General features: G+C 44.4%; 2 protein-coding genes across 8 annotated transcripts in view; both read left to right on the plus strand.

Moving 5' to 3' along the window:
* SLC24A3 (solute carrier family 24 member 3) overlaps positions 1–25324 on the plus strand; it is a 105015-nt gene extending 79691 nt beyond the window's left edge. The window contains exons 7-17 of one of the 2 annotated variants that reach the window (XM_027896837.1): positions 8382–8456; positions 11993–12018; positions 13607–13660; positions 15174–15319; positions 16064–16224; positions 16790–17066; positions 17787–17953; positions 18746–18860; positions 19136–19248; positions 22965–23030; positions 23993–25324. In XM_027896837.1, coding sequence (XP_027752638.1) covers positions 8382–8456; positions 11993–12018; positions 13607–13660; positions 15174–15319; positions 16064–16224; positions 16790–17066; positions 17787–17953; positions 18746–18860; positions 19136–19248; positions 22965–23030; positions 23993–24142 — 1350 coding nt within the window. In that variant the 3' untranslated portion in view covers positions 24143–25324. The remainder of the gene's footprint in view (positions 1–8381; positions 8457–11992; positions 12019–13606; positions 13661–15173; positions 15320–16063; positions 16225–16789; positions 17067–17786; positions 17954–18745; positions 18861–19135; positions 19249–22964; positions 23031–23992) is intronic. The other variant, XM_027896838.1, reaches the window with a different exon arrangement.
* Positions 25325–40527: 15203 nt separating this feature from the next.
* Positions 40528–97317, plus strand: RIN2 (Ras and Rab interactor 2). Of its 6 annotated transcripts, none has more exons than XM_027896826.1 (12): positions 40528–40781; positions 58992–59084; positions 65669–65763; positions 72607–72799; positions 73163–73274; positions 75065–75137; positions 76722–76813; positions 79780–80904; positions 88247–88552; positions 90235–90366; positions 92447–92610; positions 95355–97317. In XM_027896826.1, exons 1-12 carry the CDS (start codon positions 40737–40739, stop codon positions 95670–95672), a joined length of 2748 nt encoding a protein of 915 aa, XP_027752627.1. In that variant the 5' UTR covers positions 40528–40736; the 3' UTR covers positions 95673–97317. The 6 variants fall into 6 exon arrangements, with proteins under 6 accessions (XP_027752627.1, XP_027752630.1, XP_027752628.1 ...); XM_027896829.1 differs by lacking the exon at positions 40528–40781 and adding an exon at positions 41118–41209 and having other exon boundaries at positions 95355–95748; XM_027896827.1 differs by lacking the exon at positions 40528–40781 and adding an exon at positions 41432–41483 and having other exon boundaries at positions 95355–95748.
* The last annotated feature ends 7012 nt before the right edge of the window (positions 97318–104329 follow it).

The following is a 104329-nucleotide window of genomic DNA, read 5'->3' on the forward strand; positions in this document are numbered from 1 at the left end:
TAGGGAAGAAAATCAGAAGAGTTGAAAATGGATTCATATCAGCATCAAAACAGTCTAATTCCTAATTGCCATGAAACACTGTCACCATTTGAGGTTGAGTTTTCTCTCTCAAAATTCACACACAGATCAATAGTGTGGATGTACCATTGGTAGGACTTTTTCTTAAGTCATTTGTAGCGTGAAAGCAAGGGAAATCACAAAATCTGGGGTTTATTTCTGGCAAGGACTGGCCAGTCTGAAGAGACTGGGACATATTTGACCTGTGCACACTGGCCTGTCTGCAGCCATCCTTGAATTCTGCTGCAGATCCTGCAGTCCAGCAGACATCTGCAGAATGAAGGTCTCGGGGTCCTGCCGGGAATCTGAGCTAAAGAGACATGCTGGTCCCAGTAACTCATGGATGATTACAAGCACCAGTTGAGCAGGGAAATATTTTTGGCTTTGTCCTGAGGTTTGGAGGGTGTCCACTGTTTCCATTCTGAGAATGTCACAGAGACAGATTGCTGCCACGGTGATGAAAATATCCAGAGCTGCTTAAAAAAGCAAATATTCTTGGAGAAATAATGAGAATAAATTGAGCTGGTGTGCAATGTACAAACTGAGAGCCGGAGTGACAGCTGAACTCTGCAGAGAACGGTGAATAGAGGTAAAATTAGGGGGCTGGTAATTGGAAGGAAGCTTTCCTCACAGTGAGTCCGTTAGATCACTGCTGCTTTAACTGTCTGACAGAGCCGTGTATTTTAAGGCCTGGATTTTGTTTTGGTCTGACCTGAGTTCATCTGGTGTTTTGCTGAAGTTGGGAGTGGTGGGGTATTGGTCAGAGCCCCGAGCAAGCCTGAATGCTGCATCACGGGACACTGGAGTCTTTGCCCAAGATTATGGTCCGGTGACTGAGCTGGATACTCCTCTTGTCCTGGGGTATTGGGCTGTGACAGTGGGGTAGAGAGGGAGGAGTGTCTCTGGCTGCTCCCCACCTTGGTCCAGGATGTCCTGCTGCGATGTCAGTCGAGCACAGGGGCCTCTGGCTGCCTACCAGCTTTCCTGGAGTGCTTTCTGTGCAGGAATCTGTCCAAACTGTCTGCTGTGGCAGTGGTTCAGTGTGCCGAGAGGGGATGTGGGATTGGGACTCCTGCTGTGCTGTGGGATGGCACATCACGTGTTCTCCTGGCAGAGGGGCAGCCAGCCTGGCTGGCCCTTCCCCTGTACCATGGGACTGTCCCAGAGGGAGGAGGAGGCAGCTCCTCCAGCATGGAGAGCTCTCCCATTGCTGCAGTTTCTTGGGCCTCTGCAGCTCTCTGACCCCAGCTCCTCAGGCATCCAGAGGTGTTTAGACCTTGCTCTCAGCAATGTTTCTGTTCCTTCCAGGGACTGTAAAGTGGGAATGAGTGTGATTGACTCACAAGTTCATGTTGAAGTCTAGTGGGTGATCAGTGGAGGAGCAGTAAGAGAGAAAAGTGTACCCTGGGGTCTCTGCTGCATTGGATTTGCAGGTAATGATTATTAGCTGGTGATGGACTGATTGGCTCATTGCAGGAAGGATGTAACAGTGCCTAAAACAAGGCAGGTTTTGTGAAAATTACTGTGCAGGTCCTGATGGCCAGGCCGTTCCACTCTTCCTACACACTGCTAGAAGATGGCAGTAATTATCTTAAGTAATTCCTTCCTTCCTTATCTTCATTACAAATGCTACAGGACTGATGCACTTAGGAGCGAGAGAGAGCGAGCAAGTGTGTGCTGAATATTAAACAGGCATTTGCTGTTTCCCACCTTCTGTTTGGTCATGCCCTTTCCAATAGCACAAAGCCTGCAGCCTCTGGATCACAGGCATCCATCCCTTTCCACCCGCCCTCCACTGTGTTTCGTGGTGGCTGAGCACTGCCAGATGCTGCGGCTGCCCAGGATGGGGAGCGCTCCCTCTGGAGTGGGCAAAACACTGCCATCCCTCCCGGCAGGGTGACAGGGGACTGTGACCACCACACGGGGGACTCTTACAGAGCAAGAGAGGGAGATTTGGTTGAGGTGCAGTGACCTCAGAGAAGGTGTGAGAGGCACTGGAACAGTATCCTCAAAAGGCCACCAGTGTAGAAGGATGTGGCTAGAAGTCTTGTGGCAATCTTGAGCCAGAGTTGGAGGCTGCAGCCAGGAACGTGCGATTGAGATACCAGGAACAACATCCCACAGGTGAGGGCTGGGAGTTCCAGTGTTTGGGGAGCAACAGGCAGCCTCTGAGATTCTGCTGGACCTGCTTGGTGGATTCTGTGTCTGAATTACAGATGTGTCAAAGTGCCACCGGGAACCCAACACCCTCTGAACCGCACCATGTCCTGTACGTGGCATTTCTAGCCCACGGCTCTTAGCTCAGGCACAACCCCGTGCTTTGCTGGTGAAATGAGGCCTTCAAGTGCTGTAGGGCAGGCTTAAGGAGTGGTTTGCAGCAGCAAACAAACCAAGGGGGTGCTGGTAGTTGATTACATTAGGGCAAAAAAGGCTAAACAGAGAGAAAACCTGTCAGAATGGAGTTGCGTGTGAACAAAGTGGCTATGAGTGAGAAATGAATGCAGTACAACATCTCAAGCACTGTGTGTCTGGGGGTCCCCCTTTCCAAAGGATTTGAGCCCCTTGCAGTCCCACATAGATTTATTATCCAGTACTGCTACTGGAAAAAGAAAGAAAAATCTTATCTCCTGTCTGAGGAAGGAAGAGTGCTTAATGAACTCACCTGAACTTGGGCCATAGGACAGGGGAAGGACAAAAGCTGCACTGCTCCAGTCCCAAATGAACACCTCTGTCCTTTAGTGTGAAAGACGTGGATATGTCTCCCAGGAAGGGTGCTGAGGCTCTGCAGTGGCTTCTTGCTTACAGTCACAGATGTACCTAGCCCATCCTAAGGCTTCACCATTTATCCTCTGTAATACTGACCCGTCTCTCCTCCTGCTCTTCCAAATTATTTCTCTCACTGAGAGAACTGAGGTGTGCGTGTCCAGGGAGGTGCCAGAGCTCTGTCTGAGGGACACCATCTCTGTGGTGACCAGCAGCCTGGCTGGCTGCTAGTAAGTCTTTGTGGCAGTGGAAGGGCTTCAAGGAACTGCCCCAGAGGTTTGTGTTTCAAAAAAAAAGTTCTGTGATTTTCAAGTGCCACCATTTGTAGGAATTGCAAGAATCTTTTTTTCCCGTCTCTTTTACTTATGTGTCTCCTGAATTGCTGTGACCTCAGATTTGAATGAACCTTAGGCTGGATTTAACTGAATAAAAGACAGTGAAACCTGTTAAATTTTACCTGAGCACAGTGAAGTAGATTTTCTTCTTATTTCTTTCTAGCACTGACACAGATGACAAAGTGCTTGTACCTTTGATTTTGCAAATTAGGTACAGCTTTATCTTTAACAGCAATGTCTGGCAAACTAGGGTCCATCCTTGTAGGCAGGTTTTGCTCTGTCTACTCCAGTAACTTCCCTCTCTCACAGATAGCTGGTGGAGAAAGCGTCTTGGTTGTCTCATGGAGGATATTTTAATTTTCTGCTTGGCTTGGCTGAGCAGCTGTGACTTCAGGATGATTGGTTGGATTTGGATAAGGTCATTAAGAGCCAATAATGATGTTTATTGCTAAGACATCTGCCACTTAAATTCATGCAGAGCAAGTAAAACTAAACCTCAACTAACATCACGGTTATTACCAACGCAGTTAATGCCAACAATAACATTATCAATAGGTGAAGATTTCACAGTGGACTGTAGGTAAGAACCTCTTGAAACTCTGGCCCCTCTGGAGAGATGGTAGGCAGTGTGAGCCCAGCAGGCTCTCTTTAAGCAAATCCTGGTTGGGTTGTTCCTGGGGTTGTGTTTGGACAGAAGAGGGAGCAGGATCCACACAGTACCACTGCGGCATCCAGGAGCTGTGCATGTGTTTGTTGCCTCTGGTTGGGAGAGCAGCACAATGTGTGTGTTTGTCCTGAAACTTCTCCTATCCTGGTTCTCTTCAGCTGTGGCTCAGGTACTTCAGCTGATGGGTTCTGCTGTGACCTGTCTCTCTGTAGATGTGGCACTTGGGGACATGGGTTAGTGGTGACCTTGGCAGTGCTGGGGTGATGGTTGGACTTGATGATCTCAGAGGGCTTTTGCTACCTAAACAATCCTGTGATTCTTCAGTGGGTTGCAGCAGTGCTTGGGTTTGGTTGCTATGAGATAAAACCAGGGCTTTGCTGGACTGAACTCTGCAAACCACAAGGAAGTATAGTGCTGCTGGTTTTTATGTTCCTGTCCTCATCAGGGATGAGAGCTGGTACATGAGGTAGAGCCCATTTTATTTTTGTATAATTCCAAAAGCACAAGACATGTATTAACTCCAAACTACGGCCAGTCCGATTCCCTGAAAATCTCTCCCTGACCTCCACCTGAGTTCCCTGCTTGCTGTACCAGTGGCCAGCAGTTAGTCATTTATCTTGCTCTGGCGTGGGATCCTGTTGTGTTATCATGGGGTTGATTTGAAGCTGTGTCAAGGAGTGGCTGAGCAATAGTGTCAGGAGCACAGCCCCTTCTGGAGGGGCCCCCAGCAGGCTGTAAGAGCTGCCCCTCATCTCAAGGATAGCTCCTGCAAACTAGGGCAGCATGCGAGGAGGTTCCCACTGCGCGTCTCGCTGCAGCTGATGGAAGGGGCTGACACAGCCCCTGGCAGCTGCTTGTTGTGGCTCAGGGGCTTGCAAGGGGTCGCAGTGAGCAGGAGTTTTGTCAGTCAGCACAGACAAGCATTCCAAAGCCTCTGCTAGGGTGGGGAAGAGCTTCCTGAATCCCTTCTGTGCAGTCCACATCAAAGAGGAGCATGAAGCGCGACCTGGATTTTCTGCTTCTGGATGCCTTTGGACAAGTGGTGGATTCACTGCTGGCACATCTGTGTTGACCGCCATAGACTCTTAAAGCTAATTGCTGAAGGGATTGCCTTTAATCTTTTGACACCCTCGTCCAAGCATTCCTGCCTCTCCACATTAACCAATTAAGTTATTAGCTCCTAATACCTAGAAATCTAGAGCTTCTGTGCCAAAGGGTAACAGAGAAACAAGATTAGGGAGATTGCTTCCAAAGCCTAGCATTTCCCAGCAATGTTTGTAGCTGATCAGAGCCTGAGAATATAAAGCAAAGAATGGGCCGTGAGAGGAGGAAAACCCCTGAAACAATTCAGAGTGAAAAGATCCCTGAAGAGGATGGAGGTGATTAGGTAATGTTCAACATGCTTCTCCTCTAAGTTGAACAGAGAGAATACTCAGGAGTGCATACCCCTCTGGACTCTGCAGCAGGAGCACAATATCCTGGTTCTGGGAGCAGCAGCCCTGTTGTGTGACATGTGCTTTGTCTGGGGCCCATGGCCGCTGTGGGCAGAGCAGGCTGGAAAGCAGCCAGCTGGATGGCCTCTGTGAGGGGTATCTCCTGGATGGGAGAAGAGCTGCCATGCTGCCAAAGTGAGAGAAATAATTTAGAAGAGCAGGAGGAGAGACGGGTCAGTATTACAGAGGATAAATGGTGGAGCCCTAGGATGGGCTAGAAGTATAGGATAGGCCATGGTGTATATTGCTACTGAGTGTATTGCACTTCAGTGCTAAGGGCAGCAGGTGCCAGTGTCTGATTTTGGGGGATTTTCTCTCTGGTGGCTGAACTCCATGTATGTGCTAGATGGAGGAGATCGTGTGTGCTGTGTGGGGTCGCAGTTTCAGGAGTTGCAAACAGCAGAAGTCAAGCTAGAACTGATAAAATATTGATTTTTCTGCTCTCCAGCCATTTAAAAAGGGAAATAAGCATTCTGAGTAGTAAATGTTGCACGTAAGAGGCTGCGGGGTGAAAGTTTACCAATGAGAAACCTCGTTTCTGATACGGGTCATTTTAATCCCACGAGTGATGCTGTAGTGTGCAGGGGAGCAGGAACTGTCAGTCTCATGGACTCGTTGGGGGGATGCTCTCATTTAAGCCTGGACTTCAGAGCTCTTCTTTTCAGCTTAGGGTGCTGGATTCAGTTCCCACTGAGTGGTCAGCTGATGGGCCACCCCTTGTCTGGGGTTGGACTTCCAGGTACTTCCTTCAAACAGAGGAGACATCACCTGACTGACAATCAGTGGTTTTACAGCTGCCTCCTTATGCTCAGCTCCCACAGGACCAGCTCGATGCTGGGCTACAGTATTACAGTATTGCTGATTTAGAACTGAAATTTTATCCTGTTTTTACCCCAGCTGGTTGCTTCCCTGATTTCTTTTCTGCCGTGCTAATCTGTAATTTAAATGGTTTCCAGTGTGTTAAAATTTTTGTGGAGTCTTTGGTGGCTGCAAGAGTGTACAGCACAACTTGGACCTTCAGGGCCTTGCCAGTTCTACCTTGAGACACGATTTGTACCACGATTCTGAGAGCTGCCATTGCCCTCAGTGCTAATGAGCTCCTTTTCCCCTCGGTGCAGGGTTACCTTATGTGCATGGCTTCCCTATTCCACACGGATCAAATAATTTGAAAACTTCAGCTAAGCGGCTCGGGCCCTGAGGACGTCTTAGATTTAATTGCCCCACAGTTAGTCATCGGGGAGGCCTACTTGGGTGTTTGTGAACTGTAGCAGCCTGTACAGGTGCCAGGCGTGAGCATGTTCCCTTCAATCTGACCTGAAATCAGCACATGAGTCCTTATGATTCCCACAGTATCTTGGCCTATCAGCTTTGTGCATCAGGTCCCTGCTAGAGAACTGTATTTCACCATCTGGATCTTAATGCGCTCATTCGGGTGTCTGAGGAAAATTCCTCGGAAAAATATTGCAGGCTGCCTTCAAGATTATTGTAGAATACCAAAGAATAGGAGAGATACTACCTTGCTGTGACGGGTGTGCTGTGCTGCAGAGTGACAGTTCCTGCTGCACAGTTCCTGTGTTTTGGAATGTGACTTGTGTATGCAGAGCTGAAGTTCCCAGCTCTAAAATCCCCACCAGCATCCACGCTGAGCAAAGTGCAGAGGACCTTAAGCAGCATCCTGAAAACTGAGCGGAATAATGTCAAAGTATTTTATAAACTCTCCCACAAAAATTGCTCAGTCAGAATGAAGGGGCACACTGCCTATAAATGTGAGATTTAATTAAGGATCTCTGAATAGAATTATGAACCCATCTCCACGTTTCTACATTTGGAAATTTTCATCAGAAGGCGTCTCCATTCATCTATCTCTGTGTCCCTTGAAATGTATTGTCAGCTGGTATAAATCTCATCTGACTAAAGGGCTTTAAAGGCCTGCTTTTTTATTTCAGGTTGGAGTTCCTAACATGTCAATGGTTGCATAAAGAGACTTTACACTGGGCAGAATTTACATCCACTTAAAAGAGCCATAGTATTAAGAGGCTGCAGAGATTTTTGAAATATAATGGTCAGTATCTTTTCACAGCATTTGTTTTGCTAGCACTTGTGGAAAATTCCAATATTGTAAGAGTTAATACAAAGAGAAATTTGGGAAACTGGTTTTGCTAACGCTCTGAAATAGAACCTTTTTTCAGCTGTCGTAGAAATGAAAATGAAGTTACTGTTCATTTGAATTCATGCACAAGCATGACTGGAGGATATGGTCAGAAAATTCATTTATATGTTCAGATCCGAATCAGTGTAAATGAAGCATCTCCCATCTGCCTCCTTCAGCTTTACACCTGTGAAGGATGTGACCCACAGCGTTTGAAATGCACTCCAGAAATGGGAAATACAGATTTGAGGAGAAGCTTCTACATGAGGGGACTTCCTAGATTCAAAAGATAGACTCATACTGAAGATGTTACCACCACTTAACTGTTTTAATCTGCCCTTTTGTATACTATTTTTGAAGTTAAAGACTAACTTACTGACTGGTATTTTTTCTTTTAAGTTCTGAATTGTGAGCTTGTTCAGCCTGCAGTGACAATTCCTCCTCATTTCTGTGGCTTTCGAAGGCATCAAGTGATACGAACTGCATAGCAATGCCATTTTATTCTCCATTGCATAGAAATTACTCGTTTTTGTTTGTTACACTTCGCTGGAGTGTTAACGTGTTTGTCCTACAACCTGTGGAGGTGCACCCAGAGCTGTAGTGATACCAGTCCATGTGTTTGTGCTGGTAAAGCTGAGCCCCTTCCCGCTGCCCTGGCAGACTCCTTGGAGGCTGACTGCCCTGGGAACACACAGCCTTGACCTGGGGGATAGCTGAGTCTGTAGGAGTTTCAGATTTGGCCATGCCCGTGTCCCTCACAGCTGTTCCAGCAGCCCCAGAAGGCGTTGCCTGTCCTGGGTCTCCTCCTGGAGTACCAGCTCACCCCGAGGGTCAGTTGGACTGTGGCACACGCTGCTGTTGTGGCAGTCGTGCTGGCGAGAGCCTGGCTGACGTCCTCTCTTTGCCTGTTTTCCCAGGTTGTTGCACTGTCGTCGTGGAGCCTCCTGAGAGATTCAATCTACTACACCCTGTCTGTTGTTGCACTCATTGTGGTAAGTTTTTGGAGGTTATTCTTCTGTGGGAGCCCATGTCTACTGCCACCTGTAAAGGGAACCTGCTATGGAATCATAGGCTTGTAGCTAAAATCCTAGCTCCAGCAGTCACGTGGATCTGTGCCTGTGGAAAACTGCTTGTAGTGTCCATGGTGTTGTAGGAACGCTTGGCCCAAGGGTAGGACATGGAGTATCCAGAGCCATAGTTGGTGTGGGCTGCAGCAGCCCAGTGCAGACGCAGGCTGCAGAGCTAAAACCGTGTGCTGAGCCCCAGTGCAGCGGATGGTTCAGTGATCTCCGGCAACAACCTTTGTGGTTCCCTAAAAAATGTGTACTTATCTGTAAGGAGGCAGCATTTGTGCCCAGAGGAAAGAGATCCCGAACAACTACAAAATGTTAATTTTTCCACACATAACTGGGGCAGGTCTGTTCAGTGCATGCTGGCAGCAAGTCCTTTAACAAAGGCCACAACAACCCATTTGTAGTTCTGTTCCCCAGGCTGCAAGGTCAGCCTTTTTTGCACCTGGTGAAAAGTAACTTTCCTACATAATTACCAGCAGTGAGCTGCAAAGCAAAAAACGTTTATTTTGTTTTTGCTTTGAGAGTCTGACAGTGACCTCATACCAAAAAGCGTTGCTAAACAACAAACACGGCCACACATACTAATTGTAGTGAATTCCTCTGCACAAGCTTAAAGACATCCAGCAGGCATTCTCTTAGTTTACTCCACAGGAAGCACAGATGTGGGCAGCTGCCTGGAATTTACCCTCCTGGTGCTTGGATTGGGCATTTCATTTATTTTGGCGTTACTCCGTAGCAATCATTGCAAATGACTTTAACACCCGTTAGGGAAAAACAGAGAAAGATGGGAGGAAGGGAAAACATTTTAAGTGGTTAAAGGTTTAACTTCTCTCCAGGTGATTTACCAACCCTTTTTTATGCAATATTGCTCCCTAGTTGATGGTACGTGAGGATTTCTCCTTTCAGAGTCAAACGCTGCTTCAGTTTAAGAAGTTTCTCCTCCCCTTTGCTCACCAGGGAACTCCTGGCTTCTCAGTGGCTCTCGTCTTTCCTGTCCTTTTAAGGCAGAATCAAATTGAGGTGGCAGGACATTTTTACTCAAATTCTGACTCTTCAGTCCCCCTTGGCTCATCTGGGAGATGAGCCACAGGCTCCATAACCTGCCTGTGATTTCTTCTTCCTGAGATTTGTGTGCTCCTTTCAAAAAACACTTCAGAGCTTTGTATGCAGGAATAATTTGTCGTATCAGGGCATTGGGACTTCTCTGCAGCTGGAACAGAATCGTCAATTTTGAAGAATGATACTGCGTGTAGAAGGTTGCTCTTGTGGTGTTGTAAGCAGCAGCCTGTGGTGCTGTGTTATGAGTTGCACTCCACTAGTGTCTTCACTAATCATAAATAGACCTGAGGGGTAATAAATATATTCCTGCCAGTGCTGAGATACAGCAACTTAAAAAAGCTTGATACTGTGCTGGTTAAATCAGTGTAACTTTGTCTGCTTCCATTTGCACTAGGAAAGGAAGTGCAATGCTGTTTTAAGAAAGAGCAGTATAGAATCACCTTAGCCATTAGCTAAGAGTGAGTGAACTCTACACCACAGAGGTTAGAACTGGATAAACCACACTTAACTGTACTTATTTCACCTTGATTCAGCCCTGTTTTTTTTTTACCTTATAATAATATTGCAGTGCTACCTTGTCTTCTTGTAGAGCTTGGCCAAACTTACTCTTTATTTTGCTTGAATGGAAAAAGATGTCTGTGTATCTTAACTTGAAGGGACATGGTCAGAGTCATTAGTGGCAAAAGTGGGATTGGTGCTGTTTTTAGTCACAAAGGTCAATGCACATGCTTATGTCCCATCACACCAACACATTGTGACCTAAAACAGGCCTTGTCAGATTAGATCACGGTGACTGGGAGCTGTAATTTACAACGTTTTGTGGTCATGTTTTCTTTTAGTTACTACCAGTGTAAGTTGCCTGGTGCCGGCTGTCACACAGGAGTTGCTATTTATGGCTGTATGGCCGAGGGGGAGCGTTCGCTCTGCTCTCAGGGGCTCATTCCCTTTCCCTCCCGTTACCCTGGGGCACTGCCGTGAGTGTGCATCCCTGGTGCAGACACGGCACTTACCTGCAGGCGTTCTGGGGGGTCCCTGCACAGGGGCGGGTTCCGGCACAGGGGCGGGGCCGCCCCGGGGTCCCTTCTCAGCTGTCCCGGCGAGAACCGTCGGTGCGGGGAGGGCAGGCCTGGCGGACCGCGGCAGCCACCTGCCGGTGCGGGGCTGCAGGGCTCACCCTGCCGGTGCGGGGCTCACCCTGCCACTGCGGGGCTCACCCTGCCGGTGCGGGGCTGCGGGGCTCACCCTGCCACTGCGGGGCTCACCCTGCCACTGCGGGGCTCACCCTGCCGCTGCGGGGCTGCGGGGCTCACCCTGCCGGTGTGGGCCTGCGGGGCTCACCCTGCCACTGCGGGGCTCACCCTGCCGGTGCGGGGCTGTGGCGCTCACCCTGCCGGGGCACACCCTGCTGGGGTGTGCCCTATGCCACAGCGCTGCACCTGCCCTGGCAGCCCTCACCACCACCACAGGGCCAGTCCTTCCCTCAGCCCTCACCACCACCACAGATTCAGTCCTTCTCTCAGCCCTCACCACCACCACAGGGCTGGTCCTTCCCTCAGCCCTCACCACCACCACAGATTCAGTCCTCCTCTCAGCCCTCACCACCACCACAGAGCTGGTCCTTCCATCAGCCCTCACCATGGTGCTGGTCCTTCCCTCAGCCCTCACCACGGAGCCGGTCCTTCCCTCAGCCCTCACCACGGAGCCGGTCCTTCCCTCAGTCATCACTGTGGTGCTGGTCCTTCCCTCAGCCCTCACCACAGAGCTGGTCCTTCCCTCAGCCCTCACCACAGAGCTGGTCCTTCCCTCAACCCTCACCACGGTGCTGGTCCATCCCTCTTGGAATGGACACATTTCTTGCCTGAGGGGGCTGAGCAGCACTGTTGGGAAAGCCACTGAGCCCAACCTGTCATCGGGTGTGCCGGAGGGACTTCCATAGTCACCTGGAGTGCTGGTCACCCTGAGCTGCTGGAAACCCTGGGCCCAGTGTTGAGCCAGCAGAACACGGCGGCAGCAGCGGCAGAGGTGGCTGTGGATCCGCTGGCTGGTCCTCGCCTGTCGCCCAGGAGCAGTCCCGGTGGGACCAGCCAAGTGGGTCAGAGGGGTGCAGCCCCTTCTTGGCTCACAGCTGTTTTCCCTGTAAGTGCTGCAATAGCCCTGGTTAACACCAGGATCTATGGCATTTGGGAAGGAGTACCTGCCTGCCTTGACTAGGTGAGAGAAACTAAGGGTTGAGAAGTTCAAAGGCTGAGTAGGAGGGCAGTGCCAAACTACACCTTAACTTAATGCCATTGCCCCAAGCCCTGGGTTGCTGTACTCTGTCTCCTGCCTCAGGTGATGAGCTGTTTTCAGCTATGGGTTTGTGTATAACATGCTATTTTTAAACCTTTTCTCCACAGTTTATTTATGACGAAAGAGTTTCCTGGTAAGTGAATCCCTTTTCATCTTTTCTGGTTATCCACTAAAGCTGCCACAATTCGGGTTCCTTGGGAGAGGAGGGGGAATCTAGAAAGTTCTGCAGGGCAGCAGTTTCCTGCTGTGTGAGAAAAATCAGCATAAGATGGGCTAGAAAACTAATTTTTTGAGGTAGAAGGGCCAGGAGAATATTGTTCAGACTGTTCCTGATACAGCAGCACCAGTCAGTGCCCTCTGCCCACCCTGCAGCAGCCCATGGGTGGCAATGTGCTCAGTAGAGATGTGGTGTGCCAGAAGGGGCCACCCAGGCAGTCCTAAATAATTGTATTCCAATAACAGTGGAGTGAATGACCAATTTTAAAAAAATTAATAAAAAACTTAATATCCTCGTTAATGTGAATTAGTGCAGTAGGTGTGGTAGGCTAGGAGGGCTTCAGACACTTTTAGAAGTGGGCTTCCAGCTGCTTTGATCTCGAGATATTGTTTCCAGTCCCTCTCGGGGCTGGAGGTGCAGTGCAGGTGGCTGTGGTGTCACTCCCAGCCACTGTAATTTGGATTATAAGCACTAGGGAGCGTCAGGCCGCTTGGCTCCGTGTTTTCCCTCACTCACTCTCGGCGGGGGTTTGTGTTGCATTTCAGAGGCAGGTTCCAAGCACCCCGTCTTGCAATAGCTTGGTTTTCTTTGTTGGTTTTTCTTGTGGTTGGTTTGTTTGTATGTGTTTTTTTTACTAAAATTGACTTGAGGCCCTATTGTGTTTAACTGTGCTCTTCAACAAAAACACATCAATGGGGAAGCCGAGTGTTGAATCGCCAGAAGCAGGCCATGAGATATTGATAAAACTGTGCAATGTCTCAAAATCCTGGAGGAGAAAGTGGTCTGTGATTTTTAGTATATAGAGTCTAATAATGGCTGATTTCTACCAGGACTAGCAGTTTGCCATAGGGAACTATGCAGAAGACAGTGTTTTGGCCAGTGAAAAAGATTACCTAGAAAAAAGCTCTAAAAGTCATATTTTGTTTTCACACAAATTCTGCTATTTCATTAGTTTGACACAGAAACAACAGAGGAAAACACCTGTCGGTATCTAATCCGCAGTTTAAACTGCTGCCTGCTGCGTTCTCAGTGCTCATGCAGCAGCAGCAGTGGTGAAGGAGCAGCGGCCCCTTGTTCAGGCTGTGTGGTCAGCGTGCTTGTGCTTGCACACAGAGCCCCACACCCTGCCTTACCCATGCAGGCCGAGCAGGACTGCTCTCCTCCCTCGGCCACAGCCCCCATGGTTATTGTCCCTACAGGAGTGTCAGTGGTCCGTGGGTGTGCGATTTGTTTATTGAACTCCTGAGTTTTGTCACTTGTTCTTAGCTGACAAGCCAATTTAGCCAAGTAAAAGCAGAGCAGAAGTCAACAAAACAAGGGAGGCATCATGCATGGATGTGTGAGCCATTTCTTTGTGCATCCCTTTTTATAGAGGAGTGTTCAGACAGCCCAAGAGGGTCAGGCCTCTCTGCAGGCGTGTGGTGGGACAGTGGGGGAATGGCTGAACTTGGGCAGCTGACTGCTGTGCCCTGCTCTGATATGTTTGTGTTGCTCTTGTTTTTAGGTGGGAGTCCTTAGTCTTAGTGCTGATGTATGTCATCTACATCTTTATAATGAAGTAAGTCAAATGTGCCCTCGGCTTTTTTAAATTCTAAGGCTCCCCGCTCCCTTTGCATCACCCAGCCCTCACGACAGAGAAAAGAGGAAACAGCCTCCAGTTCTGCCAGAGGTTGGCTGTCAGGGAAAATTTCTCCACAAAAAGGGTTATTCAGGAATAGGCTGCCCACGCAAGTGTAGAATCACCATCCCTGAAGGGGTTTAAAAGACATGTAGAAGTGGTACTAAGGGACATGACTTAGTGGTGGGCTTGGCAGTGTTGGATTAATGTTGGACTTGATGATCGTGGGGGTCTTTTTCAACCTAAACTGTCCTATGAATCTGCTTTACGGATCTTGCCCTGTGTGAACGGACCAAGGCTAATGCCCAAGTCTGTGACAGAGCAGAGACCTGGATCCATCTTCAAGTCCCACCAAAGCAGGCCTCTTCTGACTTCACTTTAGCGTCCCTACTCAGAAATAAACAGGTATGAGATTGCAGTCTGCTTTTTATGGGTGTGAAGCTCTGCAGCAGTTCTTACTTGCCTGGAGACCCATGATAAAACTACAGCACAGTCAGCAGTAATTTTCTGAGCATATGACCTGTGTAACTTCTTTCATACAAGTTCCTGCTAGTAGAACTAGTCTGTTCTGCTGTTTGGTTGCCCTCCTCCTGTCTTGTTTTCAAAAGCTGGGGGAAAGGAAACCCAGATTTAAACTGGAACATTGAACAAAACCTACCAGCTGCCAAGCACACCAGTGGTCTTGTCTCAGCAAGTAAGAGTAGAGATTTGTTTTGAAATTATGAGGAGAGTAAATACTCTACTGGGCTGACAGGAACACGAGTCAGAATTCATCTCACTTCTAATAATTAGAAACTTTCACATGGTGGGTAGCTTCACCCTTGCAACAATTAGTGGACCAGCAAGACAGTTGTACTGTCTGATTATTGTTTTTTTCCCTGAAAACAATGCTGTAGTATGAAGAGATGTTTCAGACCTGTTTGCATCTAACTGGAAAGGTCGTTGCCCCGGTTCGGTACCTTGGCCAAGTGTTTACAGGGGTTCTACCCTTGCCTTTGAGTACCATGATGAGACCCTTGGCTCATGTTTGTGTCAGCTCCTGGGTACTCCTAGAAACAAGGATTATTCCTCTCCCTGCCAAAGTAGAGATGAACTGAGCATATGGCCTTGTGTTTCTGTGGGGGGTCATCTCAGGTAAAACAACACATGCTCAGGTGTGATTATGTGATAAAAAATAAGCTTGGATGATGACAAGCAATGATTACTCATGATACAGAATAATAATCACACCTAATGCATAAGCATACATGTCATTCAGGATTCATGGCTTCTATGTTTCATAGCCTTCTGGGTACAGAGAGATTGCATGGTGTACAATTTACTATGCTCTGGCATACTCCTTAAAGCCAGAGGAGTTTTCTTCCCTCCCTTAGTTGGACTGCACAGAATACAAGTCTAGGAAAGGAAAACTCATGAAGTAAAAGTACATCCTGAGTTTGTTTCTTTCGTGCAGGTACAACTCAACCATACATCACTGCTTTGAGAGAAAGACAAAAAACTCTGCAAATATGGTGAATGGTTTAGCAAATAACACGGAAATGGACGACAACAGCAACTGCGATGCCACAGTGGTGTTACTAAAGAAAGGTAACTGTTCCAGTAAGTCACTCTCTCACTTGCATCATTCTGAGTGCCCATTGATATCATCTCCCGTTAAATTTAACTCCATTCCAAAGGGGCATCAACTGAGCAGAGAAAGAGGCCCTGCTTAGACCAGAGTACACTTTTCCCCTAGTGAGGGCAGGGTGGGGACTCTGTGTGGGTCTGGGTAGTGTGCTCTTACTACACATCCTGTCTTGAATGTGCACAGCTTTGCCATGCAAGTGATCTTTAAGAGTATTTCACTTTAGCTGAAATATGCTCCTGTCTAACTTCAGTATGATCACGTATAAAAATAATTGTGTTTCTTCAACTTAAAAAAAAATCCCCTGTCCCATAGCTCAGCAGCAATATCTGCATTTGCAGGCATGTGCTAAACTGTATTTGAAGTGGGGGTTTTTGGTCTTTGAAACATTCAACAAGCATGTGCAGTGACTGCTTGGGATTTATATGCACCTGTCCTCAGGAATAACACCTCCCCTTGCCCTGAGGCACCAATTTAGCCTAAGAAGCAGCTCTGCCATGTTGAAATCGGTCCCTTTGCTCCCATACCTTGGGCCACCCTGGCACATGCACTTGCTGCTGGGTTTGGTGGCAATTCCCAGCCATGAGCTGCAAGCCCAGGATGCAGCTTTTGTTTGCACTGGTACCTCGCAGGAGGTTTATGATTCTGAAAGCCATATAGACCAGAGGGAGGAGACTGCTGGAAGAAGACCTCAATTTCTTTATTTTCCCTGGATGCAGGAAATTTCCACCGTAAAGCCTCAGTGATCATGGTTGATGAGCTGCTATCTGCCTACCCACACCAGCTTTCCTTTTCCGAGGCTGGGCTCCGAATCATGATAACCAGCCATTTCCCTCCCAAAACACGTCTCTCCATGGCCAGCCGCATGTTAATCAATGAGGTGTGTCTTTTGTCTCCCTCACCAGCCCTTCTCTTTCTGATTTTGCTTTTTCCTGTAGCAGTGTTTGGGTTGAAAGGGAATTCTTGTGTTTCTTCTGGATCCCTGATAGCGCTCTCCCATATTTTATCCTTCTGACATTGACTTTATTAAGTCATCCCTTATATCTGTCCCAGTGGAAATTTTAGCAGAACAAGTTTCAGGTTGTTATTTGGTTGTGTTACCTCTAACTGTTGCTCACAGGGGTGCCCCCTGCATTGATCTGCACTTGCACTTGTTTAATGATATGGTACTCCCCCGAATCTGCATTTAGTCTGTCCCTAGTCTTGGAGTGCTCCTGGAGTCAATTCCACAGCCACTAGTTCTTCTCTTATAAAAGTTGCATATATGAGATTTGTCTAGTGGTCTGCAGACAAGCATCTGATTGAAATTCACCCCTTTTGCTTTTAAAGCCTAATTTTTAAAGAATTCTACTTGTCTCTACTTCTCTGTTTCTCCCTTTCTCTTAAAAAAAAATCAAATTTAAAAAACTTTATCTTTCAGCAAGACTTTGTGCCTGTATTTACAGAGGCAAAGGCTGATCAACAGCAGGACTTACACGAATGGTGAGTCCGAAGTGGCAATTAAAATCCCTGTCAAGCACGTGGTTGAGAATGGAACAGGCCCCAGCAACTCGGCGGAGCGGGGCATGAACGGCACCCGGCGGGACGAGGACGTGGCCGAGGCCGGGAATGAGACCGAGACTGAGAATGAGGATAACGAGAACAATGAGAACGACGAGGAGGAGGAAGAAGATGATGACGATGATGACCATGAAGGGCCATACACACCTTTTGACCTTCCCAGTAAGAAGCTCCTGGGCTTACGTTGTGTTTGTTTGGGTATTGCCAGAAAGCATTGCAGATGGAGGCACACGTGTCTCTGAGAGCTCCCATCAGCCTGCCCTTTGCAGTGAGGGTCCTGGTCACAGGGAACAGATTTGAGGAACTGGGAAGCAGCAGGAACCTCTCAGTGTGCAGGCTCCTGGGGCTGGGCACACCTTTACTGCAGCTCTTGTGTTGGCCCTGTGCTGCTGTTGCAGTCAGAGGGGAGAGGGAGCAGTGTTTCCTGCCCCCAAAACATGGCTCACCCTCTGGAGAGATGGATCTCTGCTGACTGTGGAGGAAGCTGAGGATGGTGGGGCTGCTGTCAAGGCTGCTGCCTGAGTGCAGGTCAGATGTGTCTGTGGCTAGGACCTATCTTTGCTGGGAAGAGAGGTGGGCTCTTCCCTCAGTGGGACGGTGTTGAGCCAGCCCCTTTCCTTCCTCCCAGGGAGGGAGCACATGTGCTCTGACCCACTGCTTAAACTCTCAGGCAGTCACTTCACGCTCCTGTGCCTCTCTCTGCCCTCCATCTGCCATCACACCATGATCTTCTGAACGAGGGATGGTTTGTCATTGTCTGTTTGCTTAGCAGTTAGGCTGAGGGGTCCCTGGCATCTTCCTTGGGCACATTAACAAAATAAAACATCCTGGAATATAGCAGACTAGAATTGTGATTGTTTCCTTTGTGTTGTTGTTTTACAGGTGGAAAGATAGAAATATTGAAGTGGGTCTTCACATGGCCTTTGAGTTTTGTCCTGTACTTCACAGTGCCCAACTGTAACAAACCCCACTTGGAAAAATGGTTCATGGTTACCTTTGCTTCTTCTACCCTCTGGATTGCAGCTTTTTCTTACATGATGGTGTGGATGGTACGTATCAACTAAACCAGAAACCACTGTCTGGGAGAAGAAACAGTAATGGGGTTTGTCAGCCTAGAGGGACGTACAGGAAGTTCTACACCCCTGAGTTTTCAGATGAGAAACTTTATGTCTGCTTCTATTTCTGCTGAACCTGTCCCCATTCAGAGAAGAAAACACAGACTCACTGTGCTGCTTCTGACTTATGGTTCACATTGCTTGGAGTCTGCTGCAGGGAATTGAAAAGAGTGATGAAATCTGGAAATTAGGAAATGGGTGTCATTAGACAAAGGCACCCCAAATTTAAAAATATTAATCACTTTGAAGAATGCTAATTTATCATAGGCTGCATAGCAAAGGGAAGAAGAAATTAAAGGTATCTTCTCTCTGCTAATAGGAATTGTTTGCAGTCACTGCATATAGCATTTTCATAGTATAATGAGCCACAGGGCAGTTTTAGTGTCTGCTTAGCTAGCATTTGTAAATAATAATGTCTGCAAACTTCAGCCAGGATCAGCAGATGGTTACACAGGTTAGTGGGCCACCATGTAGTCTCTTTTCCAGGTTAGTCAGGAAAATCGTGGGTGAAATGTATGAAGCAACTAACCAAAGAGGGTACATAGCAGGTGAGTGCTGTCCTCTGCCTTTGACACACCTAAAAACCTTGTCACTGCTTCTCTTTAAAGGAAGTGTCAGTTTGTACTGAGAGATACACTCTTGTCTCACAGCATATTGCAGATTTGGGCCAAGCCGGTCTTGGATGCCAGTCCTTGTAAACAGCTTGACAGTTTTTCTTCTCCTTAGGTGACAATCATTGGGTACACACTGGGAATTCCAGATGTGATCATGGGCATCACGTTCTTGGCAGCTGGAACCAGTGTGCCAGACTGCATGGCAAGCCTTATCGTAGCAAGGCAAGGTAGGTTCATCACAGGGATGTCATACTGCTGTGCAAGTGTTTCCTTATGTTCTCTTTCTGTTTGGGTAGCACAGATGGCTCCTGCGTGTGAAAATATACAGAGCCCTTTTCCTGAACCTGAAATTTAAAACAAGAACAAAGAAGGATATAAATTGTGTTGCTATTTTAAAGCAGCTAGCAGGTTCTTAATGGCAGTATGGAACAAGTTTAAAAGGTTAAAAGTTGCAAGACTGTTCTGAGACGTGTCTGATTGTCTGTGGTTTCCACTCCTGCAGGTATGGGGGACATGGCTGTCTCCAACTCCATCGGAAGCAATGTTTTCGATATTTTAATTGGCCTGGGCCTTCCATGGGCTTTGCAGACCCTGGCAGTGAACTATGGATCATACGTAAGTCCTACATTTGTTCACATTGTTCTCATTTCATTTAGTTTTAGTAAACCGTGATGTGCTGGCATCACTGCAGCAGCAGTATGCAACTTGGGAGGTATTAATGGATTTGTTTATTGTCAGATTCCAAAAAACCTATGGATGGGCATAGCAGGTGCATGCTGAAGCCACTATCTAGTCCCTCCAGCTTCCTGGAGTAGTTTGCATGTAGTGAGGGTATTTGGTCCCTGGGAGATCAGGATGACTGTGCTGTAGTGTAGAACAAAAGTGTCCTTCCCAAATCTCCAGGCATCACAGGAATTCTCTCCAGTTGTAACCCCTGCATCTCCCGTATGATACCTTTGTTGTCCATGTGCAGCATTCCAGGTGGGTACCCTCTGCAAAGTGAATTTTGTGATACAGAACAAACCCAGGATGCTGCTCCCCTAGGAGTCTTAAAAGAGATTTAAGAAGGAAATTCCATTTAGATATGCAGGAATGCAGCACATGTTTGAAGTTCCAGTTGGTTGAGACCTCTGTCTCACGGCAAGACCTGGGGAATGCAGGATTTAGACTGAATTTCTGCTGCCAGACAGAGGCACTGCAGGAAAAGGATCCCCAGACATACAGAGTACCTGCAGGTTTTTCAGCTGAGGGACTGGAAAGATAGCAGAATCCTTCTAAAACTCCTTACTGGGGTAATTTCTGTCGTATTGGGACCCTGAGGCAAAACGAGTCTGGGTTCTGGCAGTAACTCCTTGTTTCCTCTTCAGCAACTGCCAGAACAGAACTGAAGACTTTTATTTCCATCGCTTTTCCTCTGCTGTTTAGCCTCAACCTGGGTTACCTATTTCCTGCTGCAGCAGCTTGGGCGTGGCTGGAGCTGGTGGCAGCATCTTTGCATTTGCTGCACAGGCAGCACAGAGATCAGTCTGACAGAGGAGACTGGGAATGCACAAACCTCACGTGTGTGATCAGTCAGAACAGCATTCTTCTGGCTCACTTTAGCCCCTAGATATAAGCCAGACCTCAAAGGAGAGTTTGGGAATGTTGATTTTTCCTCCTTGCTGTATATGAGGGAGTGCTTTATCTGCAGACAGTTTTCTCCTGGGGGAGAGGCATTTCCTATTCTTAAAGGAACAGAGAACTGGGTTTTTCCTTCTGTAAGGAAGAAGACTCCAGCTGAGGCTCTTTTTCTGGCCTTTGCCAAAACCTGAAATTATCTCCTTTCGTACTGCAACTTTTGAATGTTCTGCTGGCCTTGTTTTCCCTGAACTTCCGCATTGTCACATATCCTGAGAAAAGGTATTCCATTGCCTCTTGCAGGAAATGCCACCCTTCTCATGAGAGGGCCTCTTGACTGATTCCTGCTCTGATTTGACAGATCAAGGACACATTTTTCTTAAGCTTTTATTCCAGATTTCAGAATCTTCTGAGCTTCTGTGCTCACATTTAAGTCTATCATGAAATGGAGTAGGCTGCAGTGATGATCACAGAAGTGGAATAGTTCATCACTTCAGTGTGTGTTTTCAAAGCTGTAGTCTGATGGGACCTTTGTGAGACAGCAGCATGTAGTCCAAAGTGAAATGCAGGAAAAGAAGGGGCTTGTCAGGAAGCTCATTTGGCTAAACTGGATACATATGACAGCTGGAATTTGTGGATGAAAAAGTGCAACTGTTTGGGTAAAAAAACTTTGCTAGTGAGCTCAAAGTACTTGAAAAGCTGTGAAGAATTCCACAGATTTTTCAGGAGGTGATGTATGCATGACATCTCCCTTTTGTGGCACACAACAGGCAGAAAAGGGACAGAAGAGGACAAAGACAGCATGTGAGAAGGGCTATAAAACAATGAGAAGGGAATAAAAAACCCCAGAAAGACAGTTGGAACAGTCAGACATTGATGTAAGACTGTTCCCAAGGCCCTGGGATGGCTGGGAGATGGATTCCATAGGTGGGCGCTGGGTGTAATTCCATAATTCCAGCTGCACTGAATTTGCAGTATACGTGCTGTGGAATTCCCCTGTGCACACAAATGGATTTGGCTGGCACAGAGCAATGAAGGTGCTGGTGCAGACCTGCTCCAGCATCACTCCTCTGGCACATGGAGTCTGAGCTCAGCAGACTTTGGCTCGTGTGGAGAATGGAGGGATCCTTTAAGCAAATGGAGAAGTAAAATGAGAGAACAAAGGCATATGTGAACAGTGGGGATTCAGCCTAGTCTGCATTTAGCTCTTTCGAAACCACTTATCAGTACTGTACAAAAACAACTCATGATTCTGTAGGATCACTTTCTGAAGCAGACAGATGCCTGTGACGTTAGAAAATGTGGAAAGGCTGCCAGGAAAGTTCTTGCTATTTAGGTTAATTAATAGCTCTTTGCTTTGCCCAGCAGTGGGAGCTGGGCTAGATCCCAGGCCAGGAATGTTGCTTGTTTGGCCCAAGTTGAGAACTGTTAAGCTGGAGTCAAACTCAAGTGTTTTGATGCAGTAACCCTGCAGAGGGGGAGTTGGTGGTTGCTTTGCCTGCATAGGAACAGCATAAGTTGTGTTGCTGTTACATTTGCAAAGCTGCCGTAAATAATTAGCATACGCTTTCTCCTTTTGAATAATCTTTAATAGGAACTTTTATTCCCCTGAATGACCTGCAAGGAAGAGCCCTGCAGGTAGTCCAAAGAAAGCAGCCCCAAACATTTCTCTTTGAAAGCACAGTCCTCAGCAAATTAGACACAGAGGCCCTTGGAATGGTCTGCTGGTTTTATGGAGGCTGAAGATGTAACAGAGAAGCAGTGTCTGCACTTCAGGTTGAATTCAGACATTTTCCATGCTAAAATAATTCCATCTTCTTCATTTGCTTCCTTTTCCTGTAGATCCTTTTCCAATTGATACATTTCATACTATGAGTTTTTACAGATACTGGCACTAGTCAAACAAAATTCCTGACCAAAATCCAGACAGGAATTTATTGCAAAATAGTATCTGTCTTTCCTAGCCAGCTGCTGTTCATTTGGGGTAGCAGGGAAGATGGCTTTAATTTGTGTTTTAGCTACAGAGTTAGTTTAGGATTTTTTAAACCGGTCTGTCTTTGGAGTTTTCAGTGGCTGTGGGATCATGACATTTTTCACCTTCAGTTAATGCAGACAGTCCCAAAATTGACCTTCATGCCCTGAAGCAATCCAAATCCTTCATTTCTCTGGACAGTCAGTCTAGTGCTAATATTGCATTCTACATGTAATGGTCATAGGAATAGAATGGTCCTGCTGTAAATCCATGCCCTTACAGCATATATCCTAAAGAAATCCTGGTATATCTCTGTGAATAAACGATCATCATGGCTGTAGCCTTTTTTATTATGTCAAAAATCAGTAAAGAAGGAAAATGTGCCATTTGTGTAAGCCACTATTTTAAAACATGTGAAGGGAGCAGGAAATCTCAGGCAGCAGCAGAGCTCTGCAAATGGGGGGGGATGTTTGTGAGTGCAAGTGATGGCAAAGCCCATGTAGGAGTAGAACACCTTCAAATGTTGTCAGGTCCTAAGGATGCTCCTCTAATAACGCTTCTTCTTCTTTTGCAAAGCAGGGAGTAAGCAAAATAATCTGTCATGTAATGGTTTGACTCAGCATTTACAACTTGCAAGCGAGTGTTTAACAAGTCAGCAGTTCAAGATTATGAAAATGTCAGCAGAGAGAAATATTGTTGCTTGAAATTGTGAGATGGTTTTAAAAACTTCATTTTTTTACAGATTCGGTTAAACAGCAGAGGACTTATCTATTCTGTTGGTCTCCTGCTGGCATCTGTTTTTGTCACAGTATGTATATAGTCTTTTGTTCTTCATTTCCAAAAGAGAGCTTTTTATAGACATTTTCTTCACCTGTTCCTTCCTCAACTCCAGCTGAAATGGTGTTTGCAAAGTCTGTGGTTATGGGATGGGAGCAGTCACTGCTGCTGTAAACTTCCTAAGACCTTGATCTGACACTCTGCAGCAGTCACAGGATGACACTCCTGTACTTGTATGTCATGGGTGGAGCCTGGGAGATCCATTAATCGTTAGTTATTTTTATGCTAGAGCTGAAGCAGATCCCTTGATGCATGATGAGGTCTATTCTCCTGTGGGACAGGTAGACAAAATGCTGTACAGGGTGCTTGGTCCTCTGTAGGATCCTTCTGCAATATAATGCAGTCCAGGAAAAATAGTGCCTGGACATGACAATGTTTCTATTGAAAGCAGGGCTTCATATTCCCTGACCTTTCCCAGAAATGATAGAGAGAAGAGGAATGATGTGACATCTTCCAAATCTTGAGACCAGGTGCTATAGAGGGGAGTCCTGTGTGTTACGTACTAGAACAATTCCCACATACACGAGACTTTAATCTTCGGTCAGAGCAAACTGTGCAAAGTCAAGCACAGTCTTAGAGTGTGTGACTCTAGACTGAGATGCAGAGGAGCACATGAAACATTTTGAGTGATGAAAAGGGAATCTGGCCTTTAAATTTCTAATTGAATTAAATGGGATTGTTCTGGCCGAAATGAAATTCATTGGAGAAACTTGAGCTGAAGTCATGTTAAGTCAGGGTGGTTTCCCTGACTGCCGTTCTGATTTACTGCAGCTGTGGTCAGCTCACTTGCTGCAGAACTTGGTTTGTGATTGCTCCCAGCCGATCATCATCAGTAAGGGGACAGCCCTCTCCTTGCTCCTGTAGTTGAAGCGTGGATTTACCACTTTATTCAAAATGTTCCTGCTGTGGTGCCTTACTCTGTGTTTGTTGTAGGTTTTTGGTGTCCACATGAACAAATGGAAACTGGATAAGAAGCTAGGGTGTGTGTGCCTTTCCCTTTACGGCATCTTCCTGTGTTTCTCCATCATGACAGAGTTCAATGTTTTCACTTTTGTGAACTTGCCAATGTGCAGAGATCACTAATGCAGGTGGCAGACTGTCAGGAGGAGCTTCCTTCTTACCTGTGCAATACGAGCCACGGCTGGCATCTCCTGAATGCGGTGCACCTCCGAGTCGTGACACACGTCCTGCTCACTGTTCTTAGGACCCGTGGCCCCATCTAGGTTTGCCCTCTGCCTGGCCCCCACAACCTGGAACAATCCTGCATCGATGTGAAGAGGTTTTTTGTCAACATTCATGTCATTTCCTAGCTCAATTTTTGAACAGTGTGACTGGGATTCGATGAACTGGCTGCTAACTGGCATTAAGCCAGGCAAAACTGGTCTGCTACAATTCCTTCTTTTTTTTTAAGTTATTTGATGGAAGACTAATTAATTTATGACTTAAGACTATTGCTACAATGCAGAAGAGGGTACGTCGTACAGGGGCTGACTCATGAAGAATCATGGGAATTTTTTTGGTTGTGGGGGTTTTTTGTTTGTTTGTTTTTAGTTTTGGTTTTGCTGTTTTTTGTTTGTTTGTTTTGATGGGGGGAGTTGTTCTTGTTGTTCTTCTCTTTACTTGCCAGAGATCAACCTTGCATCTTCTCCTGAGCGCTGGGTCTCCTGTAACAATCCAAAGGTCACAGGGCAATGTAAAATGGAAATGCAATTCAAGATACTCAGCATAAAAATGGATAAAAGAAGTTTGTCAAGGCAACAGCTGATGGCTTTTTGCTATAATGAATCTTGTACAAGTGTGATGAGGAATGCAAGCTAAATGTGGATACAAAGGGTAAACACTGCTACCATGTTACTACGAACCTTGGAGTTCTATTCCTAGAGTGTTTATGACATTTCCAAGCAATAGTTTGATTGCCAGCCCAGGAGGGGCTACCAAGGTGTCCTGGTTTTTAATGGTCTGCACGTGGCCATGGAAGGTCAGAACTTTCTCTGCTTCATCAGATTTCTTGTTTTGGGGGGATTCAATTGTTTCTGTCTTATTCGTTCTGAGAAGGACAAAAGTATGTATCGAAACTTTTCTAAATGAGTTACAGACACTGGTTTCTTTAAGAGGAAAGAGGCATATTTTGCACAGACATAGTTACTGAAGTCATAATTTGCCGTTCTTTAAAGAATACACTGGACCTGGCCAGATACTTGTCATCTTAAGCAGTTGAACTTATAACAGATCATGTGGATTCATCAGCCCTCCTTTGGGAGGAAGACACACGTGGAATATCTTCAATGCAGACTTACTCACAGATCTTAAGTTATTGTGAAAGTTTAGCTATTCATTGTTCCAGTATCCCAACTAGATTTTGTATAATTCTGTATTAATATGCAGGCAGATTCTACCCCCTGAGAAGCACCATCACAGCTTTGTTTATATGTATTGATACTGTGGATTCTTGCCACTACAACTCTTGTATTTGCTTTAAGCACTGATCACTTCTGATCCGTTTTGTATGTTTTTTCCTCTTTCTTGTATATGTTCTACTATGACATGTATTAAGAGACTACCAGCTAGGTGAATGTTTTTGTCTATGGTACAAACAGTGGCAAATATTAATGGTAAAGGTACAGCAAACCCTACATAAAAGAAAGAAAGGAAAAAGAAAACAAAACACCAAACTTTAAACTATATCAGCAAAAAAAGAACTCCAACTTATAAGAAAAAAGAAGAGAGTCGTGTTCCATTCACAGACAAAAAGCCATTTTTCATTTCAATTGCACTTTTCGAATTTTCTGTTGGCAAAATGTTGTAAATGAAAATATTTACACCCTTGATTTCCATACAGCTCAGTACCTGATTTTTGTTCTTTCCTTGTTACGCTAAACATTCGGAGGCACTGGCAGCTCCTTGCACCGTGATTGTCAGCGGAGTCCTGTGGAAAGAGCCCTGTCCTGTTGGCCTCGGAGAACAACGTGTGCGGGGGGATCCTTGGCAAGAAGAAGGAGGGGTCCAGGGACAGGTGGTAGAGAGAGTCAGTGATGTGTCTGCACTGTCCTTTTTCGTTCTGGAAAACAGTTGTGTTGCTACTTGTTGAGCTCTGCAGGTGTTGTTTGAGCAGCCTTCTTGTACCTGTGCCCGCGGGACGTCCTCTTGCATTAGGAAGCCCACTGTACCTTCCTTTGTTGGGTTTTTGTTTCTTTTGTTGTTGTTGATGTTGTTGGTCATGAGATGAATAATAATAATAACCACTAAAATGCCTAAAATACTTCTTTAAATCAAACAGTGTTGGCAACTATGTGGCCTGTGTCACTAAAAGCCACCCCACAAACACAACTTACTCTTGTAGTGAGATGCAGTTGCTCCTAAGCAGAGTGTGTCCTTGCTGACAGAAGGGACAGATTAGCGGAAGGAAAAAAAAAGGAGAGAAGTTTCATATCAGGGCCTATTATTACTTCTATTTTGAATATTTATACTGCTGCTCCAATGGAGCCAGTTGGATCTATTTCTACGAAATAGCCGTTACCTAACCCATGGCACAAAAACTGCATGAGTATTTTTTAGGAACTTTTCCTATTGGTGTGCATTAAATACTGTAGTAATCGTAGCTTTGCATTGTGTATGAAACCTGAAATACCTTGCTTTGATCTTTGTGTGTTGTGCTAGAATGTTCTGCAAGTCGGTTGTTCTAAGCAGAAGCAAAAGGTACCTTGAACTGCTGTTAGCTGTGCCACGGATGAACTGACAGGCACTTCTGAGGTGTGCTTACGGCGTGCAGCCAGATCAGCAAGTGCAGGCCTGTTTTGGAACATGACAGGCCGACTGAATGTGCACCTTCTTGTTGTGGTTGCTGAAGGAGCCCGCGCCTCTCACTTCTGTTAGTGTAGCCAAAGCCTGTGGGAAAGTCCCCAAAGCAAAAAACCAGCAGTTTTTGCATTCTTCCTGAGGTCTCCAGGACTCGCACGGACAGTTCCGTTTGGATGCAGTGCATATCCATAGCTTTACCGAGTCTGGCAGGGACCTGAGTTGGGAGGGGTGAGACTCTGGAAGTCCCTGGCTGTGCTGGAGGACATCCAGCACCTGGCTTCAGCCTCCTAGTGGGAAGCTCTGCTGTGCTGCCCAAGCCGTGGGCTGTCACTGGCATGTGGGGCCCCAGGAACCAGCCAGGCTGGCAGAGCCTTTGGGGACTGGGGCAGTGGGTGCTGGGCCAGGGGGTGCTGTCTGGGGGAAGGAGGGAGTTTGGGGGGCTGGGGTTGAGGGGCTGGAGGGAGCCACTAGTGAAGCTGGGCTGGTTTGGGCAGGAGTTTTTAGTGTCACTGTGATTGATTTGCAGTTTTATTCTTCTGAAAGTGAGGGTCACCTTCATGTCCAAGGCTGCTCTGGTGGTTTGACCAGTCCCCTGCTTTTGTTACCATTCCTAGCGGCTTCAGTGGATTCTAAATGAGTATTTCAAAGGGAGACTAAAGCGCCTTTTCCTCAGTGGAGAGGCTTCACTGCAGCTCTGGCTTTGACTTGCTGTAAGTATGTGATCCTTGGCTGGCTTCTGCTTGACATGGATGGCCTTTGTCTGACAGCAGCTCAAAGGCACAGTGGTAGGATAGGGTATGATATGAGGTGGTCTTAAGACATGCTGGGAAAACTGCTTTTGTCCCTACCAAAGGTGAATTTTATAGTTGACTTTTTTTTTTCTTTAAATTTATTTTTATTTTTTGTGTATTGCACTTTTTGGTAGTTTCTGCAGTAGGAGGACCAATCTGAAATGTGTGCACAGGAGGAGATTTTCACTGGCATAATTTGTTGGTTTTGCTGTGATGTCACTTGCCTGTTTAATTTTCAGCTTTCTGTCTTCAGCTGTGTCTCTGAAATCGATTGATTAGCTTTGGCTTTATGATGATAGTGCTTGTGGAGAACGAGATGTGAGACTGGCTTTTGCTCCTGACAAAACAAGTCAGGTAGAACAGCAGTCTCGTTTTAGAAAAAACAATGTTCAAGGTAGGTGGAGTAACCTGTCAGAACAGGAATTTTTACATGTTTTTTTCCAAATAACCACGTTAATACTTGTGAGTAAAACCTATATTGAATATTGTTGAATAACTTATAGTAAACTGTAGGTTTCTGCTGACTGACAAATGTTTCTTATATTAAGATTTTTTGGAAGCCCTAATCCTTTCAATTATAGTTCACAGAGATGCAATAGGGTGAGGTTTATCTGTTTCCAAGTGACACCACCAGAGCTTTAAACTTGTTTAAATATATACTTTAAAAATCAATCTCAATGGACCATGCTTACCTGGATTTAATTCTGCCCTGTACTCGTGACGTTTCAGTTGATCGGCGGTCACTGCAAGTTAGTCTAAAATAGACTTGAATCCAGGTAAGGAAGTCCCTTTCAGGTTGGTACAACTGTAACTGAATCAGTTTAAAGCCAGATTTTAAGGAAAGTGGTGAAAGTTTGAATTCTTGAAAGATTTCAGCCACTTAATTTCAGATTTAAGGAGCTGCAGAGTCTGGGCATGCCGAATGGATGTACCAAGCAGAATGCAAGGCTTACTTTCAGGAAAAGAGTTTTCAGTATTCAGGGACTTGAGTGAAACGTGACCTTTGTTGAATCAGGGGCAGAACCCCAGTGACTGTTGTAGGTCAGTGATGTGTTTGCAGCAGTGAGTCCTGGAAAGGATGGGGACACTGCATTTTTTAAAAGATGAGTGAACATATTATTTTCTTACCTGAATAGATGAGTGGCTATTAATACCACAAGCACCTTTAAGGGAATTTACATGAATATTCTGTTAGCACTTAGTGGCCTCAGATCTGAAGCGTACTTCTGAAATGCATCTACTTCTACCCAAACTGCTTGGACTTGTTTGGCTCAGTCTCCTCAACCAAGCTCGGGTGTGGACAAATCCATGCCTTTTGGAAAAGTTTACTTTATTCACGGGGAAAGCAATGGGGTAAGAAATGACAGTCTGTTCTGTTGTGCACTGGGAATATAAACTGGCTGTGAAATGAATTATTTGCTGGCCTGAAACAGCCTGAGATCTAGGCCGAGTTATCCAAGTTTGGGCAGAAGCATCTAATTTCAGCAAAGCTTCTAAAAAAGCACAGTTTGTTTTAAACAACAGATTTTTAAATGTATTTATATAGCTAAAATTACTTGATTGTGGTATATTTTAGGTAGGTTTTTGTTTTACTTTTTGTAATAGCCTTGCAGAACAAATTTTAAACCTTCCATGCCGGAACAACCTGACCAAAATCTTGTCAATACAATCTTTGTCTACCAGGTAGGATTTGAATGGTGCTAAAAGTCAAGATGATAATTTTACAGCAGCAGTTCAGCATAACATTTTCATTGCCAGTTGAGGGAACACAAAACATTGTATGCCTGAACCTGTGGGCATTGTTGTAGTTGATTACAGATCTGTATAAATGTTGGGATGTGCCACGACATCTTTTTCAAGAGCAGCCATAGATTTTATCTTGCTCCTTGTGTTGCACGGATTCAGAATTTTGCTTCCAGTTTCTCATAACCCAAATCCCTCTGGCTTTGAAGGCTGACTCACGTCCTGCTTAACACGGAGGGAATGTGCTGGGCTGGCAGGAACAGTCTGGAGGTTTGGATCCAGTAAGTTGATGGGAGCAAATGCGAGCAGATCTTTGCTTGGCACACTGATCTGAGCCTCCCCGGGACCCCAGCAATGCGAGGGGATTGCCTGCCTGGGTCGTGTCCCCAGCCACTGAAACAGGGCACATACCTGGGGAGGCTGCTTTGGGATGTCTTTTCAGAGGCTCTTTCAAGGGAAATTTGCACCTTTTGCAAAGACATGCATTATACAAGAAACATAATTGATCTAACGAAGGGATTCTAGATGTGACCTGAGCCTTTTACCCTTGGTGAAGCCAGACTGTGCTGCAGGAGTTTTACTGAGCGATTCAGTCATAAGTTCCTGTAATTCACTGGCAGATTTTTAGCGTTATTTTTTAAAATGTATGAACATAGATTTATATTCAAGCAACATACATACATATATATATATACACATATATATACTTAGTAAAGTGTATGTGTCCAGTGTTGTTAAATTGAAGCCCTGTGGTAACCAGCCGTCTCTGCATAGGAGTAAAGTCTTATCATGGCAACTGCTAAGACGCTGTAAGTGTGAGTATGTAAGATAGACTTACACATGCCTACTTATAAACTCAAGAGATTGTTGCAAGCTTTTCTTTGTTTCCACATTGCATTAGCCAAATATTGTGAGCGGCACGTGGCAGTCATATCTCTAATACAGCAGGTCAAAAGCTTAAACAGCTTAGCTGTGTCCATTCAGTATTATTTCTAATTGTAATTATTTTTATTCATTCAAAGTTCTGGGTCCGTTTGCCAAATATAAAGACAGCTTTGAAAAAGCGAAAAGACCATGTATGAGACACTGAGGAGGTCAGGGAGTTCTATTCTGAAGTATTTATGCATTTTATTTATTTATTTTATCATACACAAAGAGCTGAGCCCCTGGTTCAGGAAAACATTTCTTCATGGTGGCAGAAGATTAAGGAACCTAATTTCAGGCTCTTCCTAAAGATAACGCCGGATTTCTCTGGATCAGAGACCAAGCAGACTAAGCCATTAAAAGCATCATTCCATCCTTTTGAGTGTCCATAAAAAGTGGTAAGACCTTCTCAAATGCTTCTTGTAACTTACATTAGTTGACAAGCTGAGAAGTCCTGAGAGATGCAAAGATGTTTCCGCAGTGCTCACCTCTTGATCTCTGAGAGTAGAAATATATAAATAACAAATACTCCCTGCATTCCTTATGGTTTTACTATCACTGTCACTAGGTACCATTTGCAATAATCAAAATTCACATTCCTTATGATACCCACAAGTAGATTTTATATTTTTATTTTTTAGGATTTTTTTCTTTTCTTAGTTATCATCTGCTTTCAGTATGCAAGTAATTTTCCTTTGCCTGGTTTTCCACGGCTCTTTTTAACAGCATGTGATTGGCTATGGTTAAATGTGAAGATCTCCCTAAAACAGATGCCATGTGCCAGCAAAGGCTTGGGTGAAGCTGACATTTATTGTCCCAGCTTTTTGACAAGGTTACCATTTACAGCAGGCAAGGACCTTCGGCCTCGAGATCGTGCAGATCAAACAGTCCTGGCACTTGCAGGCACACTTGCCCTTTTGCACTGCGTTGGTTTGGTTTCAGGTGGGTTGGTAGGTCTGCGGTGCAGAACAACAGCTACATCGTTGCTGTCAGTGTGGATTACAGTAGGGCTTGTTAGTGGGAAACACAAGAGCAACGCTGGAGGCCTTTTAAAATGTATTGGAAGAGACTGGGAGCCTATGTTTTGCCAGCTTCTAAAGACTTAGAGAATGTTCAGGTTAGGAAGGAAATAAAAGGAAGATAAAGGCTGATTGCAAACAGCTCAGTCTCAGTCTTTCATGAAGGTTTATGTAATGTTCAAGCTGTGCATAAAGCAGGCTCCCATATTCTGTCAGGCACAGAGCTCAGCCGAGGTGTTCAGCCCTGGTGCTCAGGAACAGCCTTCTTCTCAGCGATTCTCTCTGCTGAGTGAGGACCTCTGAGCATAACATACATTTGTGTATCACAGGACTGTCTCGTGAGATTGCTTAGGTGAAGTGAGCAAGCGCAGAGCTAGAACCACAACAAAGAAGCCAAAGCAAGATGTTTGTGGAATAACTTTGTTCTGAAGGCTTTTTTTGTTTAAATGGTTCCAGAAGCAAAGGACACAAAGTATGATTCTGTAATTATTCAGCACCCATGGAGAGCAAGCACAAATGACAGTAGTATGGCATCACAAAAAACTGGCTGTTGTGTAATTAGGATACTGGCAAGTTTTGCAGGGGTTGCATTTACATGAAGATTTGCCTGGACAGTACTTGATCCTTACAACTCTTTGTCTTTCATCAGGAAAGGTGACTTTGTCCCTTTGTTAGGGAGAGGGGGAGAGAGATGCCAAACCCATGTTTTCAACTCTTATCCTAGCTGCACACAGTAGAGTAGCAGTGTGCATACCTGAGAGGTGAGTTGGTGTGCATTGAAGATTTAGGGACAAATTTTGCTTTGTGTCCCCTTGAAGAACTGTGATTGACTTCACTCTCTGCCCTTGTAAAGCTGAGAATCCTCACTAGGTCCTTAATGCAGCAGTATGTGAGAGAGAGGACGAAAGGAATGATAGGTTACCTTCATCCTTGCATTGATTGATCGGTTTTGAAACTGAAAGCAAAGTAGGAAGATGTTTGTATGGTTTTGGGGGATTTGGGTTTCGTTTGATGTTTTGCTGTGTGTCAAAGTCCTGTGCAATCTGAAATCTCTGGATGAGGTCTGGCAGTGGTTTGGATGTTCCTCTCGCTGGTGCATCCATCAGAGCTTCAGCCAGTGGGACATAGGTGAGGACAGGTCCATGGTTCCCCTGGCCCCAGACATGGGTGTGTGTCGAGCAGCCCTGCAGGGGAGAGGTCACTTCTGCCGGGGGCCCCAACACAAGCCTGGTAATGGGAATTGAGGCACGGGTACATCATAGCAAAAAAGTGAGCAGACAGACCTGTTAGTCCTCAAGTATGTTGCACAAGTTGCATGGTCCCCCACCTTCTGGTGTGCCACCCCCTCCTCCCTGGCTCATCCAGCAGCTTTTTTGGGCCAGACTTTCATTAGGTCAGCGCTCCCCATAGCTCCCATTTATGTGCTAGAAGAGATGTCTGTGTTCTCAGAGGTGTTAGGCCGCTGCTTGCTGCAAAGGGCAGTGCGTGCTGTTGGCTGCAGGCTCTCCTGAGAAGCTTCTCCTGGTTTCTTGTTTCTTGTGAGGCTTTGGCCCAGTGGTGCCCCTGTGTTGGGCTGGGTTTGCAGATATGTCCCTGTAGGAGCGCGAGTCGGTTGCTGTGGGGACAGGCGGTTTCTTTGCACAGAGGGGTCACTTTTAGGCACTTCAGCCTTTTCCAGAGCCAAGCCCTGGCTGTTGTGTGTAGGTGGTGCTGTCCCTGTGCTGCTGAGCCCAGTCAGAGCCAGCCCAGCTCTGCACCCTGCAGTCAGCCTGGCATCACTGTGGCACGTGGGGAGAGCCCAGTGCCAGCCCTGTGTGTTTGAGGGGGGTTAAATCACCTCATGGCCCGGCAGTCAGCTATTCAGGATCTGATAATTTGATGGAGCTATAATGGAAAAGTTGGTTTGACACTGTTATTGAAGTCTTAGGCCGTTGAATGCAATACCTACTGTGGCTTGTTCTTAAAGAGACTGCTGGGACCGTGCCAGTCTCTGAATCATGGCGGTGATGAGTTCCCTGCTTTGTGACGCTGTTATGGCATCCAAGCTGCAGGAAACACAGCAATAAAAGTGAGTGATAGGAGCACCTTTTGTTTGATTGGGGATCAAACGACACTGTCTGGGTTCCTTCTCTGTGGGAAATTCTAACCACAAGGAAGAAAATGTAGGTTGAACTGAGTGCGAATGCACATATAATGTATGTTCATTTACAGCCAGCCAGAAAACAAAATAAGCAGTGGTTTCCAGTAATATGGTTCTACTCCAAATAGCTTTTTATTAAGTCAACTTGAAAGTGTTAAAACGGTGGAGCCATAGACAAAATATTTGTTACCTTTTGAAATGAGTTATAATGGTTTTGTCATATTTGTACAGGTATTATAAGGTCAGTCTTTCTGTATGTTTTATAACTTATTGTAGAATAGTCTTCTATGCATAGCTGTTCCACTTGCCTGTGTAAGTTACAAATCTAACAGAAATGAAAGCATGCATTTTTCTCTGTTTGCTGGTAACCTATGAAATTAGAAACTTGTATTTCTGTGTTTTTAATGTGTTACACTATAAACAAAATTCACAGCACTATTGTCTATGGAATATCAAAAAGTTTTATTAGAATGAATTACTTTAAATGTTTTGTCAATTGATTTAATAATGTGTCAGACATCTACACTAAGACAATATAATGTTTATCAATAAAAATATTCTCTCTTTGTACTAACTTGACACTTCAGGGTGTGCTTGGACGTAGGTAGAGCACACCTGTGGGTCTCAATCCCAATGACCTATTCATTTTTTGCATAATTCTGAGAATACTTTGTACCCCTTATTTGACCTCATCTTTGGATTAGGGAGTGAAGGAAGAAGAAAAGAGAGTTTTTGTACTTTGTATTTCCTGTGCCACTGAGTGTGTGTTTGCTGTGGAGGTGTGTGCACCACAGCAGTTCCTGAAGGAGTTGGCCGGCTCGTGGGATGTGTTCATGTTGGAGTCCATGCAGAAACAAACACTGTGGGAATTTTATTTGCTGTTGTAGGAGTCAAATTCTGCTCTGTTACAACAATACAAATCTGAAATTACTGCACTGACGTTACTGTCCTCCAGCATAGGGAAGTGGGAGTTGATTGTCACTCTCCCAGCTGGAGGATTCTGTGCCTGCGACCGCTCAGCCACTGACAGCCATGGTGATGAGAGCCAGTCCTCTCTCTGAAGCTGTTCCTGGAGTAATATTTTGAGTAATGCTTGGAATAACAAAGAGGGAGAAGTGCTATTATAACAGTTCTGATGTGGCCAGTTTCCATTCGAGTGCTGCAGAGCACTTGTGGACAGGGATGGTTAGAAACCCGTGCTTTGAGAGAGGGAAACAGTTGTGCTGCTTTTTACTCTGCAACAGCTGAGAAGAAGCTGCAGTTGCCTCCCTAACTCAGCCTCCCTTGGTGGCTTCTTTCTACCTCACCCCATGAGATGGTTGGGACACTTCAGCTGACCTCCTCTTCCCATTATATTTTCCCTGACAGAAGATTTTGAGATCCTTGAATGAAAAGGCACGTAATTGGGTCTGGCTACCTCACCTAAACCACTTTTGCTTATGTCTTTGTAACAGGTGCTGACAAAATAATGTTTGTTCTGAAGTACCCACCATGGCCACAAGGAGCAGTGGTGTATCTTAGACGGGGTGTTTACTTACACATCCACAGCTATTTCCAGGTGCAGAGGAGTCATGCAGGGCAGACAAAGCACACATGCTGATCCTGCACCTCTGTCCAGGAGGGCAGAGATGAGGTGCAGCCTTTGATGTTAATGTAGATGATGTCTTTCATCAGTGCAAGCCCAGCAGTTGTCTTGAAAATATTTTCCATTGGTGTGATTGTTTGCTTTCCAACTCTGCTGGCAACCCAGAACATATGTTGGAATCCATACGGATGCTGCATCTTTGTAGATAGTCCCCCATGACTCGTTTTCTGGTTCAAAGATAATCTTGCTTCTTGTCACAATTTGGAACAGTTCCAGTTGGTTGTTGGAATCTGAAGACACTCTCACTCCTTACCCCCTGCCACAGTGATATGCCAAATATGCATCCCTTCTGAATCTGCCTTGCGATTACTTCACTTCAGAAAAATTTTGTGTAAGTTGCACCCTGGAAAGTTAGAGATTGGTTTTCAGAGATCAGGGAGTAATTGAATTTCTAACCACTTTCAATAAAGTTAGGAAAATCCGAGTGTGAAGGCAAGCCATCATTGCTTTCACTGGTGGAAGTATATATTCATGTATTCAAGTATATCTTCATGTATTCGTTTTTGCTTTTTTAGAAGCTGTTCTATATTGTCTTTGCAGTTGCTCTTCAGCCATCAGAAACTCTGTCTAAGAAAAGATGTGGATTCTTAGTGCAGAACAAAAAAAATAAAGCATCAGAGCACAAGTACAAAGTGGTGAAAAGAAAACTAACTGTTCTCTCCCACCTGGCCATCTTTATCCATCATAAAGATACAAAACTAGAGCACAAATCCTATTTATTTCCCTTTGGAGGTCACTTCTGGCTTGCCTTACAGAGGCCAGACTTGTGTCTTTGCTTCCCCAAAAGCTATTTGCTTTGAAATAAGAGACCTTTTTTCTGTAAGTTGCAGATAATAATCTCCCTCCTGGCTCTGCCCAATTGATTTTGACCTGTTTATTCCAACAGAAAGAGTGTGTGATTGCAGGGCAGGACATGGGGCTGCTTGGTGTCCCGAAGCAGTGGGGTTATGCATCGCAGGAAGACTGAGGCATTTCTGTACAGCTCTGTCACAGCCCTCAGGATTTGGTTGCAGGCACCTCCCAACTCCAGGTGAGACTTCCCACCTGAGGTTTCTCCCATCCTTGCGTGGACATGTTAGGACATGGAATCCTGGACATGTCAGCTGCTCCCTGGAAAACAAATGATGAATAGTTAAAGCTGTTAGTGCCAAAATAAAATTATCTGGCTGCCTAAAATGGGGCAGCCTTTAAGCTGCTGCTCGGCTGCATAGCTCGTGAAACTGCTGCTCCCAGTCCTTGGCACTGGGAGGTGGATGCACACAGGTACTCCCAGCACACTGTGCTTTCCCAAAAGCTGAAGCAGAGGCAGCATGGGGCTGTGCCTTGGAAGGCAGAACGGAGACCCAGGAGCGGGGAGGAACTGCAGGTACGTAGATTTTGTGCATTTTTCTCCCCGTTGCAATGAGGATTGGCCCTCTTGGCACAGTTGAGTGTCCGCCTACTTGCTGTCCAGCAGCTCTGAGCAGCCTGCAGCATTCAGAGAGGAGGGGGAGGCTGATCTTCAGCCTCTGACTGTCGGTGGCTCTGTGACTGGCATGAGGCTTTACAGTGCCAACCGAATCGCTAGAGAGGAGTAGCACAGAATAAACAAAAATAATTGAATACCACAGCCTGGAGACAGCAGGTGCAGTGAAAGCACTTCAAACTGCTCACACAAGAAGATCCTACAAGTGAGCCTTTAAAGAATAATGGGAAAAAAAATTAGTGGCATAATTAACTTATCGGCTGCAGTAGAAATGTCTTAAAACAAGTAACATTTTAAAAAGAGAGCTCTGCTTTGTGTGTGAACTTGAATCAACACTTGTCCTGCCTAAAATTCTTTTGTGCTGACTGCAGGGAGAGCTTGGATTTTAGAAATGTATTTTCTAATGTTGCAGAGCAATGCCATCTAGGGCATAGAGCCTTACAGTTACCAACAGGAATGCTGTCCATTGTTTGTGAGAAAGCTTCCTGGACTGAATATTAAAAATTGGTTCATCACATCTGCATTAGTCCTGTTGGGATGTGCTCATTTTCAATATCTGCTTCTAGTTTTCTGAATTATGCTCTTGTCTGTTTTTAATGGATAGTTTTGTCTTAACTGGAACATAATGAATTTCTGTGTATACCTTAGCTCCTGCTTAAATCCTCTTGGTGGCTTTCATCTGTGCAGCATAGCAGGGATTATCAATTGTCTCTCTAATCTTCAGCTACTCGAAGAATCCACCATGGCTGTGATTAGAACCATGACAAATTTAGGCAGTAGATTAAAATAATAAACCTAACAGGCCAGATCTTGTCATCCTTATTCCGAAGCTACTTAGTGTGTTACTGAGGTTCTCCTGTTCAAACCAAGCTGCCTGTAGAACACTGGTCTGCATTAACTGAAAACATCTCAAGAACCTGGCCCAGCTGCAGCTCTGTCCTCACTCCTGGCTGACACAGCTCTCTTCAGGCTGAGGTGCCAAATACAAGGTAAGAACCTGCTGGCTTTGGTGGACGTCTGTGGCAGTAACAACTTACGAACCCGGACTCACATGGAATACGTTTTACCCACTATCTTGTCTTCCTGCTTCATACCATTTGACCTCATTATGCTTGGCCTTCCTAAGGAATGGTAGCAATATTTAGTGGCACTTTAGACTTTGCTCCCCCCTGGAGAACAGCAAGTGCTTTAACTCTCAAATCAATCCCAGGACATTTCTTTAAACTCTCAAGGCTGCACAGCAGCTTCTGGACCAGCCAGCTTCTTTCCTCTTCTATGAGAGTTACACTTGGAGCTGGTAATCCTCAAGTTACTGGCCTTGTGTGATTTTGTTGTTTTTACAACCAGCTCCAAACTGAAGGCAAAATACTTGATTGTAACTTGAAAACACACTGGGAAATGTTAATACTTTCACTAAGCAAGACAAGAGCTTTTAACAAAGCTACAGGCATTCTTTCCCCTCCCCTTGACTAATGACATTCTTGTTGCTATCTGAGCAAAGAGGGGGCCTGATTCTTCTCCAGGTTTATAATGGTCTGGTGTGGCTGCCAAGAGGTTAGAACAGTATTGCCTATGAGCACAAAAATGCACGCACACTCTGGCATAGTGAGGCACTGCAAGTCTGGGGAAGCAAGGGTTAGATGCTAACAGTATTAATTAAGAAGCAGAAAGTACATGAGTAACTAAATTTTTACAGTGTCTGCTTAAACAATGTACTGTTTAAATGTGATGCTGAAGTGACAAATAATTGGTTCATTGGAGTTCTCCCTAGTGATCTGTTGTCCCATAAATTTGTATGGTGTGGTGTACGTCCCTTTTCATTGTAACTGGAGATTGGAAGCACAGGTTACTTTATTTAGCAAACAGTTTTACAGCCAGGCTACAAACACTGTCTTTTTATTTCTTTGGTAGTGTGAAGATGAAAGGATGACTCACAATCTTTACTTTCCTGCAAGTTAAGACAGTTGTGCAAGAAGGACTGGGAATGCCAGCCTGTGTTTTTTTGAAAGTGATGGGAACATGCTCTCATGTGCCACGACCCCATCCACCACAGTGAAGGCAGGGGCTGGTTTATTTGGTACCTGGTACTTCCAAGTGCTTTAAAACTGATGTCCAGACGTGGATCAACTCAAGCTTCTATGGTTCAGTGCTGGCTCTGAGACGGCATCCGTGATGCTGAATGCAGGTGTGCTGAGGAGAGAGTTACCCAAACACAGCCACTATCCCCATTCTCTCCTACTCACACAGTGCCACATAAAAAAAGATATGTGTTCAGTGTTTGGATGAGAACATGGCTCTGATCCTTCCCAAGTTCCGGAGGATTACTCACAGCTAGTGTCTGGCAGTCATTGCCTCCCTGGACAGAGGTCTGTCACTACTCTCATGTTACTTTGGCTCAGGCTGTAGAGAATGGAATAGCTTTTGGCAGATGCACAGCTGGAATAAGCTCTCATTGGCATCTGGAGGCTTGTTATTATGTCTCCCCTTCTTGCTCCCTGATCTAGTGAGGCTGCTGCTGAGGAGGCGGATCAGATGCCATGGCCCTCACATCTTACACGGTGCTCAGAGAGGGCAGGGCATGTGTAGTGCCTTTGCATTACTTGGCCTGCACTCTGCAAGGCTTTCTGAGAAACTCGGGGTTCTGGTCCACACAATTTCTGGGAGCTGAGATGTTGAAGTGCTCACACATCCCTGTATGGAGATATATTTTATTTAGTAATTGCTTTCAAAAAAATACTTGAAATTAAAAGAGAAGGCAAAAAGTAAATGCTGCTGAGCTGGAAACGCAGCGTTTCCACTTACTCATTTCCTGGCTGTCAGGAAGACTAGATGCTGTCAGATCTCTCAGCAGAGCCCCACCATAGAGTACTGATGTGAGGGAGTGTTGAAGCTGCTGGCCAGATCTACTTTCATGGGACAAAGCTGAGAGAGGGAAGAGGTGGAGCAAGGCAAGTATGACCTGCCTCACTGTACACGGCAGGTCATACCTGAGCACAGAACAACTCAGGATCCCAATACCAGCCTTGCTATGAAAAAGTAGTCTTGCAGAAAAACTAGTTGGTTCAGCTCTGTGGAGTTTTGTTCACTTGCTGGTTAGTGGGTTGGTTTGGTGGTTTTTTCGTTCCATGTGTGTAATTATGTCTCCTCTGCTCACTGTATGAAAAGGTAATTAGAAAAACTAACCTAAATATCTTTGTTTTGCTCTTAAGCAGTTTTTGCTGTGCCTTCCTTCATGCAGTTTGATTCCCATCTCCCTCCTTCCTTGCTATAAAACACAGCTGAGTGCAAATCAGAACAAGAAATGCAGCCTGATGGCGGAAGTGTAATATGCATAATGCTGCCAAGGGTAAGAATTTGAATGTACTGAGTAATTGCTGTCACATGGTATAAGCTGAAACACACATCATGTTTTCAGGTGAGAAAAGATTGCTCTAAAATCACCAGAGGCTGGGGGGTGGATGCACCTCCATGGCTGGGAGATGGCACAGGTCTACCTGTGGTGCAGCAGCAGCGCGTTCAGCTTGCAGGAGAGAGAGCCCCGCAACTCATCTGTCTTTCCTGTAAAAAAGTGCTCTAGTTTCTCACTCCCACAGAGCTCACATCAGTGTGACAGTTTGACAGGACTGGCTATATCCTAACCTGCCTCTTGTTTACTGCCTTGTTTGCTCTTGTTTTGCTCTATGACTGGCAGGCTCCTCAGTCAACTGCTCTTAAATGCTTTTGTGGGGCAGCAGTGTCTCCCCCCGTCTCTGTAAGGGTGGCCAAGAACTCTGATAGCTCTGCCAAGTCAGGCACTGCAAAGCTGGACTTCAGTACCAGCTAGGCTACCTGAATAAACATCAGCAGTTTCCAGAGGACTGAAAAGTCAGTCACAATATAGTTTGTGATAAATGCGCTTTAATGTCACAATTTTGTGTGGTATTTCTGCAGGTGGACCAAGTTTCAGAGACCTGGAGACACCTTGCAGACACTGCTGTCACAACTGGCATGCAGGATTGCTTCAGATGCCTCTAGCTCATGCCAGAAAAGTTTCCCACCTTTCTGTCAAAAGGCAGCTATAGATTGCATGAAAGCTGCAGCAACAGATCTGTTGGGCCTCAAGATTAATGGCAACTGTCATGGAGGCTGTGGATTAATATAAGTATCACCCATATGGAAATAAGACAGTATTCCTTCATCCTGCGCCCTCAGCCCTTGGTAAGTATCCACCTTTCATTTTAATGGTCTGGATTCTGGAATTGCTTTTAAAGCAGATTTTTCTACTGCTGCGTGTCTTTGAACATGTTCCTAACCAGGCTTGGCACAGCAGCTGCCTCCTTGTTGTGGTCGGTGGCATTTTTAATGGGCACTCTATTTACAGAGAAGGCAGCTGCCAGAATGCAAGGGAAATGTTGTTCTCATTGTTTTGTTACTTAAGTAACTTGCACTGAAATAATTCTAATGAACTTGTGAAACACTGAAGTGCAGGGATCCTGGAATGAGCTGTGGAAAATGCGGATTTTAACGGCATCGATGCTGTGATTTCCCTTACCCAGCTCCTGGCCCAAGTTGGTGAACTGAGCCCGTGGGACGGATCGTGGTGACGGGGAGCGGTCTGTGGGAAGGACACCCCGGCCCCCGAGCAGGTAACGCTGTGAGGGGCCCGCGGTGGCGGTGCCGTCCCGCCGGCCGGGGCTGGGCCTGCTCCCGGCCAGGGTGGCCCGGCTTTGTCCCCGCTGTGCCCCGGCCCGGGCGGGTCGCGGCCCCGGGCCCGCCCCTGGCGGCGGAGGGCGGTGCGGGAGCGGCGCAGGCGCAGCGCGGGGCCCGGGGCAGCCGGGCGGGGAGGGAGCGGAGCGGAGCGGCGGCGTCTCCCGGGCGGCCGGGCCGGCTCCGGACAGCGCTGCCGCCGCCGGCCGGGAGGTGAGCTGGGCTGGGCTGTGGGGTGGGGGTCGCGGCCGGCCGGGAGCCCGCAGGGACCGAAAGCGCCCTGGGAGCGGCCGGGCCGGGCCCCGATGAGCCCGCCGGGCAGCGTCGTCCTCCGCCCCGGCCACAACCGCTGCTCCCGGCCCCTTCCCCGGGGACCCTCCTCGTGTGCGTCCCGCCACCTCCCCGTCCCCTCCGGTGTCACGATCTCGGGAGGGCAGCGCGGCCCCGGCCCCAGGCACTGCCGCGGGCTGGAGTCCAGCCCGGCTCCCCAAGGAGCCCTCGGTCCGAGCACCCGCTCCCCTTGCTGGCTGGAACGGGGGTTCCGGGGGCCCAGAAGAGGGGTGTGCAGTGTATATCTTGCTGTGATTTCTTCTGAAATACTTTCTTGCAGGTGTTATGTTAAAAGTTTCTTTTGCGTCATACAGATGTGATTTGGTAGATGTCGAAGAGCAGAAGGTGTACTTTTGTTAGCTTTGATTCGTCTTCTCGTCCTTCCACGCTACTCATCTCCGATTTGTTTTATTTACTTCTTTCCTAAAGTATAGCTCTTAAGCTCTTTTAAATAAGCTGTGTTCATGAGGAGCGAGCAAAACATGATTTCCACCAGGTATTTTTGCGAGGGCGAAAGCCCCGGGGGCGAACAGGACTATGCTTGCCTGAGCCCGTTCTCCATCAGGGGATAGCTTGGGGTAACCGCTGAGGTGCTTGTCAGGCAACTGGAGTTAATGGTACCTGCGGAGGTGCGTGTGGGCTGAAAGGCTGATGGGGTAGTGCTGGAACTGGCAAGGACTCAAGCCATGGCTCTACCAGTCTGCGTCAGCTCTGTCTTCAATTCATCTGTGTCTGCACTGACTCTGTAATTCTATGTTCTGTTGTGATGAAAGTATGCCAGTACAGCCATGGAACTGAGCTCTTGACTTTCCTCAGGCCAGATCTATGTTAAGTTTCATTAGTTTTAGCTTTCTTTAACTGTACAAATATTAATTGGTTACTGGGGATCTGAATATTTAATTAGATGAGCAAGAAGAAATGGGATGAGACCATACTGGCCAGGGGTCTGCTGGCACAGCTGGATAAGGTGTGTCGGGGGATCTTGTGTGTGACTGTGGTGGATCCCTCTTGTCACCCTATTGCGCTCCCAGCCAACTGGATGTCTCACTTCACCTCTGAGGCCCCACGGGCTCTTTTACTAAAGTCTCGGGGGCATTTTTGAGTTGTTTGTAAGGTTAGTCCAAGCAGTAGTTACTGAGACACTGAGTGAGGAGTAGGGGGACTGAATTTTTCAGAAGTGACTTACTGCTTTCAAACAAACAGGAAAAAAAGGAGAGAACAGTGTTGTTACTATAGCAGTTAAAGTGCTGCTGTTCTGTATTGATGTGACTGTCACGGCGTGGGGATAAGTAAGGTAATTCATCCCCCGTCAGCAGGACGGGATTGCTGGAGTACTGCATGAAGTAGACGTGGTCTCAGCTCTTTTTTTAACATCTTATCAAACCATGGCTTATTAGCCCTGTAGTCACTAAGGGGCTCTGTATGAGGAGGAGAAAGGGGCTCAACAGCAAAATTATGGTCTTATCTTCCAGATATAGGGACTTCAAACACTGAGTGGAGCAACCTAAGGAAAACTGGTTCTCTGGTCAAATGTATTGCCGGCTCTGTGGTTGTGCAGGACTTGCCTGTGGCTCTAATAAATACTTGGCATACCACACAGAGCTCGAGAATAAGAGGTTTATGTACTTCTGATCTGCAATTGGAGATTTATCAGGACGTGTCTCAAAAAAACCCTCTAAAATTCCTTAGTGAAGTGTTGTGTGGGGAGAATGCTAAGTAGAATCAAGAGTTGCCAGTTACCATTTGTTTTGTTTAGGTCATTTATCATCCAGTTAGTAGTGCCTATCACAAGAGGGGATGGAAGTATAACTAAATATTTGGAACCCGGTGTTAAATTGAGTCATTGTGTAACAAAGCACAGAGGTGATGTAGTGTGAGTCAGATGGATCCGAGGCTGTACTTTCCAATATGTGTCTCAGTCCAGAACATTGGAAATAGAGCATTCCTCACACATAAAATGCTGCAGCAAGACACTTGAAGCAATGCAGTTATCCCATGTCTTATGGGGCACATTACTGGCAGTTAGAAAGGATGTCGCATCCGCTTCTTGGCGTTTATGGTGCTTGTGATCAAGAGCAGGACATTACTGGTGCCCGATATTCTGCCACCTGCAGTTACCCAGTCCTGTGGCGCACTGGTTCAGCTCACCATACTTGTTAGGAGTCTTGAACATTTGCAACTGGAGCAGGACAAAAAGCGCTGGCAGGGGCATGGAACTGCTGTGAGCCATGACAGGGTTTGTTTGGGGAAGGGCAGCTGCTGCTGCTTCCTGTTCTTGGCTGTAGGGTCTGAAATGTGTAAGTGGTCTGATCCTGCTTTTGGGTTGGGCCCTGTGTGATACTTACCTGGCGGGGGAGACATGCTGTGCTATAACCCAACCTGTGTTAATTTGGCTTAGCGAACCTCTTTGTAGATGGACTAAGGAAAACACAGTCCTTCCTCTGCCTCCCAGTTCCACAACACTGCCGCAGAAGTCAAAGGTGCTGAAGGGCTTGCCAGGCATCACAGTAGGTCTTGGTACGTGGCCGTCTCCACACTGGACTTCCTGCCCCAAAAAGCATCTGCTCTCCCAGCTGATGATGTGATGGGCAGGATGGAGGCAGAGGTGCAGTGGGGAAGCACAGGTCCTTTCCTCTCCTGGGTGTGGTGCTGCTGGGCGCAGGCACGGCAGCCCCTGTGAGAAGGGTGTGCAAGGTGTGTGTGGCCGCTCTGTGCCTGAGGAGGCAGGGCAAGAATCCCACCATGGAAGTGTTTGTAGCTGTCTGCACTCAGCTGACGGTTGCCTAAAGTTTTCAGGCAAAACAAAAAGCCTAATAATGTGGTGTAGCGTTCCCAGGTTCTTTCTTTGTGAGGATCATTCTTCAGAAGGAGGAGGGCAGGCCTAGTTCTCCTGCACTGACAGTAAGTTTTATGTTTTATTACCTTCAGGGGAGTTGCTGCTAAATTTATATTTTTTGAATGCTGAATCAAGCCCAAGAGCTTGGTTTTATTCTTGTAAGTTTTGGTTGCTTTTGTAGTTTTTATGAGTCTGTGTATGTGGAGCCCAAGGTTAACTCTTTTAAATAAAACTGAAAATTTTACAGGATGTCTAAAGCCATATTTATGCCTTGAGATCGGCAGAGAGAAACTACACTTAAAGGAAATGACACTGTGGAGCTGCAGTCACATTATGTTAGTAATGTCATTCTAGTTTTTTGGAAATGTTGATCTAAACAATTAGTTCAGGTGAAAATTACTGAGCATTAATGCTGTACTGTTCCTTTTGGAGCTAGTAGGGATTTTACCATCAGCATAATTATGGTAGAGAAATATGAAGATCTCAGCATGGTAGAGTGAAAGTAGCAAAGAGAAGTTATTGGAGTCCCACCAGTCCTCTTGCAAGAATAAGTATTTTGTGGTGTGTAATTGTCATGTTATTTGGGATTAGTGAGCTCATTTGTGTTGGTGTTGTGTGAGCAGACAGGCGGTGATGCTGTGTCACAGAGGATTCTGGTCTGTGAAGATTGTGGATATAAGAGTCGGATGAGGCAAGGGAAGTGCATTTTTCCTCCCAGTGGAGGAACAGGGCTTCCAACACAGCCTTGTAAATGAATGTTCTTGGAAGATGTCTTATCCGTGACTTGTCTCTGAAGGGAAGAAGTCCTGCTTTGCACAGAAATAGGTGTTGTCTTCCTGAGCTCTGAAAAGTCTGAAAAGCATTGGATCATTTTGTATGGTATTGAAAAACTAAGAGACAGGTCTTTAGCTGCAAATTGCTGTTGCTCCATTACAACCAGCAGAGCACTGAAAATTGGCTCGGGTGAGAGATGTTAAGTCATCTCTCCCAATCTAATGTATACATCTTAGAGGCAAAAATAATTCTATTCTTAGAGACTTTTCTCAAAAAAAAAAAAAAATCCACAAAAGAAAAAAGCCTAAAACTATTCTTCCTCCTCATTCCACCAGCTCCAGAATGTGAATGTCATCTGGCCACATGCCCAGGACTAAACACAGGGCTCTAAACAAGGTCTCACAAGTGGCTTGTAAGGGAAAAGAAGCCCCATAACAACCCAGAGACTTTTTGGACTTCTAAATGGTTCTCTTTTTTTTTTTTTTTTTTTTTTTTTTTTTTTTTTTTTTTTTTTTTTTTTTTTTTTTTTTTTTTTTTTTTTTTTTTTTTTTTTTTTTTTTTTTTTTTTAAATCCGAAACGATGTCTTTGGTTTCTACTTTATATTTGCTGAATACAAATCTGTGCTTTCCAGGAATTTAACTCCAGGTCTTCTCAATGCTGACTTTGTTGAAACATAGTTCCAGCATGAAAATAACCCAAAGCCTTACTGGTTATGCTTTCACACATGATGTGTATTGCATTTGCTGACATTCCCTTCCTTAACTTACCTGTGGATCTGTAGCCTTGTCTTCATCTAATCCTTTGGTTAATATTTTCTCTTAATTGGATGAAGGTTTTTGAGCATATGCCAAAACATATTTAAATGCATTTGAGAGTGAGTGTGTGGAGGGTGAGAGGAACATTTACTTGACTGTGTTCTCATGTAGCTTCCTGGTTCAGATGAAGGCTTGGAGCTGTGGAGGACGTGGGGACGGCAGAAGGCAGGTCTGAGGGAGTGATCTGAGCGCTTGGAGAAAGGTTGTTCACCTGAACAGGTACCACCTTTTATCTTCCTGTCCTGCAGGTGCCTGGTCAGGTGCTTGAGGCGAAAAACAAATGCTGTGGCACGGAGTAGTTTCTCCTGTGTGGAGCAGTGAACAGAATTCCCAGCTGTGGTGTTGCAGCCTAACCTGTGTGCCTGAGCCAGTGTGGCTGCCTTTTACCCCAGCTTCCGCTGACTCTGGAAGTAAGCCTTGTGACGTTTTTAATTTGGGAATTAAAGAAGGCCCATACTGATGTCTGGGCATGTCTGCTGCCAGTTTTGGATCTGATTGTGTGGGAAACTGGTCACCACTTTTTGCAAAGAAGCTAAGTTTTTAAACTGAATTTATCTTTTTTTTTTTTTTTTTTTTTTTTTTTTTTTTTTTTTTTTTTTTTTTTTTTTTTTTTTTTTTTTTTTTTTTTTTTTTTTTTTTTTTTTTTTTTTTTAATATTCAACCACAAACCAAAACCATAACCATCGCAAAAATAAACATGCATCCTTGTGCCAGCTGGGGCCTTGGCATACTTTTTGCTGCATAATTTGCTGAGACTGTCATTTCTTAGGAAAGCAGTTAGATATTGGCAACTATGAAATGTCAGCCCTCAGTAAATGTTGTAATAAGCTGTTGTAGCTACAGCCAGGGGTTTAAAAAAGAATAATTTACTCACAGTGTCCTTGGTAGTTAATGCAAGATGGAAAATCATACTTTGGACACCCTGAGCAGCTTGGGGGAAGGAATCCGAGGTTCTTGTGGTCTGTTTACTAAGGGCCACAACTGTCTGGTTTGCATGTCTGGGAACCTGCAGGATGCTCTAGGTTATTTAAGTTGCAGTCTGCACCTGTGCCACAGCTTTGTACTTGGGTTTTACTAGCATTTGTCTAGAGACAGCTATGAAAATGATGGTTGTTTTGGAAGTTGAGAAGAATTCAGTTTTGGGAGGTGTGAGTAAAAAATCTGAAGATTTTACTGCTGTAGCTTGAACTTGTTTGACTTGAATAGTGGTTGTAGTAAAAGTCATATGCCAAAGTGTTTCTCCAAACATGTGTTAGACTTGGGAATTGCTGCTTTGTAAACTGCTTTTAAGTAATTGGAAATAATTGGAATTTTAGAAAATTATCTTTGAAGAGTAAGGTAGAAAGGCTCAGTTCTAACTTGTGTTGATGGTCTTTATGTAGTATATCTTTATTTGCAAACTGTATTGCTTGGAATTTTCAGCTTGTTTGATCAGAGGAAAAAATGAAGATTCGCCATCAAACAAGCAACTAGTTTTCCTTTGGATAGTTCAGATTTTCTATCTAGTGGTTCCATAAAAATTCTTGATTAACATTTGTTGCACTGATAGATGCACAACTTCTCTCTTTTGGCAGGAATTCCCTGCAGAGATATTCGTAGCATCTGTTTTGCAGTATGTCCTCTCAAACGTTATTGCAAATTTTTTCCTAAAAGATAAGGTCTGTCAAGGTAAATGTTTGGTTTGTTTTAGTGCAGGCTCACTTTTTGATGTCTATATGAAAAATATTTCATCCCTTGGTATTTCATGAGTGACTGGGCATTATGTTAGCAATCACTTCAGGGGGCATTGTTTGTGTTTGCTTTCTCCAGCAGGCACTGGGATAGGACTTGGCAAGTTGGCGGAGATACAGGACAGCATTCCTGTCCACATGAAGTTATGGTCCACAAACTGTGAAAGATGTTTGTTTTCTCCTTGATTTGCCTTTTGGAGCTATGGTTTTAGAACAAAGGCAGACTAGGACTTAAAAAATTAATTTTAGGGCTGGATTGAGTTCCCCTGGCTCAGTCAAAGGAGGTCAAGTTAGTGAAGAGATTTGTGACTCTCCAGAGACATGGCTTTGTGTTTGTGCAGGGGATACATCATAGCTGAGGTACAGAAGACAGTAATGAACTTGTTGGTGTTTATTTTAAGAGTGGCTGATAGACTTGAAAGGGGTTTTTTCCATGTTGTTGTTGAGTTTATACAAAGAAACTGTATAAAAATAAATGGTATCAGATGCAGAAGCAATAAAATAGTGCCATGTTAAATCTTGAAACTGTGGAATATAACCTCAAGAAATATTTTCACCTATTGGCAACTTTTTATTATCTGCAGAAGGAGAACGATGGAATTTATTTGCTGTTAAACAATTTATTTTTGATTTGTAAAAGGACTAAGTAAATGTGTATCCCAGTATGCTTAGTCTGTACACAGTAATTGCTAATGTTTTTTTAGTCATGGCAGTCACAGGAATCTCTTGGTACCAGTGTGTCAGCAGGAATTAAACCTAGAAAATACCTTGTCATCTGACTGCTGCCTTACTTTCTGGATTTGATCACGTTTGATTCGGATCAGAAAGAAAAAAGTGACAACAGGCCCTTTGTCTAACGTTTGTGCATATCGTAACTGCCCAATACAGTAAACCTGTGGAGCCACCAGTGTGTTTGGGAATGGTCTGCTGTTGTCAGTACTTTGACCCAGTTTCACTATTGCAGCAAATGAGGCTTACTGTCTTCTAAAACTGTTATTTCAAAACACACTGCCCCAGGAGAGAGAAAACAAACTGTTTACACAATCAGAGTAACAGTGGAGAACTAAACACCCACACTTCCTTCTTCAGGAGTTCCCCTACTAGGAGTTTCTGTGAGCTCATTAATCCAGTGAGTAAGCAGAAACTTTTTAGTTGTGATCAAATGGGTCTTGATGTGACTGCTGAGGAAGCAAAGTTTGGCTATGATCATGTTATCCCCTGTTCAACTGGGGGATCAAAAATAAGTTAGAGAAGAAGTGCTAAAGGAGGACCTTCTTTCTTCCTTGCCTGGGAGAGGCTTTAAACCTTTCTCCTTACTGTAAGAGCCAGTAAATGGCTGTGGCGTCAATACTCCCTCTTTATCTATGGGATGATATGTCCTGGTCTTTTGAGGGACTCGAGGAGAAAAGCAGATAATGGAGTTTTTGGGGTGATGATCTTGGTCCGCCTTCTTAAATATCAGTGTGATGGAAGAAGGGGGAGGAATGAGAAGGCTGCTCAAACCTGCATAAAATGCCAGATCTTGAAGGTGTTGTGGAATGTGCATGGTGTCCACCTTATAGTAGAAGATATCCCTGCTCAGGACAGGAGGGTTGGAACAGGATGATCTTTAAGGCCCCTTCCAACCTAAACCTTTCTATGAATGTAAAATACTTCTGTCTGTCCGGGATCATTATGCAGATGGCTAAGGAGAAAGGAGTAGAAAAGGAGATGATCTTCAGTAGGAAGCAGAAAATAGTGAAAACCAGAAAATGTCAGAAGGATTGGGTTGGTGGATGGAAACCTTACAGGTATAGGCAAGAAAAGCGGCAAAGTCATGAGGTTTCATCCCCAGGGGCCCACTGCAAGATTAAAGGTGGGCTGGGGTGTAGGAGACTTTGGGGCTGGTCAGGATAAGCAGAGTAAGAGGAGAGAACTGGTGATGGAGTCTGACAGAGAAAGGGAGGAGGGTTGGGATAGCAGCAGTAACCTTTTCATTGTTGATGAATTTGCAAGTCAGCAGTGACAGGAGATGATGGAGTTATCAGAGGGAAAGGTTTCTGGGAGAGGTCAGAGGGAACAATTGTCCTCTGGAGGAGAGTCAAGAAGAGCACCACAAGGACAGGAAGGGTGACCTGTCTTTACATGACTTTGAAATTACACAGGTTGAGACCCAAACCAGGAAGCTTGGTTGAGGCTGACATTGCCAGTCCCATGGCAATGTACAAAAAACAGGAAGAGGAGTGGAATTAGCTTGAGACTGATATTTCAACAGCCTTCAGCTTTGAATTTCCTGGGTTTCATTGGTTTGTGTCATAACCTTCTTGTTTTCACTATCTAATACTTTTTTTCACATAAAGAAATAGAATGGGAGAAGAAACAATAAACACTTTATCAGAATCGTATGTCACGATTGGCTTTTGTTTGGTGAACATGTATTTAGAAACTAAATTGCAGATTCCAAATATTTGAGTATTTGGAACTCCCTTGCCCCTCAAAAAGAAAGAATCTCCAAGATGAATAATGCCCCCTGCCCCAGTCCCCCAAATAAGCGGTAGTTTGTTTGAAAAAAAAGATAATTAATATTTCAGAGTATAGTTGGTAAAAGTTGTTGGTGGATTTTATAAAACAATCACTTTTTATAACTCTTTATAGACCCGATCATTATGAGAAATGTACAGGTGTCTGAAATGATTTGGAAGATTTAAACTTTCCTCCTGATTTTTCCAGGTAGGTCAGGTAGGGGCAATACCTTGTGTTTTGCTATCCGCAGACTTTGTCCTGAAGAACTGTTAGATTGCTCTCTTCATACCTCCCCAGATCCTCAAATAGGCAAGAAATAAAGACTGCAAATGAAGTTCATTTTCTCTACAGGATTTGACTTGTGGGTTTGGGGTTGTTTTAATGCCCTAGTACCATGAAATAAGTCTAGGCATTCCACCTGCTGTGGTGTGTCCATGGCAGAGCCTTAGGGGCGGGGAGGACGCTGTGCTGGGGGGTTTGTCCCGCTTGCTGTGCTGGACACTCACGTGGCAGTCAGCGGGCTCACAGACATGGCTCAGGCTACTTTGTGCAGTCTGTGCACTCCAGGTGTGGTCAGGAACACCTGGCACATTCTGAGCGTGGTGGTGGCTTTTCCTCACCGTAATACAGGTCAGCAGTGCTGTGCTGGAGCAGTGCAGGAGGCGTGACGCCTCCAGTGGGGCTAACCCAGGTCACAAGGCTGTCCCTCCAGCCAGGACAATGATGCAGGCTTTCTACATCGAGTAGCTCATCTGTTCAATCCGAGCTAGGGTAGTCAAGGAAAACTCTCCGGTATAGGCCAAAGTGTTTTGCTGTCTAGTATATTTACATGGGACACCTTTGTGTGACACGTTTTCCAGTGGTAGGTCAATAACAGTTGTGGTTTGTTTAGTACTCGGACGTTTGTGTTACAGGAGATGGAGAGATGCTTTTTCCAGGTGCCTGAAATTGAAGCTTCAAAACCTTGAAGCTTTTGAAGTTTCTCCAGACCTTGAAGTTATATTGTTATTCAAGCAATTACTTTTTCCTGCTTCTTCCAGGGAACTGCAGCTCAATGTTAAACATTTTTAGGAGGTTTCTAAACGTATTTCTGAATGTTTTTATTTTTATTATGTACTGGTTTTGGCAGGAATAGTAAGTGGAAATTACAGAAATACTGCAAGAGATGCTAGCTTTTGTGAGATATCCAGGCCAGGGAATTTGGGAAGAATAGGAACTTTCTGAAAGGTTATCCAAACCAGAGCCAATCTTATAAATGTATTTCTCTGACATGTCCAGAAGCAAAACAAGACATGAATGTATCAACAAACAATCATTCTCTTGTAAGAGATTTGGTAGTATCCTCCATGACTAAATGTTGTGCCAAAGGAAATGACTTGGGGTTTTATTCCTTTGCAGTAATGTGGAAAGTATGCCATGAGAGTAAGCAGGAAGAGGTTGTTTAATGGAAGAGAGGAGGAAGCAGCTTCGGAAGGGGTACAGAGAGGCAGCACTAGCAGCAAACATAATTCTCTTGGTAGTGGCTGTGTTCAGCAGTGCTCGAGATTGGATTTTCTGAGGCATTCAGTGTTTGCCTATATGCTCCTGTTGGAAAGAGTGGTGCCATGTCCGTTTGTGTTGGTGGGAGCAGAGTCAGGCCAACTCCTGTGCCCTTTTCAGATGGGATTTTCAGTTGCTTTCATTTCTGAATGTATGACTTCAGCATAGATAAAAGAAGTGGATAGACAACTGTGAGTGAGACAGAGGATCTGTCCAAGATCTAATGGGACTTAAAACATCTCCTGAGAGTGCTGTGCTGAAACAAGTTCAAAGTAATAATTTCTCTTTATCCTTTAGTCTCTTGAAAGGCTGCCAGGGAGTAGGATCCGGAATCAAGGGGGAAAAATAAGCCTGCAGGCAGAAAATTGGTTGAGGCAGGAGTGATGACTCGCTGAAACCAGTTGTAGAAAGATCAGTGGATAAGTTTGGCAGTGATGTTCCTACTTTAGATTAAGTCAGATAATAATACCATGACTGATGCATTGACTGGATCAGAGCCCCTGAAGATGGCGTCTGTTCAGGTGATAGTTTCTGAAGCAGTGGCTGATACTTTGTGACTTAATGAATAGTGAAGTGAAGTGAAGGAGTCCTTGGAAAGCTGGCTGTGATTTTAACAGTATTATGTTAACCAGGATGAGCAGCATTGATACTTCAGGATGTAAATACCTGTGTCAGAAATGATCAGCCAAGGAAACTGAAAGCAGCTGTGACTTGTAGTAAATAAGCAAATTGTCAGTGTTGGGAGCTGGAAAGTAGCCAGTTTGATAGCTAGGAGAACATCACTCTGTAAGTCAAAGCTGTGAATGGGGAGGGTAGTTTGACAGCTGGTTTAGGAAGGAGGACTGTTAGGAAAAGAGCAGCCATACTGCAGGCAGGTGAGGGTCCATCCAGCCCGTTACCTGGTTATGAGGAGGATATGGGGCTACAACCCTGCAAACTCTTCACTGCACCTTCAGGTGGTATGTCTTGCTCCTCAAACTCATTTGCTTAGTTTTAAGGCATCACTTCTGCCTCTGGATTCACAGTGCTCGCACAAGCCAAGGCTGGGTTGGGCCCTGGCTAAGTTCTGCCTGTCCCCAGGAAGGTGAGCTTCAGTGCCAGGAGCCCCAGAAACTCAGGGATCAATCCGTGATCCGGGAGATCAAGGGACTTCTGCAGACTTTGGGGTCGCACCGCCCACTCTGGCCTCTCCTGTGCAGGGAAGCACAGATCTACTCTTGTTCTACCCAGACCAAGAAACGAGGCTTAAGAGTGATGGTGCCTGATGCGAGAAATGTAGCAACTGAAAAACCTTAGGAGCGTAAATGGGTATGGCGGCAATTGGGACTTACCTGGGCCTTATTTCCCTGGTCAGAATATTTGCTCATCATTTGTTTCTGCTGATTGCCTTTAACTGCAACTTGAAAGTTCTTTTCTTTATGGGAAGAGTAATGATTTCCTTGGAGGAATTAGCGAGAGGTGTGTAACTGGTGGTGAATTAAGTGGTGTTGCATTTCAGGTTTTGCAGAATGCATTGAGGGGCACATTGAGGGGAGTGGTAAGCACAGTTCACCTGTCACCTCCTCATTGCCTCTGAGAAGCTCGTGGGTATTGCGTATTTGTGCTTCCTTTGTAGTTTTTCAGGAGGGTATTTGTTCCTGAAAACAACTGCAAACAGTCGTTCTGCCCTTCTGCCTACACGTGAAGAGTGTCTATCTTGGTCTTTTTTTTTTTGTTTTACCTCACAGACAGAAATACTGTTAGTCACTGACCTCATGTTGGTGGCTTTCTTCAGGGGAGTAGCTCACACGAACACATTATGTTCCGGTAGCTGAGATAAAAGTATAATGAGCACTTGAGGGAAAAGGAGGTTAGGGAATTTTTGTTATTTCCAAGCTTTTTTAAACTCTTTAATTAAAATGACAAAATACAGAAATGCACTGCTGTGTAAAGAGTGACTTGACATTTTTTCTGTATGCATTATTTCTTTTCTAAAAGTAATGAGCCCTTGCATTATTTCAATAATAATAAAGGACTGTGAACCCTTTCTGCAGCCAGAAGAATGATGGAAGTTAGAACCTCTTTTTGCATAATCCCCTCGCCTTTTGCTTGTGGATACAGCTGTGCTAACACAATGCAACATTTGAGTTGAGAGGTCTGCCAAATCCTGGCACCAGTGATAGTTTGCAGACTGAAGGTCTCATTTGATAGATTTTTCAAAGTGATACTGTGCTCAGTTGTATCTGTGTCCCTGGAAGGAGGCTTGCAGTCATCTTCTCAGAGGAAATACTTTCAAAAGGAAAAGTTTAATTTTGCCAAGATTCAGATAAGGTCCGAGTAATTGGACAAACCAGAGCTTTGTAGGTTGTGTAGCTGTAGCGAACACAGCTCGCTCCCTGGGACTGTGCAAATGTGCTGGGAGAACAAGAACATGAAATGCAGGAGGATGCTTACGTTTGCTGAAAATCTGAAGTTCTGTATATGTCTCTTGGCATATTGTCAAGTGTAAAATTGCATTTTAGAAGGGTGGGGGTTTTTTTACGTTTTTAAAATAAGTAAAATGTATTTATTCTTCCTCTTTCTGGTTTGCACTTTAATCCAACAGAAAATGGGTTCACTGAATTAATTTTAGTTGTTTTAATACTATATATTTATAAATTGCCATAATAACTTGATTGCAACAAGATGCAAATTCACCGTAGGTTTTACAAGTACATCTGTAGGAGGTTCTACCGGGCCTCCATGCTTTTCTGTTGAGGGACAGAAGGGATTGTTTTCCAACTGTACCCCACTATATGCTAAGGGGATGGCCAAAGGACTACACTGATGGGTAGCAGTCAGCATTAGTCTACTGACATCAGCTGACCTTTGCCAGTTTATACTTATCTGGACTGATATTTTCTCCTGCTCTTCCTTGGCTGCAGAACAGTAAACCCATTTCTTAATTTGCCTGAAGTACTTTCTGTGACAGTCTATGCTCAATGGTTGCATGGCCTTTGCAGGTTGAGAATGAAAGAGAGTTTCTTCAGTGGGACAACTTACACTTAAAATACAGAAAAAAAAAAGTGGGTTCTGCTAATTCTGTTCTGTAGGTCAGCCAACAAAAGGAAGGTTGGAGATCTCTTCCTTCAGTGGTGGCACACAGGGAGTCTCTTCCCTCTGTCCTTACTGTTAGACTCTCTTCCTCAGTCAGATCTTGTTAGGTTGGCCAAAAGGTTAAAAATCATAGTTAGGAAGTAAGGAACAGAAAGGCAGTGCAGTTGGATAGCCCTGACTCCTTCGGAAACCGAGCAGAGGTGGAGTAGGGGGGATTGTGGGCAGGGACTTGTAAGTTCCCGAGGTGGCTGTGGCCTTTGCTTCAGGGGAGGCATACAGACTCTCATCTTTGCCAGGACTTTTGGCTTAAGAAAATGGGATGTTTTGCTGAGTAAGAGCAAGATTGGAATGAGAGGATTAAAGGGAAGGAACCCGAATAGTCCAGTAAGATGGTCATTGGCCCTACTACAGTTAAGTTTAAGGAACATACAAAATGCCAAACAAAATTGCTGGAGGGGGAGTTAAGTAGGAGCTGTTTTGACAAGAAGTCAAAAGTCTCAGTTACATCCAAGCATGTGGACGGTGCTCTGGCATTCCTGTGTGAATGAAAACCCAGAGAAGGGAGTGGAAGAAAGCAGATGAAAAGCACACCTTTTTGAAGCATGCAGCTTGCATGGGCATCAGCATCCATGCAGTAGCATTGGGTTTCAGGGAAATTTGCCAGGCAGGCAGATCATTTGTTTTCCCTGCTCTGTCTTGCCCTTCCCACACATGAACTTTGTCCTGGCTGTGAAGAGCTACGGGAAGACAGCACTGTGTGCGGGAGAGCCTGGCACTGTGGGGAGGGGGCCAGCCAAGGCTGGGGCAGCAGGGACTCGTCTGGCACCTGCTGCCCCCTGAGCTGTGCAGACTGTGAAGCAGGTAAAGTACTGGCCACTGGAACACGGAGAAGGAGCAGCTTCCAGATGGCCAGGCAGAAGGTCACATGAATTATTCAGTGAGCTGGCTCCTGCAGCCTGGTGACATTTTCAGATGGCTTTCTGGGCAGGCACACAGGCAGTGTCTAAGTGAATCTGTCAAGACTCTGCCTCAGTGCCTAGATTACAGAGGGGGGAGAAAATGCTCCTCTCCAGTATGTAGAGAAGATGACATACTTTGCTAACTTTCTGTAAACCTGGCATTCTGACAGCCTCAAACTGTCCAAACTCAACGACGACAACTCCAGAGCAGTGGATTTTGAGCCTGTTTTGGATCTGAATAAGCATCAGATGTGGACAGCTCTGTAGAGAAATGAAATCTCCTGACAGTAGGTTTGTTTTTCTGCAGGTGTTCCTGCACCATGTGGAGGTACTTCTGAGCCCTGAGGTAGGAGCCCACCCCCTGTTTTTTCAGTGTTGTACCCTGGCTATCCCTTTTACCAGTGAGCCTTAATGTCTGTTTGTGTATTGGGTGGCCTTAAAGAAGTATCTGCACACAAAGAAAACCCCTCACAACAAATACAAAAAACCCCAGCAGTGTTCCCATTGCGCTAATTTTAGTCAGAAATACTAAAACGCGCTCAGTCGTGGAAGATTATTTAGGTTACCCTAAATCAGTTTGAAATCACACTGTAACCACAGAGGGGAGTGGGGATTTGATTCACTGGCTGCGTGGAGCTGAGAAGAGCAATGACTCGAGCTCGGAGTTATGGTCCTACAGGTCACAGTACTGTTGCATAAATAGTAACAATAGTAACAGTTATGAAACAGTTCAGAGCTCCAGAACCTCTTATAAGTAAAATACGAAGTGGTCATGTTTGAGGCTTTCTTCTGACTGGAGTCATACCACTCTTTGAAGGGGAAACTGTATTTGTGTGTTTGGATTTGTCAGTATGTTTGAGTGAGGAATGTAAAAATCTTGGCATGGTAATCTTATTTTGGTAGTAGGATTGTGTGCAGACATCCTTGTGGTTAAATTGAAAAAAAAATACAAGACATGAGATTTCCTGTGAAGGGGTCGTTGTTTGCAAATGGAGTGAATAACAACTGCAGTCACAACTGCATGGTCTTGCTTATAACCCCCTAATGTAAGTGCTTTGAAGTCTCTAGGTTTTTTCCCTATGGAATTTATTTTTGGTGATGTTGTTTAGGGATTAGGATCAACTTGGAAAATTTAGGTTTTATTGTAATTCCTTTTTGGGTTTCTCGAGTCTCCCTCTAACTTAAGTCTTTCAGGTGCAAATTTCCCTTTCCAGAATTCATTGACAAAAGCTGATCTTTTTTTTTTTAATTTAAAATAAAACTTGTTATATGCAGTCTTTGCATTGTTTAGAATAACCAGTATCAAATACCAAAAGTCTTCTAAATGTTTGGTGTCCCCAGAGTGGAGCAATTCTTCTGTCCCCCTGTGCATGCAGCAAATGAGGACACAGAGATTAAGTGATTTAATAGCACCTGCAAACCCCTTCACTTCACTGAACATCAGTCTCTTATGGGATTGGTACAGTGAAGTTATTTAGATGCCCTTCTCGGTAAAAAAACACAGACCACAATATTTTAGATTCACATCAGGAGTGTATCCTTTAAATACACTGCTTTACAAAGAAAGTTGGATTTTTTTTTTTTATTATTTTCTTTATTTTGGTTTTTTGCCTGCACTGTCTTTTGTCCTTTCTTGGTTTGGCTTTCATAACAATGCAGAATTCAAGATTTTTCTTTCAGCCTTTAAAGTCTGCAAACTCTGCCTGGAAAACAGGCAGGTTCCTGAGCTTCCCAGCATGGCTGCCTTTTGACCAGAATCTGAGTGGAAAAATGTAACCTTTTCTGGTGCTCTCGTGGTATGACCTCTGGAAACAGGGCGAACTATTTAAAGCTTCCTGCTATTCGTTAAAACCAAAAGAAAATGTTTCTTTTCTCCTGCTTCTGGCTGTCAACCTTTTCCAGTTCTTTTGCTTGCCAGGGTTTTTTCATTTAACCCTTTTTTATTGAAGCTCCTCCTTCCACCTTGGTCTTACTCACCCGTGCCAGTTCTTTCTCAGAAGGCTTCAGAGGGAAGCAGAAGTGTATGTGCATGGTGAGGGGTATGTGTCAGATTTGGGTTTGGACCTGTCAGCACCGTCCGTGCCAGCTGCTTAGTTCTGCTCAATCTCCCTCTGCAGCCATTCCACTAAACTTGTCGCTGCTGCTCACAACCATTTTTATTTTAATTTCTGCTTTTATCAGATTAAAAGCTGTACCTCTATCTTTCTCTGTGATGTTTTGTGCTTGCATTATTCAACATTTAGGTAACTGAAACTTCCAGCATGACTGCCTGCTGTGTGGTTGGTAAATGTGTGGGCAAGGAGGAGAGTTAGGCTGTTTAAACACAATTATAAGCTCACCTTTAAAAATCCTAGAAGGACTTTTTAGCCAAGGAACTAATTCCTTTTTAGTTCAGAAGTTTATTCACAAAGTACTGGCGTGAACTGGTTGTGACTCTAGAGGAACTGTCCTACTCTGCTTTCAGCTGGAGATCACCCCAATGATATTCCTCCTTCTGTGGGTATGTTCTAGTAATGGGTCAGTTTATTCTCCTGGGTGTTAAACCGTTCATGAAGTTTACCTGAGAGTGGAAAATGCAATTTCTTCCTAACTGCATCTTCATTTCCTCACTTGGATGTGAGTCAGTAACATTTTGGGAACTTGAAGCAGCACTTCTGGGGGGTGTCTGGCCTTTTTTTTTTTCCCTTAATCAGTTTTTACTTTAATGCTAATGTGTTTTCTCCCTTGTGAGTGATTTTAAATTGCTTTTGCCCACCCGGTAAATCCCATCAATACTGTAATATTTGAGAGCAGCTTATAGTGACATCTAACGTTTTGTTCTATTTGTACTGCAGGCTGAGGTCAAGCAAACAAAGCAAGCAATCATTATGTTTTAGCATTCTTTTTTAATGAGCACATTAAAATCTCCTCACAGCTACAGGATCAGCTGTGAAGAGAAGGGAGAAACATGGAACTCTAAGTAGCACTGTTTTTTTGAAGCGATTTATGGAAAAATAATAGACTGAAGGGATACGTAAGGACTCTGGTAGGAAATAAATGGCATTGTTGTTGACAGAAAGGGTTTTGGCAGAAGGCTTGTTGTGACTGTTTCTGTGGCTTAGAAATGCAGAGGAATTTCCTACAGACTGGACTAACCATTAAAAAATGTCTCTGCTTTTAGGAGTTCAAAGCATACAGTGGAGTCTTCTCAGGGAAGATGTCGTCTTTGACAATGAAAACCTGTTGTCTGGACAAAAGAGGAAGTTTCTTTAAGGTAAATGGGATATTTATACAGAACATAAAGTACATGGGTTAGTGTGAAATGAGTGCTGCAGAATGTTCAGTGTTCTCTGTGATACGTAGCAAGCCTTTTGTGTAAAATAGGGACTAATTCTTGAGCATCTCTTTTTACAGGTGGTGTTTGTGGCTACCTTACCCCCCAGTTATTTTATGTGTATATTGTTTTCTTGTACACTGAATAGAATATTTGGTGTAAAATAGCTTGTGGCTTTCTTTGCCACTAATGCTGAGAACATAAGCTTTATTGTGCACAGGCATAAAGTTGTTAAGAGCTTTCATAAGGTGAATTTGTGCCATTTAAAGTTGTGGTACAGGTTTATGATTTCTGTTATTGGATTGAAAATTGGTTTCATTTCCTTACCTATTTTGGGAAAATTTGGCATCCCAAAAAGCTGCGGTGCAGTAGGAGTTATCAGTGCAATTTTCAAAACACAACTGGATCCCATTAACTATTGTATTTATGTGTAGTGGAGGAGGTCTGGAGGCAGTGCTGAATTTAATTGTAGAGAATGCTGCAAGTAAGATTTTTTTTTCAGTAAAAGGGATTAATTGATCAGCAGTACAGTTGTCAAAGCCTTCATGTGCATGGTGTGAGTACAGCTGTGAACACCATATGCTTCTAGAAAGCAGGACAGGGAAAATAGTGTCCAGGCAGTGAAAGATGCTGACCTGTCAAACTGTGGTGTCCTGCCACTGACCAGGAAAAGTGTGTATTTTTGTGGTAAGTGCCAGAGTCGCAGTGTCTGTTGCTGGGCAAGGCTTTGCTTTAAGGAGCAGTCAAAATTTGTGGGTGTTTCTGAGCACCAAATTAACTTACCATGATCTCATTCCTTCCAATATTCATTGCTTGCTGCAGCTTCTGCCAGTGAAAGTGCAACACTTGCTGCCATCTTTGCATGTCTCTGCTTCCATTCCTTCTCTTCCTCTGGGACAGAAATACCCTTCTTTTGCTGCCTGAATCTGGCCCTAATGCTTGGGGGGGATGTGTGTCTTGTAGGTGATAAACACGCTCACAATAGGCTACAGGCAAAGGGGAGCCAAGCAAGTGGTGGCTGGTGCCTTTAGCCCATGGAGAGTGACAGTGTGTGCTAGGACCAGTTTTGGTGTCAGCAGCTTCACACCAGTTCTATGGTAACGGCACACAAGCGCCACTGAAGGGTTTGTTTCAGGTGCTACATGCTGTCTTTAGCTTAAGCCAGTCTTTGGGAAGTGAACAAGCAGCGCTGCAGTGACAGTGTGTTTCCCTCTTTGGCTTGCCCAGGGCTTCGTGTGCTCAGCTATTAAAAGGGTATTCCAGGGACAGGAACCACTTCTCAAGTTTTGCAACACACTTCAGAGACGTCTCATAACTCAGGACCATAAACATCAACCTTGTTAATGGCAGTCCACGGCCATTTAGGGAGAAAAGCTGTATTTTTCAAATCATAGCAAGAAACTGTCTCAGTTCTGAGGAATATTTCTAGGTTGTCACTTACATGTATGCTGAAGCAGTCCTAATGTCAGATGGGACTGTAAGCAAATGTCCATGTCCTGCAGTCCTTTGCTATCTCCTTGTGTAATTCTTGTGTGGAAAATACATGCTGGAACAGCTGTTTTGCTCATGATGATGCGGTTGTAGTTCTCAGAATGATTAGGAATGTAGTCTGCCTGAGCAGTTTCTAGACATGGGACTCTTAAGGCTGTAAGAAGCATTGTCAATTAAGAAACTAAGGTTGCCCTAAATTTTTCTAAGGACAGGCTGGCTAGGGAAAAGATGCCTCAAAGCTACTTTTTCAGACCTCTCCCCATCCCTGGGAAGTTGCACTGTTAGGCTGCGGTTCTGAACCCACAGGGTTGAATTGGGAACTGCAGGCAGTCAGTGTACCCAGCCTGTATGCACTGCACCCGGTGTCTTGTGTGTGTGTACAGTGAAATTACCTTTGTTTTTTCCCTCCCCCACATAAATAAAATTGTGATAACAGTTATATTTGCTACACCTAAAAGGGTGAGCAAGCAAAACACTTGTTTGCAGTTGCCTAAGAAACCTTTACTGTGCTGGCATGCAGATTCTCAGGGCACTTAAATCACCATAAAAAAGTATCTTACCGTTCTCAGCAACGTTTTCCAGAAAAATCACAGACAAATACCAGTGGGAAATTCCAACATTATGTTTTTTTTCTGGTTCTTAAGTACTTCTCATTGCTGTAGCTTCTTGCCATCTTTTAGTCTTTTCACGGACATTCTTTTGATTTTTGGTACACAAGGAGAACAGTATTGTCCCCATTTCACAAAGAGCAGAGGTCTGTAGTTTTACAGGCTGAATTTTGTGGACTCTTTGTGCCTCGCAGTTGATGAAGCTTAGATCCGGCAAGTAGTAACAATGAAGCAAAAATAGAGTTAGCCTTGCGGAACTCTGGGACTGCATGGCATGCCAGTGGTTACAGAGGGAGTGTGCAGTAAAGCAAGGACTGAATATACATGTCTCTGGGAAATGCCCTCTTTACTGAAACATCCTCCTTCTCATCAAGATGTTCCAGTCGTTACTGAATTGGTATCAGAGGTTTTATGCCAATAAAGCTTTTCTGTTCCAAAACCAAGCATAGCGTAAAACTTTGTTGCTTACTGATGAATAAGACAGTGAACTATGTCAATGGCCCTGAAAATTCACAGCTCACTGTGCAAAACAACCAGAATTTGCAGCCATGTATCAAAATACTTGATTGTATTCAGACATTTGCACAAGTCCAGGAGCTGCTTTCGCAGTTGGGCTCATCTCTGGCATTTCGCCACCTCGTCACACAGGGTGCTCTGTGAGGGTTGCTACGTTCTGCTTATCAAAACAGGAAGGAAAAGATGTGATGCCAAAGAGGATGCAGGTCTATAGAAAGAATGAAAAATGAGATGCTGGCAGGAAGAGGGGGTGGTAAGCAATGAGGCTCGTTTGTCCGGTCTGATACTGATCCTGCTATCTTCAGCCTGGGTTCCCTTGCCAGATTAGAAGCACTGATCTTACCTTTTCCTCTTCAGCTGTTGTAAATCTCAGGGCTTGGTAACATTCTGCAGTGGTCTGCTTGGCTGGCTCCTCCTTCGCTGCCAGAGATGCCAGTTTCATTAATTCCCTGTACAATCTTATTGGAATTTCAGCACAAAAAACAGGAATTCAGTTGTCATGCAGGTTTTTTTCTAAAAATGTCCTGAGACAGACATCAAATCAAAGCCACCCGTCTTCCTCTTGGGAACAGGAAGCTCTTCATCAGTTGAGTGAGTAAGAAGACCTATAGTTAGTTAGGCTGTGCTTCTGGGAGAGGCCCTGGCTGTATCTGGTCCTGGGATTTGCCTTCCCTGACACACAGCAGTGATGTGTGAGTCGGCAGAGCAGCTTCACAAAGGTGACTGTAGCCCCTTGGGAGTGTGTTGCTTCTGGTGAACACACTTGCTCTTGGCTTTGCTGCTTATATGACGTGCTGAAAGATGCGAACCAAATATGGAATATGGGTTGCGGTGGCAGAGTACTGGGATGCTGGAGTGCCATGGTTGTGGCCTGTGTAGGAGTGTGACCGCTGCCAGCTTCCAAAAGCTGAGCTCAGTCTCACTGAACAAAGAATCAGTTGGCAATATGCAGAGCGTGGTACATTATGAAAGGAAACGTTGTGGTGTCAGATGTTTGCATTTCATTATTTCCTTCATGGATATTAGGCATGGAAACAGTCCATGGTATTTGGCAATCTGATGTTTAGGATTGTTTGGTTAGGGAATATCGTACTGGGCTGCTGGGTGAGTTCATGCTGTCTTGAGTCATAATTATTATTTGGGTTTACAGTGATTACGCTGTAGTTTCTTTCTAACCTACAGAACAGTGCTCTATCAGAAATAAATTCCAAAGGAAAATCACGAGACTCAAAAATGGCTATTTAATCATGTTATGTAAGATCTCATTTTAATTTTGGGGTTTTTTTAATTGTTAAATAATTAACCACCTGAGAGCATGTCGTACTTCCAAACGCATTTCTTTTCAAGTAAACCTCCTCTTTCTGTAGCATTGCAGGGTAGTATCTATTTCATAGTCCTAAATAGGCTGCAACAGATTTCTTCTGATTACTTTTTAAGTCTTTGGGTTCATGTATGCTGTTTTACATTAGCAGTGGCCTCTGACAAATTTGTCCATCCACTTCAGTAGTATTTTCCTTTGGAAACTGCCTCTTACTATCTTGATTTCAAGTTTGTTGAAAAAAATGGGTGAGTTTTCCAATTATTTCCAGCCAAATAGGTATCACACTCTTTGCAAATAAAGAAATGTGTTTGAAGAATTCCAATTGCACTTAAAAAGGCAGAGCACTTTGCTGCTGTTTGTTTTCTCAGGGTTGAAGCTAATAATAGTACATACCCAGGATTCTTTCTGCATTTTGCAGAAACATGTTATTAACAGCTCATCTTGTATGATGCTAATCACCTGTGCATCACAGGTGCTGCAAAGTCACCAGAAGTTTCATTGATCCTAAATACTTTGGAGATGATGTCATAAAATCATGAGTACACCCTGTGTTATTTGATGGAAAATGATCTGTCAGGTGCTGTTGTAACAGTATGTGTCACTTAACATGTGTCACTTAACTGCAAGAATACCCAAATGATTCAACTCTGTAAAACATTTTTCCTTTTTTTTTTTTTTTTTTAATTAAGAGTAACTTTTTTTACCATAAAGAAAATTTAAAGAAAATTAGTTGCAGTTTGCAGAAAATATTGGTGGTTTATTTTAGGAAAAAATGGGGGGTTTAATCTTAAAGATAAATGTTTTCTTTCAGGTGAGGTACTGGGTGGTAGGTGATAAGTCACTGTTTGGTTGCAGAGCATGTTCTGTTCGGTTTGATGCCACACTACCAGGTTTCCTTGTCCAGGATGTACTGACTTCTCATAGACTAAGGAAAGACTGCCTTGTCGTGGAGGATATGTAGTATATACTAGAAATTTGACATGTAGAATAGAATGTGAGCATAGGACTCCTTGAAATGTGCCATTTTATTGAAGTTCTCTTCAGATAAAGTGAAATTGCTAAACATGGAAATATTCCCCTCGGGAATGATAATTTCTCTTCAAGGCACCCCTGGAGGTGCAGTGACCTCTTTCGAGTGAGACTCGTGGGACAGCAGTGCCATGTGTATTTTGCACCATGTAAAGCCAGGGTGGGGCTGGATTCATCCCTTCTGCAAAGGGAGGGATGGATTTACTCGTGCTTAGCCGCGCTCGGTGGAGCGCAGGTTCTTGGGGGTGCTCTGGCCCTGGCGGGATGGCGTGGGTTCTTCCCTTTCCCATGCTCAGGAAGGCATTGCTCACATCTGGCTGCAGTGACTCAGGGGTGTTTAAGACTCAGCAGGTGGAAGGTTTTTGCAATGCCAGTGGTACAGTATGTCTGGGAGCTCTGACAGAAATGGTGTGGATAATGGTAATTCACTCTCAGTTGAGGTTGGCCAGTTGTAAGCAGAGACTAAAACTTCTTTTAAATTGATTGGAATAATGGTGCACAGCAAAGGAGAGAGTGAATTCCTGAGGTAGAGAAAAACTTCAAGTAAAAAAATATAGGAAAATGATGCCCACAATTCTTTGAAACAGCTGCCTACCCTGAGCGGGACTTGAGGTCACGTCTTGTGAGCAACTGTGAAGACTGTTGTAACTTGGACTGGAAAGCTGTTTTTGCTTCATGTACCGGTGTTTTGTTTGCTCTGCAGTTCAGGGGTGGTGGTAGAGATCACTGCATCTCTGCAGACCTTTTTATCAGGTTCACTCCAGGCAGGAGAACGGGGAACACTGCCAGGGTTTATGTACTGTCGTGGTGCAGCATGATGAGCAAACTTGATGCATTGGCTGCAAAAAGCTTTCAAGACAGCATGGCTTGCAAACTTTGTAGTTGGTTTCCGCTCAACAAAATGTTTCCCAGAACTCTGGCTAGCAAATTCTTCATTTCTCAGGATACAGCCTGCGTGCTAACCTTGCCCGCATTAAAATGAGTTTTTGCCCTAATGCCCAGAATTAGGATGGTGTTCCACCTGAACTGAACTGTTACAAGGCAGTTCCTTTTAACTGAATTATTCTGTTCAAGTGGAATCTAAAACCTAATGTGAAAAGCAGCTACTCATTCCTTTCTTGCTTCATTGCTTTTCATCCTCCACAGTACCGTAATGCTGGCTTAGTGCTCCTTCTGCAATCGAACTCTCGCAGACGGAACTGTTCTAAATATATTTTTCCATTTTTTTTGAGAAAGTAAATGCTACAAATAGTTGAATAATTTAGTTCTTGTAAGCTGTTGTATAATATGTAGAGGCTGCAAATTGAATACATTTAAATAAAAAGGCTAGCCAACCTGGAAGGTGTTGTACTGGCACAAACCAGGAATGATTCTTCCTCTGAGAACCATTTTAAGTGGCTCCAACCCTTACTTTTTCCTTTGCAAGAGGAAGTCCAAATAGGATGCAATTTTGCAAAAAAAACACCCAGTTTGTAATCTCTGGTGACTAAACTTGCCCGGGCTTCTTTTCCACGCCTCTTCCACTCACTTGACGTCATACTATTTTTGTCCCTTTCTAGCTCATTGACACCATTGCCTCAGAAATCGGAGAACTGAAACAGGAGATGGTACGGACAGATCTCACAGTGGAAGATGAATCTCCTGATTTGCGAAGGTGATTAAAATGTTTATTTTCATAGTTCCTGGAGGTCTACTGTGACAGGAATGTTTTCGTTGCGCTGTCTTCTTGGGTGGCTTATGTCCTTCCCCTTTTCTTCCCAGCAGCATAGGGGGTGTGGATAATCTTGCTCTTGATCCAAGGAATTTGCCTTTGTGCAGTAGTGCCCAGAGATCCAGTTTTCTGTGCATGTGCCTTAATATCTTCTGATAGCAACTGAGCTTCGCTTGTTCTTCCTTGTTAAAAACCTTGGATACTGATGCATGTCTAAAGGAGGAAACTTTATTCCCATTGTCTGTGGCAGAGCTTTGCTTTCACACTGTAAAGACAAAATGTGCATAGCCTCAAGTGGCTCTGTGAAGATTCAATGTGCCATAATATATGATTTATTTGTGTTCCTGGGTTAGTAAGTAAAATATTGACTGTTATGAGCTAATACGTTATGTGAGATATGCATTTAATTTATATATGAGTAACTTGCACATAAAAAAAATAAAGTAGGTGGGGCATTTCCTTAAGGTGATTTGAGATACATATTACAGGGCAGATAAAATTTCTGGCTTTTTAAAATTGATCATACCACGTAGATGTGGACTGTGAAAATTTGTGATGGTAAACTCATACCTGTAAGCGGGCAGTGGGACCTCAGCATTTTGGATTTGCTGTGGCTGATGTGCTTGACTGGTAACATCTGTTAAATTGTCATCTGGAGGATAATCAATATTTTAATAATTGTTTTAACAAAAGTACAAAAATGTATCCTTATCTGGAATATTTGTTGCAAGAGGAAAGCAACCAATGTAGGTGTTGTGTTTCATCTGACTGCATGGTCAGGGCCAGCTCTGGAGCTGGTGGGCTTTGTTCTTCTAGCAGTGAGTTGTGAAGTGGGTAATTGTTTGTAATTTAGAATTCCATCCAAGCGTTTTAGCTTTTTTTCTTTCTATTAGTTCTCTTGAAATATGCTAGAACTTACTACAAAGTATATGTAAATTATTGAAATAAATCATTGTTGCCCAAGTGGTAAAGAACAGGTGAACTAATTACAGTCCTTGGCTATGGCCATGGTTGCACATTATTCAAGTTTTAAAGCTTTTGAGAGTACAGTTCTCTTACAGTGTCAGAAAGGATACTTTCTTCATTTTGGTGGGCTCAGCTAGTTAATATGAACGATCGTCAGCTAATTTTCAGTTATGAAAAGGCTTATTGTATCTTTGAGAACACCATATGCATAAAAGGCTAAGATCTACTGGTAGAATCTTGATGAAAGGACTTAGCTGGAAACAGTCAATTAAACTTCTGTATTTCATAGATCATGGGGGTTTTTTACTGATTTTTAAATGGATTTTTAAGCTGAATTTGTTAATCTTGAGTGCAAAATGATAAAAATATGTAAGTAAAGCTAACATAAAAAAATGAATAATGCAATTTCCAGGACTACCTAATTGAAGTAAATTTCTTATTGACATAATAGCCACCAAAAAACCCCCAAACATTCTTTTCTGTCACTTTGAGATAATAAATGTAAAAATGAAATCTAAATTAGTTAGCAAATGTCAAATTTTCAATGACTATGTAATTCTGCACTGTGTGCTTCTGTGTAAGGAAGAATCTGTATCAAAGTTTCATAATTTAGTTGTGCCTAGTTGTGTTTATATAGAGCTACAGAGCAAGATTACAGTAATTTCCACCAAGATTTTCCAGAGCTCTTGTTTAAACTAGACACTTGACAAGGCTGTGTTTAGTCATAACTTTATTTCTTTGTAGTTAAGGTAAAACTTGGTAATTAATGTAGTTTGCTCTTGTTATTGTGTGTTCTGCTATTCAGAAGCTGGTCTCTTGATACGACCTTTGGATTCTCATCTAGAGAAATGTGAGCTAAATATTTTCAGACTCGTTTTCTCACCTTACCAGGTATATTATCCACAGACACTCAAGGCACTTTTAGAAAGGCAGCAGTTGTGCGAGTTCTTGACTGGGTTCAAAAAAATAACGGCACAAAATTGTGTGCCTGCAACTTTAGTGTTGTGGTGTGGGTTTTTTTGTGGTTATGTGGCAACTTTCAGATTTATACTCCTCCCCACAGTTCTGTTTTGGGCTTATCTCCCCTTTTAACATATATGGCCCAAGTAATAATGAGAATGATGCAAGGGTCCACAACTTTGGCTTGTAAGCATGTAAAAGCCAGACAACAAAAAAGATTGGCAGAACTGTGTTTCGAGGGGGATGCTCACACTGTGTTTCAGTATTCCACGTGTTCGATGCCAGGACTTTTTCCCTGTGCAAACATTTATCTCCATAATGCACATGAACAGAGTTGTCAAAAAAGGGCACTCACGGGACTGGTTTCTGTCCCATGCAGTGCTGGTGACCTTTAAAAGAGTAACAAGAGAGCTTCTGCATGCAGTGGCAGCCTGGGAGCACGTGTGGTATGACAGGTGGCACCTGGATGACCTTTTAGGAGGCTCTGGGTCTCCCTCAAGGGCCCTGGCCCACAGGACCCCTGCGTGTCTGTTCTTTTGAGTGTCCGTGAGGGGACAGCCCTTGCTGCCATCTCTCCGTAGGGAAGGCTGTAAAGCTCCAGGCTCCCCGGGGCATTTGATGCCTCTGAAGTGGTTCAGGGATGCTTTGGTGGTGGTGGCAGCTGCAGCAGCTTATTCCCCTCCTGCTCTGTTCCTGTGGCAGAAAGAAGGGCAGAGCTTTTCTCTTTCCCTCATGTCTTGTACTGCACGGCCCTCATGCCTGTGTCTACACTAGAGTCATCTCCTGTGCCTTGCACAGTGAGTTGCTTGTGTTACTGTAGACAGGTAGGCAAGTCTCCAATAACCTTTTTCCCATCAGCTTTTAGCTGTGATGGGATGCAGGAGGAAATGACAGGCTGGCTGCTGAAGAGGGGAGGTAATGTTCAGCATAGGCTTTAGCCCTGTTTCCCCCCACCCCAGTCGATGGTCAGTATGACTGTGTAGGCCTGACTGGTGTGATTAAGACCTGTTAGACTGCAGAATTTACAGAAACCCAGGCCCTTTAGCAGTGGGTAGTCAAACTGGGTTGACTCTGAGGTGGTTAATTTTGGTGGGACTGGAGCAAGACTCACATCATGAGTGAAAATCATCCTGGTTACAGGCTTCAACCTGTTCCTTCTCTTTTTTACTGTGAGCTAAGTCTAATCAGGATGCAGCACAACACTGTTTATCTTGGCACTTACCTCTGTTTACTTCCCACATGCTTGTGGGTTTTCTCAAGTCTAAGGAAACTTGCGTGAATCCTATGTTTTCTTCAATTCATTGTGAGTTGTGTTGAAACTCCTTTCCCACTGAAGAGGAACCAGTGTAGCACCCCTGCATCAAAGCAGACCATCGGTGATTTGTGTTTTGATTTTGAGTTTAGTGTGACCTAGTCAGATTGTCTTTTATCGGGAGTCTCTCTAAAAAAACACCAAACAAATAACACAAACCAACCAACCAACCTTCCTCCAACCCAAAAATAAACCAGGAGAGAAATTTAGTTTTTGCATAATATACAGCATATTTTGCTGGCATTTAGGTTACAGCAACTTCTTATTCTGTGCACTTGAATTAATCAGTGGATCACGAGGAATTCAAATGGTTATTGTTTCAATGCAGTTGTTTCCAAAGTAATTACACACGCATCCCACTCTCACAGTCTAAGACGAGACAGATTACAAAAACTCTCATGTGTCAGGGTTTGACTGTATGTCTAATGCCCAGATCATTAATTAAAAAGAGTTTAAGAATAAAAGCCAAACTGGGAACATGATGCTCGGGAGTGCTAGACCAGTGTAACAGTCTGTCAAAACAGACCAGTGGGCTTTTGACTGCGCTTGCTCCTGGACCTGGGGAAGCGGCTGCTTGTAGGTTGTATGTGGTTTGTCACATGTGGTTTTTCTGTGTTCATGCTCTTTCTAGAGTTCACCAGGTCTGATCTTTCTCTCTTCCTCCTTCTTTTTTATTTGGGAATAGGAAGTAATTTTTGTTAAGTGTTGCTTGTTCCTGTTTACCACCCTGCAGTAACTTAGTAGTGATGATCTAGCTGAGTTGCATCAGGGTTGTTTGAACCATTAGTGTTTAGGAGTGGCAGAAATTCTTATTTCTTGAGGGGGCAGAAGCAGCTGCAACAAGGAAGGTGCCTGTGTATCTAAGTCAGACAATTACCTCCTTGGGTCTTGGCATGTGGAAGGGATTGTGCATGTAACTACCTGGGGGTTCCAAAAACCTGACAGCTCCCTATTCAGATTAATCTTCTGATTTATAATGGTTTAGGGGGGGTGTGAGAACACTGAACCAGTCATACCAAGTAGGAACATTGTGCCCCTACGTATTTGTGAAAACACTTGCCAGCTTTAGGTGGTTTTGTGATAGCAAGCAGTGCTAGGCATTGTAGGTTATACCAGTTTGTATCGTCTTTTGCATGTGCTGTAGCTTTCTTCAATAGGCAAAAAACTTTACCCTCTTGGACATATTCCCCCTGCAGCATGTGTCATTTTCACCTCCTGACCAAGGAATGGAAATCATTTATATCCAGTGAAGCTTGCAGCCAGTGTTGGTGCGTAACTTGCACTTCGCCACAGCTCCCCTTAGTTTGTGAAGTGGCTTACTGCCACTGAGGGTGAGTGGAAAGTTTCTGAGCAATATTTACTGGAGACACAGCTCATGAAAACACTGTTGTGGTTCATGATTTGACTTTTGTGGAGATTCATTCGTTAGGACACTAGGTTCTTATTGAAAGGGCAGCCCAGGATTCCTGCTGGGACAGTTTCAGAGCCCTGTCATGGCTGATGTAAGCAGTACTTCCCTTCTGCACATAAGGTGTTTCTGTGTATTTTGTGCCCCTTGAAGGCGTATTGGCAGTTCCTAAAAGCTTCTGACTCTTGTGGGCTGGGGAAGATCGTTGCATTTTAGACTCCTTGTAAATCTGGACAGCATCACACCATAAAAAAGCAAACAGAAAGAGGACAAAAGAAAGGGAGGCAGAGGCTGGTGGTGGTAATTGATCCAGGTAATGAAAAGCCAAATGATTGTGCCCATTCTCATCTGATAATACAGTGAAAGTTCTCTGCCACATTTACTTTCCTTTCTAGCCCTATTCAGAGATGCTGCAAGTTGTTGACCAAAGCTAGAAGAAAACAGTTTAGTGGTTTGGGTTTTTCTCTTGTTTAGTTGGTAGGGTTTAATTTGGTTTGTTTTCTTTGGTATGGTTTTTGGTGTTGTTGTTTTTTTTTTGGGGGGGGAGGAGTGGGCTTTTTGTTCGTTTCTTTTTAAGTATTCAGTGTTCCTGTGCTTTTTAACTCTGTACCCACTTTTGCTGGGTACAGCAGCTGGCATAATGCACATGGTAAATGCTGTCAGTGATGCTAAGGCCCGTTGAAAGCACAAGCTTCAGAAGAGATGCAAACAGTCTGCAGAGGGGAAATGGAGCTGCATTGCCCTCTGCTGTGCAGGGCCTCTTCTGCTCTCAGAAAATGTCTGTGGGGACCACCCAGTTACTCTGTCTGACATCTCAGGGAGTCACATTCGGGCTTGCAGGCTTTTTGTCCATTTCTAAATATTGTCATCAGGAAGCTGTTACCAGAGTAACTGTTCTGTAGTGATTTCTAGCACTGGGAGAATCACGGGCTAGATGTACTTCTAGCTTAAAAATGAGGAATTTGAACCAGCAACACACATGCAGTTTTAAATGGTGTACTGTGTCACATGGATGATGATGAAGCTTTGCATGATAAAAGGAGTTCTCAAAGTTTTCTGTTTATTTGGATTTTTAATAACAAGTGTCTATAGCCTTGAAGAAATGTACTTTATTACTGAATGTAGCAGTAACTTTAGATGCCCTGCTGCAAACAAATTTTAACCTTTAGCTTAGCCTTTATTTCTTATGGGATCAATCCAGTGCCAAAGGAATTAGGAGCATAAATAAACTTCCTTATTTGCTTCTGGGAAGTATATTTATAAAATGTGAGGTAGAGACCTTTCATGGCAAAATGGCAGAATGTAAATAAATACAAATGTTAGCACCAAGACCATAAAAAGTAACTACCTCCTACAATGATTTCTTAATGAAGCTGTGCCTTAGAGAGGGTTATTTGGGGGATTTAACATTTTTCTTGTCTCTTTCTTGTCTTGCTATCTCTTTCTTACCTCCTCCCACTGTCTTTCTTTTCTCCTGACTGTGGTCTCTGACCACTCTTTAGCAGAGGGGACCAAAGTTGGATATGCAGCTGCAAAGGCAACAGAGCTGCTGGAGCAGAGACAATAGTCTGGGGATATGATGAAGTGATACTGTTTTGTGGGCTTCTGTTGTGAAAATAATCCCTCCAAACGAATGGACTAAGTTCTTGTGTCTGGTGCAGCAGTCACCAACAGGCAGTGAGTTCCTGCACTGTCAGAGGATTGAACAGATTTTTCTGTCAGGCATGGTAGAGGAAGTTTTCTGTAGGTTGCAGTATTTGCAATCGATGTGGGAATAAAAGTATCTGAACTGCATAAATGCCCTAAAGAGAAGTTTTTCCAAACGTTAGCATAGCAAAAAAGGTGACTGCAATGTTCAGTCAATCACACGTGTGCATACAGCTGTATCTGAAGTGATTGCTGAATTTCTGCAACCTCACAGAAGAATGCTAAGGCTTATCTTAAAGTTGGCTTTTAATTGAGAACCTATAAAGAGAATTTTTGTGTATCTAAATATAAGAACTCTGAGTAGGAGAAATATCGGTCTAGAGTGCTAGGAGTGCCATTAGCTTTGCAATAATTCTGTTTGCTGAACTGAATGATTGTTCATAGAAGGTTAGCATATCTAACTTGTTTTTTTTTTTTTTTTAATTTTCCACAGTCTAACAAAGGACATGGATAATGTCTCTCCTGACAAAAAAGATGTAAAAAGCTGCCCCCGGGACTCTGGATATGACAGCCTATCCAACAAGCTGAGCATATTGGACAAACTCCTCCATACTCACCCTGTGTGGCTGCAGCTCGGTCTGAATGATGCTGAAGCCATGGAAATTCTTCAGGCCCAGCCTCCTGGGGTAAGAGGTTACACTTCAATTTCTTTGAGTGGAGGGGGGGGGGGAAAGGTTAATCCAAACCTTAAACAAAACCCCAAAAAACAAACCTTGGGATTCGTTGTGTGTCCAACTGGAGAGCTCAGAGAAGAACATAGTGGACTTGGTGTCGTGCCTCTGTTATACAAGCAGGAGGTGCTTTTTCTAAGTGTGCTGCTGCCATGTTACACTATGGACCTGGTACAGCATCGACCAACTGAAATTCTGTTATGTTTTATATAGATCAGATATCATGAGATTGTTCTGCTTCCTTTTGTCTGTGATCTGTCTCTATAACAGCATCTGTGATGAAGCTGAAACCATGTCCTTCTGCCTTCTCCACAACAGATATTTCTGGTTAGAAAATCTGCAAGACTGCAGAAGAAAGTCATCTCTTTGCGTCTGCCCAGTGACTGCGGGTCCTGCCTGAAAGAATTTGCCATAAAAGAAAGTACATACAGTAAGTTTTGAGTTACATACTTTTCAGCTGTTTGTTAAATACTTTTCCCTGTATGATGCAGGATCACTTGCAGTGGTGAAACACACAACAGAAGACACCCAAAGTCATGCAAATAATGTCATTGGCTGCCTACAGTGCTGTCTGAGGTGGCTCTCTGAGTGGGTGGAGCATGAGGGAAGATTATGACATAGAGACACTTAGGTCTGTGCTGGAACTGGAATGTTTCCATTGTATACCTTGCTGAATCCAGGATTCACTGATTTTTATGGGTAGTTAATCCTCTGTAGAAACTTACATATCTTCTGTAGAAACACAGTCTATAATTCTGTCTGCTGTCAGTGAAATGTACTTGCGTTTCCTTGTACTCAGGGGACTGTTCTTGGATGCAGCTTTGTCTGTCATGAGCTCTCTATATGTACAAATGTGGATGTGGGGTGGGTTTTTTTGTTTTGTTTTGTGTTTTGTTGTTTGCTTGCTTTGTTTTTAATGTAATGTTTCCAAAGGGTTCAAATCCATCTAGCTGTTTCTGTTGCAAGATCAGTGTTTCTCTTTTTTGAATCCATATATATATATGCCTTTTTTGTGGAAATGAGTAAATGTTATCACTCCATATGGTTTTGAACCAACAATGCCCTCATATCTTTAGAGGGAGGGTGTGAAAAATATGTTTGAGATTTAGGAATGAAAAAAGGAAGCTGCAGCTGGTGAGCGTATGTGGTGCAGAAACTGCAAGTGGAACAAGTGTTTCATTTTAACAAGAAAGTGAAAACTGGAGAAAACTGGCAACAATTTCATTTAAACTTCCCTGAAACAGAGGGTCTGTAGTTCCATTTCTATTAGTAAACTGACAAAATTTTATTTGAGTTTTTCCTTTTTCATCTCTCCCTTCCCTTCTCCCAGCAATAAAAAGTCAGTTCTATGTATCTGGTTTTGGTTCCAGCTAAAAGCGAGATGAGCAAAGAGAAGAGAAAGTTTTCAACATTAGTTGATCCAAGTGTGGTCTAAGGCTGTGTTTATAGGCTTGTGATACTAATGAATTCCCTCTCTCCCATCCAGAAAACGAAAAAATAATATATTGTCATTTATGAATAAAATTCTTCCACAAGGGGGAGGTATCTACTGAAAGTTTTACTCACCAGTCACAGCTGAGTTTTAGCTGTAGTGTGGGATGTGAACACATGCCTTCTCTGGTCCCACTCCCAGGTCCCCTGTGTGCTTACTGTCTGCATTGTTAGCATCTCTCTTAAAGAAATTCATTTTTCTGGACACTTAAATGACCAGGTTGACCTGTACTTTGGTGTAAAAGTTGGAGAAAAGGTTGGCACCTGGCCTAAATTTTCCTCTGGTTCCCGAGCAGACTTTATAGGCAGTAGCACTAGAACCTTGGTGTGGAGGAGCTGGCTTTACAGGCTGGAGTACTGACCAAATTCTGTGTTTGCTACTCACTGAGAGGTCTTGCTGAGGTATCCAAAGTGGCTGCGTGGCTTCTGGCTTTCCCAGCCAAGCCTGGGAATCACACTTTATCTGTTTCACAGGAATTAGAGCATATGCTTGGAATACAAAAGCAAACTGTCCACAAAGATTATCAGTATATTCTTGAAAATGCCTTCAGCAGAAACATGTGCTCTTCCACAGAGTTGTTTTTTTCTTACTGTTTTTTTAAACAGTAACTAGTTTAATGGGGAAAACTTACTAACTTTATGCAAAAATATGAAATATGTTTCATTTAACTTTTCTAAGAAACAGTGAATTCATGTGTGATTCTTTCTCTCTTGTAACGTTCTTCGCAGCATTTTCCTTGGAGGGGTCTGGTATAAGTTTTGCTGATTTGTTCAGACTCATTGCTTTCTACTGTATTAGCAGGTAAGATGGTGTTATGTTCTCAGTTATGTCTGCTAGACTTTCTTGAAAAAGAGAGAGTCTCAAGGACTTGGTTCAGCTTGACATTTATGTTGCCAATTACAAATATCCCTGGGTAGTCTTAGAAGGTGATGGAAGAAATATGAGGTGAGACTTGGAAGCAAGTGTCTCTGTCTTACTTTGTACTGATTATTGGGATGCTTCTGTCGTGTTACCCACCCAGCTGTCAGGTGGTGCCAAGTTGAACTTTATCTGGTACCTTGTAATACTTTCATAAGTGCTCTGTAACTCGTTTAATAGCAACCATAAACTAGCTTGCAATGACATTTTCTTGGAATTGCTATTTAAAAGATTTTTTGGAGCATAATGGAAAAATGCCAGATCACACTGTAGAGTATGACAACTGAGACATGTGAATTTGAATTGGGAACAACCAAAATGGCCTCATCAGCTTTCCAGTTTATGATTGCCAAACGTGTTTTCCAGGTAGTATGAAGAGAAAAAATAGCCAGTGTTTGTGAGGAGTCGGGGCTTACCTATCTTTGAATTGAGACCACAGTGATGATCTAGGCTCTAGATTTTCTGTGGTACAGTGTTGAGTGTGTTTTCAAATATGCTTGATTTGAGTTTGAGTGGTGTTCTGAGATCCTGTTTTTCCAACAAGTTAATGTACAACATGGAGAATATTTATGGGATAAAGACTTGCTGTCTGTGCTACAGCAGACGGTTGGCTTGTTCACAGCCTTAAAACCAAAATTTATGCTGAAACTAGTTGTATGTAGGAATCCTGTGCTCCATTTGTTCTCATTTTTTCTTAATTCGGTAGGTACTTCTGCTACAGGTTTGCAGTTTAGCCTGCACCACTTGAGGGTGTATTGGTACCAATTGGGTAGGCAAGAGGTGTAGTATTGGTTGATTGTAGTGACTGTACAATGGTTAAGTGGTTTTGTCCCTTAAAATCTCTATCTAAAGGCCTTTTAGACTGGTTTTGGCTTATGTTGTTCTTCATGGATCTCCCATTGACAACATCCACTGAACATCTAGTATGCAGTGAAGTGAAACCACATATGAGAATAAATTACAAAAACTTTCTTAAATGAAATACGTTTTCAGCCTAGAACAGAATAGCACCAAAGCATCCTAGCTTAGAAATTTTTAGAGTAGCTGCACAACTACTCATTTAAAGTTTTATTCTGAAAACTGCAATTCACCTTAAAGGGCAGTTAACTGCATATTCAGAAGATAAGCTTTGTTGAAATGTTAAGGGCTTTTGCATCTCACTGATATGCTTGTAAAAGACCAGGTGTAAAAGCTTCTGTTGGAAAGGCAGAAAATACTGGATGGCTCTGTGGAAACCCTGGCAAGAGCCCTGGGTACTTGACTGTCATTTGCACTTCACAGCACTCTCCAGGGCCTTGGTAATGTTTTAATTGTGTTGTGTGTTTAAAGCTTTTGACGCCTGCCACAGCTTGAGAAGAAAATAATCAGAGATTACAGAGATTATCCCCTGCCACTGTTGAAAACAAATGCAATTGAAACTGTGGGCGATGTTGTGAAAACCATAATTGTTTTTCTCTTTGACAACAGGGATGTCCTACCATTCACACTGAAGTTGCCTCATGCAGTTGCTGCAGCAAAGACAGAAGCTGAACTTGAAGACATTGCTCAGCTTGGACTGAGTAAGTAGTTCTTTACATAGATGTCATTCCCTGTAGCACTCCTGTAAGCTTGAAAACATAATCTGTATCAGTAAGTAGTTCATATTGGTTAGTGATGTTACAGATTTCATGTAGAAAAGAACCTTCTCTTAATTGGAAAGGCCAAGCCTTGTTCTGGTAAAATAGTGGTGTTCTTCCTTACTTCTGTGCCTTCTGTGGTATTTTTGTTAGTGCCGTTTCCTTCTTCCTTCTTCTTTTCCCTCTCTGGGCAAAGCAAATCTTGCAGTTCCCAGACAGAGGTTTGATGTAGCTTCTGCTCAAAAACCTACTGTTGGCTATGGGCTCACTGGCTTGATACTTTACTGGAGCTGCGAGGACAGTGTAGGATCTGGGGGCCCCTGTTAGTAAAACTTCTGTTCAGATTGATGTGCAGACTTTAAATGGTGACTTTGGAGATCAGTGGCTCATTGAAGTGGCGGATCAGGAAAAGCAGTGTACACCTGCAGAATGTATCCATTTGCATGATAGAAAATGTTTAAAATAACAAAAGACATTGCAAGGACATGTCTTTGCATCACTTGACTGCTGCAACCAAGTACAGGCTCATTGTGAAGCATTCTTTGAGCTCGAAGGAGATGCAAAGCCTGATGGGATTTGAAACTTGGGCACCACCCAGATGAATCATTTAGCAACTCCTGCAAAGTGCTGAATTGCCCCATTTCCTTCTCCAGGAAGGGGGAAGGTTGACCGTCAGCAGTCTTTGTCCCAGTAGATGTTTTTAATCATCATGGATTTTGAAATGGGTCCTCTCTAAATTAGTGTTAGCATGAGGCTCTCTAGAACTGTTTGGTGTGTCTTCACAGCAAAGCCATGCACGCTGAGATGTATTGCACTGCTTTGCATTTTGATTTACTGCAGTAGCAATGCAATTAAGGTATTTGTTTTAGAGAGGAGATAAATTACTTCTGCACTGCTGGTCTGCGAGTTTAGGTAATTAGATGAAAGTATGGGTTATCATGGGAGTAGAGGTAAATAGGGTACTGTTGAGGTCAGTGTTTGGATGGAAATAAGAAAATAAAAGGTCTGACTGGGATACACTGTGATGAAGGCAGTCTCCCAGTGACACATGGAAGCCTTAAAGTAACATTAGGTGAGTTTTTCCAGAGGGGATAGTAATGGTGGTATTGATCAAGTTCTCCAGACTAACCACACTGTCTTTGTCTTTGGTACTCCAGACCACTGTGACCGACTGGCTGCAGAATTAGTCTTGCTCTTAATCAGTTTCTGCATTGTGTGTGTTTTTTCTTTAGCCTAATACATTTGAAAGCTGAGGAGGAGATTGATGGATCAGTGTCTGTATGGTTGCTGTATTTGGGATCAATTATCTAATATACACCAGATTAAGACCACAGTTTCTGTGAGCAAAAACCAGGCAACAAAGTTGAGATTTTGATGGAGTTTTAGGTGTCCACGTGTGAAAGAGCACACCAGGAAGTCAGCCCTTCAGTGCTGTGGACTCTCAACAGCCCTTCCTGTTAAATGTGAGTTTTCCTTAAGCAACACATAGGCACAAAGCAGTGTTGTGAACACAGAGGTTTGTATCTCCTGTCAGAGCTCTGTTATGCAGTAGGCTCAGAGGGAGAGCTGCACAAGACAGGTCAACAGCATGTAGCCCAGCAAACCACATCAGGAAGAACTAGTGGTGAAGATTTGAAGTCTGTTGCCAGCCTGTAAGATTTCATGTGCTGAACATAAGATTGCTCTCTGGGCCTCTCTTGTGTTTCACCTGCAGCAGTGCTTACATCACGTGTGTTTGCAGCAGTTCACATGCCAGGCACACTGGCCAGTCTTCTGAGAGATCTGCGGGCAGGATGTGAAGTCATGAAGCTGGGAAAACCAGCAACGTTGCATGACTGTGTAGAGAAACATGCCTGTGCCTGTATACCTCTCTGGCAGTGGCTTGTCACCATGGGCCATTTCCTGTCTTCTGCCCTGGAGGCAAGACATGGACCTGTTGTGGAGGCTTGGCATTCATGAACTTGGGCCCAGGTGTCATTGCTCAGTTGCCTCAAATGAGGCATCTTGACACTACAGGGAAAAGGGACCACCCCAAGATTGGCAGATTTCAGCAAAATCTCCCTCCTCTGGTGTTCCTCCCTTATTTCAGCATGATTGCTGTCCTCAAAGGCAATGCGCTTTACCACTGGCTCAGTTGCACAAACATGTAGATGCTCTGCTGGTGCGGAGGCTGCAGCTAAAACTTGCTGGTTTAGAATAGGTTTTCCATGCTGCTGGTGTGGGGCTGCACCTTGGGCCTATTTATGGGCTGTTGAGTGTCTAAAACCTTGAGCAAACTGTCCCCCTGGCAAAGGCAGGGCTGCAGGTCAGTGCTCTTAGACACTTGAGCACTTGGTCTGCACAGCTAAAGGTGATGTGTGCATCCACCACAGCAAAATGTGAGCTATCTTTTCACATGTTTTCCTTGGTTCACTATGAAGAAAAACCAACCGAGATCTTTGTTGAGTTGCTGAACGTGGCCTTCAGCTGCTGTAAATCAGTTAAACTGTTGTCTTTAATGAAGTGAGCTTATTAATACCAGCTGAGAATCTTGCCTTATTTCTCCTGGGTGAGATGCTAGTAAGTAGTTTATGTTCATTTTGGTCTCAAGCTGGTAAGAAGTACTCTGTTACAGTCTCCATTCCTTTCTTTGATTCTCCGTTTAATTTTAAGCTTAGTTCAGTGGGCCACTTGGAAGCTATGCATTGGTCATGGTATTTATAAATGAGTAAGAGCAGTCCCAGGAGTGCAGGATGCAGTTGTGTCTGGTGGTGCTTTAAGAGGTTCACTTGGAATTTTTCCCCCTCCTTGAATTAATAAAAGCTTGCCTAAATTTCTTAATACTTTAAACTGGTATTGTTGAGTTGAATGTTCTCAAACCATCTGCATGCTGTTTTGCATTCTTACGTTAATGCAACGATGATTTTCAGACTTTTGGAGCTCCCTGGCTAACAGCAACCCCCTGGATCCTTCACCTCCCTGTAGGCCCGTGCCTTTGGACAGTGCTTGTAAAGACTCACGTCAGCTCTGCCTTATAAATGGAGTGCATTCTATACGAACCAGAACGCCCTCAGAGCTGGAGTGCAGCCAGACCAACGGAGCGCTGTGTTTCATTAATCCCCTCTTTTTAAAAGTGCACAGCCAGGATGTCAGTGGAAGTCTGAAAAGGCAGAGCCCGAGAACTCAAGACGTGAATGGCACAGCAAGGCCTCGCTCCCCCCCGCCCCGGCCGCCACCTCCTGCTATTAATAGCACCCTCATGAGCCCGCAGCTTTCCAGGACTATAAAGCAGGCAAGCATGCCAGAAACAGTCAGCCATAAGAAAGAGAGAGGCTTGGATTTGTTGCAGAGCAAGCCAGCCCCGATTCCGCCTCCTCGGCTGAAGAAGCAGGCTGTTTGCTCCGAGGTGGAAGGGGGGCAAAAGACGGCGGCGGCCGCTCGGCCTGGCTCGGTGCGTGTGCCCGAAGCAGCCGGGGTTCCAGGTGAAACCCTGCCCGAGGCGGCTCCAGCAGCTTCCAAAAAGACGACAGCTACCACCTCTGAGTCACACATACCGTGGAATGGAGGCAGGCAGAGACTGAGTGACATGAGCATTTCCACCTCCTCGTCTGACTCGCTGGACTTTGATCGGAGCATGCCGCTCTTCGGCTATGAGGGGGACACTAACAGCAGCCTGGAGGATTTTGAGGGGGAAAGTGACCAGGAGAGCATGGCACCCCCTTTGAAGCCCAAGAAGAAAAGAAGCAGTTCATTTGTTCTCCCCAAGATTGTGAAATCTCAGCTGCGGAAAGTCAGTGGAGTTTTCAGTTCCTTCATGACCCCCGAAAAGAGGATGATTAAGAAAATTGCAGAGATGTCCCGGGACAAACGCACTTATTTTGGATGCTTAGTACAGGACTATGTCAGCTTTCTCCAAGAAAACAAGGAGTGCCATGTTTCGAGCACCGATATGCTGCAAACGATTCGTCAGTTCATGACCCAAGTCAAGAACTACTTGTCCCAAAGCTCCGAACTTGATCCCCCGATCGAATCACTGATTCCCGAGGACCAAATAGGTAAGAAACACTGTCCTGTGTTTTGTGGGAAGGTGAAAATGTGTAATCTGTGTTTATAGTGGTAGTCTTTGTCCAGTTCAAAGAGGTGCGGCTGACTTTGCCGGTAGAGTTTGAGCCACTGAGTATTTGAGTCATAAAACAACATCCCCACCCCAAATCACCCTGTCAGCTTGGAAAAACTATGCTATGAAGTTGTTAATAAAAAGTTTTCCTTAAAATAGGTGTAACCTGTACTTTTAACCTGTGATTTTTACTACTTTAGCTGCTATACTGTTAACAATGCAGAATCCTTTATTTGCTGGCACACATGTATTTTTCCCTAAATTGGGCTGAAATAGTTCTCAGTGCTTGGTCCAAAACTCCTGATTTTAAGCATATAGATTTTAGCTGTAGAACTAGAATTTATTCAAAACCACTGACATCTTAGAGCAGAGAGACTTTCGTAACAACTTACTTTTTAAATAAATCTCAGTCTTTGAAACATTCCTAATCACTGCTGGCAAAGCTGCACTGTCCCTACACTTGAAACTAAATAAAAAGATATATTAAGAGTTTTAAAAAGCAAACAAATGTGTGCAAGATAGAAAGGGAGCTCCTAATCTCTAGTTTTATTTACTTCTCTGTTATATGTACGTGTTTGTAAATGATTGTAGCTGAACTATATGCTTGAATATGTTTTAACAACACAGAGAGACTTGTGTATCCACAAAAGTAAAATCGTTGTTGCATAAAATCTCACTGCCTCTCCCTTGCAGAGTCTGAGCAATATTTGTAAAAGAGCCTGTAAGCCACATTTAGGAGCTAAACATCCCTCAGGGCAGAATAGTTTCCTTGTGAGCTCACTTCAGTCCTAATTTGCTTGTTTTTCTCCATACCCCAGAGTCTCAACAGTTGGCCCAGTGTAAAATTGGCAGACGCTTTTTTCTCTGGGACTAGAGGGTAATTTTATGTTGACATTCTGTCTATCCTCGACCAAGAGGAAGTATTCTCGCGTAACCTCAATTTCATTTACACAAAGTCAAGCAAAAGTCACAAGGACTGCTAAAGCAAGCACAAAAATGTGAAGAATGTCCTTGAAATCAAAATTCAGAGACATGTAATGTTCTCACTGTAATATTAAAAACTTACTACTGGGGTGTTACATGAATAAAAAGCACCAAATTGAGCAGAAGATGCAGGCGCATTTTCGCCTGCATTTCTGCAGACTACTGGATATTTGACAAAGTAATACAGATCTACTTTGTAATTCTGTGAAAGTTTAGTTTATTGTGTACTTCTAATTTCAAGGGTGTGGTTTAATCAGACTGTGGGTCTCCCAAGACTGGAAATATGTTATCTGCTTTTAAATGTTTCAGTCCTTTGGAATAGCATAAGCTGCAAAATATAATAACTAAACTACACTGGTTTTCTTCGGCAACAGAAAGTCTGGCTTTGATCATGTGATTAAACACAATTAATTTATAAAATGGGATAGTTGAAAAAAGGAAGAACTTGCCTTTGAATCATCTACTGCCCATGGTTCAAGCCTGCAAACAACTGCAGTGGATCAGGAACATCAGATGTTGCTGATGTAAGCAGATAACTATGTGACAGCAAGATTTAGTCATCCCTGTAGAGAGCTTTTTATGAAGTAGCCTTGCCTGTTGTCCATAGTTTTGCTTGAGTATTTCAGTATGGAATTGCAGCCCAAATTTTAACTTTATGAGTTGTTGTTTATCCTCTCTTGTCAGTGCACACTTTGGTGGTGCAGGTTTTTCCTCTCAGCAAGTCAGCCTAGCACTAGATGTGTGCTCCGGAGATAATACTCCTCCTTTTAAGTCAGCCAGGTTTTACCTTAACACACTCTTGTCTCCTGAATTTCAGTAGGTTTAGTGAAGTCGTTGGTGTTTGGAACTTTCTCCCACATTTCTGTAATGGTCTTTGTGATTTTGTAGCTCTTCTCGTAGAATGGCATCACAGACTCTTGCAAGCGAAAGACTTCTGTGGGAAATCTTTAAGTTTCCCAGATAGGGGTCGCATCAAATTGTTAAACTTGTGCAAAATCTTTGAGATAAGATGCAACAGGGTTTCTAATTAGTCCTGACAGATGCCTCCTAATCTTAGCACTGTAGGCTGTTAACCCTTCCTGAAGCAATGGGATTCCCCCTGTTGGAACAGAATCAAGAGTGAGGCACATGGCTATTATTTATAGATGAATGAAATGTGGGGTTTTTTTAAAGACATCCACACCTCGATTTTTATCCACAGAAGAAAGACCTGGACTGGTCAGAGGAGGCCCTGATAGTCCACAGCTGCTTATCAGCATATGTTTGGGAGTTTTTGTTTGTCTTTCCTCTTTTCCTGGCGTTGAGCAGAAAGGAGTCAAGTTGACTGTTGTCACGTCGCCAGGTGGGATCTAACATCTGAACAGCTTCAGTCTCAGTGCCTGAATTTGAGCCTGGGTTGAGAAATGACTGGTTTAAATAATTTGGCAATAAGGTATTAAGTGATCATATGGAAATGTGCCTAAACAATACAGGCTGTTACTTGTTATGGTATTTCTAATACGTAACAGATACTTAAATGCTGAATATTAAAAGAAACTTGGAGTGAAGGTGTTGGCCCCATACTGGCAGGCCATGCTGTGTCACAGGGGCTTGGGTCTGTATGGAGGAGTCACAGGCAGACAGAGCTAGAAGTACTAAACACACTAAAACCCAGGGCTGACCCCCAGGGTACCTCTTTTCAAATATCTGTCTTGTTTAACGATCAGCCATTGATAATGGAGTTCTCGGTGCACTATTTTATACAGTGTTAAAGTCAATGAGCAGAGGCAGAGGATTAGGTTCTCCCTTTTCCAACCGTCCCTTTGATTTGCTTTGTGACTTATTCCTTGCTCCTTTTTTTACCACTGCTTTCATAGAAGACAGGTATTTACCACACTGCTGTAGCATGATTTTCAGTTAACCCACAGCTGTTTAAAGCAAAACAAGCCTAGCACAGATATCTGTGTGATTCTTTGATGTGCTTTAGGTAGGTGAAATGAGAGGAGGCTTACTTCTTGTGCCTGGTTGCTCAGCTTCTGCTACCACTGCCTATACATTGCCCACCTCAGTCCTACCTCTTTTCAGGGTTGTGCAGATTTCAAAGTAACATGGGTTGTGTGAGGTCTTACTTTCAAGTCTTGCTCCTTCAAAGGAGATACCTTTATCTGCACCATGGACTAGGCCTGTGACACTGCAAGCACCCACCAGGAAATAGATACTTGGCCATCCTGACATGAGCTATCCTAAAATAGATCTGTATCGGTCGTACGAGTCTGTGAACTTAAAAGATATTAGGAAAATCCAGAGCAAAGCAAATGCAGTGTAGTCATACCACACATACATGGTATAGTATTCCAGAGCAACATCCTGCTTTCAGCTCCCAGGCAATGTTATTGTGCAGGACTGTGCCTTTCTGTGGTGGTCCTCAGGCTTGCTCAGTTTCTTACTGACCCCTGCTTTTCCTGATGAGTGGTCTGGCCATCCAAGGTGATAAACAGGGCTTGTGTGTAAAACAGAGCCTGGAATCTGATAGGTAATCTCAGCGGACTAACAACAGTTGGCAACAGGTAAACTGGGAGCCTGAAAAAGATGAGTGTGCCTTTGAGGCAGTTTGAGGAAGTGAGGGTTGTAAAGAGGCTGTGTAAGGACACTGGCGATGACTAACGTGTTGTCCTGTCTAGATGCAGACTTGTGTGGTTTGCAGCAAAACAAAAATAGCATGTCAGCACAGGATACAGATGTGTTTCCACGAGTCACAACGAAACTAGCTGGCTGGCCTTTACAATTCATTTATCAAAGCACTTCCAGTTCCCATTTTGAGGGTAGAGGCTAATTATAGGTATCACTTTGGGAACGATACACAGTGTTCAGCTCAAATTGCATTCAGTAAAAAAAAAAAAAAAAGTCTGAAGAGTGCATGTTTTGGCTTTGGAGTGTTAAGCATCCTGGCAGGAAATTTCAACACATGTAGCTGAAGTGAACAGGGATTTTTGTTGCCAGTCTGGATCTGAGAAGTATACAGATGCTAAGGTAAAGAATCAGTCCTCAGTTTACAACTTAGATGCTAATTTACTGGCCATTAGAAATGACATAGTGAAAACTGCTGCTGGCTGGGAATTGGTTTGTGCAGTCATATCCAGAAACACCCTTGTCTGAAGGGGGCCAGAAAGAGCAGTTCGGAAGAAGGGGGTAGACAGTTGAATGGTCTGACCCTAAACATGCTTATAGGTGCCTGTGACACTGAACATTGTTTTAAGACCGAGATCACAAGAAATGCTGTCCTTCCAGGCTTTAATAATAATACAAAATTTTTTATTGGTTTTGTATTAATTAGGATACTTATGGGTATTAATGTTGACCATTAAAAAACCCATCCAGTCCTTGTCAATCTTCTTGCTTGCTAGATTTTGCCAGATTTTTATCTGAGGCCAGAACTCAGTGGTACTTAAGTCTTTGCTAAGAATTCATAAGGGAGAAGAAAACTTTATGTGTTGTTTTGGGGGGTTTTTGCGTTTGGTTTGGTGAATTCTTCTTTGTTGTGATTTTTCCTTTGTTTTGTTATGTGGAGCTTTGTGCTTATGTGCTTCCTTCCTCTATGCTGCTTCGAATTGATTTAAGTTTCCAGAGAAATCATGTAACGTGATTGAGTAAATTTCAAAGCAATTTCCAGGCACTGCTTTTGGAGCCTGTGACATATGAAAGAACATCTCCTTGCTATCTTGCACAGCTGTAAAAATCGGTATGGTTCATCTGTTGAAGTAGCACAACCTTTCCCATGGTTGAGGGCAGGAGACCTGAGCCTCCCACTTCTAACCTGCAAGTAACAAGCCCGGTCCCAGCCAAGGACCAGGGCTCTGGGAAGGAATTTTCTCTCATAGCAGAATCCAGTTCCCATAGCTTGTGGGCAGGCACTGCTACTGCAGCTCCTTTCCCACTGTCCCTGCAGGCAGCAGTCAGAACAGCTCCAGGCTGGCCCCTCTAGGGGATCAGTCCCCCAAACACAGTGAGTTTTTCGAGGTGAGGTGCTCCCTCGGAACCAGACTAAGGGCTCTGAGGAGCCGTGCTGAACTCTTTAGAATGTACTGAGCCTCCTGCGACCAAGTGTGGTGATCACCCCACCTTACTGAGGATGACTGATGCTCACTGTCCACGTGCAGAACTTCCAGTGGAAACCTATGGGAGTGCACATTTCTCAGGGATAGAGTTCTCTCACTTTGCATAATGCACACCAACTGCTTTAATAAACAAGCCAGGTGGTTGAAATGCAAACTGCAGAGGTGTTCCTCTTACAGGCAAAGCAGGTAGTGTCTTTCCTATTTAAAACCTCAGGCAAGCTGAATTGTCAAAAAAAAAAAAATCATCAATGAAGATAGCAAGGAACTGTGTGTACACTCTAGAACTTTAGCTAGCGAACGTACCTGTGGGTGGGACTTGGGTGTTTTTCTTGGTGGAAAATTGTTTCTGCCTCATGAGCCCTGAGGATGCTGTGATGGCAAGGAGAGTTCCGTAGTCCTCCCTGTCAGGGGTGATTGTGTGGCTCTCCCAAGTACAGTAGATAAGGATCAGTCGTTTTGAAGTGTTGCCACTTGCTAAGGTATAATTGGTGACTCTGATCTGGTGGAAAGCTGGATCCACCCTTCACTGTGTGACAGACCGCCAAGAACATGTGTCAGACTGATAATGCCTTTATAGGTGGGTGTAGGGAAATCCAGAAAATCAGCAAATGCTGATCTTCACGTTCACTCTTTCTCCCCTTCAGCAGTTTCACAGTCTCTGCTGTGAGGGAGAGCCCAGATGTGTTTAAAACATCTGGGAATGAAGTAGACACAGCCTTGCCCCTCCATTAGGATCTCAAAAGGGGAAGGTAGCAAGACAAGCTACAGAAGCCCCAGCAGAATTGGGGTTGGCGAGATGGGAGCTCCCAGTAGAGCTGCAAGTTTGGGAATTGCATACCAGACAAATACAGAATAAATGCTACATATGAAACCAAAGCACCATAAGAGGAGGATTGTCTGCAGGGTGTGTTTGTGTGGGAAAGAGAGGTATGAAGACTCATAAGAAAAAAGGGTGGACACAAGGATATGACAAATAAAATCATAAACAAAAGCAAGAAAACAAAAGTAGGTAATGCTTGTCTGGAGGGTGCGGGTGTGTGTAAATCCCAAGCCCTAAAGAGTGTGCAATTTTAAATAAAGGGGGGCAGGGAGAAAAGAAAGAGGCTGTTTTCTAAGAAAAAGACAGAAGTATGGGCAAAGAACCTGGAAAGGGCATGAGGTTTAATGAAACTTTACTGGGTCACCGTTACTAGCCGGAATGTCCACTGCTAGGCTATAAAAACATGTGATGTAGCAGTGGCACAGCTCCTCTTTCTACTCTCGGTGCTTGTGCTCCCCTGCCTGCTCTAGGCTCTGGTCCTGAGAGCTGAATGTTCTCCACTATGGTACAAATAACTGGTGGAATCTAATAATTAATGTAAGCTATGTTGCCATAAGGATGCTGATGCTGTTGCTGTCAGGATGCTGGGAAAAGAAATTACCATATGAAGTAAAGGTTTGCAGAGAAAATGTTTAATAAAGAGCTTTCTCTGCTGATGTAGTCTGTACTTTGAAAATGGAGAATGAAGGTTAAAGAAAAACTTGAGTAGAACAAGAATTAAAAGAAGCCCCTAGGTTAGTGGTTACAGTGCCATGTGCTCACTACTGCCAAACGAAGAACTTCAAACTTGATGACAAAGCTGTATATGAGCTTGTGTGATGAAATCTGAAGCTGGACAAACACAGCTTAGTTTTCATTTATAGTTTAAAGCCTGTAATTTGTCCAGCTTCGTAAAGATCTTGACAAAGTTTAGCCAAGTTTTAGTAAACCTTGGTTGAGTTATAATTTCCAATGGAAACTATGCAAAAAGGATGGGCTTTAATGCCAAAGCAGACAAAAATTATGATTTTATGATGTTGACTGTGTTTTATTTAAATTTGGGAGTTAAAAGCTAAGCTCAAAGTAAAATAAAACTTGGAGACTTCTGACCGACAAAAGAAAAACATAACTAGAGCCACAGTTTGGTTTTTTTTTTCCCTACTGTCTGTAGTTCATCTTTGTGGGCGTTTTTTCTGTATTTACCAACTGCTGTAAATGATGATGGAATACAGATTCTGCTCTGCCTCTTGTTTTCTAACAAACATCTGGAAACTCAGCTTGTATAATAAATAGGCCTTAGCCAGTAAGTTTTGCTCTACAGTCTCTCTTTAGGGAATGGTTATATTAATACTGGCTCTGCTTTAGAGGAGGAAGTCAGCTGAACTTGTGTTTTCCCATTGCAGATGTTGTCCTGGAGAAGGCCATGCATAAATGCATTCTGAAGCCGTTGAAGGGTCACATTGAAGCAATGTTGAAAGAGTTTCATACCACGGATGGTTCCTGGAAACAACTCAAGGAAAATCTGCAGCTGGTGCGGCAAAGAAATCCTCAGGAACTGGGTGTGTTTGTTCCGACACCAGACTTTGTGGACGTTGAAAAGATTAAAGTCAAGTTCATGACTATGCAGAAGATGTATTCACCTGAAAAGAAAGTCATGCTGCTGCTGAGAGTTTGCAAATTGATTTACACTGTTATGGAGAATAACTCAGGTATGGTGCTTCTTCAAGTTCACTGATACTCCATTCCTGGCGTTGTCTTTTAGAGGAATCAGACTACCTGATTCTGCAGATAGGTCTCCTCCTGGAGCTCTTGTAGCACCTCCTTGTCCTTTTGAGAGGGGTTCTTCCTCTCTGCCTCTTCCCTGCTGTCTCTGGTGCATCTGGTAGCACATCTTACAAACTCAGTGTGAGAAGCAGCTCAAAAAGAGCAGCTTTGCTTAACTGTGGGCTTTGAAGTTGGCTGTCAGAAAGGCTGTCTTGTGAGCCTTGAATTTGACGTTCATTCTAAATTAGTATTTTTCTGCAAATTAATAATAGAGGTAACACCCTATATTTAGCTATAATAATTCAATAGCATGTATGCAATATGACAACTACAGGGTTCTGTGTTAATGGGTGGAGAAAAGCAGCCTCTAACCTAGTATTTTTGGCTTGCTGTGCCTTTGAATGTTCTCATTTGGACACTTTATGTCATGCTTTTGGAAAAGAAAGCATCTATTTCTGTACTGTAGCAAGAATCCAAAAATGCCCTTTAAACCTAAATATGGAAATGGGACTACAAACAAGTTAAGATCTGCTGAGCAGTCAGTGGCATAACTAAAATGCTGTGCTGAGTAGCCTGAATTTATAGGAGCAACTCAGACATCTTCTCATACACTGCTGTGATGAGCTAAGTCGAAGCAATGCTGTGGTTGTGGGAGATTTTTTTCCCCTGAATATAAGCTGCTGCAGGTGGTTGGTAGTGTTCTTTCTAAGGGAGCGTCAAGCTTGCAGCTGGCTCTGGTGCTAACCAAGACACCTACTTTCTTTTGAGATTTGATGGTGAAAGCTCATGGCTGTTAAAGCCCCCCAAGTACTTTTGCAAGATTTAGGACCGAGCTCCTGCCCAGCTTATTATTTCTGTGTAAAATCCTGCATTTCAAGTTCTGTAAACTTCTGTCTCCGTGCTGTGTTATCTGGGAAACCTGTGCCAGGGCACAGAAGAAATTAGAATTTCTTCCTAATATCTAATCTAAACCTACTCTCTTTCAGTTTGAAGCCATTCCCCCTTGTTCTGTCCCTCTAGACCCTTACAAATAGTCTCTCTCCGTATTTCTTGTAGGCTCCCTTCAGGTACAGGAGGCTTTGCTCGTTGATGTTTTTAACTATTCTCTCGTCAAGAAAATGAGTCGAGTTTCCATGTCAAATTTAATACGCTTTTATGTTCAGGCTTCCCTGCTGTGGGATTCAGACTCAGAAACTGGTGTTTGTGTCTGGATCCTTCCCGAAAGTGGATGTGATCACTGGATGTATAAAGAAAATGCCTGTTCCTCATCTCTAAGGCCATGATAGAAGTGTAGGGTGGAGGTCAGGCCAGACTGGCACAGCAGCCTTTGTGAGTTCACCAGTTGAGCTCGTGCCAAGGTGAGCCCAGTCTCTAAATTTCACTTTCCTGCCTCAAGGTGTGCATCATCAGATTTGTGCTTGTTAGAAGTACAGGATGAAGCTGATGTTGCTCTCCTGTCCATCGAGTGTCAGATGACGTTCTCCTTGCTGCACGCTGGTGACAGGAAGCTCAAGAGCAATCCAGATATACTGGTCAGAGAGGCACAAAATAATGCTTTGCTTTCAAACACAGAAATTGGTAAAAGGGTGAGGTTTCTCTCTTATTATCTGTGTTCCCTTCAACCTAGGGAGGCTGTATGGAGCTGATGACTTCTTGCCTGTGTTGACATATGTGCTAGCCCAGTGCGATATGCTGGAGCTGGATACTGAAATTGAATACATGATGGAGTTGCTGGATCCATCTTTGCTGCATGGAGAAGGTAATCTATTTATTTATTTCTATGAGAAGTGAGTGAAGGACCAGTGAAGGGGGGGTTCTTCCTCATAGCACAGTTGCTGTTAACTTGTCTGAGTGGAAATTTTTTTAAAGGGAGACCTAATATAAGCAATGTCAGTAGTGTAACGAGTCTCGGAACCATTTCCACCGGAAGGGAAGAGAAAGCTGGGTAGATCGCAGAGCACAGGCATTCCCAAGTGATCTGGGAATCTGCTGCTGTCCACTGCTGCAGAAGCAAATCTGTTGTTGCCAGCCCATTGTGACTTAGCAACCAAAAACATGCACTGGGCAGGTGCTGAATGTTGTTATCCTTCTGTGCCTGAAAACTTCCTGAGAGTATTTGTTAAATTATGAGGCACAGAGTAGGACTTGGGTTAGGTGCTTTGTAAAAACTGGAGGCCTTCCTTGATCCTTTGGGGAAAGTTCTTCTGAGAATATTGCCCTTCTTTAATGATCCTTGCTTCTTCCCAATATTTGATTCTCATGAAGTATTTTTATGAGCCCCAGGAATATGTTTCCCAAGGCAGTCTTGAATGACGGCTGAAGTCTGCTAGAGGCAAGGAAATCTCCCTCCTCACTGTTTTCATGGTGATATTTTTAACACCACCTGCAAAGCCCCGGTAGGCCCCAGACCCTACAGGTTTATGAGAAATTTTAAAGGTTCTTGTGACAAAACTCAGCTGTGTTTTTAGGTATATGTGTACATTTCCTATTCCTGCTGTCTCTTGGCTTGCTGAATCTGCTGTGGCCTCTTCCATGCCTTTATGCCCGAAAGAATTCGTGCCATGATTCCTCCAGTTTGGCACTAGTCTGTTCCTTGCTTTGTGTACAGAGCATCCTTGAGTGCTTTGTTCAGGAATCTTAGCATGGAAAATATTTGAGATGTGAAGCTGGAAATCAGTAACATGCTTCAAAGGCAGAAACATTTATTGGACTATCAAGTCATGTTGTTTTTAAAGCAGCAAAAGAAGTCTGTCCATTGGCTAGTCCTGTCTTTGTCACCAACTGAACTGTGCTCTGCAGTAAAAATTGCTTAGTGCTTTGGGGTTGTGCATTTCAACTGTAACATATTGTCCAATTTGTCTCATTGGTCTTCCATGTGTTTAACATATTGTCCAATTTGTCTCATTGGTCTTCCATGTGTTTTATATATTAATCTCACTGCAGAGCTAAAGGCTAAGAGGGGATTCTGTCAGTAGTATAGAAAATAGTACTGTGGGCATAAAATGCATCTTTGAATGCCTCCGTGAATAGACTGTGCTGCCTCTTAGTTGGACACTCCCACTCAAATAGTTTACTTGAAAAAAAAGACAGCATGTCTTCTGTTTCTCCTGGTTACTGAGAACTGTCACCTCCTGTTGAGACTCCTTTTCCTTTGTGACCTGAATCTTCTTTTGTACATTGATGGCTCTGTTGTGGCTTGAATTTGTTCTCATGTAAAAAAGGTGGAGCATGGAGAACTCCACACATCATCTGAACTAGTTGGACATTATGAGGAACACTAAGAAAGTGACAGATCAGTCTTCCTTTTAAAAACAAAGGTAGCTCTTTCAGATGATTCCAGAGTACAAATCTCACAGTCAGTTGTTTCTTTATTGCCATTAAGAGGAGTTGCTTTTAAGATGCTGAACAGTGTTAGATTGTCTTTTACTTTGTTTAAAGAGCTATGTTTATTTCATCCACATCTGAAGCTTGGTAAGAAAACAAATCACTGTTTGAAAATTGTTCAGAAGAAAACTAGCATTCCAAATTAGTAGAAACACTCAGGAGTAACAGGAATCATTTAAGTAACAAGCTATCTTGAGCAGCAATGGACACAGAGAGAGGCACCACTTGATAATAGGGAGAACATGCAACCACTGCACGTCCCTTAGCAGCTGAGAACACATCATCCAGTATTTTGCAGGTCGGTGAGCTGTTTTCCTTTATGTATCAATATTTTGGCAGTAGAGTACAGGGACTTTATATATGTACATGTCTCTGTGTGTATATATATTAAAGAAAGTTCCTGTACTTATGACTGTGACCACTCTGAGAAGTTCTTCCCTTGCTGTCCTTCACAGGAGGCTATTACTTGACAAGCGCCTATGGAGCACTTTCACTGATCAAGAACTTCCAGGAAGAACAAGCTGCCCAACTCTTAAGTTCAGAAGCTAGAGACACTCTCCGGCAATGGCACAAGAGGAGGACAACTAACAGGACAGTGCCTTCAGTTGATGATTTTCAGGTAGAACTTAGGGCTGAAATAAAAACTGGGATGATTGTTTTGTTGGAAACTCCCATTTGAGAAATATGATTGATAGCGATTTCCTCAGGGCCACAAGTGGAGTGAAGCAGTGCTCAGATTATGTCTGGCAAATTTGCCTCACTTTTGAAGTCTTTGCACTTTATCAAAGAGTTTGGTTATGATGGTTTAAAGAAATCACTAAATAATGAAGCTTTCTCAGTCTCCCTTCTAAGTCATGCAGAGCGAGGACTAACTGAATTGTATCTTAGATTCAGCTTCTTTGTATGCTTTACTGATAAAAAGATCAAATCCAGATGTCCAGTGGCGTAAATCGGCACAGCTCCCCGGTAGCCAGTGCTGGCATACAGCAAGTAATAGAGAGGACAGGTGGGAGAAAAGTTTGCCAACAGTTTTAAAGTTAAAGCAAGCAGTAGAGTTTTGTAATATTGATGTCTTCATGTTTGTTTGTTTTTTTCCCCTCCCCTGCATTTTGTACTGCTCTTTCAGAGTAGGGCAGTACCTTCAACTGAAGAATAACAAAACAGTCGGGATTGCTTCATCTTTTAAAACCAGGCCTGCATCTTTCATATGCTGGTGACTGACTGTCCAGATGCAGCTAGTTTATGGAGTGAAGCAAGGAGGATGCTGGAATTGAGAAGAAAGGATTTACTCTTTTGTGTTCAGTTGTGTACTGTTAGGAAGAGGAGAACAGACTAACAGAAATTCCAACCCATGCCCAATACACAAAGCTAGTCCATCTTACTGGGATGCATCTTGTATTCTGTTTACCTGTCCTTAAGAGTCAGATTCAAGTAGCTTTAGTCTTTGTGCTTTCTGGCAAAACACTGCACTTCCCATAAGAAAATCCAACCCCTTGTATTTCTGGTGGATGACAAAATTATGGAAGATTCTTTCAGTGGGATCTTGTGTGCAGTTTCATCTTCTCGTTCTCTGCAAATGAACTTCATCCAAGCTCAATGTACAGCTGGATGGAGGAAGAGGTGGGGGGGTCGTGAGAAAAGCTGTCACTGAGTGTGTCCAGTGCCTCTTTTTCTGTTATCTCTTTAAAAGAGAGTCTTGAATCCGTAGATCACAGCACTTCCAGGCTATGCTTGGCACAAATTCAGGCGTAAAAATGTCTGTCTGCTCAGAATGCCAGTTTTGTCTCTCTTCCTCTGAGTCCTGCAGTCCTGAAATGGAGCAACTTCCCTACCACCAGTGTGTAATACAAGTGTAGCTCAGCTCATCTTTCCCACATTGAACCGGGGTGTCATCATGGCATTTCTGTGATGTAGTCTCACAGCCTTATCAGGTTTTGGGTCCTGGAAGGCTGCCTCTCCTCCTTCTCCAAAAGGATGGAAAAGTAGAAATCATGTTTCTTGATGATGATTAAATACAGCTTTCTGATACCACATGAATAATTTTAATGCGTATGAATTACAGGTATTTTTACAAACTTCAGCCTCTCCTTCAAGCAATCCTGTCCATCTAAAAGCACATGTATTTAAAAACAGGTCTTCTCTGTGGAAGCTACATTAGAAATTGAAAGTGTAATGTGTTTTGCCTTATCCAGGGCTGATTTTTTTCTATAATTTCTTCACTCCAGGTAACAAAAATGGATTAGTTCTGTTCGGTCAGTTTCAGTCCCAATTGTTTATATTCTGTTGCAGAGCTTCAGTGTTTCAGTCTTCATGCTATCTTTATTAAGGCAGGAGTGTTCTTTGGAACTTAAATTGTATGAACATTCTTCTCAGTCCTAGCTTTTTTCTGTGAAATGTAAATTTTTTGCCATTGTGATTTAGCATGCTGAATTTATTCAGCATCCAAACTGTAGGTATCAGCTCAGTCAATAAACAGCTCTTTCTCACAAAAATTTTTTCTGCCTGCTTTAATTTTACTGCTTTTTAGTCTTTAATTGCAGCTAATTTTTCTTTTCAAACAACTAAACAAAACGTTCCTACCCTCCCATTTCTTGCTCTCTATTTTACTTTTTAAATGCTTTTTGAAGGGCAAAACTGCATTTCCTGGTAGGGCATATTTAGAATGTATCCATTTTATCAGAGTTGTGGGCATGTGTCCATTTCTACAGAGAAAAAAGGTCCAGCTTTTGCCTCAAGATCATATGGATTTACTCGAATGTTGCAGAGTAGATTTTCTGTCTGCATCCATCTAAGTCCTATTTTAAAAAAGGAGAAAATGCTGTCATGTGAAGCTTGGCTATGTCAGGCTTAGACTCCAGACCACCACTAGTAAAGGCAATGAAGGTGTCCTGGGTGAGGGTGGGTTCCCTCACGCAGTCAGTGTGAGAGTGCAGCAGTTTATCACGCTCGTGTATCACCACCCTTGTGTGCCACTTCTGTGCTTTTGTTCCTTCTGGCACTTCCGACGCCGTTCCATGGTGTTGACCGAGCAGTGGCATATCATCTCTCAGGCGTGCTGCCTTGAACACGTTCTGCTTCATACCATTTTGTTTCCTAGTGAGGCCAGTCATCGAGTCCCATTAGACCCACTGGTGTTTTCCATGTGTCACTCGTGTCACAGGGTAAGCCATGGAAGGCAGGGGGTCTAGTATGCCCACTGCAGGCTTGCTTCAGTTGCACTTCACAGGATGGCCATATTTTACTGGAGTCACTGGTACGTTTCACAGCTGGAACACAGAGAGGTTTGCTATTTGTTGCTGACTTTTCAACTTTCAGAGGATGAGGGTTTTTTGAGATTCTGATGCCTGTTTTCTTGTTCTACAGAACTACCTTCGTGTTGCATTCCAGGAAGTTAACAGTGGATGTACGGGAAAGACCTTACTAGTAAGACCATATATCACTACTGAAGATGTATGTCAGCTTTGTGCTGAAAAGTTTAAAGTGGACAATCCAGAAGAATATAGCCTGTTTCTTTTTGTTGATGACACCTGGCAACAACTGACAGAGGATACCTACCCTCAGAAAATTAAGGCGGAGTTGCACAGCCGTCCACAACCCCAGGTCTTTCACTTTGTCTACAGGCGCACTAACAGTGACCCATATGGTGCCATTTTTCAGAACAGCAATGACTCACCTTCTTAAAACCAGCAAATCATCATTTTAATTTCTGTTTCTTGTTGACTGTTAAAAACATCTTTGTTGCTGCCTTCCTTAGGAGATAAAACATGTCTTAAACCATAAAGCCTAGTAAAACACATGCTGGCATTTCTAGCATTGCTTACAAAACCCATGTTCTCAACACCGTGCACATGGCCAGTTATGCAGAATATTCCACCAGCATGTTTGAGGGAACAGCCCATGAGGCTGCATTTCTTGTACCACAGGCTCTTTTGCATCATATGACACTGTGGCCCTTCACAGGTCTTTGCTGCAGTGTGCAAAAATCTATTTTCATACACTCATTGCTTAGCCAAATGTCATTTTGATTTAAATCTGCATGCTAGACAAGTATTTGAGTAAACTGGCTGGTATGAGCTGAGTTTTTCCAGCAGGAGTTTGACACGACTGTCCGATGCAGGGCATCACTTAACTCATAATTACCTGGATGATTGCATCCTTTTCTCATTTTTTTGATTACAGAAAATCATCATGTTTGTATCTATCTATATATATATATACACACACATATATATATCATAGAAATTTTATAGCAGTTGCAGGTAAACTGTCAGGGTTGGTTTTTTAAATATTTTTTTAACTATAAAGTATTCTATAATTATGCATGTGATTTTAACATTTAATATACAAGAATAAATCTCTTGCTGGTTTTAGAGTATTGCATTAAAAGTCTATGTATTTTCTCCTATTTTCCTGTTCTGGGAGAGCTCTTATGTAACTTCTTTTATCTGTAAGAAGATTTTAACATCGGCGCTGCCGATTTCAGTGCCTTTACCTGAACTTGATGTATTGTTATCTGTATTATTGTTTGTATGCATTGTTTTAGACAGAACTAGGGGGCTGGAAGAGGAAATTGAAAGAAAAGGTTATAGAGAAGGGGAAGAGAAAGAATGTAGAGAACTTAATTTAGGATTAAAATCTGTTAGTCTGCTGGTTCAGGCTCCTTGCAGAAAATGGTGAAGGAGGTTGGTAGGGAACTTCAATGTAAGCAGTAGTGTAGGTTTGCAGAGGGATTTGACAGCACCTATCCCAGGTACTACTAGTGTTAACAGAGGATTAGATATGTCAGTAATGTGAAGGAGAACACTATTTTGTATAGTTTGTTGCCAGCATCCAAGTATGTGTTGGACTGAAGAACATGTTTCAGCATTTTGTGGCGCTGTGTCACTCAGTGGATGAGATGTGAAGGTCAGTCCTGCGTGTGCACAGAGCAAGATGGTGTTCAATGCACATGTTCTATGGGTTTGTCCCAGACAGCTCATGCCACGGGTGATGCTCTGCACCCCACCTAAGTCAGTCAGGGCTGCTGTACTAGAAGGACATGGGGTTCTCCTCAAATCTGCTGTAGCGGTGTAACATACGGCAGATGACCTCAAAGATGCCACGGGCAGCATGTGTATTGTACATACAGAGATCTGTAGTATTGTGTCAGTTTGCCTTGTATCTGAGACCCCTGGCACGTGTCTGTATTTCATATTGTAAATGTTTAGTGTTGCACATAATATTACATTGCAGTGCTGAACAATAATTTGGGATGTTGTGTGTTGTGGTTTTTGGGGGGAGCTTTTATTTTAAATGGTTCACACTGGAAGGTTTTGTGTATAAGTGACTCTAATGCTGCTGCTTTTTGTGCCGCTTGACCCACTGTAAACTCTTTGCAGAGGAAGGACCTGTGCTTGGCCTGAACAGTCAGTGGAAGCAACAGGCAGGGCTCGGCTGCTGAATCACTTTTTGTGACGTGAAGGCTGACATTCGGTGCTCAAGAAAATTCCACTATTTTCATAAGCCTGCAACACTGACACTGAGGAGAGAGAAGATTGGGGCAGAGTATTAAGAAACTCAGAATTTCAGACATGAAACAAAAGAAAGTTCAGAGTGCAAAAAGGGAAATGTGTGCCCAAGCTGCCTCGAGACAGTTTTGCTGTCCGTTCTTGTGCAGTTGTATCTTCTAAAACTTTGAACATTTTATTCATTGTACTGTCCAAAACACTTCTCACTTCTCATAGCACCAGGAAACAGATGATACAAAAACCTCATAGAAATTTGGACTAGTAAAAATAAGCTATTCAGTCTTCTCCAGTGCAAAGTGTTTGCTGTTAGGAATTACTGAAAAGCAAGGAAAAGGTTATAGTTGAGTTTGTCTCTCATCATGTTTACTCAGAGCACACTGAGATAATGGAGGGGTAGGGGGGAGAGCATGGATAAAGATGAAATTTCCCTGAGAAAAGTTTGAGATCAGAGCTGACAGCACAGGCTGGGATTACAGCTGAGCAGCACCAAACCCTGTGCACACAATCGACTTAGCTTTCCCAGGGGCTGACTGACCAGCAGCTCCTTGCTGGACTGCAGGAGTGACTGCCGAGGTGTCCCAGGGCAGGGCAGCGTTGGGGGCCCCAAGGGATGGAGCAGATTTGCTGCAGGGACTGGATAAACACTCACTATTGCCTTTACCTCCCTTTGCACCGGCAAGGGGCTGTGAGGGTGCCTAGGGCAGGAGGTGATGCACTGCGAGGATCAGAGGATGTCCCCCTGTTCCTGCTGGACCCCAGCTGTGGGGCCTGCTGGTGTCTCTGGTCCTGCGCTCATGGTTCTTAGGGAGTTGTGGTTCTTGTTTGTTGCTGTACGGTGTGTATTTGTCTGTGTGAGAGCTGCTCTGCCTGTGGCCACAGGAGTGGGAGGCAGCAGGAGATTAGGATTGTTTTTCATGTTACTCTTCAAATTTTCACTCTTGACTTGCAGACCCACTGGCCGAGCAGGAGGAGCAGCAGTGGCACGAGGGCCGGAGCTGTTGGGTGAGTCCAGGAGCCCAGATTGCCATCCTGGTGTAGCCTGTCCAGCAGCCTCAGGGGAATGTCCCTGCAGCAGCCCCCCTTGGGAGGGGAGGAGACGTCTCGTGGCACTGCTGGAGCACAGGAAGGGAGCAGAGCAGAGTGGGAGGTGAGGCATTGTCCTGGGACAAAAACACGGGGCAGGAGCTGGGGGGAACTTCAGGCCTTTAGGGGGACTGCCATGCCTTGATTTTTCCAGTCGAGCCCCTTTTTGGGGGGATGATGTATATAAGCCAGCAGCATTATTAAAGCAATGTCTCGCTGTCCGTGGCAGTGTGACTCATTCTATGCCTTCTTTGAGTTGAGCAAAAAGGTGGGAGGGGGAGGCTGGAGCCTGGGGGGTGCTGATGGATTTGGGGCACCTTGATGTCACTGGGAGAGCAATGGTGGGGTAGAAGGGACCTACAAAGACTATCGAGTCCAATCGGGAGTGGCTCCTGGGGAATCAAAGGCACACCCTTGGCGTTACCAGCACCAGGCTCTCATCAGCTGAGCCACTGGCAGGGAAGGAAGGGGCTTCTCCCTTCCTCCCCCCACGGGTGAGAAGCCCTCAAACCCAGCACTTTTCACCCCAAAACTGCAGCCTCCACCTCCAAATCGGCCTCTTGCAGGCCAAAAGTTGTATTTTTCACCACAGTCTCCCCCCAGACATCAAAATCAGCCTTTAAAAATCCCAGATCTGAACCCAGATGCAAAAATCTGCCCTTTTCACCCCAAAAGCTGGTTTCTTTTGCCTCAGAATTTCCTCTCACACCCCAAAGAAGAGTGGGCATCAGGGGCTTAAGGTGTGATCCCCTAAAAAGGGGAGGTTACAGCCCAAAAATGCCTGGAAAATAATAGGGAGTGTGTGTGCGCACGCATCTATGTGTCAAATGCTAAAGCCTTTACAGTTTCTCATTTATATATATATATATATATATATATATATATATATATATATATATATAAAGAAATAATACTAATTTGTATAAAAATCAATTTTAAAACTAAAACCCCAAAACTGTTATATTTATATACAGGATCCTAGACTCTAAGCAATTCCAAATATGGATCTGTAGGGCTTGAAAATGAAGTGCAGTTATAAATCAAACAACAAAGAGCTTGAAAATGTGAGACAAATGCGCTTGCCGGGAGGCGCCGGGGCGCATGCGCAGTGAGCCAGCAGACGCTCTGAGGCACGGGGTGGGTACGAGCTGCCCGGCCCCAGGACGGCGCGTGCGCAATTCATTAAACGATTGCGGTGCCGCCTGCTGGTCAAAGGGCGAGGTTGCAGCGGAGGGAGCTGCGCATGCGCTGTGCCTGGAGAACCGGAAATGGGGCGGGGAGCGATGGGCGGGGAGCGGGCGAGCCCGCCGGGTCTCGGGACACGGGGGACTGATCTTCCGTCTCTCACGGACGAGTAAAATGAACATATTAAAGTAAACACGAGGCAGTTAGTGAGGGACATGCGGGGAGGAGGAGGAGGGGGGGGCAAATCGAGGTTCCCTGAGCGGAACAGGAAGGGAAAATTTTGGGGCAAAACCTGAACTAGTCACGGGAGGTTTAGGGGTCCTTCCGATCGGAAGGAACGTTTCCGAGAGAAATGCAGAGGCATATTGGGAGGGGGAGCAGGGGTGTCATTTTCCACAGAAATGCTGAGGTAGTTTGAATAAAACAAAATCACCATTTTTGTGGGGTGAATCCGGGGATACCTTAGAGAGGAAAAATGAGCCTTTGTGAGAGAAAGGCTGGGAATTCAGACAAGACCGAGGCAGCATTTTCGACAGAAAACCTGAGGTTACTTAGCGGGGACACAGGTGACCCTTTTAGCTGAAAACCTGGGGTAATTTAGAGGGGACACAAACACTGTTTTCTGTAGGAAAGGGGGAGGTGATGTAGAGGGGAGAGAGGCAGCGTTTGGGGGGGAATGGCTGAGACCGACTGCCCGCACAAGACTGAGCCCTGGGGCCTGAATCCTTTCCAATCAGCAGGGTTTGTTCCCAAATGCCATGCCCTGCCTCATAACTTGGTGAGACTGTGTTCCTCCAACCAGACTCCCAGGTGCTCCTCTCGCCTTTGCCTCCTGGAACTGTCTTGGTGTTGCAGCTCAATTAAGTCCATTTTGTTGTTTATTGGTTTTGATTATTGTGCCTTTTCCAGGTTGTTTACAGGTGCTTGGAGAGTGATTCACTATTCCCCCCGGGTGTGGGATGGAGCAGCAATAGGGGTGGTTGGAATTGGCCAGGATCAGCCATAAAGAAGCCCACCAGACCCCTGAAGTGAATGGACATGTCCAGCCCCTCAGCAGAAACCGAAGTTGTTAATTTATTACAGAGGAAAAATTATTGGTAATTGTTTCTGATCTGTGGAGAATTTCCTTTGGAATGATCAAGCAGAGAGCATATCAAGGCAGGCAGAACATTTCTTTTGGCTCTTATTTTTTTTCAGGTTTGTCATTTTTTCTCTGGCATCAATGTGTTTTGTGTGCTCCTGTTCAGGAAGCAGCGTATTTTTACCTGAAATTTGGGGTAGCTTTGTTTGTTTGTTTAGGGTTTTCTTCTTTCCCAGTTAAATCAGGCCTTCTGTGCATAGTCCATGTTGTCCTATAGAACTGCTTTGGTGCTAGGTCAGAGAGAGAGAAGGGGAATGACTTTTTATTCTCTTGAATTGGCCTAAGCAGAAGTGGGAGGTTGTCTTGCCCCTCCCCAAAGCTCTGCAGGCACATGGGAGTAGCTCAGTGCTAGCCCAGCTCTCTGAGAAACTCCCATGGGGGAGAGGTTTAAGTCTTAATGGCAACGCTCTAGTCTCTTGGTGGCAAAGACTGGGTCCTACGGTCCCAGCCTGATGAGGGAGAACAGGAAGTTCTGTTCTTCGTGGCAGACCTTCTGTCACTTCTTGTGCAGTCTTGTCTTTCCGTCGTATGAGTTGCTGTCTGGAATCTCTCCAAGGAAAGCTGTTAGAAATTTAGAGGTCGGATTGGAATTTGGGTCTGTTCCCTACAAACTCCTGCAAAGCCTGAAGGCCTACGCTGATGACTGCTCTTAACAAAGGTGGTTTATTAATATTCCATCAGATTTCCCTCAGCTCTGGGCAGGACAGGCAAGGTTAGGGTTGGGAATTGTGCAGGCAAGATCTGTGGACTTCTTCTGTGTGTGTGTCAGTTTGGCAGAGCTGGGACAAGGAGGACTCGTGCAGGCACCTACAGAGATGGCAGGAACGGGAGCGTGGTGTGGAGAAGAAAAATTGTAGGTGGTACGTGCTGAGAAATTTGTCTTTCCTTTGTTTTGTGCTCTGCTTGATCGTTCCAAAGGAAATTCTCCACAGATCATAAGCCAGTACCAATAATTTGTCCTCTGCTGAAAATGAGTGACTTGGGTTTCTGCTGTGGGGCTGGACGTGTCCATGGAGGGTTCAGGGGTCTGGTAGGTTGTTTGTGGCTAATCCTGACCAGCCCAGGCCAATTCCAACCCCTGCCCCCTCGCTGCTCCATCCCACACCCGAGGGGAATATTGATATCGTGTGGAAATACTCCCCTTCCCTGCTACTCCGTCCTTCCTTACGCATCCACGGAGCAGGTTTGCTCCACCCTTTGTTCCCAAGCACAGCTCTCCAACCCGAATCCCAGCTCCCACAGACACAAACTAAACACACCCAAGGCAATGGTTCCATCAGCTCCTGGCATTGCGAGCTCCCTGTTCCCTGGAATGCTCATGCCAACGCTCACAGCAATCTCCCAGCACCATCTGCAGGGCCCCGCGGGACCGAGCGGGGCGGGGAAGGGATGGCATGGGAGGGGAGCAGAGCGCAGGCCACACACCGCGCCGCCATGCCAGGGGGCCTCGCGCCACGATGGGGGCTACCCGAGCCACTGCCTGCCACCGCCCATGAGCCTGCTGCCCGTGCCCGGCACCGCCAAACGCCCTGCCTTGTCCCCCAAGCGCTCCGGCCCGTCCCCACAGCGGGAAGCACCGCGGCGAGACGGCGCTGCGAGTGCAGGGTGGGGCCTGGGGACGGGGTGGTGGTCAGGCAACCCTCTCTGAGGTGCAGGGGGTGGGGGGGGCCTCGCGCCGCCATCTTTGGTGCTGCTCTCGACACATTCCGGTCACGGCAGCGCCGTCCTTGCTGTGGCGTTCTGCGACTGCAGGGCAGGGCGGCGCCGGCCTTAGGGTGGCCTTGGAGGACTGCCGGTCAGGGCGGCGCCAGCTTTAGTGGCACCAGTCCGCGTTTTCCCCCATTCCGCACTCCGGGAAAAATCCAGTCCGGGTTTTCCCCATCCCGTACTCCGGCCAAAATCCAGTCTGGGTTTTCCCCATTCCGTACTCCAACAGAAATCCAGTCCGGGTTTTCCTCCATTCCGTACTCCGGCCAAAATCCAGTCCGGGTTTTCCCCCATTCCGTACTCCGGGAAAAGTCCAGTCCGGGTTTTCCCCCATTCTGTACTCCGGCCGAAATCCAGTCCGGGTTTTCCTCCATTCCGTACTCCGGCCGAAATCCAGTCTGGGTTTTCCCCCATTCCGTACTCCGCGAAAAGTCCAGTCCGGGTTTTCCCCCATTCCGTACTCCGGCCGAAATCCAGTCCAGGTTTTCCTCCATTCCGTACTCCGGCCGAAATCCAGTCCGGGTTTCCCCCCATTCCGTACTCCGCGAAAAGTCCAGTCCGGGTGTTCCCCCATTCCGTACTCCGGCCGAAATCCAGTCCGGGTTTTCCTCCATTCCGCACTCCGGGAAAAGTCCAGTCCGGGTTTTCCCCCATTCCGTACTCCGGCCGAAATCCAGTCCGGGTTTTCCCCCATTCCGTACTCCGGCAGGAATCCAGTCCGGGTTTCCCACCCCCCCCGCCATTCTCCCCCATCTCTCTCTCGCTGGTCCCGGAGGATGCTGCGGGACCGGCGGTACCCAGGGCTGTGCGGGGTCCGGCGGGAGGGGCTGGGGGACTGACTGCGGTGGCGGCTCGGGGCTCGGCTCGGCTCCCGGGAGTGGCAGGGCTCGCTGGGGAGCGCTCGGTGCCCGTTCCGTGTGGGGGCTCAGGGGGAGCTCCCGCTTCCTCGGGGAATGACCCATCCTGCGGCTTCTGGACGGGTGAGCTGAGCTCGGGACAGCGCGGGAAGGCTGGGATGGGTAAAGGCAGCTCCTGCTGCTGCTGGAGCGCTCGGCAACCCAAAGAGGGAGGGAGGTTTTGTCCCCTGCTTAGGGAGCACGATTTCGGGGCTGAATCGTTCGCAGGCACGTGTCCGCTTGAACGAGATGTTTCCCAGCAACATTCCAAGCGCCTCGAATGCTGGGAAGATCTGGGATTTTGATCTTCCGGTGATTGCTCGGTGGAAGCTCTTTGGAGAGGGGGGAGTTAGGCAAGAAAAGCTGCTGATTTAACAGGTGGGTTTTAGAATCCATTTTATCCAGGCTGGGATTTTCTGTCCTTCTACACAGAGGGTGAACTGCACCCAACCACCAGTCGCATGGTGGGTCCCTGTAGGCTAAAAACAAAAGGTAAATAAGTCAAAGGTTCTGTTTGTAGCAAAACATCACTGTATCACGTTTTCACATCATCCAATTCTGTATTTTTGTCAGTGATTTAGCAACATGCTCTTAAGAGCTGTAAATTAGTACAAATGGTATTTCACTTCTTGAATTAAGTTACTGATAATTACATCATGATAGAACCGAAGGGATATTGCATCAAATATGGATTAAATTAGCCTGTACAATATGTTACCATGGGACTGTCTACTCAACAGTGTCATTACTGAATAAGAATCTTTGAAAATCTACAGTAGGCATATCAAGAGAAGTTTCACAACAGAAGCTACTTAATCC

Source organism: Empidonax traillii, unplaced genomic scaffold (assembly GCF_003031625.1).
Source record: "Empidonax traillii isolate 1590-97213 ecotype Southwest subspecies unplaced genomic scaffold, ASM303162v1 scaffold517:size446157, whole genome shotgun sequence".
Lineage (NCBI taxonomy): Eukaryota > Metazoa > Chordata > Aves > Passeriformes > Tyrannidae > Empidonax > Empidonax traillii.

What these genes read in the sequence shown, in the direction of transcription:
- RIN2 (XM_027896826.1), top strand. Translation starts at nt 40,737, where the DNA reads ATGGAAATAAGACAGTATTCCTTCATCCTGCGCCCTCAGCCCTTG. An exon ending in CATAAAAGAAAGTACATACA is followed by an intron (nt 73,275 to 75,064) that starts GTAAGTTTTGAG and finishes CGTTCTTCGCAG; the next exon opens with CATTTTCCTTGGAGGGGTCT. An exon ending in GATTCCCGAGGACCAAATAG is followed by an intron (nt 80,905 to 88,246) that starts GTAAGAAACACT and finishes TTCCCATTGCAG; the next exon opens with ATGTTGTCCTGGAGAAGGCC.